The sequence below is a fragment of the Gorilla gorilla genome, chromosome X, assembly GCF_029281585.2.
Source record: "Gorilla gorilla gorilla isolate KB3781 chromosome X, NHGRI_mGorGor1-v2.1_pri, whole genome shotgun sequence".
Taxonomy (NCBI): domain Eukaryota; kingdom Metazoa; phylum Chordata; class Mammalia; order Primates; family Hominidae; genus Gorilla; species Gorilla gorilla.
In genome coordinates, this window is record NC_073247.2 from 94,313,761 (window position 1) to 94,457,939 (window position 144,179).

The window sequence follows — 144,179 nt, forward strand, 5'->3', positions numbered from 1 at the left end:
CCTTGAGAATGTTCCATGTGCTGAGGGAAAGAATATGTACTCTTCAGCTGTTGGATGAAATATTCTTTAAATATTACATCTATTTGATCTATAATGCAGAATAAGTCTGATATTTCTTTGTTGACTTTCTGTCTGGTAGATCTATCCAATGCTGAAAGCGTGGTATTGAAATCTTCAGCTATTATTGTGTTTGAGACTGTCTCTCTACTTAACTCTAATAATATTTGCTTTATCGATCTGGATGATCTACTGTTGTTGCATATATTATATTTAAAATTGTTTTATTCTCTTGCTGAATTGACCCATTTATTATTATATAGTGACCTCCTCTGTCTCTTCTTACAGTTTTTTGTCTTGAAATTTACTTTGTTTCACATTAAGTATAGCTACTCCTGCTATTTTTTGGTTTTCATTGTCATAGAATATCTTTTTTCTATATCTTTATTTTCTGTCTATGTGTGTCTGAATAGGTGAACTTAATAACTTTGGGTAAATATTAAAATTATGGCAGAAATAAAAAATTTTTTGAAACAAATTAAAATTGGAGCACAGCATTCCAAAACCTCTGGGGTGTGGCAAAAGCACTGTTAGGAGGAAAGTCTATATTGTTAACCACAAATATCAAGAAGATAAAATGATCTGAAATTGAAAACCTAACCTCACACATAAAGAAACAATAAGAACAAGAAAAAACTAAGCCAAAAGCTAGAAGAAAAAAGTAATCAATAAAATAATAGCAGAGCTAAAATAAACTGTGACCATGAAATTTATTTAAAATCAATGAAATGAAAAGTTGTTTATTTGAAAGGATAAAAAAAAATAGACCACTAGCTAGATCAACAAAAATAAATAAAAAATCCAAGTATGAACAATTAGAAATGACAAAAATAACAGTACAACTAATCCCAAAGAAATACAAAAGTTTCTCAGAGGCTTCTGTGAACATCTCTATGCACACAAACTAGACAATCTAGAGGAAATGAATAAATTCCTGAACATGTACAATCTCCCAAGAATGAACCAGAAAGAAATTAAAACCCTGAACATATCAATAAGTAGTTACAGAATTGAATCAGTAATATAAAAACTACCAACCAAAAAAAACCATTTGACAGAAGAATTCATAGCCAAATTATACTTGATATGCCAAGAAAAGTTGGTATCAATCCTGTGAAACTATTCAAAAACTTAAGGAGAAGGGATATTTCCCTAATTTAATCTTTGAAACCAGCTTCATCCTGATACCAAATTCTGGCAAGGACACAACAACAACAAAAAGTAAACTACAGGCCAATATCTTTGATGAACCGATGCAAAAATTATCAATAATATTCTAGCAAACCAAATCTAGCAGCACATCAAAAGGTAAATCACCATGATCAAGTAGAATTTATTCCTAGGATCCTAGGATGTTAAAATGTTTTAACATATGCAAATCAGTAAACATGATTCACTATATAAACAGACTTAAAAACAAAAATCTCACTATTATCTCAATAGATGTATTCAATATCAATAGATGCATTGAATATTAAAAGCATTCAATAAAAGCCAATAGAGCTTCATGATAAAAGCCCTCTTTACTCTACAAATATAAGGAACAAACCTCAAAATAATAAGAGTCATTTATGACAAATCCACAGCCAAAATCAAACTGCATGGGCAAAAGATGGAACCATTCCCCCTATGAACTGGACCACGAGAAAGATATTCAATATCACCACTCTAGTTCAACGTGGTATTGGAATTCTTGGCCAGAACATCAGGGAAAATGAAGAAATAAATGACATACAAATAGAAAAAGAGGAAGTACAATTATCTTTTTGTTGATTATATGATTCTATATCTAGAAAACTCCAACGATTCTGCCAAAAGAGTACTAAGCCTGATTAATGACTTCAGTAGTCTTAGCATACAAAATCAACATACAAAAGTCAGTAGAATTTCTATATATTGATAATATTTAATTTGAGAACCAAATCAAGAGTGCATTCCCATTTACTGTAGCCAAAAATAAAAATAAAATACTTACGAATACATCTTATCAAGCAGGTGAAGTTATCTACAAAGATAATAACAAAACATTGCTAAACAAAATCATTGATGACGCAAAAGCATGAAAAAATAATCCATGCTCATGGATTGAATGTATCAACATTATTGAAATATTTATACTGTCCAAAGCAATCTACAGACTCAATGCAATTGCTATCAAATTCCCAGTGTTATTATACAAATAATTAGGAAAAAACTATCCCAAAATTAACATGGACCCCCCCCGCAAAAAGTAATTTGGATAGCAAAAGCCATCCAAAGCAAAAGAAAAAATCCAGAGGCATCACATTCCAAACACATACAACCAACTGATTTTTGACAAAATTGGCAGAAATAAACAGTGTGGAATGAAACCCTATTCAGTAAGCAGTGCTGGGAAAACTGGCTACCTATAAGGAGAAGAATAAAACTGGGTCCCTACCTCTCATTATATACAAAAATCAACTCAAGATGGCATAAATCTTAAATTAAGACCTCAAACAATAAAAATACTAGAAGAAAACCAAGGACACCCTATTCTGGAAACTGCCTTAGGCAAAGAATTTATGAGTGAGCTCTCAAAAGCAAACACAACAAAAACAAACATAAACACTTGGGATCCAATTAACCTAAAGAGCTTCTGAACAGCAAAAGAAACTATCTAAGGAGTAGATAGACAACCTACAAAATGGGAGAAAATATTTGAAAACTATGCTTCTGACAAAGGACTAATAACCAAAATCTATAGGATACTAAAATCAAAGACAAAAAAAAACTAAAAAGTAAGCAAAGCACATGAACAGACATTTCTTGAAAGAAGATATACTAGCAGCCAATAAAGATATGAAAAATACTCATCATCACTAATCATCAGAGAAATGCAAATCAAAACCACAATGAGATATCGTCTCCCACCAATCAGAATGGCTATTGTTAATAAGAAAAAGAAAAAAAAAGCAGATGTTGGCAAAGATGTGAAGAAAAGGGACTGCTTATACACTGTTGGTGGGAATGTAAATTACTTCAGCCACTGTGGAAAGCAGTTGAGACATTTCTCAAAGACCTAAAAATAGAACTACTATTCAACCCAGCAATCCCATTATTGGGTATATACCCAAAGGAAAATATATTGTTCTACTGAAAAGACACCTGTGCTTGTATTTTTATCACAGCACTAAGCACCATTGATAATAGCAAAGACATGGATTCAACCCAGGTCTCATCAATGGCAAATGTACACCATGCAATACTATGTAGCCGTAAAAAGAACAGAATTAAGTTTTTTGCAGCAGCATGGACAGAGCTAGGTGCAATATTCTTGAGTGAATTAATGCAGGAACAAAAAACCAAATACCATATATTCTCACTTATAAGTGTGAGCTAAATATTGAGTTCATATGGATGAAATGATTGGAAAAACCCATTCTAGAAACTCAAAAAGGCAGGAAGGAGGAAGGGTGGTAAGGGTTGAAAAATTACCTGTTGCCTACTATGTTCACTATTTTGGTAATGGGTTATAGCAGCCCAAACCTCAGCATCACAAAATGTATCCAAGTAGCAAACCTGCACATGTACCCCTTGAATCTAAAACTAAAATGAATAAAATAGAAAATAATAAAAATATAAAATTACGTAACTTCCTAAGTTTCTTAGGGCAGCATAATAAGTGGTTAATAGTATGGGCTTTGAAGTCACAGACGCTCTGGTTTGAGCCTACCTCAAGCCCTTAAAGATTATGTAACCTTAGGAAAATAATTTCACCTCATCTTCCTCATTCAGAAAATTAGAGTTAAGAAATATAATTCAATGTAAATGAGCACAATGCCTGGCACAAAAGAAAACTCAATAAATATTAATAGTGGTAACTTTATGATGTTTTTGTTACCAATTAACTAAACATATTTTTAACATTCCAAACCTCCTTTCATCAAAACTGGGTGGTTCAGGGACATTTAATTGTCACATTGAGAAAACATGACTCCCTTAGGAGCACTTTACCTCACTGTGCCAATACTTTATTAAAAGATGGGTACCAAGCCAAATTTAGTAATAGTGATTAAAACTTCCCTAGCCTACTGGACTCCAACATTCTAAGGGAGTAAATTCAAAATCCTTTTTCCCCCACTACTAACCCTTAGTATTTTGTTATTGTTATTTTTGTCCATATGTTTGGCCCTAAAAAAATAGGCACTTGTATGAAAATGGAGGATACATTTTTCTTCAGAACACTTGTGAATATCTTAGGAACTGATTTTAACTGCCATATCTATGCTTTATAATAGAATTTAATAATTTGGGGCTTGTTTTCAATCTTATTTTTAAACTTACTAATATAATACTTTTAAGAACAGAGACTAGTGACTTTCATTTCTCATTCTGACTGAAAAACTTATTTTAGAATAACCCTACTAACTGGAATAAGTGCAGAACTTTGAAAAAAAAATAAAATAAGGCCAACTGCTTAAAATTATCAGAGAATAAATAAGGTAGCCAGACCTTGAAAGGCCAACATTTCAGGAACAAGGAAAAAGCACTGAAGTGAGCCTGCTGTTCTTTGCCAAGTCTGCTTTAAGGAATTTGCTAATTCTAGATAAGCATGGATGAGATGCTGAGTAGACAGTGGCAGCCCAAAGCTTTTGACAATTTAACAGCATTTAGGAGACAAATACAGTTTAGGATGACTAAGGCTTCCAGATCTTGAAGTGCAAGATATTAAACACACTAAGAACTAATTAGATGAGTTCAACAGCAGATTAGACAGAGTATAAGACAAGATCAGTAGCCTAAAAGATAACTTACTACGAAATATTTATACTAAAATATCAAGAAAAAATGATGGAAAAAGTTTAGAAACACATGGCACATGGCAGCAAAAAAGTAACATATAACCAGGTAGAGTGCAAGAAGGACAACAGCAACAATGGGGTTAAAATAATACCTGAAGTACACTTCTAGATACATATGTGGGTGAGAATTTTTTTTAACTAAAAATATGTCAAGCCACAAAGTCAAGAAATGCTATAATCACCACTCAAGAAAAATACAAAGTTAAGCACACCTAGGCATATCTCAGTGAAACCAAGATGAAAACCCCAAAAAACAAATTGCTCAGAACAGCAAGAAAAAGTAAACACATGATTTTCAAAGGAGCCAAAACCAATAAAAATTATGGCCAACTCCTGCTAAAACAGTGGAAGTCAGAAATGGAATATAATTGTTAAAGAGAAAAATTAACATCCCCAAAATTCTGTATCCAACAAAATATCTTTAAAAAATAGAAGTGAAGCAAAGATCTTTTAAGACAAACAAAATCTGAAATAATCTATTGCCCACAGACTCACCATACACAGTACTAAAAAAAGTTCCACAGACTCTAAAATAATGATCCCTGATTTTTAATCTTGGAAAAACAGGAAGGAGTGATGAGGAATACTGAAAGAGATAAATAAATGATTACATACAAATAAATACTTTATAGAAATTAAAATAATGATGACTTGCAGGGTTCAAATATATATGTGTTATATGTACACATGTATATGCATACATACATATGATTAAAATTCAGGAAAAAAATAGCACAAAAATAAGATGAGTAAATGAAGTTAAAGTTCTCTAAGTTCCTTCCCTTACTGAAAAATGCTAAATGTACTAATTTTTAGTTTTAATTCAAGGATACATGTCGTAATCTCTAGAGTGACTTCTAGAAGAATAAACCCAAGAATATACAACTAATATCTAATAGAGGACAAATGTGGAATAATAATAAGAGTAAACTTCATTAATTCACATGAAGGCAAGAAAGAAGACAGTAGGAAAAAAGAATAAACAGAAAACAAATAGTGAATGGCCAATATAAACAAAATTATATCACAAACTATACTAAATATCAATAGATTACTCCATTTAAAAACAGAGGTATTGGACTATATAAAAATCAAAACAAAAGTTCAAAATATATGCTGCTTACAGAAGCATAGCTTAAAAAGTGGTTCACAAAGATTGAAAATTTAAAAAAGAGAAAATATATACCATGCAAATATTAGCCAGAAGAAAGCTGGACCAATTACACTTCAGAGGAAAACAGAAATAGACTTTAATTCAAGAAGTATTACTAAAGACAAAGAGAAACATCTTATAAAGGTAAAAAGTTCAATCTATCAGGAATGTAAAACAATTCTAAATTTGAATAACTCTAACGGCATAGCTTCAAAATCTTTCAAATAAATTTTGTGTGAATTAAAAAGTAAAAGACAAATAGATTTTAACACATCTTTTTCAGTAGCTGATAAAAAGAATAATAAAAATTAATAAGGATAAAGAAGGTTTGAACTACATGATAAAAAAATAGGATTGTACATAAGGAAATTCTGTACTCAACAACCACAAAAAATTAACCATATTCTGGGTGTTATAGTAAGTATTAGCCAACTTTAAAGTATAAAAGCCACACTTTAAATAACACATACAAAATGTGTTACTTAAACATGGAAGTATTAAGCTAGATATTGATAAGAAGAAGAAAATTAGGAAACCTCCATATCACTGTAAATGAAACAACATACTTCTGACTTCTGTATAACCCACAGGTCAAAGAATAAATTACATTGGTAATTAGAAAATATTTTGAGATGAATGACAGCATGATTATGATAAAAATGTGTGCAATTTATCTAAAGCCTTGTTTTGAAGGAGATTTCTTCCCTTAAATGCACATATTAGAAAAAAAGGATGACTGAAAATCAATAACCAGAACAAATTAAATGTAACAAAACAGAAGAAAGAAAATAATAAAGATAAGAGCAAAAGTTAATTAAGTAGAAACAAATGTACATCAGAGAAAATCAAGATAGCTAAATAAGTTCATGCTTTGGAAAAAGTAATAGAATTAATAATCCCTTAGTGAAACTGATAAAGTAAAATATAAATTTTAAAAAATGAATAACAACAAAAATAATAATAGTAATAATGTCACCTAACACATTAAGCATTTAAAATGTCCGAGGTTTTGTACTAAACCTTTTACTTGCATTATATCAGGGATTCTTGATACTGGCTGCTTATCATAATCAAATAAAGAACTTTCATAAAATGTTCAGAGTCCATCTAGGTGATTGATCTGATTATGGAATGTGGATGAAAAAGTATTGTATTGTATTATGTAATAATTACACCCACCCTCTGAGATATTATTCATATCAATATCTTTATTTTTCAAAAGTAAAAACTGAGATAAAAGGAGGATAAGTAACATACTCTGGGTCAAGCAGCTAGATAAGGTAATTAATTTTCAATGCTGCAGTATCTTTGTACTCTGATAGTCACATAGTATTTGAATAATGCTATGAGCTGTTCTACCATTTAGTAACACTTCAGTTCCCAGAGAAACTCTAAAATTTCTCTAGAGTTCAGGTCAAAGGCCAGAAAGTTAGTCAAATCAAGCAATACCATACTCCTAATCAATGCCTCACCAATGCTTCCTCATGCATTTTTGCTAGAATGGAAATGCTCAACTCTTCCATGAAAGCATTCCTGACCATGTTCTCAGGTAAAATTATTTGCTTCCTTCCTTACTGCCCTATACAGTGTAAATACTTCTATAATACTATCTCCTTGAAGGTAGAGATGACATGGTGCTTGTTTCAGCACTCCCAGAATTTAGTGCGGTCCTTGCCAGATAGTAGGTGTTCAGTAAAGGTAAATGAATGAGTGAATCAATGAATGAATGAGGAGACATATTCTACAATTATCAATGGCATCAGTGTAGGGGTTTCCAACATACTTCCCTCCTCTCCCTTGATAAAAGGCATTTGTGTAAGCCCCATGATTTATTTCAAGCTTCGAGTTCCAAGAGATAAGGTGTTGAAGGTCAGAGTTGTTCTCTTTGGTAATAATTTCAAATTTTAAAGTGTTTCCCAGACATCTTCAGTTGGTTGCTAGTTTCCTATAATGGCTAACATTTATTTGGCATTTACTGTGTGCCAGGTTATTTTATATCAATTCATTCTCAAAACTAGCTCATGAGATAGATACTATTACTATCCTTATGTTACAGATAAGAAACTGAGTCTATAAGAGGCTAAATAATTTACTCAAGTTTACCTGAGAGTAGAGTCAATTAATTTCCAGTTATACATGACTACAAGATGGAATTATTAGGCTACATTGCTTGTCAAATATTTATAATGATAGCTAAACTTAACATTTCTCGAGCAATCATTTGCAAGGCACTCGGAGAAGTGCTTGATCTAATCTACTTCACACAAACAACTGTGAGAATTCAGTACTATTATCGCCAGTTTTTATTAATGAAAAATGATTCTTACTTATAAAATAATTAAATAACCTATACAAATTCACCCAGACCATTCTTGCATCTTTCTGTTATGTCACTCACTTCCTTTTTCATGTTACAATGGCCTTCTCTCAGGTCCACCACAACCAACCACTTCTTATTCATATTAGGACTTTACAAACATGTTCCTATGCCTGGAATGCTTCCCTTGACTTCTCTGTCTAGATTTAGTTCTACTCATTTTTCAAGTCACAGCTTAAGTATTCCTTGACTCAACTCTAACTCTCAGTTCTAACTCATCACCACTATTTTACTCTCATAATAACAGAAACTTGTATTTTCCTCCTCCAAATTTAAAATGACTTGAAAACTATTAATTTACATTAATTGGGTGATTATTTATTAAATTTTTGTCTCTTCTATTGGATTATCAGCTTTATGATAGGTTTACTTATTGTTCAGATGTTTTACTTATTATTCTATATCTAGTGCCTGGCATATAGAAAGCATGCTGAAAATACATGTTAAAAGAACAAATAAGACAAATCTTGATGTAGTTTGGATCTGTGTCCCAACCAAATCTCAGGTTGAATTGCAATCCCCAGTGTTGGAGGTGGGGCCTGGAGGGAGCTGATTGAATTCGGGGGCAAATGTCTTATGAATGGTTTAGTACCATCCTCCTTGGTACTGTATAGCGAGTGAGTTCTCATGAGATCTGGTTGTTTAAAAATGTGTAGTACCTCCCCTCTCATACTGTGTTCTTCATGCTCTGGCCATGTGAAGTGACCCACCTCCCCTTTGCCTTCCACCATGATTGTACATTTCCTGAGGCCTCCCCTGAAACTGAGCAGATGGCCAGAATTATGCTTTCTATACAGCCTGCAGAACCATGAGCCAATTAAAACTGTTTTCTTTAGAAATTATCTAGTCTTGGCTATTTTTTTATAGCAGTGAGAGAATTAACCAGTACAGAAAATTGGTACTAGGAGTGGGGCATTGCTATAAGGATACCTGGAAATGTGGAAGCAGCTTTGGAACTGCATAACAAGCAGAGGTTGGAACACGTTGGAGGGTTCAGAAGAAGACAGGAAGATGAGGGAAAGTTTGGAATATCCTAGAGGCTTTTTGAATGGTTTTTACCAAAATGCTGATACTGATATGGACAGAGATAGCCAGGCTGAGGTGGTCTCAGATGGAAATGAGGAACTTATTGGAAACTAAAGTAAAGGTCACTTTTGCTATCCTTTATCAAAGAGACTGGTGACTTTGTGTGCCTATTCTAAGAGACCTGTGGAATTTTGAACTGGCAAGTGATGATTTAGGGTACCTGACAGAAGAAATTTCTAAGCAGCAAAGTGTTCAAGATTGACCTGGATGCTTCCAACAGCCTATTTTCATATGCATGAGCAAAGAAATAACTTGAAGCTGGAACTTATATTTAAAAGCAAAACAAAGCATAAAAGTTTGAAAACTTTGCAGCCTGCCCATGTGGCAGAAAAGAAAAAACAATTCTCTGGGGAGGAATTGAAGGTGGCTACAGAAATTCGCATAAAGAAAAAGAAGCCAAGTGCTTCAAAGGTAATACAGTGACCTTTGTAGCAGCCCTCCCATCACAGGCCTGGAGGTTTAGGATAGAAGAATGGTTCTGTGGGCTGGGTCCAGGGCCCCTCTGCCCTTTGCAGCCTCAGGACACTGTTTCTCATATCCCGACTGTTCCAGGTCCAGTTGTGGCTCAAAGGGGCCCAGGTATATCTAGGGCTCCTGCTTCAGAGGGTGCAAACTGTAAGCCTGGCAGTTCCTTCATGGTGTTGAGCCTGTGGGTGCACAGAATGCAAGAGCTGATCTTGGGAGCCTTTACCTAGATTTCAGAAGATGTAAGGAAAAGCCTGAATGCCTGGGCAGAAGCCTGCTACAGAGGTGGATCCCTCATGAAGAACCTCTACTAGGGCATTGCAGAGGGGAAATGTGGGGTTGGAGCACCCACAGAGTTCCCACTGGGGCACTTCATAGTGGAGTTATGAGAAGAGGGCCACCATCCTCTAGACCCCAGAATGGTAGATCCACTGGCAGCTTGCACACTGTACCTGGAAAAGCCACAGGCACACAATACCAGGCCATGAGAGCAGCCACCGGGGCTTACCCCTATAAATCCACAGCTGTCCAATGACTTGGAAGCCTACCCCTTGCACCAGTGTGTCTTGAGTGTGACACATGGAGTCAAAGGAGATTATTTTCGAGCTTTTAGATTTAATGACTGCCTTTCAGGGCTTCAGACTTGCAGGGGATTATTTACCCAATTCCTATACCCTCATTGTATCTTGGAAGTAACTAACATATTTTTGATTTTACAGGCCCATAGGCAGAGGAGACTAGCTTTATCTCAGATGAGACTTTGGACTTTAGACTTTTGAGTTAAGACTTTGGAGGACTGTTGGGAAGCCATTGTTGTATTTTCAAACGTAAAACGTTCATGAGATTTGGAAGGGGCCAGGGGCAGAAATGTAAGGTTTGGATCTATGTTCTCAGCCAAATCTCAGGTTGAATTGCAATCCCATGTTGGAGGTGAGGCCTGGAGGGAAGTGATTGAATTAGGTTGTCAGAGTTCTCATGAATATTTTAGTACCATCTCCCTTGGTACTGTATAGTGAGTGAGTTCTCAGTAGATCTTGTTGTTTAAAAGTGTGCAGCACCTCCCCTGTCATTCTCACTTTCTCTTGCTCTGGACATGTGAAGTGACTCACTCCCCCTTTTCCTTCTACCATGATTGTGCCTTTCCTGAGGCTTGCCCAGAAGCCAAACGGATGGCCAGCATCAGGCTTTCTGTACAGCCTGTGCAACTGTGAGCCAATTAAACCTCTTGTCTTTATAAATTGCCCAGTCTCAGATATTTCTTTATAGCAGTGTGAGAAGGAACTAATCCAGGCCTTAAACATGATTCTTAATTCCTGGGCATGCACTCCCAATTGCTACTTAACAGTGAACCTTTAGAAATTATTTTCTCAGCCTATAATTACATCTCAATACAAGAAGTCCCATACTTTTTTTTTCTATTAGGTAAAGTAAGAATTATTTCCATTTTTCCTAGATATCCCATTTCAAGTAGTAAAATAAGATTTTTCAGTATACTTTAACAGGATTTGGTTGGGGAAATATTCTGTTTTTTTTTTCTCAATGTTTCTTTTATTGGTTTGTGGGCTTTGATCACTTCCCTTATCAGCACTCATCTTTTCAGACTAATGAATCCCAATCCTTTTACCTTGTCCTGTCTGCTTAATGTCACTCCAACTCCTTGGCTTTTTTGAGCCTTTTATAGTACTGTTTTATTTTGGATGGTCTTAATAAGTGAACTAAACATTGACATTCTAGTAGATAGTATTAACAGTAGAATTCTTAAATAATAATGAAAACCAAAACTGAAATAAAACAACTGAAAAAAACCACTTTGACTATGAGATAAATGTTGAATGGGGGAATATGTGTAGTTTTAGAGTTCTTTTCAGAGTGATGCTAAATCAAGTTATCAAAATTACTGTAAAAAATATTTTTTCTAACTGTTAGGCCATATCACTGTAATCCATTATTTTGAGCATTTAATATAGTTTGTATTTCATCAATAAATTCTACTGTTTCCACAGTTTTCTTATTCCACTATTTAAAAATATGCTTAATAAGAATAATTTATAAAAAACATACAAGCATTATCTACTAAGAACAAGAAGATTCAGGTCATCAGATTCTAAAAAAGAAAAGGTCATTTTAGTCAAAATTAGTGTTTCCTAGTGTTTCAAAGAAAATGTTAAAGCTAAGATGACATTGACAAATTGCCACCATTTATTTAAATGGTGTAATGCAATCTACCAGTACTTCTACAATCTGTGTTTTTGAAGCAGTTGACCTGACCAACTAATGCAAACAAATTAGCCTCCTGGGAGCTAGCTGTATTCTATAGACAATTAAATATCATAAGCTAATATTATTTGATACACACGATCTACTATCTAAAGCATTTTATTAAATGTGAATCATATAATTGCAACAAATATGTCTTTACCAAGTTTGGTGACAATAATTTCTACAGATTGCATGCTCAAAATATATTTAAAGTTCAAACAAGAAAAAAACTTGTAAGCAGCATAATGTCTTCTCCAGATACTAATTAAATCCCTATCCACTACCTCAAAAAAGTTTTCTTTGGGGTTCAAATTTTAGTCTTTGATCTTCATTGTGATTTTTTAATCTTCCTGGTTACTGCACTTTAAATGAATTAAATTTAGTTTTAAGAGGAAAATCAATAAGCTAATGAAAAGAACTGTGGGTTATAACCATTCTTTACTTCGAAGGTTTGTCTGAAGCTGGGACAAATGCCAATTCTGTACAGTGCACTAAAGTGACCAATGTTAAGCTACATGTATATATATTTTTTCTAAATATCCAAAGCATAATTACCCATCAGTCACTTGCCCACTGAAGGTTCAGTTCTATTCAGTTATAAGGTTGTTCTCAACAATCAGTCCTAACTATATCTGGCTGCTCAATGATTAACCTACAGATGATTCATCAAAATGATAATGTTAACAGAGCATGAAAATTAATTTTTCAAAGACCTAGGTTTCAAAATACCTTACATGACCATAGCTCATCTGTGTAATATATGTTTAACAATACTTTTAATGCCTCTAGAGGTGCAACTCATGAGGAAAAATAGTACTTTATGAGGAAATAGGAAAAAGAAAGTTTATTGATTGTGCAAAAGAAGCAATATGAAAAAAATGTTATTTGAATATATTTTTATTCTTGACTGCATAGATTTTTTGCCAGAAGTAATGTGATTATCAATAAATAGAAATATTCGTTATTTATTTGAATAGAAATTATTTTATCTTGGTATAGTTTTTTCTGTTGAAATGATACTGAGTTGTATTTTTCAGCAGGCTTAAATACTATAAGATTTTATTACTACTGTCTTCCATAATAATTCAAATTTGCTGTAACATGTAATTCAGTTCCACATACTTATTGAGGAGCTGTTATATACAAATAATTTTATTAGAAAAGATAAGGGAAAAAAACTTTACTATCCCCAACAAAAACTTACAAGCAAGTGAGAGATGGAAATGTGTATGCACATATGTATATATACAATTTTAATGCATGGCTATCTTAAAATAATAAATATCCATGATGATTTCTTATTAATTGCTAATAGCTTAAGATATGTCAAGTAAATTGTTGAGCTTTTTACATGCATTTTTTTTTATTTTATCCTCACAGCTACCCTATGAGTCAGGTTCTAATTTTAATCCTTATTTTACATAAGAAGAAACTATGGCATAAAACAGGTATACAAGTTAAATTATGCACTATGATCATAAAAGCAAGGGAAGAATTAGATATCATTCAAGTATATGAAAAATGTTTATTTTTCAGTTTTGAAAAGAGCCTTGAAGAAGCAATTGAACTTCTCTACAGGAGGAGATTGTGAAAATGGGCATTCAAATAAAATAAAACATTTTTTGCAAAGTTTCTAAGTCAAGAAAGTTCATAGTCTCTTTGTAAAATGTCGAATGTAAATAGAATGTTATGGCTATAAATGTGAGCTCTGCATTCAAAGTACCTGGTTTTGAAATCTTGCCAATAGCTATGTGACCTTGGGTAAATTACTTTTCTGTTTGTCATTTAGCTTATCCATAAAATGAATGTGATAATTGTACCTTTCGTGTATGGTCTTTGTGAGGACTAAATAAGACAATACCTATAAAATGATTAGAACATCGCCTGTCACACACAATAGTGGTGAGTAGCCTGAGGGGGCTGGCCTGGTAAAATAGCACAATGCTATTAATCCTCAAGAACATACCTTCTTTTTTCCTCCATTCAGTTCCTCGCACAGAACTTGTATAACCAACATTAACCTCTTCTCCTTTTGATCTGCTATTACTGTTTTTTTTATATAAGACACTCAGTACTTAGCTTTTCCATGGTCACTCCAATCCAAAGTGGCTTGCCATCTCTTATTTATTTGTTTATTTACTTATTTTGACGCAGAGTCTCGCTCTGTCACCCAGGCTGGATTGCAGTGGCGTGATCTCGGCTCACTGCAAGCTCAGCCTCCTGGGTTCATGTCATTCTCCTGCCTCAGCCTCCCCAGTAGCTGGGACGACAGGCGCCTGCCACCACGCCCAGCTAATTTTTTGTATTTTTAGTAGAGACGGGGTTTCACCATGTTAGCCAGGATGGTCTCGATCTCCTGACCTCCTGATCCAACCGTCTAGGCCTCCCAAAGTACTGGGATAACAGGTGTGAGCTACCATGCCCGGCCTTGGCTTGTCATCTCTTAACTCATATTTTGATCATTATATGGGCTATTTTTTAGGGTTATCATATTATAGCTACTTTTTATTTGTTTATTTTTTATTATTATACTGTGAGCTCTGGGATACATGTGCAGAACGTGCAGGTTTGTTACATAGGTGTACATGTGCCATGGTGGTTTGCTGCACCCATCAACCAGTCATCAACATTAGGTATTTCTCCTAATGCTATCCCTCCCCTAGCCCTCCACCCCCTCACAGGCCCCAGTGTGTGATGTTCCCCTCCCTGTATTCATGTGTTCTCACTGTTCAACTCCCACTTATAAGTGAGAACATGCGGTGTTTGGTTTTCTGTTCCTGTGTTAGTTTGTTGAGAATGATGGTTTCCAGCTTCATCCATGTCCCCACAAAGGAAATGAACTCATTCTTTTTTATGGCTGCAGAGTATTTCATGGTGTATATGTGCCACATTTTCTTTATCCAGTCTATCATTGATGGGCATTTGGGTTGGTTCCAAGTCTTTGCTATTGTGAGTAGTGCTGCAATAAACATACGTGTGCATGTGTCTTCATAGTAGAACGATTTATAATCCTTTGGGTATATACCCAGTAATGGGATTGCTGAGTCAAATGGTATTTCTGGTTCTAGATCCTTGAGGAATTGCCACACTATATTCCAAATGGTTGAACTAATTTACACTGCCACCAACAGTGGAAAAACGTTCCTATTTCTCCACATACTCTCCAGCATCTGTTGCTTCCTGACTTTTTAATGATCGCCATTCTAACTGGCATGAAATGTTATCTCATTGTGGTTTTGATTTGCATTTCATTAATAACCAGTGATGATGAGTTTTTTTTCATATGTTTGTTGGCTGCATAAAAGTCTTTTGAGAAGTGTCTGTTTATATCATTTGCCCACATTTTGATGGAGTTGTTTGCTTTTTTCTCATAAATTTGCTTAAGTTCCTTGTAGATTCTGGATATTAGACCTTTGTGAGGTGGATAGATTGCAAAACTTTTCTCCCATTCTCTAGGTTGCCTGTTCACTCTGATAATAGTTTCTTTTGGCTTTTGTTGCCATTGCTTTTGGTGTTTTAGTCATGAAGTCTTTGCCCATGCCTATGTCCTGAATGGTATTGCCTAGGTTTTCTTCTATGTTTTCTATGATTTTAGGTCTTATGTTTAAATCTTTGATCCATCTTGAGTTGATTTTTGTATAAGGTGTAAGGAAGGGGTCTAATTTTATTTTTCTGCATATGGCTATCCAGTTTTCCCAACACCATTTATTAAATAGAGAATCCTTTCCCCATTGCTTGTTTTTGTCAGCTTTGCTAAAGATCAGATGGTTTTAGGTGTGTGGTGTTATTTCTGAGGCCTCTGCTTTTTTCCTTTGGTCTATATGTTTGTTTTGGTACCAGTACCATGCTGTTTTGGTTACTGCAGCCTTGTAGTATAGTTTGAAGTCAGGTAGCATGATGCTTCCAGCCTTGTTCTTTTTGCTTAGGATTGTGCTGGCTATATGGGCACCTTTTTGGTTCCATATGAAATTTAAAGTTGTTTTTTCTAATTCTGTGAAGAAAGTCAGTGGTAGCTTAATGGGGATAGCATTGAATCTATAAATTACTTTGGGCAGTATGATCATTTTCACGATATTGATTCTTCCTATGAGAATGGAATGTTTTTCCATTTGTTTGTGTCCTCTCATTTCCTTGAGCAATGGTGTGTAGTTCTCCTTGAAGAGAGCAAAAACAGAGCAAACTCAAGTAAGATCAGTGATGAAAAAAGGAGACATTACAACTAATATTGCAGAAATTCAAAGGATCATTAAAAACTGTGATTAGAAATTATATGCCAATAAATTGGAAATCTCAGACAAAATGGGCAAGTTATTAGACACATATAAACTACCAACCTCTATGAAGTAATTCAACACCAGAATAGATCAATAGCAAGTAATGAGATTGAAGCCATAACAAGATGTCTCAGCACAGCTGCCTTGCCAGATTTTGACCAGACTGCTTCTTTAAGCAGGACCCCAATCCATTCCTCCTCACTGGGCAGGACCTCTTTACAGGGGTTTCAGCCACTCCAACAAGGTTTCTACGGACCAAACTCTGATCTCTGCCTGGGATGGATCTACCAGGGAGAGAGGCTGCTACCATCTTTGTTGTTTGATCAACCCAGATGGTCCAGCCTGCTGGCTATGAAGAATTCAGGCAGTCCAGACAAAAAAAGGGTTCCGCAGAATGCAGTACATCTGCTTTAACAAAAAAGATCCAGACTGATTCTTTGGGCAGGTCCCTGATCCCATTTCTTCTGACCGGGTAAGGCCTCCCAGTGTGGGTCTCCTGCCACCTACTATAGCTCAGTCCCCCCCTAAATAAAGATTCCAGAGGAAAAAGCTGGTTGTGCCATCTTTGTTGTTTTGCAGGTTTTACTGGTGATACAGGTATGGAAAAAACTGAGGCAACTGGAATCTGGAGTTGAATTCCAGAAACCTGCAGCAGCCCTATGGTAGATTGGCCTGATGGTTAAAAGAAAAACAAACAAACAGAAAGCAATGACAACAGCAACATAAACAAAAAAGACCTTGCAAAAACCTTATTCAAAGGTCAGCAACCTCAAAGATCGAAGGTAAATAAGCCTACAAATATAAGAAAGGATCAATGTAAAAAGACTGAAAACTCAAAAAGCCAGAGTGTCTCTTCTCCAAATGACCTCAACACCTCCACAGCAAGGGCACAGAACTAGGCTGAAGCTGAGATGGCTGAATTGAGAGAAGTAGGCTTCAGAAGGTGGGTGATAACAAACTTTGCTGAGATAAAGGAGCATGTTGTTACCCAGTGCAAAGAAGCAAGAATCATGACAAAACAATACAGGATCTGGTAGCCAGAATAGCCAATTTTGAAAGGAAACTAACTGACCTAATGGAGTGGAAAAACACAACATGAGAACTTCACAAGTATCAATAATAGACTAGACAAAGCAGAGAAAATAATCTCAGAGCTTGAAATCTATGTTTGTGAAATAAGACAGGCAGAGAAGAATAGAGAAAAAATGAGAAGAAGAATAAAACCTCTGAGAAATATGCGACTATGTAAAGAGGCCAAATCTACGACTGATTGGGGTAACTGAAAGAGATAAGAAGAATGGAATCAAGTTGAAAAATATCACGGGAAGGGGAACATCACACTCTGGGAACTGTTGTGGGGTGGGGGGAGGGGGGAGGGATAGCATTAGGAGATATACCTAATGCTAAATAATGAGTTAATGGGTGCAGCACACCAGCATGGCACATGTATACATATGCAACTAACCTGCACATTGTGCACATGTACCCTAAAACTTGAAGTATAATAATAATTAAAAAAAAAAGAAAGAAAAATATCCTTCAGGGTATCATCCAGGAGAAATTCCCCAACCTATAATAGCAAGACAGGTCAACATGCAAATTCCAGAAATCCAAAGAATATAAATAAGATACCCCACAAGAAGATAAGCCACAAGACACCTCATCATCAGATTCTCTAAGGTCAAAACAAAAGAAAAAATATTAAGGCAGCCAGAGAGAAAGGGCAGGTCATTTACAAAGGGAAACCCATCAGTATAACTGTGTAACTCTCAGCAGAAACTCTGCAAGCCAGAAGACATTTGAGGCCAATATCTGATATTCTTAAAAAATGAATTTTTTACCCAGAATTTCATATCCAGCAAAACTAAGCTTCATGAGTGAAGAAGAAATAAAATATTTCTCAAATATTCAAATGCTTAGGGAAATCATCACCCTCAGGCCTGCTTTGCAAAAGCTCCTGAATGAAGCACTAAATATGGAAAGGAAAATCCATTACCAGCTACTACAAAAACAAACTGAAGGACACAAACAAGTGACACTATGAAATATCCACATAAACAAATCTGCAAAATAACCAGCTAGCATCATGATGACAGGATTAAATTTCCACATAACAACACTAACCTCAGATGTAAATGGGCTAAATGTCCCAATTAAAAGACAGAATGGCAAGCTGGATAAAAAGCCAATACCCATCAGTATGCTGTCTTCAAGAGACCCAACTCATGTGCAAAGACACACATAGGCTCAACATAAAAAAGAATTGAGGAAAATTTACCAAGAAAATGGAAAACAGAAAAAGGAGGGGTTGCCATGCTAGTTTCTGACAAAACAGGCTTTAATCCAACAAACATCAAGAAGCAGGAAGAAGGACATTACATAATGGTAAAGGGTTCAATTCAACAGGAAGGGCTAACTATCCTAAACATATGTGCACCCAATACAAGAAAACACAGATTCATAAAGCACGTTCTTAGAGACCTACAAAGAGACTTAAACTTTCAAACAATAATAATAGTAAACTTTAAATCCCCACTGACAATATTAGACAAATCATTGAGGCAGAAAATTAACAAAGATATTCAAGACCTTAACTGAGCTCTGGATCATGTGGACCTGAGTGATATCTACAGAACTCTCCACCCAAATTTAACAGAATATACATTCTTCTCATTGCCACATAGCTTACACTAAAATTGATCACATAATCATAGGTAAGGCACTCTTTAGCAAATGCAAAAAAAAAAAAAAGAATTATAACAGTCTCTCAGACCACAGTGCAATCAAATTAGAACTTAAGATTGAGAAATTCACTCAGAGCCATACAACTACATAGAAATTGAACAACCTGCTCCTGAATGACTTCTGGGTAAAAATGAAATTAAGGTAGAAATCAAAAAGTTACTTGAAACTAATGAGAACAAAGAGATAACATACCAGAATTTCTGGGACACAGCTAATGCAGTGTTAAGTGGGAAATTTATAGCACTAAATGACCAAATCAAAAAGCTAGAAAGATCTCAAGTTAACAACCTAACATCACAACTAAAAGAATTACAGAAGCAAAAGCAAACAAACCCCAAAGCTAGCAGAAGACAAGAAGTAACCAATATCAGAGCTGAACTGAAGAAGATATAAAGATGCAAAAAAACTTTCAAAAAATCAGTGAATTCAGAAGCTGACTTTTTGAAAAAAATTAATAAGGTTGCTAGGTTGCTAGCTAAACTAACAAAAATGAAAAGAGAGAAGAATCAAATAAATACAATCAGAAATGATAAAGTGGATATTACCACTGATTCCACAAAAATACAAACAACCATAAGCAAATACTATAAACATGACTATGCACACAATCTAGAAAATCTAGATGAAACAGATAAATTCCTGGATGCATATACCTTCTCTAGAGTGAACCAGGAAGAAATTGAATCCCTGACTAGACCAATAATGAGTTCTGAAATTGAGGCAGTAAAAAATAGCCTATCAACAAATAAAAGCCCAGAAACAGATAAATTCACAACTGAATTCTCCCAAAAGTAAAAAAAAAAAAAAAGAGCTGGTACCATTTCTACTGAAACTATTCTAAAAAAATTGAAAAGAAGAGACACCTCCGTGGCTCATTCTATGTAGCCAACATCATCCTGATATCAAAATCTGGCAGAGATACAAAAGAAAAGAAAAGGAAAGAAAAGAAAAGAAAAGGAAAGAAAAGAAAAGAAAACTTTAGGCCAATATCCTTAATGAATATTCATGCAAAACTTTTCAATAAAATATTGGCAAACCAAATTCAGTAGCACATCAAAAAGCTTATTCACCATGATCAAGTTGGCCTCATCCCTGGTATGCAAATTTGGTTCACCATATTCAAATCAATAAATGTGATTCATCACATAAACTGAACTAAAGACAAAAACCGCATAATTATCTCAATAGATGCAGAAAATGCCTTTGATAAAATAAAACATCATTTTGTGTTAAAAACTCTCAGTAAACTAAGTATTGAAGGAACATACCTCAAAATAATGAGACATATATGACAAATCCACAGCCAATATTATACTGAATGAGCAAAAGCTGGAGGCATTCCCCTTGAAAACTGGCACAAGACAAGGATGTCCTCTCTCACCACTCCTATTCAAAATCATATTGAAAATTCTGGCCAGGGCAATCAGGCAAGAAAAAGAAATAAAGGGTATTTAATTAGAAAGGGAGAAAATCTAGATGACAGGTTGAAAGGTGCAGCAAACCACCATGGCACATGTATACCTATGTAACAAACCTGCACGTTCTGCACATGTATCCCAGAACTTAAAGTAAAATAAAATAAAAATAAAATAAAATAAAATAAAATAAATAAATAGATATTAGGTCAATGCCATTTTATAAAAGGAAATGGAGAAAGTCAAAATTATCTTTTTCTGCAGATGACATAATCCTATATCTAGAAAACCCCATTGTCTCAGTCTAGAAGCTTCTTAAGCTGATAAACAACTTCAGCAAAATCTCAGCATATAAAATTACTCTGCAAAAATCACCAGCATTTCTATAAACCAAAAAAGGCAAGCAGAGAGCCACATAACAATTAAAATTCCATTCAAAATTGCTACAAAAATAATAAAATACCTAGGAATACAGCTAACCATGGAGGTGAAGGACCTCTTCAAGGAGAATTATAAACCACTGATCAAAGAAACCAGAGAAGACAGAAACAAATGAAGAAACATCCCATGCTCATGGATAAGAAGAATCAATATCATGAAAATGGCCATACTGACCAAAGTAATTTATAGATTGAATGCTTCTCATTAGACTATCATTGACATTCTTCACGGAATTAGAAGAAACTGTTTTGAAATTCATATGGAACCAAAAAAAGAGACCAAATAGCCAAGACAATTCTAAGCAAAAAGGACAAAGCTGGAGGTATCATACTACCCAACTTCAGACTATACTACAAGGGTATAGTAACTAAAACAGCATGGTACTTGTCCAAAAACAGATACATGGACAAATGTAACAGGATAGATATTTCAGAAATAAGGCGATACACCTACAAACATCTGATATTCAACAAACCTAACAAAAACAAAAAATAGGGAAATGACTTTGTATTTATGGTGCTGGGAGTGCTGGCTAGGTATAAGTAGAAAATTGAAACTGGACGCCTTCCTTAAACCACACACAAAAATGAACCGAAATGAATTAAAAACTTAAATGCAAAATCCAAGGCTATAAAAGCCCGAGAAGAAAATCTAGGCAATACCATTCAGGACATAGGCACAGGCAAAGATTTTATGATGAAATCAACAAACGCAATTGCAATAAATACAAAAATTGACAAATGGGATCTAATTATACTAAAAAGCTTCTGCACAACAAAAGAAACTCTCATCAGAGTGAATAGACAATCTAAAAAATGGGTGAAAATTTTTGCAACCTATCCATCTGACTAAGGTCTAATATCTAGAATCTAAACCTAGACAAATTTACAATTAAAATAGAAAGAACCCCATTAAAAAGTGGGCAAAAGACATGAGCAGACACTTCTCAAAAGAAGACATTTATGTGGCCAACAAACATGAAAAAAAGCTCAACATCATTGATCATTAAAGAAATGAAATTCAAAACCAAAATGAGATACCATCTCATGCCAGTCAGAACAATGATCATTAAAAAGTCAAAAAAACAACAGATGCAGGCAAGGCTGTGAAGAAGAAGAAGAAACACTTTTACATTGTTGATAAGTATGTAAATTAGTTCAATCATTGTGGAAGACAGTGTGGTGATTTTTCAAGGATCTAGAACCAGAAAAAAACATTTGACCCAGCAAACCCATTACTTGGAATATACCCAAAGGCATAAAAATTATTCTATTATAAATATACATGCACATGTATGTTCATTGCAGCACTAGTTACAGTAGCAAAGACATGGAATCAAACTAAATGCCCATCAATAATAGACTGGATAAAGAAAATGTGGTACATACACACCATGGAATACTGTGAAGACATAAAAAGAAATGAGATCATGTCCTTGCAGGGACATGGATTGAGTTGGAAGCCATTATCCTCAGCAAACTAACATAGGAACAGAAAACAAAACACCATATGTTCTCACTTATAAGTGGGAGCTGAATGATGAGAGCACATGGATGGACACATGGTGGGGGGAACAACATACGATGGGGATTTTGGGGGTGTTGGGGGGAGGGAGAACATCAGAAAGAATAGCTAATGGATGCTGGGCTTAATAACTGGTTGATGAGATGATCTGTGCAGCAAACCACCATGGCACACGTTTACGTGTATAACGAACCTGCATATCCTGAACATGTACCCCTGAACTTAAAATTAGAAGAAAAAAAGGATTAAGAAAAACTTCTTCCAGCAACATAAAGTTGAGAACCTAATGATTTAATGGATAATTATTATCAAACATTTAAAGAACTAATACAAATTTTTCTCAAACTATTCTTAAAAAAATAGAGGAGGATAAAACACTTTCAAACTTTCTTAGGGGTCATTAGGTCATTATTATCCTGCTACCGAAATTAGACAAAGACTCATTGAAAAAAAAAAAAACAAAAATATCTCTGATGAATATTGATGCAAACATTCTCAGAAAAACACTAATAATTAGAATTCAACAACACATTAAAAATATAATTCATGATGACCAAGTGAGATTTACCACACAATGCAAATCAATCAACGTGATACAGTATATAAAAAAAAGAAGGGATAAAAATCATATGATTTTCGTTTTCAATCATTTTCAACAGGTGCTGAAAACATTGTTTGATAAAATTCAACACTTCTTCATAATAAAAACCATCCAAAAACTGGATATAGAAGGAACGCACCTCACCACCAATAAAGCCACATATGAAAGACCCAGTGCTGGTATCACACTAAATGAGGGGAAAAAAAACTGAAAGCCTTTTTTCTAAGATCTGAAACAAGACAAGGGTGACCCATTTCATCACTGTTATTCAACACAGTACTGGAAGCCCTAGCTTGGACAATCAGTTAAGAGAAAGAAGTGCAGGACATCGAAATTGGAAAGGAGGAAGTAAAATGTTTCTTGTTTACAAATTATATAATCTTATGTTTGTAGAAATTTAGATAATTCACCAAAAAACTATTAGAATAAATTCAGTAAAGTTGTAAGATACAAAATTAGCATAAAAAATCAGTAGCATTTTAATATGCCAACAGAAAGCAATCTGAAAAATAAATTTTAAAAAATTCCATTTACAATAGATACAAACAAAATAAGATAACCAGAAATAAACTTAACTAAACAGGTGACTGATCTCTACAATTAAAACTATAAAACATTGATACAGGAAATTGAAGATGAAACAAAAAAATTGGAAAGATATTTTATGTTCATGAACTGGAAGAATTAATATTGTTAGAATGTCCATACTACCCTAAACAATCTACAGATTTAAGCAAACCCTTATCAAAATACTAATGACATTCTTCATAAAAATTTTTAAACTCCTAATATTTATATAAAACCACAAATGTCCTACAACAGCCAAAGCCATTTTGGGTAAAAATAAAATAAAATAAAATAAAATAAAATAAAATAAAATAAAATAAAATAAAATAAAATAAAATAAAATAAAATAAAATAAAATAAAATAAAATAAAATAACAAAAACTGGAGAAACCACATTACTGGACTTCAAATTATACTACAGAACTCTAGTAACCAACATAGCATTGTACTGGAATAAAAATAGACACATAGACCAATGGAACATAATACAGAATAGAGAACTCATAAATAAGTCCACACATCTACCATAAAGTAATTTTCAAAAAAGGTGCCAAAGTCATGCAATGGGAAAATGACAGTTTCTTCAATTAATGGTGCTGGGAAAACTGGATATCGTACGCAAAAGAGTGAAACTTACCAGTGACTCCCAACATACACAAAAAACAATCAAAATTAATTAATACCTAAATCTAAGACCTCAGACTATGAAATTACTAAAAGAAGACATTGGGTAAACTCTCCAGAATACTGGTCTGGGCAAAGACTTATTCAATAATACCCCCAAAGCATAGGCAACCAAATAAATTGACAAATTAAATCACATCAAGTTAAAAAGCTTCTGCACAGCAATATAAACAAACAAAGAAGTAAAGAGACAACCAAAGAATGAGAGGAAAGACATAAGGAGCTCAAACGACTCTATAGAAAATTCTAACTATCCACTTAAAAATGGACAAAAGATATGAATTGATACTTCTCAAAAGAAGAAATACAAAAGACAAACAGAAATATAAAAAGGTGCTCAACATCATTGATCATCACAGAAATGCAAATCAAAACTGCAATGAGATATCTTCCCACCTCAGTAAAAAATGGCTTTTTTCCCAAACACAGGTAATAAATGCTGTTGAGGATGTGGAGAAAAGGGAACTTGTACATTGTTCATGGGAATGTAAGTTAAAGCAGAAATCCATGGAGGTTCCTTAAAAAAAAAAACAAAAGATTGAACTACTATTTTACCTTTTAATTATATTACTGGATACTTATTCAGAGGAAATAAAATCAGTATGTCAAAAAGATATCAGTATCCTTATGTTTATTGCAGCACTGTTCACAATGGCCAATATCTATTTATTTATTTATTTATTTATTTATTTTTAACATTTATTATATGTTTGGAGGTACATGTGAAGGTTTGTTACACAGGTAAACACGTGTCATGGGGGCTTACTGTACCTATTTTATCTCCCAAGTATTAAGTCCAGTATGCAATAGTTATTTTTTCTGCTTTTCTCACTCCTCCCACCCTCCCCACTCAATTGGACCCCAGTGTCTGGGCAAGATTTAAAGGTGGGTGAAGCAAGATAAGGTCGTAGTCTGGCAGAGTTCCTTGTGGCAAATGGTAGCAGTGGCTATGGGGTAAAGACCCTCTGCCTTTGTAAAGGTGGGGGAAGAGTGGGAAGGATCACATCATGTTATTTGAGTTCTAGCTTGGCTGCAGTACAATAGAAAATTAGATATACTTCTAAGGATTTTGTCTCTATGCCCTGACCCAAGGTAGGCATCTCTGTACCCACCCAGGGCCTTGGGGTACTCGCTATCCTAAAGGGAAAGACACAGGCCAGGCTGGCTTTGCCAGCTGGCAATTGTAGAGCCCCAAGACCTTGAGCAAAATACGCAGTAACCAGGAAGTGGTTACAGAAGGCCTTGAGTTAGACTCAGTACTGTGTTGGCTTCAGCTCTGACCCAGTGCAGTCACAGAGGTGGTGACCACGGGAGTGCTTGTGTTACCCCACCCTCAGCCTTAAGTGGCTCACCATAGAGATAGAGGCTTTGTTTGTTTGGGAGAAATAAAGGGAATAGAACATGACTATCCACCTGATAAACCATAGAATTTTTCAGGTCTTGTTTAAGACCATCAAGGCAGTACCTCTATGAATCTGCAAAAAACACAGCATTACTGGGAATGTGGTGCTATCTAAAGCAGATAAAGCTTAGATAACAACACTCAAGTGTTTTCAAATATCTGGTAAGTATCACCAAGAAAAACAAGTACAAACAAGCCCAGATAGTGAAGACTACAGTAAATACCAAACTCTTAAACGCCCAGACACAGAAGAAAATCTACTAGCCTCAATACCATCCAGGAAAACATAACTTCACCAAATGAACTAAATAAGGCACCAGAGATCAATCCTGGAAAAAAAAAAAAAACAGAGATAAGTGAACTCTCAGACAGATAATTCAAAAGATGTGTGTTGAGGAAACTAAAATAAATTCAAGGTAACACAGAAAAGAAATTCAGAATTCTTCAGATAAATTTAACAAAGACCTTAAGTAATTTAAAGCATGAAGCAGAAATTCTGTAGCTGAAAAATACAGTTGGTAGAATACCATCAGAAGAAGCATCAGAGGTTTTTAATAGCAGAATTATCAAGAAGAAAAAGTTAGTGAGCTTGAAGACAGGCTATTTGAAAATAAACAGTAAGAGGAGACCAAAGAAAAAAAGAAGAAAAACAATGAAGCAAGCAAGTCTAAAGGATCTAGAAAATAACTTCAAAAGGAAAAACTTGAGACTTACTGGCCTTAGAGAGGAGGTAGAAAAAGAGATAGGGGTAAAAAAAATATTCAAAGGAATAATAACAGAGAACTTTTCAAACACAAGCACTTGGCTTATATATATACACACATTCAACATTGGAGGACCCAGATATATATAGGAAATATTAGAGCTAAAAGAAACAGGTAGTCCACAATAGAATAATAGCTGGAGACTTCAACAACCCACTTTAAGCATTGGACAGATAGTCCATACAGATAATTAACAAAGAAACGTTTGACTGAATCTGCATTATAAACCAAATTAATCTAATAGATATTTACACATTTCATCCAGCGGCTGCAGAATACACATTCTTCTTCTCAGCCCTTTGATCATTCTCAAGCATAGACTATATGTTAGGTCTCAAAACAAGTCTTAAAACTTTGAAAAAAACATTGAAGCAATGTCAAGCATCTTTTCTGATGACAATAAAATAACACTAGGAATCAGTAACAAGAAGACTTTTGAAACTACACAAATACATGGAAATTAAACAATATGCTCCTTAATTACCAGTGGGTCAGTGAAAAAACTAAGAAAAAAATTAAAATATTTTGAAACAAGTGATAATGGAAGCACAACACACCAAAACCTATTGAATATACCAAAATCAGTACTCAGAGAGAAGATTACAGCTATGAGTGCCTGCATCAAAAAAAAGAAAACAATTGCAAATAAACAATGTAACAATGCCTCTTAAAGAAGTAAAAATGCAAAAGCAAACCAAACCAAATATTAGTAGTAGAAAATAAATATTAAAAATCATAGCAGAAATAAATTTGAAAAAAATACAAAAAATTAATTAAATATAAAGTTGTTTTGTTGAAAAGTTAAGCAAAATTGACAAACTATTGGCCAGACTAACACAAAAAGAAAGAAGATCTATATAAATAAAATTAGAAATAAAAAAGAAAACATTACAACAGATACTGCAGAAATGAAAAGTATAATTAGTGGTTACTATTAACAACTATATGCCAATAAGTTGAAAAATATAGAAGAAATAGGCAAATTCTTAGAAACATGTAACCTATGAAGAATGAACCAGGGAGAAATCCAAAACCTTAACAGACTAATAACAAGTGATGAGATCAAAGCCATAATAAAATGAATTCCAGAAAAAAAAATGCTACAGGCCTTGTGGCTTCACTATTGAATTTTACCAAACATTTAAGGAATAATTAATACCAAATCTATTCAACTATTCTGAAAAATAGAGGAAGAGGAAATACACCCAAACTCATTCTATGAGGTCAGTGTTAACCTGATATTAAAAAAAAAAGAAAAGAAAAAAACACATTTAAAAAGGAAAATGACAGGACAATATATCTGATAAATATGAATGTGAGAATTCTAAACAAAATACTAAAAAACTGAATTCAACAAAACAGTAAAAGAATAATTTATCACGACCAAGTGGGATTTATCCACTTAGAATAAATACACATATCCAACAATGTGATATATCTATAGAATAAAGGATAAAACTATATGATAATTAAAATTGATGACAAAAAAGCATTTGATAAAATTCAACATCGCTTTATGATAAAATATCAAAAAATGGGTATACAGGAAACATATCTTAACACAATAAATGATATCTATATCAGACACACCGCTAGTACCATACTAAATGAGGAAAAGTAGAAAGACTTTCCCATGATATCTGGAACACATCAAGAATGACTGCTTTTTCCACTGTTATTTAACAAAATACTGGAAGCCCTAGCTAGAGCAATCAGACAAGAGAAAAACGTAAAGGGCATCCAAATTTGAATGAAAGAAGACAAATCATGTTTGTTTGCAGATAATGTAATTGTATATCTGAAAAAATCCCAAGGCTCCACGAGAAAACTATTAGAACTAATAAACAAGTTCAAAAAAGCATCAGGGTACAAAATCAACATAGAAAAATCAGTAACATTTCTATATGCCAACAGTGAGCAATCTGAAAAAACAATGAAAAAAGTAATTCCATCTATAATAGCCTCAAATAAAATTAAATACCTAGACATTGAACAAAGTAAAATATCTCTATAATGAAACCTAGAACACTGATAAAAGTCCTTGAAGAGGATACCAAAAGAAGAAAAATATTTCATGTTTATGGATTTAAAAAATCAATATTGTTAAACTGTCCAAAATACTGAAAACAATCTCCAGATTCAATGCAATGCCTATCAAAACACCATGACATTCTTCACAGAATTAGAAAAAACAATCCTAAAGTTTATATGGAACCAATAAACACCCAAAATAGCCATAGCTACCTTAAGCAAAAAGAACAAAACTAGAGGAATCATATTACCTAACTTCAAATTATACTACAGAGCTATAGTCATGAAAACAGCATGATTCTTTCTTCTTTTCTTTTTTTTTTAAAGACATGTAGACAAAGAGAACAGGATAGAGAACTCAAAAACAAATTTACTAACTTACAGTTAACTCATTTTTTGACAAAGGTGCCAAAAACATACACTGGGGAAAAAACAGCCTGTTTAATCAATGGTGCTGGGGAAACTGAATATCCATATGCAGCAGATTTAAGCATTAAGATTTAAGACCTTTATTTCATGCCATATATAAAAATCGAATCAAAATCAATGAAAAACCTAAGTCTAAGACATCAAATTGTGAAACTACTACAAGAAAACATTGGAGAAACTCTCCAGGACATTGGACTGGGCAAAAGTTTCTTGAGCAATACCCCACAAGCACAGACAAACAAAGCAAAAATGGACAAATTGGATTACATCAACTTAAAAAGCTCCTGAACAGTAAAGAAAAAAATCAACAAAGTGAAGCAACAACCTACAGAATGGCAGAAAATATTTGCAAACTCTCCATTTGACAAGGGATTAATAAACAGAATATATAAGAAGCTCAAAGAAGTCTATAGGAAATGAAATCTAATAATCAGATTTAAAAATGGGCAAAAGAAGTGAACACATATTTCTCAAAATAAGACAAGCGACAAACAGTCATGGGAAAAGGGGCTCTATACTATTTTTTCATAACAGAATTGATAATCAAAACTACATGAGATGTAATTTCACCACAGTTGAAATGGCTTATATCAAAAAGACAGGCTACAAAGCTGGTAAGAATGTGTATAAAAGGGAACCTACTTACACTGTTGGTGGGAATGTGCATTACTACAACCACTATGAGAACTGTTTAGAGTTTCCTCAAAAAACTAAAATTACAGCTACTATGTTATTTAGCAATCCCATTCCTATGTATATAACAAAAGAAAAGGAAATCAGTATACTGAATACGTATCTGCACTTCTAATTTTGTTGCAGCACTGTGTAGAATAGCCAAGATTTGGAAGCAACCTAAGTGTTCATTAACAGATGAATGAATAAAGAAAATGTGGTATATGTACACAATGGAGTACTATTCAGCCATAAAAAATGAGATCTTGTCATTTGTCACAACATGGATGGAATTGAAGATCATTATGTTGAATAAAATGCACCATGTACAGAAAAACAAACATTACATATTTTCACTTATTTGTAGGATCTAAAAGTCAAAACAACTAATCTCATGGACGTAGAGTAGAAGTATGGTTACCAGAGTCTGGAAAGGGTAGTAAGGAGCTGGGAAAGAGGTGGGGATGGTTAATGGGCACAAAAAAGTAGAAAGAATGAATAAGAAGTAATATTTCATCATACACCAGGGTGACTACAGTCAATAGTTACTTAATTGTACAGTTTAAAATAACTTCTAAAATGTGATTGCATTGATTGTAACAAAGGGAATAAATGCTTAAGGGGATGTATATCACGTTCTCCATGATATAATTATTTTATATTGCATTCTTGTGTTAAAAATGTCTCATACACCCCACAAATATATACACCTAAAAAATAAAAAATGAAATAAAAAGTAAAAACAAAAAAAAACAATAACCAAGTTTTGAAAGCAGCCTAAGTGTCCATCAAAAGATGAATGAAGAAAACACGGTACTATACATAATGAAGTACTATTCAGCCATAAAAAAATAAAATTCTGTCATTTGCAATTACATGGATTGAACTGGAGGTCACTATATTCAGTGAACTAAGATAGGCAAAAAAATGACAAGTTTCTCATGTTCTCACTTGGTTTGTTGGAACTAAAAATTAAAACAATTTATTTCATGGCTATAGAGGGTATAATGATGGTAACCAGAGACTGGGAAGGATAGTTAGTGGATGGGGAGATTGTGGATGTTTAATGTGTACAAAACTATAATTAGATAGAATAAGATCTAGTATTATGTAACTAACCTGCACGTTTTGCACATGTACCCTAAAACTTAAAGTATAATAATTTAAAAAAATCTAGTATTTGAGAGCACAAGAAGGTGACTACTGGTCAACAATAATTTATTGTACCTATTAAAATAACTAAAAGAGTATAATTAAATAATTAATAATACAAAGGAATGACAAATGCTTGAGGTGATGGATATCTCATTTACAACGATGTGATTATTATTCATTGTATTCGTTCATAAGTATATCTCATTTATCCTGCTGTGATTATTATTAATTGTATTCCTTTATAAACATATCTCATTATATACCTGCTATGTACACATAAAAATTAGAAATATAAAATAATTTAAAAATAGTTGACTTTATATAAAATAATAATAGATAGAATGAGGCAGAAAATTAACAACAGAAGACCTGAATTAGTAAATTAGCTTAATGTGCTACATCCCAAGTAAAATTTCAGGTTTTACAAGGGTTTAAACAATGGAATATACTCCAATTATTGGCCTTTTAGATAATGCAAGACAAAATACCAGGATTTATTTTACTCTGAAATAGATTTGCCACATTTTAGACAATTTTCCAGTTTTCTCTTCTACTAGTTTCTACAATAGCCAACGACAGTCAGACTTGACAACTTTATTGTCCCCAAACCAAGCCTTAACTTTACCACTACTGTATCTGTGTTCATACTGAGCTCAGTACTTAAACTTCTTTCCTCTCAATGAACAGCCATTGAAATCATATCCATTCTTACAGGTCCATCTCAACAGCTCTCTCATACAAGAGCCTCCCTTAAGCGTCTCCACAATAAAGTCATAGATTCAAAGGTTTGGTGTGAGATTTGGAGGTAAAACTCATCTTTCTAATTGTTAAAAAAAAAAAAAGAAAAGAAAAAATGTAATTTTTACTCCCTTGAGTCACTTTTAGTTCTTATTCTTATTACACCGTATCTACTAAATCATATGCATATGCTCTCAACTTATGATGAGGTTACTTCTCCATAAGCCCAACATACGTTGAAAATATTGTAAGTAAACTTGCATTTTTGACTTATGATATATTTTTGGCTTACAATGGGTTTATATGCATGTAAACCCACTGTAAGGTTAGGAGCATATCAAATACAAATCACTTTCATAGCATTATATAGTTGAAAAATTGTAAGTCAAACCACCATAAGTCGAGGACTTTCTGTACTTCGAAGTGTATGAAAATGTGCCCTTCTTATGTCTGTATCTTGAACAACACTTAGCACTGTCCCTTGTGCTTAAAACTGGTAAAAATAAACACTGGTGAAAATAAGCAATTGAATTAATATATAAATTAATGTGAATATTGTACACTGGAAAAGCAAGAGATTATAAGGAGAACAGTGTGGCAGCTTCTGAAGTTGCAACATGTGACAAAATCTGAAATACTATATGAGATATGCCTTTTACTGTATCCCCTATGTATCTATGAAACTTTATTTTGTAGCAGAATTGAATATATAAGTTTGAAAAATGATACTATTGTTATTACTGTGATCCATGATTGTGGAATGCCTTACAGACATTTACAAAATACACTGCTATGCTAGGCCTTGATGAGTTTGAATTTCATTGTAGAAAAGAGAGAATTTATAAAGAATGAAATCTACCTTAACTTGAATGACAATATTTGAGGTATTTTAAATGAGCATTTAATCAAAATTTAGTCAAATGATAATATGGTAATTAAATATCCGTTGTTTGCATAAGGCCTCTGATTGAGTTTAATAAGCACATGAAAGATAGAAGTCTGGTTACCATGAGCTCCCTGCATAAAGAAACAGACTGTGTTAAGAAAGGCATAATTGATTTAAAAAGCAACACTAGAGTTGTGACTCAAGCTAATCCAATCTACTGCATTCTATTCACAAGGCAAATATCATCCTCTATTTCTGAGTTGTAAAATGAAACTACTTTATTGAAGCTATTTGTAGCTTCTTTACATTTCTTGTTTTATTAGGGAGCTTCAGAATATATAAAAACCTAAAACATACTATGAAATTACGTGTCACAATTGCTCCAAAGACAGAGCACTTATTAGGATAAATAGAATGTCTATAAAATTTGATGACTGAGGCTTTGCTTCCCACTTTTCCTTTTTAAAAAGAGCTTCATTACCTCTATTTTCACTTTTGTTTTTAATTTTTGTGGGTACATAGTATATATATATATTATATATATATATGCAGTACATGAGATATTTTGATACAAGAATACAATGCATAATAATAACATCAGTGTGAATGGGGTATCATCACCACAAGCATTTACCATTTTTTTGTTACTAACATTCCAATTATACTCCTTTAGTTGTTTTAAAATGCACGACAACAAAAATATTGTTGACAGTAGTCATCCTCCTGTGTTATATAGATTTTATTTATTCTACCTAACAATATTTTTGTATCCATTAACCATCCCTATTTTCTCTACCTCACATTACCCTTTCTAGCCTCTGGTAACCATCCTTCTACTGTATATCTCCATGAGTTCATTTTTTTTCTTGTAATTTAGATCCCACAAGTGTGTGAGAACATGCAAAGTTTATCTTTCTGTATTTGACTTATTTTACTCAGTGTAATAACTACTAGTTCCTTCCATGTTGTTACAAATAACAGAATCTTGTGCTTTTTTATAGCTAAGTAGAATTTCATTTTGTATATGCAACACATTTTCTTTATCCATTTATCTGTTAATGAACATTTAGGATGCTTCCAAATCTGGACTATTGTGAATAGTGCTGCAATAAACTTAAGAGTGCAACTATCCCTTCACTATAGTGATTTCCTATATAGAGGGTATATACCTAACTGTGGGATTACAAGATCATATGGTAGCTCTATTCTTAGTTTTTTGAAGAATCTCCAAACTGTTCTCCATAGTGGTTGTACTAATTTACATCTCCAACAACAGTGTACAAAGGTTCCCTTTTCTTCGCATCTTTGCCAGCATTTGTTATCGTCTGTCTTTTGGACATAAGCCATTTCAACTGGGGTGAGATGATATCTCATTATAGCTTTGATTTGCATGTATCTGATGATCAGTGATGTTTAGCACCTTATCATATGTCTTTTGTCATTTGTATGTCTTTTATTTTGAGAAATGTCTATTCAGATCTTTTTCTTTTTTATGTCAAATTATTAGATTTTTTTCCTACAGAATTGTTTGAGCTCCTTATATATTCTGGTTATTAATTCTTTGTCAAATGAATAATTTGCAAATATTTTCTCTCATTCTGTGAGTTTTCTCTTCACTTTGTTGATTGTTTGTTTTCCTGTGCAGAAGCTTTTTATCTTGATGTGATTCCATTTGTATATTTTTGCTTTGGTTGCCTGTGCTTAAAGAGTATTACTCAAAAAAATCTTTGCCCAGACCAATGTCCTGGAGATACCCAAATTTTTCTTTTTGTAGCTTCATAGTTTGTGAGCTTAAATATAACTCATTAATACATTTTGTTTTGTCTTTCATATATTGTGAGAAATGTGGGTCTAACTTTATTCTTCTGCATATGGATATCCTGTTTTCCCAGCACCAATTATTGAAGAAACTGTACTTTCTTCAATTAATGTTCTTTGCGTCTCTGTGGAATGTAAGTTCACTGTAGATGTGTGGATTTATTTAGGGGTACTATTCTGTTTCATTGTTGTATGTGTCTCTTTTTTGCCAATACAATCCTGTTTTGGATACTAGAGATATGTAGTATAATTTGAAGTTAGGAAATGTGGTTCCTCCAGTTTGTTATTTTTGCTCAAAATTACTGACTATTCTAAGTCTTTTGTAATGTCATATAAATTTTAGGACTTTTTTTATTTCCATGAAGAACATCATTGGTATTTTGATAGAGATTGCACTGAATCTGTAGATTGCTTTTAGTGGTATGGACAGTTTAACAATATTGATTTTTTCAATTCGTGAACATGAAATATCTTTCTATGTTTGTGTCTTATTCAATTTTTTGAAGAACTATTGTATAATTTTTTATCTTAGAGATCTTTCATGTCTTTGGTTAATCCCTACATATTTTATTTTACTGGTAGCTATTATCAATAAGATTCCTTTATTGATTTCTTTTCAGATTGTTCACTGTTGGCATATAGAAATGATACTAATTTTTATGTTGATTTTGTCACCTACAACTTTACTGAATTTGTTTATCAGTTCTAATATTTTGTGAAACATGTAGCTTTTTCTAAATATGATATCATGTCATCAGCAAACAAGAATAATTTCACTTCTTTCTTTTTAATTTGGTGCCCTTCATTGCTTTATCCTCTCTAATTGCTCTACCTAGAACTCCCAGTATTATGTTTAATAATGGTTGCAAAAGGGGGCATCCTTATTCTGCTCCCAATCTCAGAGGAAAGGTTTTCAGTTTTTTCCCATGCAGTATGGTACTGTTGGTCTGTCATATATGGTTTTTATTACGTTGAGATATATGCTTTCTGTGCCCGTTTTTTTTTTTTTTAACTTTTATATTAAGTGTAGGGGTGCACGTGCAGGTTTCTCACGTAAACTGGTGTCGTGAGGGTTTGCTGTACAGATCATTTCACCACCCAGGTATTATACCTAGTACCCATTAGTTATTTTTCCTGATCTTCTCCTTCCTTCCATCCTACACTCTCCAATAGGCCCCGGTGTGTGTTGTTCCCCTCTACGTGTGCATATGTTGTCATTATTTAGCTCCCTCTTATAAGTGAGAACACACAGTGTTTGATTTTCTGTTCTCACATTAATTTGCTAAGGGTGGTGGCCTCCAACTCCATCTGTGCCCCTGCAAAGGACATGATCTTGTTCTTTCTAGAGAAAAAAAACACATGATTATCTCCATAGATGCAGAATAGGATTTCAATATACCCAGTTTTTTTTAAGTTTTTATCATAAAAATTGTTGAATTTTATTTAATGCCTTTTTAGTATCAATTGAAATAATCACATGGTTTTTGTTTATTCTCTTCATATAATGTATTAATATCACATTAATTGATTTGTGTGTGTTGAATCATCCTTGCATTCTAGGATAAATCTCACTTTGCCACGAATGGCCTTATTTTAATGTGTTTAATTAAGTTTACTATAACAGTATTTTGTTTAAGATTTTTGCTTCAGTATTTATTGTTGATATTGCTCTATAGTTTTTTTTTCATGTATCTTTATCTGGTTTCGGTATTAGAATAATACTGGCCTCAAATAATGAGTTTGGATATATCTCCTCCTCCTTTTTTTTTTTTTGGAATAGTTTGAGCAGGATTGGTATTAGTTCTTCCTTAAATATTTAGGGGAGTTCAGCTGTGAATCCATCAGGTCTTGGGCTTATTTCTTTTTTGGCCAGAGTAGTTTTTATTATGGCTTCAGTCACATTACTTTTTATTAGTCTGTTCAGGTTTTGGATGTCTTTATGGTTTAATCTTGGTAGATTGTAAGTGTCTTGGAATTTACTCATTTCTTCTTGATTTTTCTATTTATTGGCAGAGAGTTGCTCATAATAGCCACTAATGATACTTTGAATTCTTGTGGTATCAGTTTTAATGTCTTTTTTTTTCCCTAATTATTTTTTAATTTTGGTCTTTTGGTTGTTTTTGTTTTTGTTTTAGTCTGTCCAAAGGTTTGTCAATTTTTTTCATTCAATAAAACATTTGTTTCATTAATCTTTTGTATGGTTTTCTTTATTTATTTCTTTTCTAAGCTTTATTATTTTTTTCTACTAATCTTGGAGATGGAGTTTCACTTTTGTCGCCCAGGCTGGAGTGCAATGATGCGATCTCTGCTCACTGCAACCTCCGCCTCCCGGGTTCAAGTGATTCTCCTGCCTCAGCCTCCTGAGTAGCTGGGATTACAGGTGCCTGCCACCACACCTGGCTAATTTTTTGGGGTATTTTTGGTAGAGAGGGGGTTTCACCATGTTGGCCAGGCTGGTCTTTAACTGCTGATCTCAGATGATCCACCCTCCTCGGCCTCCCAAAGTCCTGGGATTACAGGTGTGAGCCACCCTGCCTGGTCAGCTTTACTAATTCTTTAAGATGCAATGTTAGCTTGTTTATTTGAAGTTTTTCTTCTTTTTCGATGTAGACACATATAACTACAAACCTCCCTGTTAATATTACTTTTGGTGTATGCCATAAATTCTGCTTTGTTGTGTTTCATCATCATTTGTTTCAGAAATTTTTCAATATTCTTAATTTATTCATTGACCCACTGGTCAGGCAGGAGCACATTGTTTAATTTCCATGTGTTTGAATATTTTCCAAAGTTTCTCCTGTCTTTGATTTCTAGTTTTATTCTATTGTGGTCACAGGAGATGCTTGATATTATTTCAATTTTTCTGAATGTTTTAAGACTTGTTTTTATGGCCTAACATATAGCCTATCTTTGAGAATTATCCATGTGCTGAGAAAAAAAATGTGTATTCTGCAGGCATTGGATGAAATGTTCTGAAAATATATATTAGGTCCATATGGTCTATAGTGCAAATTAAATCTAATGCTTTTTTGTTGATTTTCTGTATGGATGATCTGTCCAATGCTGAAGGTGGGGCATTGAAATCTCAAGCTGTTATTGTATTGGGGTCTATCTCTCTCTTTAGATTTAATAGTATTTGCTTTACATAGCTGAGTGCTCCATTGTTGGGTGCATATATATTTACAATTATTATAGTTTGTTGCTGAATTGACCCCTTTATCATTACATAATAACCTTTCTTGTCCATTTTTATAGTTTTTGCCTTAAAATCCGTTTTGTCTTATATAACTACTTCAGCTCTTTTTTTATTTCTATGGCATGAAATATATTTTTCCATCACTTTATTTTTATTATGTGTGTCTTTATAGGTGAAGGGTGTTTCTTGTAGGCAATAGATCAATCAGTCTTGTTTTTTCATCCATTCAGGCAGTCTATGTCTTTTGATTGGAGAGTTTAGTCCATTTACATTTTATGTTATTATGCATAAATAAGAACCTAATCCTGCCATAAGATTATTTGTTTTCTAGTTGTTTTGTGGTCTTCTCTTACTTCTATCTTTTTCTTCACTTTCATGAAGTGATTTTCTCTGGTGATATGTTCTAATTTTTTTTGTGTGTGTATCTATTGTTTGTTTTTAAATTTGATGTTACCATGAGGCTTGCAAGTGATATCTTATAACCCACTATTTTGAACTGATGAAAACTCAACACTGATTGCAAAAGCACAGTAAAAAACAAGCTAATAGAAAACTAATAAAAACTGTATACTTTAACTATGTCTCCACACTTCTTAACTTTTTGTTGCTTCTATTTATATCTGATTTCATAGTCTATGTCTTGAGAAATGTTTGTAGTCATTATTTTTATTGGTTTGTGTTTCTGTATTTCTATTTAAAATATTAGTAGTTTACACACAATCATTATGGTGTTATAATATTCTGTATTTTTTGTTGTACCTATTGAGCGAGTTTTGTAACTTTAGATGATTTCTTATTGCTCATTAATGTCTTTACTTTTAAAATTGAAGAACTTCCTTTAGCAGTTCTTGTAGGACAGGTCTTGTGTCCTACAATTCTACAGCTTTTTTTGATCTTACAAGTATTTATTTGTTTTTTCACATTTGATGAATATTTTCACTGGTTGTACTATTCTATGATGATTTTTTTTTCTTCAACAATTTAAATATTTTATACTACTTTCTCCTGGCCTTTAAGGTTTTCAGTGAGAAGTCTGCTGCCAGAAGTAGGAGCTCTATTGTATGTAATTATTTTTTCTATTGCTGCTTTTAGGATCCTTTATTTATTCTTGACCTTTGAAAGTTTGATTATTAAATGCCTTGGAATGATCTTCTTTGGGGGGTAAATCTGTTTGGTGTTCTATAACCCTCTTGTAATTAAGTCTTTATATATTTCTCTAGGTTTGGAAAGTTCTCTGTTATGTTACTTTGAATGAACGTTCTACTCCACTTTCTCTCTCTACCTTGCCTTTAAGACAAATAATTCGGATTTGCCCTTTTGATGCTATTTTCTAAACCTTTCTTCATATATTTGTGACTTATTCTTTTATCTCCTCTGATTGTGTGTCTTCAAATATACTGTCTTAAAGCTCACTAATTTTTTCTGCTTGTTTAATTCTGCTGTTGAGAGATTCTGATGGATTCTCCAGTGTCTCAGTTGCATTTTTCAACTCCAGAATTTTTTTACTTGATTTTTAAAAATTATTTAAATTTATTTGTTAAATTTACTTGATAGGATTCTAGATTCCTTTCCTGTGTTACCTGGAATTTCTCTGAGTTTCATTAAAACTGCTAATTTGAATTCTCTCTGTGAAAAGTTACATATCTGTCTCTCTGGGATTTGTCCCTGGTGCCTTATGTAGTTCACTTGATGCAGTCATGTTTTCCCGGATGGTCTTGATGTTTGTGGATGCTCATTGATGTCTGGGCATTGAGGAATTAAGCATTTATGGTAGTCATTGCAATCTGAGCCTGTTTATGCCCAACCTTGTTAAAAAGGTTTTCCAGGTATTCAAAATAACTTTAAGGTTGTGATCTAAATCTTTGGTCTTGATAGTTATATCTGCATTGGGGTGCACTCCAAGCCCTGTGAGTCTTGCACAATTGTATATGTTCTACCTCGAGGATCTTTGATAAGATCCAGAAGATTTCTCTGAATTAACAGAGATTCTTAACCTTTTTCCTTACTTTCTCTCAAGCAAAAGGATTGTCTCTTTCTGTGATGAGCTGCCTGGAGGTAGAAGAGGTGTGACACAGGCACCCGTTTGGTCACCACCACTGGGACTCTGCTGGGTCAGACTTGAAGCCAACATAGCACTGGGTCTTTCCCAAGGGGTGCTGCTACCACTACTGGGCTAATACCTAAAGTGTGCTCAAGGCCCTAGGGCTCTACAACCAGCAGGTAGTAAAACCAGCCTATCTTGCATTCTTTCCTTCAGGGCAGTGAGTTCCCATAGGCCCTGGGCAGATCCAGTGATGCTGCCTGTGACCCAGGGCACGAAGTCAGAAAACTTGGAAATCTATCTGGTGTGCTATTCTATTGTGTCTCAGCTAGAACTGAAACCACAAGACAAAGTTCTTCCTATTCTTCCCTCCCTCTTTCCCTGGAAGAGGAGTTTTTCCCCATGTCCACAATCACCACAGTCCCACTGGGTATACTCCCAGAGTACCAGCAATGTTCACTTAAGTGTCAAGGGCTCTTTAGTCAGCTTGTGGTGAATGTGGCTTGGCCTGTGTATTAGTCCATTTTTACACTGCTGATAAAGACATACCCGAGACAGAGTAATTTACCAAAAAAAAAAAAAAAAAAGAAAGAAAAAAGAGAGGTGTATTTGACTTACAGTTCCATGTGGCTGGGCAGGTCTCACAATTATGGTGGAAGATGAAAGACATGTCTCACGTGGCGGGAGACAAGAGAAGAGAACTAGTGCAGGGAAACTCCCATTTTTATATAACCATCAGATCTCCAGAGCCTTATTGACTATTATGAGAACAACACAAAAAAGACCTGCTTCAATGATTCAATTGCCTTCCACTGGGTCCCTCCCACAATATGTGAGAATTTAAGATGAGATTTGGGAGGGGACAGAGCCAAACCATATCATTCCACCCCTGGCCCGTCCCAAATCTCATGTGTTCACATTTCAAAACCAATCATGCCTTTCCAACAGTCCTCCAAAGTTTTAACTCATTTCAGCATTAACTCAAAAGTCCGCAGTCCAAAGTCTCATGCAAGACAAGGCAAGTGCCTTCTGCCTATGAGCCTATATAATGAAAAGTAAGTTAGTTATTTCCTTGATACAGTGGGGGTAAAAGCATTGGGTAAATACAGCACTTTCATATGGGAGAAATTGGCCAAAAGAAAGTGGCTACAGGCCCCATCCAAGTCTGAAATCAAGCACGGCAGTCCAATCTTAAAACTCCAAAATGATCTCCTTTGACTCCATGTTTCACATCAAGGTCACGCTGATGCAAGTGGTGAGCTCCCACGGTATAGTCCTCCCCAACCTCCACCGGCTGCTTTCACAGGCTAGCACTGAGTGTCTGCAGCTTTTCTAGGTGCACAGTCCAAGCTGTCAGTGGATCTACCTTTCTGGGGTCTGGATGGTGGTGGCCCTCTTTTCACAGCTCCATAAGGCAGTGCCCCAGTAGGGACTCTGTATCAGGGTTCAGACCCCACATTTCCTTTCTGCACTTCCCTAGCAGAAGTTCTCCATGAGGGCCCTGCCCCTGCAGCAAACTTCTGCCTGGGCATTCAGGCATTTCCATACATCCTCTGAAATCTAGGTAGAGGTTCCCAAAACTCAATTCTTGACTTCCATGTACCCACAGGCTCAACACCACATGGAAACTGCCAGGGCCTGGGGTTTTCACTCTCTGAAACAACAGCTCGAGCTGTACCTTGTCCCCTTTTAGCCATGGCTGGAGCAGCTGAAACATAGGGTACCAAGTCTCTAGGCCACACAGAGCAAGGGATCCATGGGTCTGGCCCAGGAAACCACCTTTTCTTCCTAGGCCTCCAGGCCTGTGATGGGAGGGGCTGCTGTAAAGACCTCTACAATGCCCTGGAGACATTTTCCCCCTTGCCTTAGAGAGTAAGATTTGGTTATTTGTTACTTATGCAAATTTCTGCATTTGGCTTGAATTTCTCCTCAGAAAATGGCATTTTCTTTTCTATCCCTTTGTCAGGCTGCAAATTTTCTCAATTTTTATGCTCTGTTTCTCTTTTAAAACTGAATGCCTTTAAGAGCACCCAAGTCACATCTTGAATGTTTTACTGCTTAGAAATTTCTTCCACCAGATACCCTAAATCATCTCTCTCAAGTTCAAAGTTCCACAAATCTCTGTGGCAGTGGCAAAATGCCAGCAGTCTCTTTGCCTAAACATAACAAGAGTCACCTTTGCTCTAGTTCCCAACAAGTTCCTCATCTCCATCTGAGGCCACCTCAGCCTGGACCTTATTGTCAATATCATTATCAGCATTTTGGGCAAAGCCATTCAACAAGTCTCTAGGAAGTTCCAAACTTTTGCACATTTTTCTGTTTTCTTCTGAGCCCTCCAAACTGTTCCAACCTCTGCCTGTTACCCAGTTTCAAAGTCGCTTCCATATTTTCCGGAATCTTTTCAGCAGTGCGCCACTCTACTGGTACCCATTTACTGTATTAGTCCATTTTTGTGCTGCTGATAAAGATATATCCAAGTCTAAGCAATTTACAAAAAAGAAAAAAAGAAGAGATTTATTGGACTTAGAGTTCCACGTGACATCACTGGGGAAGCTTCACAATCAATCATGGTGAAAGGCACGTCTTATATGACTGTAGACAAGAGAAGAGAACTTGTGCAGAGAAACTTCCATTTTTATGTAGACATCAGATCTTGTGAAACTTATTCACTATTACGAGAACAGCACAGGAAAGTCCTGCCCCAATGATTCAATTACCTCCCACTGGGTCCCTCCCACAACATGTGAGAATTCCTTGCTATACCTACCTATATTACCTTCAAACACATGTCAATTCAGTGCTCAGAGCCATTAGTTATATTTTTCTCTTCTCTCCTAGCCATATTTGTGCCCAGCACCTTTATTCATATTAAGATTAGGAAGTATTGAGAAATGGATAATTACCATTTAAATAGGAAACCTCTTAAACTAAGAGATACAATGTTTCTCATATCATTTCAGACATCAGTTAATGGAAGTAGTTAAAAGATGGGCATTGGTTAAACCATTGTTGCCCTTAAAATCATGCTCATTATGTCACTCTTTACTTCTGCAATGAGAGAAATTTCTAATATAGAAATTTTCCTTTGAAATCTTCAGGTCCCAAGTAACTTGAAAAGTAGGCATCCTATTCCAGGGTAACTCAAACAATTTAATTCTCTCAATTTAACAAAACCAAGATAAAATTATCATATTCTTTAGATTTGTGAGCTGAAGTTACCACTTGAAATTCTTTGAAATGAAGATGAAAAAGAGAAAAAATGATTGCTGGGGGGGATGTTTCAATTTGAAGGTATTAAAGTAAAATAATAATAGGGTGAACTCAAATTTATAAGTTAGGTTATTATTAACTCAACGATAGCCTTCCTTGCTAAAGAAAATTTAAGATAATGTGTTGCTTTTAGTTGTCATTTTTCTTTAACCTACTTTATCTAGAAACTTTTTTTGTCTTTTATTACACTAAATTTTTAAAGTAATTCAGGCCAGTTTTGTAGAAAGTCCTTCAATTTGAGTTCGAGCATTCTTTATAATGAGATTCAGATTATGTTTTTTGCAGAAATACTACAGAAATTATCATGTGCCCCTTAAACCACCATTGCAAAAAACTGAGATGATGAAAGAGATCTGACCTAACCAACTCAATCTTGTTTTTAAACTCCAAGCTGTCCTTGTTCATTTTGGGGCATAGGCTGAACTAAATTTGGGAGAAACTTAGTTTATAGTTGAGGTTTGAAACAAAGATGATAACAGCCCTTTTCCAAAACAAAACCCCCTTCCTGCCTGGGGACTAGACTGCCTTTGCAGGACTAACAAATTAGCCAGATGATTAGAAATTACGATTTAGGAGTCATGAAAATGGAGGCTGCAAGATTCTAAACCTTCCCAAATTGCTCCTGGGAATAACATCACTATTGTAAAACCTAAGACCAGTGCTTGAGATATTTTGCAGACCCTGCACTTGATGGATCACCTGGCACCATCCGGATCAATAAACTGGCCCATCTGGTTTTGTGGTCCCCACCCAATAACTGATTTAGCACAAGAGGACAGCTTTGACTTCCTATTACTTCATTTGTGACCCAATCAATTAGCCCACCTGACTCACTGGCCCTCTACCCACCAAATTATCCTTAAAAACTCCAATCCCAGAGTTTGAGGGGAGACCGATTTGAGTAATAATAAAACTTCTGCCTCCCGCACAGCTGGCTCTGCATGAATTACTCTTTCTCTCTTGCAATTCCTATGTCTTCATAAATTGGCTTTCTTAGCAGTGGGCAAGGTGAATGAATTGGGCCACTCTAAGCCCTTCTCAGTGGATCGTAGAGGGGACATATGATATTTGCATGTTCTACTACTGATGAGAAAATATTATATCACTTAGTCAAAGTGATTTCTGCCAGGGTTCTCCGCTGTAGTTATTGTTTTTACCTTCATTATTATCTTATGGAGAGATACTTTGATACCATGTGAATATCCTATTTCTAATTGTGATATAAGAAAAAAAATATTTTTAATTTCTTTCTTTGTATTTTGGTTTTAAAAGCTCCATATTCTGACATGAAGCTCCTAAAACCGCTGGGAATCTCTAAAGTGAAAGTGTCTTTTTGTATGCTAATGAGATGACTGAGGGCTGGGGGCTCAGAGACAGCCTCAGAATAAGAACTTGCTGCCAAAGAAACCAACCATAGAATTACAGTGTTAGAACTTTAGCCTCACCTCCAACCTGCAGGGAGGGAAGAGAAGCTGATTACCAGTGGTCAATGATTTGATTAATTATGCCTATGTAATAAATGCTTCATAAAAAGCTAAAAGGACAAGGTTTGAAGATTTTCTGGATTGCAGAACATATGGAAGGTGGTGTGACTTGAGATAGCATGGAAACCCCATGCCCCTTCCTGTATAGGTTTTCCCATGCATCTTTTACTTTTTTCTGTTCCTGATTTGTATCTTTTTATAATAGATGGGAAACTGTAAGCAAAGCTCTTTCTTGAGTTCTGTGAGCTACTCAGCCAAATGACCTAACCTGATGAGAGCATTGTGAGAACCTCCAATATATAGGTGGTGGGTCAGAAGCACATTTATCAACCTGGAATTGCTATTAGCATCTGAATTTGGGGCAGTCTTGTGAAATCTGTGTGGTCTGTTCTAACTTGGGTTAATGTCATAATTGAATTTAATTGTAGGACACCCATCTGGTATCAGAAAATTTTTGGTAGGTTAAAAAATACACATGTGATTTCAAAAGTATAGTGTTATATGCAGAGGATATAGTAGGTGGTGAACCCAAATTACTTAAGACAGGTCTCAGTCAATTTATAAAGTTTATTTTGCCATGGTTAAAGACACGCCCATTGAAACAGCCTCAAGAGGTCCTGATGACATGTGCCCAAGGTGGCCGGGGCACAACTTGGTTTTATACGTTTTAGGGAGACATGAGACATCAATCAATTTGTGTACATTGGTTCAGTGTGGAAAGGCGAGACAGGCAGGACAACTTGAAGCAAGGAGGGGGGCTTCCAGGTCAAAAGTAGATAAGAGAAAAATGCTTGCATATTCTTAAGTTTCTGATTAGCTTTTCACTAAATACACAATTTTCATGTAAGAGGAAAATAAAGGAATGGTCACTTATGCTTTGCTCTATTATTAAAACAATAGGGCAGAGGAAGCAATCATATATGTATTTTTCTCACGTGAGCAGAAGAATGACTAAGTTATTTGTTCACAAAGAATTTTCTTGTGGGGAAATTGTGAGGGAGGTATGTAGCTTTCAAATTTTTGTGGCTGTCTTAATTAGGAATAAAATGGGAGGCAGATTTGCCTAATGCGGTTTCTAGCTTGTCTTCCTTTCGGCTTAGTGATTTTTGGGTCTTGAGATATATTTTCCTTTCACAAGGTGAAAACTGTTTTGATTTGTTTTTTGCCTATACATAACTTACCATACCTTCATGCAATAGTTTTAGCATCCATTCCCGATTCTTGCCTGAGACAATTTTTGTCTAAATATTACAAGACCCTAGCCTGAGGATGGGAAAACTCGAAGAGGTCCTTTGACATTGCCTGTCCAAACGAGTGAGAACTGTCTCAAAAATACTGAGGCAGCACTGTCCATGTTAACTGGGCAATTTGGCCAGAGGCGGGGGGGGGGTCTTTGAAGGCAACCAGGTGTTGAAAGTCAGGATGTAATGGTATATAGAAAAAGGCATTCTTTACATCCAGGACTGTGAACCATTTAATTCCCTCTGGCATTTGAGTCAGCAAGGTATAGGGATTAGAGACCACCAGATGAATTGTGACTATGGCCTCATTAATGAGGAGGAGGTCCTGAACTAGTCTCCATTCCTCATTGAGTTCTTGTACCCCTAATATTGGGGCATTGCAGGGGCTGTTACAGGATTTGAGAAGGCCCTGCATTTTTAGGTCACTAATAATTGCTTCTAACCCTTTCCTAACCTCTGGCTTGAGGGGATATTTTCTCTGGTTAGGAAAAGAAGTGGGATCCTTAAGGTGAATTCAGACTGGCTTAGTAGCTATGGCTCAACCTATTCTTCCTTGCGTTGTCCACACTTCTGGATTAATATTAATTTCCACCAGGTGGAGACAGAGTTTGTCCTGGGCTTATAAGGATACTGGCTCCCATGCGAGCTAAAATGTTTCTATCCAATAAAGGAGTGGGACTTTCAGGCATAATTAAGAAGGCATGTGTAAATAATAGGTCCTCACAACTATGACTAAAGGGTTGAGAAAAATATTGGGTTATATATATATATATATATATATATATATATATACATATAACCCTATATATACATATGAATATATATATAAATATATATGTATATATTTTTTTTTCTGAGATGCCCATCACAGTCGTGCTCAGGAAGAGGGGAGGCCTGGATTAGAAAGGAGAAAAGAGAGACTGGCTCCAGTGTCCAGAAAGAGAGATCCGCCCTCTCATCAATTTTCCAGAATCACCCAGGGATTCTGAGCAGTAATGGCAGTTTTAGCCACTAGGGCCGGGAGTCTGAGCCCCGGGACCTGTCAATCCTGTTGGACCATCTGTGAGATTAGTTCTGGACCTGGTGACCTCTGTCTCCCAAGGCAGTCCAATCTCCAGTGGTCCCCGCAACAGGCTGGACAAGGTTAAGGTGGCTTCCTTTTGCTGCCTGGGCAATCTTTCTTAAAGTGCCCTGACTTGCCACATTGGTAGCAACTAGCAGATGCACCTCAGGGATCCTGGAACTTGCAAGCCTGTAATGCAGCCACTAGAGCCTCTGTCTTTCTAATGTGTTTTCACTCTTTCTCCTGGGCCTCCTCTTTGTCCCTCAAGAGGTTTTCCAACGTGCTGTCTGGTCCTATAGCCTGCTTCTGCAGTTTCATTTTAATATTGGGAGCTGCCTGTGTAATAATTTGTCCTTTAGGATTAGCAGTCCCTCAACTGAGTCAGGGGATAGGGAGGTGTGTTTCATTAGTGCCTCTCTCAGCCTTTCCCTAAATGCAGTGGGATTCTCATCTGCCTTTTGGTCTATCATAGACAACTAGAGTAATTAAGAGGTTTGGCCCTAGTTCTTTTCAGGCCCTCCAATATGCACATTAAAAAGTGTTTCCTTTTCTATTAATCTGTGGAATCACTGGGGTTCCAATCTGGGTTGTCAAGAGGTACAGCCTCTCTTCCTATTGGGAACGGTAATTCGCCTATTTTTTCACCTTCCCTATTTTTTCTTTTCCTTTTTTGCCTATTATAGGAGACATATTGCTCATATTCAAATTTGTCTGCTGCCTGCAGAGCTGCCTGTTTTTTAGCAACTGTTAGGGTTTGGCTTAGGAGCAGCATAACATCCTTCTATGGGAGGTCAAACATCTGAGATAAATTTTGGAAAGATTCTATATACCTATCAGGGTTGTCAGAAAATTGGCCAAAGTCTCCTTTTATTTGCCTGAGGTCCTGCAATGAGAAGGGAACTTGAACCCTAGTGGCATCACCTCGATTGTGCATTTCTTGTAGGGGTAAGAGTAAAGCTGTGGGAGTGGGGAGTTTTGGTGATGGTGGAACTGGAGGAGCTGATGGCATGTTTGGAGGGGATAATCAATAGCTGCCTCAGATGTCTCACTCATAAGTTGCTTCCTTAGTTCTGGGCAATTATTCCCTACGGGCCTGCCTGACATGACCGCTAGAAGAGCTGGGTTGATTGTGCAATACTTGCAAAGGTCTAGTAAAAAGGCCATGCCCTTGTGCAAAAGCAGAGTTTCAGGGTCGAATGAGTCTCAGTGTTTCACAATACACTTGAGAGGGGTGCAGGCTGAGATGGCTAGAAATATAGGGGAGACAAGGCAGCCCTCATTCCCCTTCTTTATTTGGAATGGCCCGAGATAAAGAGGAAGAGAGTGGGAGCATCTGCCAAACTGTTTCTCTTCCTTGGTTCCCTGGGACCCAACATTCATTAAAGGTTCTGCCCATGGATGCAGGCATGACCCTCAGCCATGGATCCAGAGGTGCTAAGTGGTGGAATTAGTCACACTTGGCCATGCAACTCTAGTCCTCCACTGGTGGTTTCCTTTTGAATCCCTAGACTTGTGTGATCTGTGTGGCTCCCCATTAGATATATCTCAGGAAAGACTATGTAACAGTTGTATTTGGCAAGGGCCCTTAATCAAGGGAGTGTACTGGGTTGAGATCTATAATCTACTGTTATAGCCTGGACTAGATTATTTATTTTTAGGCAGTGGTTCTGGTAAGCTTCCACACACAAAATCCCCTTACTATTTAGGTATCATTGTAATTGGAGGCAGAATATGTGCCTTGAAAGAACATAGAGACCGAGTGGCTTTTTTTCTGCTGATAGGACAGTATTGAGATTAAATTTGGTTTGGGAGGACATTTTCCTTCCCCTTTTTGAAGGCAGGGTTTTCCAATTCATGTAAGGGACATAAAGCCTGGTCTCTAGTAGAGAGACACAAAAAAGGGGGAGAATTGGGAAACTAGAAGTTTTTCGGTAAAGGACTGACAAGATGCCTCGTGGAGAGGATTTCTATTCTACTAGGTGGCACTGAAGGCCTTGAAATACCATGTGCTTTCCTGACAAAGGGTAAAGTGAGAGATGTTCACTGTTGGGGGGAGACCCTTTGTTTCCAGAAAATCACACACAAAAAATGGCATTTCCTTGAGCTACATTCCTGGTTACTATGACATTTGCTGATTTTGCCTAGCAGGATTATTTCCCTGAGCTGTAAAAATTTCTGCAGCATTGCATACAGAGAAGGGACAGTAAATGTAATGACCATGGAAGAAAAGGAGGAAAGTGTTATAGAAAAAGCTTGGAGATCCTGTTGCTGACATCCAATGGTAAGTCGGAGGCTGGGCTTAGCCCAGAAACCTTCAGGTACCACAGAAGGGTGTAGCCCCGGCCAGAAATTTTCAGTTGCCACTGGACCTCTTCCAACCCCCACAAAGGCTAGGCTCTCTGTGAAAGAAAACCAGTTAGAAACAGAACCAACATTCCTGGCACCCTGAGGGCATTGGGGAATTTGCTAAGTCCTCCCCAGCAAGCCTGTCATCTGAGTCTTGAGAATAGTGGCCACCCTAAAGATCTCTTAAATGGCCATGAAACACCTGGTTGGGGTTTTATTTTAAAATTTAGGGCAGAGGGCCTCAAAATAAAAGTAAAGAGTTGGGGTCCACTCCCATATTCACCCTTCTGTTGAACCTGCCTTGGATCCTGAGGGATCTTACAATGAAACAGCCTCGATGTCTGGAGTAACACCTGAGATTCATTGTCTCACAGCCACAGAAAACAAGGATGCAGACACACAAAGAGTGAGGTTGAAAGTGAAAGTTTAATAGGTAAAAGAAAGAGAATAGCTCTCTGCTACAGAAAGGATACCAGAAAAATGGGTTGCCAAATTTACAGTGAAATGCAGGGTTTTTTATTGATGAGCTGGTGGGGAGATGGTATCTGATCTCCGTAGGGCATGAAAAACTGGTTGGAACAGGTGTGTCATTTGCATAGGGTGTGAATCTCTGGTAGCCCCCACCCTAAACTTTTCTTATACAGGTGGGTTCTCTGCCTGAGCTGTGCCATTTTGCCTCCCCTTTTTTTATTATTATTACTGTACATGTGGTAACAAAAAAAGGGAAGATGGAGCCTCGATGTTGGACATGTCTGGCCCCAAGTAACACTTGTCTATTGGTGTAGCTGCCAACATTCTTTCATGCAAGCTTCTAGCTTCCTTACTTATGTTTGCAGCGTGATTTTTCAGGCTGCACTTTGTTAGAAAAGAAATGATTTTGAAGACTGCTTTTTGTTAGAAGAGAAATTTTGCCAAGGACTCTTTTGCCTTCACTATCTGCTTAAATAAATTCTTTCTACCTCCTATATCATCTGCAGATGCCTGAGTGGCTATTCTGCTGAAAGTCCACATATCTTTGTGTGTCAGACTGAATGACCTGGTGGAGTGGGTTCATGAGGAGATCCCCTGACCCGACAGTAGCAAAGATCTGTGGGAGAAGCATGGGATCCTGGCGTCACACATTTACTCACTGCTTCCCTGGGCATGGGAAGTTTCCTTGACTCTGTGTCTTTCCTAGGTGGGCCATTGTCTTGCCTTGCTTTACTTTGTTCTCCATTGGTCAAGTTGTTTCCTTGATTAGTTTTAATGTGAGTACCTGGATGTTTCAGTTGAAGGTGCTGTATTTATTTACCTATTCCATTTGTTTTTGTAAAAGCCATGCATTAGCTGCTTCTAGTTGGCCATCTTGGCCAACTCCTTCCTGCAAAATTTAATTGCAAGTGATTCAGAATAAATGGGTGTTTGCAGGTGTGAAGACGTATATACATAGAGAATGAGAAAGATAAAGCAAACCAAGAAAAATTTTAACATTTGAATAATCTAGATAAAGTACATGTTGTACATTTTGGGAGTATTTTGCAACATCCTATAATTCTAAAATTATTTTAATTAAAAAAATTAAATGTAATAATGAACAGTGATTTATTGTTAATATGTATCTTAAATTTTGTAATTACACATGAATTCACATAACATTTTGAGTGAAATTCATTAACATATGGTACAACAAAAATAAGTCATAGTAATTCTATTCTAACTTCAACTTTTTGGTCTTCCTTTAAAAATATTAATGCAGTATAGTAAAACTTTCCCTAAGTTGTATATAATAGTAAGGATAGTAGTGATTTTCCATAATTATATCATTTTTAATACAGAATAACTCCCTATGTGGTTATTATAAACTGCTAATAATGATTTTATAAATTTATATTGGAAATGGAATTTTTGTATCTCTTTCCCTCTGCTTTTTTTCTTTCTTCTTTTCCTTGGTTAGTAAACATTTACCGAACATGACCAATCACCCAAAAGTGTGTTAAATACAATTTGGGAAGTGGGCAGAGGGTGCAAAAATGGCACATAATGAACTGAAGGAAAAGAATGAAAAACTACAAAGTAAAGGTGATCATATATGTATGTGTGTATACCTTTGAAATGATTACTCACTTTCTAAATTAAAACCTCAAGTTGTCACTACAGGAAAATGGTGCTATCTTCAAATCTGCGAAGTCATTTGAAAAGATAATTGGAGCAAAATAAATATCATGTTTAGTTTACTATTTTTGAAAGTAATTTTGCATTTACTTTTCTATAAAGTACTATACTTATTACATACTGACTACATGAAAAGGCACTGTTTGGGCAATTTGGCAGACTTGATACTCTGAAGCCGTTTACAGAAGTATTTTATTTTAATTATCTGTGGGTTGTGATGGTGTTCCCTCTGAGGCAGACATCTCACTTTAGTGCATTTCAGGTATGTGAAGTGCAAAGGGGGCTTGTGAAGTCCAATCCATAGACAGGGAATAGTAACCATGTATTTTATTATTATGAAGTCATAACCATAAAGACATTTGCAAAGGAAGGTGCAAAAGTTCTGTAGCTCAGGGCAGTGATAAAATAAGCACAAAATTTACATATATTTTTATGAGACTATTTTCTTCATTAAGAACAAAAGTGTTTAGTATAACAACTAGCGCAATCACCATGGCCTAAGACAGAGATTAACTCTGACATCTTTGGCCTTTTTGAAAAGAAATATATTTAAGCACTAAGTGAATCAGTCTCCCTTTAAAGTTCCAAGGCTCTTGTGTTACAAGATCAAAAAATATATTTAAAATTTTACTATATATGTGGATGTTCTAATTTTTTGTTTGTTTACTTTTCAAAGAGTATCTGAAAGTAAAGGTGGAGCTGCTTCCAAACAAGGATAAAGTGGCAGACTAAATTTAACACCTAAATTTAGAGAAGAATCTTGGCAAGATGGCAAAGAATGTAAACCTTGTCTTTCTAGCTTTCTTTGCTCTTTTTTTATGTCCATCTCTTATTTCTACTTTTTTCAGTATATCTTTATATAGGACAGCTCTTTCATGCTTTTTATTGTGAATCTAAGGTCATTATTTTAAGTTTATTCTTACTCTGATGTGCAAAATATGTTATTCTCAGGGTAATTTGTCTTTTACTAAGCAATTGGTATTGCAAAAATAATTATGGAAGTCATCTGCATTGGGTTTTTTTCTTTGCCACTAAATTAGTTTATGATTTTGGATGTGGTCCCAGCCCCATGTGTAAATCGAACCACATTGGTTATTATCAGTGAAGATTATCATACCTCAATAATGGAAGCCATATATAACAATGTCGGGGGTATGGTTTGCAAAAATCATACAGGTAATTTGAAAGACACAACCTGTGGGATGCACTTTTCTCTATACATATACATTTTCAGTTGAGAATCATTAGACTAGAGAATCCTGAAGGCAGTTTTTACACCAAATTTATGGTCGCTGATGTTTACTAGTATTCATACAGTTGTGTGTCACTCAAATGCTGATTTGTGACACAAGAAAAATGCAGAAATAAGAATAGGAGGACATTTCCACAGGGGAGTCTTGAGTCTGTTCTGATGTATGAAAGTGATTATTTTATTGGGTGTGCTATTTATTCAGTTTGTTAATGGTAGCAATAAACAATAAATATTGATTATCAGTAACAAAATGCTTGTCATACTCCTCACAACTCATTGTGATTCACCAGTGAATACTAACAAAACTACTACCTTTTAATTTATATGGTTCCAAAATTCAATTAATCTCTATCAGTGAGGTTTTCAATTTCCAGAATAGATCAAAAATAAAAATATTTGGAAGCAGAGAGATGTACCAGTGTATACTAAAGCACTCTACATTGGTACTCCCTGAATTGATGTTTGCATAAAATTTTCTATGGCTGTGTTGGAATAAATTAATGAAGGTGTACATTTTATGGCCCATGAGTTTTATGATTCTTCCTCTCCTTTCCTTGGTTTAAATCACAATTCTGTCATTTGTTAGTCTTGTGACTCTGAGCAAATATCTTTATTCTCTTAATCTCAATTTCTTCACAGTAATAATATGGAAAAAATAAGGACCATCTCTTACAAGAGAAGGCATTCATACATGCATCATAGGCTCTAAATTTGAGGATTTAAATTAAAGAAAATGTGAGGTGGCAAGAAAAAAAAGTAAACTTTGGATGTCAATTCCAAGTAAGTAAGTGTTGGGCACATCTAGCCAGGACCAGAATTCATCATCACTCTAAGTTGGGCCAATTCAGGCATGAAGATTGACAGAAAGCAATAGGCATCTACACAAATAATGAGTATGTATGTATGTGTGTGTGTGTGTATATGTATATACACACATATCCACACATACACATACACTTAGTCATGTATCACTGAATGAAGGGGATTCATTTTTAGAAATTGTCCTTTGGCAATGTTACCATTGTGCAAACATCATAGACAGCATGTAAACAAACCTAGATGGTATAGCCTACTACATGCCTAGGCTATATTATATGGCCTATTACTTCTAGGCTACAAACCTCTACAGCATATTACTGTACTGAATACTGTAGGCAGTGGTAACACAGTGGTAGGTATTGGTGTATCTAAAAATATTTAAACATAGAAAAGGTACAGTAAATTGTGGTATCATAATCTTATGGGACCACCATCATTTATGTGGTCCATAATTAACTAAAATGCAGCTATTCAGAGGATGACCATGTATATATGAGGGTATTTATTTAAAAAATTGGCTCGTGTCATTATAAAGTCTGGAAGGTCCCAAGACAGGCCACCTGAAATCTGGAGATTCCAGGATGATGATGATAACATAGCTCAGTCTAAGTTCAAGACCCTCGGTAACAGGAAATCCAATAGCGCAATTCTCAATTTGAGGCTGAAGGCCTGAGAATTACAAGAGGGGAGTGGGAATGGGGGCACTTAGGTAAGTCCTGGCATCCAAAGACCAGAGATCTAGGGAGTTATCATATTCAAGAGCAGAATCAGAAAATGTCCTAGCTCAGGAGAGTGAGAAAAAGCCACATTTTCTCTGTCTTTATATTCTATCCAGACACCCCACCAATTGGATGGTGCCTGCCCACATTCAGGGCTAATCTTTCTGACTCAGTCCACCAATTCACAAGCCAATCTCCCCTGGAACATCCCCACAGACAAACCTAGAAATAATGCTTTACTACTTCTGTAGGTTTTCTTTAGTCCAGTCAGGTTGACACATAGAACTAACAATCACAAATCCATCTGCTGTCAACTTGGCATTCATAAGCATCCTATTAAACCATACTTAATCTCCAAATAAAGACAATTACAGGGTAAGACTTCTGCTGAACATAATACAACTATCCTTTATACAATTGAAAGTGCATTAATTTCTCCCACAGAAAAGGAGAAAAAGTCCTTGGTGATGTTTACTTTCTCCTGCTATTCCATAACTTAAATACTGACATAAAGTCAATATATTTTACTTTAAATGATAAAAAATAAAAAGAAACAAAAACAAATATAATTGTTTAATGTGTGTGTGTGTATATATCCACAAACATGTTCTTAACAAAATAGAGAAGAAATATTAATGACAGTTACAGTCTTTATTTCTATAACTTATCATCTGGTTGTGCCTGGTATTTATTACTACCTTCTTCTACTACCCATTCTGTATTCCTTTTGCCTTTAGCAAGCAACTCAGCTTGTCATGCTTCTTTACCTGCTAGGATAACCCAAACCTTCATCCCTGAAGGGCCTATGTCATTTTTACTATAGTCCTGCCAGTATTGGTTTGTTGTAATTTTCCATTGACCTTACTCACAGGGAATGGTAATATTGAGAGACATCCTAAGGTATCTTCTGTATTCCAGACATACTCTCCTTTACCTCTATTATAAAGTATTTATTCAACTTCCCCTCATTAGTCTGGAACAGTAATATCAGCCAACAATGTAACCTTGTTAGCCTGTTGGCTCAGAAGCATGAAAAGCCCAAAGTGGCAGGGTGGCAGTCTCAATTTCCAGTTCAATAAAATTATTGTTGTGTCTCCTGATGAAACCATTTCTCCCTCTAGAAAAAAGACCTATAAAACAGCAGAGCATAAATTGGTAAGAACAGGAAGAAAAAAATCGTTAGTGGGTCACTCGAATTAATGGTGACTCATGCCATTCCCATTTCACCCCTTGATTTCTGAACTGCTAAATGCTGTCTGTGAGAGAAACAATGCCCATCTATTGGATGCTGATTTTGGCATACATAGGCTTCTTCATCTCATCCCACAAAGTATTGTAAACTAGCTGGTGCTGTAACCGCAATATCAAAAGGTCATTTCACATTTCTATCAAGCCAGTGGCTTAAGGATAATATGGAACATAGTAAGATCAGTCAGTTCTATAAACCTGAGCCCACTGCCACACTTCTTTGGCTGTGAAGTGAGTTCCTTTGTCAGAAGCAATGTTGTGTGGACTACCATGTCAGTGGATAAGGCATTCTGTACATCCATTGATCACAGTTTTGGCAGAAGAATTGCCTGCAGAACATGCAAATCTATATCCAGAGTAAGTTTCTATTCCAATAGGGCCAAAATACTGCCCCTTCCAGAATGGAGATGGTCTAAAGTCATCAACCTTCCATCAGGCAGCTGGTAGATCACTCCAGGGAATGGTGCCATATAGGGGTTCTATGTTGGTCTCTGCTGCTGAGTGATTGGACACCCAGTGATGACTGTATTCAGGTTGACCTTGGTGAGTAAAAGTTCATGTTTCTGAACCCATAAATAACCTCAATTCCTGCCACCATGGCCATGGCCACTTTTTTCAGGAGCCCATTGGGCAAGGACAAGGGTGACTGAGGAAAGAGACTTACTAGTATTGACAGAATGGTTCATCTTATCCATCTGATTATTTAAGTCCTCCTCTGCTGATGTCATCTATTTGTAGGCATGCACATAGTAAACAAATATCTTTACATATTTTGCCCACTCAGAAGAGTATATTCTCATTTCTCTTCCCCAAAATTCTTTGTCACCAATTTTCCAATTATGTTCCTTCCCAAGCTCGTAACCATATAGCCAAACAATTGGCTACAGCTGTATATAATCACACTTCTTGTCATTTCTGTTTTCAAGCAACATGCACCACCTGATGCACTGCCTGAAATTCTGCCCATTGAGAAGGTTTCTCTTCAAAATTGTCCGTAATAGATGTCCCAGAAATGAGCCATAGTGCTGCAGTTGTCCACTTTTGAATGATGCTTTTATATCATGCAGAACCATCTGCAAACCAGGCCCTAGTATTCTCTTTCTTTGTCAACTGCTAATAAGACACTCTCTATGAGGCCATAAGTGAAGGCTGAGACAAGGAAGGCAGTGTAACAGGAGTGTGAACCATAAATATTTGGGCCACTTCTTTATGTTATGTAGCTTAGTTGTGCTTTTAGGACCTGCTCCGGCATGATCATGTATATTCAATTTCCATATTATGATAGAGTGTTGTTGTGCACACCCAGTTTATGGCTTAGTGGGTCAGATAACACTCAATTCATGAAAGGCAGCTCAGGTTGCCTGGTAACGTGGTGGCCCATTGTCAAGCAATCAATTTCTATGAAGGCCCATTAGCGGGCCTAAAACCATCTCTCAAACAAAAGAATACTTATCTGTGAATAATAGCAGAGTGTTGTACTAAAATCCTTAGGCCTCCCGCTGCTATTCACCTATAGAAGCCTAACAAAGGCTTCAATCAGCATCCCTATCTGCCATTGGCATCTTAAGTACCACTGAATCTGCTGAAGCATATAGCTCCAGTGTCAGAGTAGCTTTCACAGCAGTCTGGACCTGTTGCAGAGCCTTCTATCCTGGGCTCCACTCAAAACTAGCAGCTTTTTGGATTACTTGGTAGATGGACCAGAGTAACAGACTCAAATGAGGAATGTATTGCCTCCAAAATACAAATAGACTTTCTAAACAATGTGCCTGTTCCTTGGCTGTGGGAAGGTCCAGATGCAACAATTTATTATTTACCTTAGAAGAGATATAGTGGCATGCCTAACACCACTGGACACTAAAAGATTTCACTGAGATAAAAGGCACCTGAATTTTAGTTGGATTTACTACCTTTGACACACAAGTATCTTATCAATAGATACAGAGCACTTGCTACTTTAAGCTCACTAGATCCAATCAGCTTAATGTTATTGATGTAATGGACAAGTGTGATGTCTTGTAAAAGTGATAGTTTTTCAAGATCCCTGATAACTAAATTGTGATAAGGGGCTGAAGTGTTTTTATAACCCTAATGTAGGATAGTGAAGGTGTATCTTAGGCCTTGCCAGCTGAAAACAAACTTTATTTAGTAGATCTTGTAGACAGGTATGGAGAAAAAGGCATTTGCCAGATCAATAGCTGCATGCCAGGTACCAGAAAGTGTGTTAATTCACTCAAGCAATGAAGCCTCATTTGGTACAGCAGCTGCAATTGTAGTTACCAATTGTTGAAGCTTACATGATTCACTGTTATTCTCCAGAATTCATCTGTCTTCTGCATGGGCCAAATAGGAAAGTTAAACAGGGATGTGTTGGGAATCACGAGCTCTGCATCCCCAAATTGCTTTCATTTGGCCTTTTATATCATAGTAGCCCTTATAACACAGGTCAGGGAACAAATGTGGGTATTCTTCCAGTTGCTAAGTATTCCTATTCCAATTATGCATCTGGAACTGGGGAAATAACCTCAGTATGGGTTCAGAGATCCACTGGACCCCCTGTAAGTCAGACCTGAGATAAAACTCCATTGATTACCTGACTTCCATAAACCCTTACTCTAAGTGGAGCACCACAGTGACATTTTGGTCTCAAGGAATCAATGTCAGTTCTAAGCCACTGTTCGGTGGTTTCTGAAATGTGTAATCATTTCCTTTTTCCCAATATACAGTTACTCTGGGAAAAGGCTGTAGGTCTCTTTGTAAAAAGATATGAGAAATATTAACAGTACTGAATAAATTTTCACTTTACTTGAATGTTTTCTATGTATACAGATCAAATAAAAATTTAATAGGCCTTGTAGCTATTTTACTTCTAAGAAAATCATGATTAACTAGCCAGCACCATAGATCTACACAAATCAGACTATTCTGATTCTTGCTTTACTTCTATCTATTATGATAACTATGCCTGACTTATTTTTGATGGTTGAGTGGGGCCACATAGTTCCTGCCACCCCAGGATCAAACTATTCCCACAGCCTTTAAGTTTTTCAATTGAATGACCACAATAAAGTCTGACTTACAAAGAAAAGCCATTATGGAGATCTTCAGAAATCCTAGGGCTCCTCTCACAAACCTATTTTTCAAAGTTTTGGTGAAGAATATGTCTTCTGGATGCTCCCATTGTGGGTGACTACACTTTAAGTGGCAAATCCACTCTAGCATTCCAGCCTTCCTAAGCTTTTGAATCCCTTCCTAATTTACATTAAATCAAGGGATATCAGGCATCTGCAACTTAACCACAGGGGGTCAGCTTTTGATTCATGTTTTAGCTAACCAAACAAATTTTTATGACATTTTTTAGCTCTATGAGGTGTAACACCAAATGAAGAATCACTATGTGGTCTGCCCATATCAATATATTCACCCTTGTCCAACTTTATGTTTCTTTCACCATTATCCCACACCCATGATATTTGTTTCCACATGTGTTCCCCTCACACTTATTCTTAGAAAACTCAAGTATTTCCTTCATAGAGTAGCACATCCCCTCATGGGTTATACTCTTTACCTCATCTTTAAAGGCCTGCTGGGACTTGAGTCTAGCTATAGGTCTATAAGCAAAGAGGGATGGTGGGGGTGGGTTCTGAGGAAAGTCAGTATTGTTTTGCTTGGCAGCTGCCTCAGGATATACTATCACCATTTTCTCAAGCAATATAGAGTTAACCCCTGAGACAGAAATGCAAAGGCCTGTACTACTGTCGGTGATGATGATGCTGCCACAGTGAATGAGGGTGAGGGCGGGTAGGTCACTTCAGACAAATAAGAGTAATAAGAATTTAGGAACCAAATGTTCCCAGCCTCATCAGGATTTTCTGCATACTCCCAACCCGACTTACAGGATCTCATTTTTTCCAACAATATATAACTTCACTTTAAATTAGACACACTGGGAGACTGATAATTCAACTTGTATTGTAATTGAGCTAATTGCATGATAAAAGCTTGAGTGTGATTTTTCAGCAAATTCATTTTGGTGGTTACAGGAGAGAAGATTCTCTCTCAGGACACAATTTGACACCTTAGGGTATTTATACAAAGCTGGAGTCTGAGATTTGAATCCCCGAGTTTATCCTTTTCTTTCATCACCTTATTCAGTGAAATTAGAAGCAACCTACCAGCATCATTATATTTTGTGGTTTTTCACTAATGTTCAAAAATGTCATATACTGAGTTATCAAGTTATTTGCCTTTTGTAAGTGGTTTCTTAGGATTATCAACTGCAGATAGCTTATATATCTTATAAACAATTTATAACGTAGACTATCAGTGTCCCCTGAGTCTATTCTTAAAATAAGAATTGCTAACATTTAGGCTAACATTTAGGTTCCAATTAGAAAGCCAATTCCAGAAACACAAAAAAAAACTTCTTAAAAAATTTTCCAGAAAATTATCCTCTCTAGAACCACTCTTTGGACCAAAATCTGTACTAACCAAGGTATTCTAGAGAGACAGAACCAATAGTAAATACACACACACACACACAAACACACACACACACACGAGGATCTTTATTAGGAGAGTTAGCTCATGCAATTATGGAGGTTGAGAAGCCCCATGTCAGGCTATTTGCAAGCTGAAAACAATTGGGTGCCAATAGCATGGCTCAGTCTAAATCTGATGATAAAAGAAAAGCAGCTCAGAGTAGTCCGAGCTATATGAAATATGCAAGATTTATCAGGCAAAGAAACATGAATGTGGGACTTCAGTCATGAACCATAAACCCATGACTGGAGAAAATTTTTTAAAGGCATTTTTGTTCTTGCCTTTTTTTCCTTTAAAAATCCACTTGTAATTGCTGCGAATTGAAGTATATATTCAGGGCAACTTGAGTTAATAATCCCAGGTGGCCATCCTTAAGATTTGAGCTTAAATAAACTCTATACTCAATAATATTTTCTGAATCTAATTATTTAAGGTTAATCTTTCGGCTACCATAAAGGGACCCAAAGTGGTCCTCCAGTGAATTCCATCACTTTACAGACAATCAGAGCTTTGGTATCAGCACAAAAGACTTTGAATCATCGAACTCATCAAAGTCAGCAGGGATCTCTAACTGACTTTAAAGACCCTTTTTTGATTTGCCTCCTTCCAGCTTAGTTGAAACTTCAGACTTCGAGCCATATACATTCCTAACTTGACACGTTTATAATTGAAGCCCTATTGTTAAGTACAAGTTTCATTTGTTATTCCTGAGGTTATGCTGATCACAGATTTATGATTTTCACTTTTCTCTGAGGTTAAGGTTTTGTATTGAATCATCCGTTAGAGTTTTTTTAAACTTTCTTCACTTGAAATTTGGTCAAAAAGGGAAAAAAACAATCAAATCCTGAGGTTTGGTTCAATTCACAGGTCTAAAACTTTCTTCTTGAGTGACCAAAATAATAAAAGACTCTATGAGGCTCATGAGATTTTTGGTCATTCAGGAAGAAAAAACTCCAGTTAACTGGCTTAAAAAAAATAAGCTTTTAAATATGTTAACAGGAAAATACAAACTAATTTAAATGCACTTTAGTTCACATGACTTGCATAAATCTTTAGTAGATAAGACTACTTAAATGCTTTTGGTTTAATAAAAACAACTGTGTCTTCTGATCAACACAATACCTGTGTATTTTACTTCAGAGTTCTTGCTTAAGGGTGACTCTACCATTCACAGGCTATAAAAATGATTGGCAAACAGGTAACTTAAGATGATGCTGCCAATGAAAAAAGTCACACTCAGTAAAAAAGATGAAGTGAATTATTTTGAGCCAAATATGAGTAAACAATGGCCCATGACACAGCCCTCAAAAATCCTGAAAATATGTGCCCAAGATGATAAGCCTACAACTTGGCTTTGTGAACCCCGATAATCTGAGACAGGCATCAGTTAATTTAGAAAGTTTATTTGCCAAGGTTGAGGATACACACCTGTGACACAGCTTCAGGAAGTCCAGACAACATGTGCCCAAGGTGGTCAGAGCACAGTTTGGTTTTATACATTCTAGGTAGATATGAGACATCAACCAACATATGCAAGATGAACATTGGTTCGGTCTGGAAAGGTGGAACAACCTGAAGCAAAGGCAAGAAGACACAAAGTGGGGAGGTGGCAAATAGGTAGATAAGAGACAAATTGTTGCATTATTTTGAGTTTCTTATTATCCTCTACAAAGGAGGCAATCATATATCTCAGTGAGCAGAGGGATAACGGAATAGAATGGGAGCCAGGTTGGTCTTAAGCAGTTCCCATCTTGACTTCTCCCTTTAGCTTAGTGGTTTAAAGGCCCCAAGATTTATTTTCCTTTCACATTCCCCCCCTTTTCTTCTTTAGAACTTTTTGGAGAAAGCATTTTAGAAGAAAATGTGTCTGTGGTCCCAGGTTTTATCTGATCTGTTATGGCTAGGATGGTTTATTCCTAGACGAGTAGGTCCTGAGTTATTAGGAAAGCTCATTTTTAGCAGGTTGGGAAGTCTCGTATCCTATATAGATAAGATAGGGGGAATAAGGGAGAAAAAAACAAAAAATAAAAGAAGAATCCTGGAAAATTGATAAAGGCCACATTACTCTGAAGTCCATACATCAGTAGGCAGGGATGAAAATAGCTTATGTATGTAAATAAGTTGCTGCTATTTTCTTCTGAAGTGTAAGTTGTCTAGCTTCAGTTTGCAGGGATTTACAAAAGCACAGCTTAATCTTTGGTGATTTCAAATTAGGAAAAATGGAGGGGAAAAGGAATAGAAGGAAGAAAAAAATGAAAATATCATTTTAAAGACTTGAGCCAAGAAAAATTAGAATTCAGCCTAAACTATAGAGAAGAATAGAATTTGAAAAACAGGCAAAACTAGAAGCTAAAAACAGGTATACTATAGTTTTGGAAACATAATTTTTTTCTCTCAAGTTTCCCACTTTTACTAAAGGCAAATCATGGTAGGACCAGTTTACTTTATTATCATTGTCCAGATTATTTGTATAAAGTGCACCAAGAGTAATTATTTTTCACATAGGCTTTAAAAAAAATTGGCTTTGATGGAACTTGGTTCCATAGAAGGAATCTCAGATAAGCCTTCCTTAAAGTCAAGCCCAGCCATGGATCTGTACCATCAGATAGCTATGATCTGGATGGATTTCTTCTTCTCTTGAGATTCCAAGATAAACCTGGGGCTTCTGGACCTGTTAGAAAGTGACATTCTTTACTTACCACAGGTCAGAAACCCTGTACACGGGGCTGTATAGACAAATTATGAGGCTAGTTTTTCCAAGGGCTTTATTGACTCCATAAGTAAAGTTTGATTCCTTAAAGGAAAGCAAACCATTGCAATCAAAGCCTGGGTAAAATAACCAGTTTCTCCAATTGTGTCCTCTGACAAACGAAACAGATTCTTATTGCACTTATGCAAATAACTGTATTGCCATAATTTAAGAATACTCTTATATAGTTTCCAAATTCTTGAGAAATTAAGTAGAGAGAAATAAATATGCTCCAAATTTTGTTCATAGGAGTATAATAAATTTTTAAAAGCTGTCAATAACTTAAAAGAAAAGTTTCAAGAAACAGAAAAACAAAACAAAGAATCAGCAATGTTTTAAGCAAAATAATCAAAAAGATTAGTTCAATCTATGCAGTTAGTTCCTCTTTTGCTTGATATTCATGAACATTTTAGCTCTTCAGGAGTCCTAAAAGTTTTCCCTCTATTCTGAGGTCACAATCTCCAAAGTCATCAGAAACTTGATTCAAGGGAACCTTTTAGAGTTTTATAGCTGATTATAAAACCACCTTCTAAAGAGAAACAAAAGAAGACAAGAATTGTCCATGAATGACAAAATATTTTAGGGCAGCCACAGTCAAAGACACAATTTACTAGGAATTTTTTTTTACCTCTGTGGCACACAATAATTTAAACATAACAATTATGATTATTACTGATAATGTACACTAAGTCATATTACAACCATAGGAGTTTCCCATAATTTTGGAACACATCCCAGTATCATATTTATACAAATAAAGCCCAAAGAAAACCAAACACCATTTCATATTTGATTATGTTTCCTGTATAATTTTTATACCAAATAAGCCAAATTACGTTATTTTTGGATATCAGGGAACCTAATATCTTAAAGGATTAAGTAGGTCAGAAAAAGACATAATTTATAATTTGATTTTGGAAAGTTTGTAGAATATCAAAGTTTAAAACACTTGATATTACAAAATAAAATTATAGGTCATTATACAGTTATTTATTTAACCAAAGTGATAACTCGAGGATTTAAAAAAAAAAGCAAAAATCTTCATTCTTTGAGAGAGAAGACGTAATTTTCCAAGCAAGAAGCCCTAATAAAAACAGCATGAAGCCAATTAAATGTGTTTTTCAAAATTTTGTAAGCAATCTATAAAATTTTAATCTTAGTCATAGCATATAACTTTCATAAGCCTTTTATAACCTTCATAACCTTTATTAAGTAGTTGGTTAATGCTTCAAGAAAACCTTGTTAATCTGATGCTGGGGTTCATATGCTGGTCTTGCATCAGTGTGCCTTTGACATTAATTATTAATTTATAAAGAAACTGAACTTATCTCTTAAAATTGGTTCTTATAATCTCACATGACCACCTCTTCCACAATAGTCCCTGGGCCTTAAGGAGTGGAATGTCTTTAATTTCTGGCCCTGTGTCTCAGAAATTCATTTTATTTTAATTGGCTTCTTCTATGGGGCCTGAAGATAAGGTTTTAATTGTGCTCAGTGTTTAAGATTTAGCAGGACTTTGTGTCCTTTATAGACCCAGGATTCAAAGCCCTGTAACTTAAAGTCACAAGTACTTTAAAAGCATATACAGAAAGATACATGGATATAATAACCTTAAATTAAAAAAAAATCTTAATTTTTCTTAAGCAAATCAAACTTAATAATATGGCACAGAAATTATTTTGATAAAACTTATAAAAGCAAAAGAAAAAACCTTTTGTAGTACACAGGATATTATGATGAAAGAAAACATTTTCTTTAGACCTTCAAGGAAAAGTGCCTTTTAAAAGGGGAGACAAAGCCAAAAATTGCAAGGGGCAACAAAAGTTCACTGATTATAAGATCTCTTACAATTTATTAAGAGTGAATCAAGCAATTAAAATTTCATTGTTCTAACCAATAATTTAGTGTATAAGTGTTTTTTACATGAAGTTCAATCTCTAGAAAGAACATTATAATTTCATTTTAATTATAAACATTTCATCATATAAAAGTTTTTTTTTAAATTAATCCTCCTGTTGTGACTTACACAGACCATTCCTGACGTCCTTGGACTTTCTGCTTTGTCCTGAACAGCCCTCTTTCTTAAATATCTAGTCATTTTATTTTAGGACTAAATTTACGATACAAAATTCTTTCTCATATAAAATTGTTTCTCTTTAAGCTTTCTTACCCCAAAATACCTCTTTATTTTTATAATTTTCTCTACATCTTTCTTATTTCCTGGTTCCTTTACCTTATTTTATATATAATCTTTAAATATGCTTTGAAGTAGACAAAACTTGTTCACCTGTCCTAAAAAGAACACACCTTTTTAAACAAGGGTATTTTCCTGAAATATATTTTTATTGGAAAATACCCAAATAGTAAAATATTTATTATTCTATTTAATATAAATTTATAGTCTAAATTATGACAAGCTTGTCTACAAGTATTTATTACATTTACCTAATTTTTTATTTTAATTGTTTACCTAGATTGTTTATGAAAACTGCAATAGTCATTATTTAATGTTATGAAACTGCCATTGCAAAATTATAACTGAGACAGTGAAAAAGATAATGACCTAACTGACTCAATTTTGCTTCCAACCTCCAACCTGTCCTTGTTCATTCCTGGACTTTGGGAGGAACTTAGTTTATAGTTTAGCTTTAAACAAAGATGATAACAGTCCTTTCCTAAAACAAACCTCCTTCGTCCCTGTGGACTAGACTGCCTAAAGCCTCAAGATTAGAAGTTATGATAATTTTACTAAATAATTCAAGATGTAGCTATCTTCATTAAAGCAATATCATTGTCTTATTAATTAAAAATTACACAAGCAAAGATCATAGTGTCTTGACACCCAGAGTATTTGGCAGGGTTAAGTATGAAATTGCTTTATTAATAAATGCAAACAAAAATTGTATGCTGGCAATTCTTAAGACATTTGTAACATTACTTTATCAATAATTTTAAAGGTATCTTATTTATTAGAGATTTTACTTAATGTAAACTTGAAAAAGCATTTGACTAGTCTTTTCTTTTTCTGATAAAGTATTTGATTTAAGCACTTTTATTTTTCTTTAAGCCAATTACGTAGAGCTCTTTTACATATTTTCAGTAGTGAAACATTGTGTACACAACACATAAATACATAGATGTATTAGGCATGCCAATAGAAGTACATACTATAGATTCATAATGAACTGCCCCCCTTTTTTTCCTATTTTAGACTTTCAAATTCTTGATAACCTGTTTCACCACCCTAGGCAGTTTTCAGCTAAGTAGCCTTAAATTTGCATATTAAAAGAAACAATTCAGGTGAAAATCATATAGCAAAATTTCATCATAAAATACAGAGAGAAAAAGTCTGGTGGTGCTAGAACAAGATGCTTTTATTTTTCTTTGAGCCAAATCAAACATAAAATTATAGAAATCTGTCATAGGATTGTATAAGGAGACCAATTTTATTTAGAGATGGACTACCTATCTATCTTTTAACTGGATCGCTGAGCTCTGGGCAGAGCCCACACTGAATCCTGGGTCTCCAAAAGTGGAGAATTATTTCGAGGTTAGATCACATGATGCTTTTACACTGCACATATATTTTTTTAACAAAGACTTTTCTAAGTATCTAAACTTCACTCTTCCTTAAAAACCCCAGAGTAGCCTCTTGCAATAGCTATTAATGAAGAAAACAGAATTCAGTCAAATGAGAAGAAAAAATTAACTTTTGCTCAAAAAAATACAAGATCCTAGGAGAGAAAAACAAAAACAAACACATGAAGGCCTTTTACATACAAACACACATGCATGCACACATACACACAAACACACATCTTGGATATTAGCTTTTAATGAAGCTGACTTCTAACCATTGAGCTCCTTTAAAAAAAATTAAATTTCATTACTATATTTCAGCTAGGACAGATTGCTGTTATTTCAGAAGTACCAAGTATCAAACCAGAAAGGCCTTGAATTAGGAACCAAATCTATGCTGTCATAGTGCAAAAAAAAGAAGGCAGAACTTTAGCTATCGAACTGTAGCATGGGGGGGACAGCCATTGCTTTCGGTTTGGCCTGCATAGCAAAAAGGTGTCCTTGTTATGTAAATAAAGCCCCTTATGTAGTCAAAATAAAAAATCTTTCCTTTTTGTTTCTTCTGTGGCCTTTTTCCCCCTCACTCTACCACATTTTTGTGTGTGTGTGAGGGCGGAATTCAGCCATTTTAGAGGTCTTGTTCCCTATAATTTGGAACTTTCTTTTAGATTTGAGCAAGGTGGATAGAGTTGGTCAAACCCATGGGAAAAGGATTGAAACAACAACAACAACAGAAACAAGCAACTAAAAAAAAAAGTTAAGTAAAACAAATGATTGCACGACTTATATGATTACTGAGTACTCTAATGGTAAGGAGAAATTAAGACCAGCTAGTTGTTAATCTTAACTTTAGACAAGACAAAACCCAGTTCAGTAACTGACCTAGGGATGGGTCTTAGGCTTTAGACTGCTCTCTACCATTCTAGAAGCAGGAATAAAATAAATAAAATAAAATAAAATAAAATAAAATAAAAATCTCATTTTCCCTGTTGGAAGTGAGCTCAAACTCCATAAAGGAGTTACCTGCCTTCCACCATTATGGAAGCAGAAAAAATTTGCCTTCCTTGTGTTGGAAGCAAGTAAAATTTCAAAAAAGATAAAAGGAGTTGTACAGCAAAATAAACTGTAGATCTTGATCAAATTTGGGGAGATAGTAATTCTCCGGGGGGGGGGGGGGGGGGGTGCGGGTGCTGTCAGACCTCAACAAATCGTCCTATTGATTTGAGCCATAAAGTTAGCTCATGCTGGTACCAAGCACCAATAGTTTTGTCAAAGGTTAGGGCACAGTTTGGTTTTATACATTTGAGAGAGATATGAAACATCAATCAATATATGTAAGAAGACCATTGGTTCGGTCTGGAAAGGTGGGACAACTCAAAGCAAAGGCAGAAAGACTCAAAGTGGGGAGGGGGCTTCCGGGTCACAGATAGGTGAGAAACAAATGGTTGCATTATTTTGCACTTTTGATTAGCCTTTCCAAAGGAGGCAATCAGATATGCATTTATCTCAGTGAGCAGAGGGATAACTTCAAATAGAATGGGAGGCAGGTTCTCCCTAAGAAGTTTCCAGCTTGAATTTTCCCTTTATCTTAGTTATTTTGGGGACCCAAGATATTTTTTAACACAGTATTCTTCAGGAATAAGTATGAAACCGCTTGACCAATAAATGGAAACAAAAATGCTGACAATTCTTAAGACATCTCTAATATTATTTTCCAATAATTTTAAAGCCAGTTTATGAAGATTTGGCTTAATCACACAAACTTGAAAAGCATTTGGGCTATTGTTTACTTAATTTATGAGTACTCCTTAACTTTAAGCCAATTTGGTAGCTTGTAGCCAAAACACATAACAAAATATGTGTATGTACACATAAACACACACATGCACACATATACAGAGATCCTGTAGCTTTTACTTCAAAACTCTAGCCATGAGATATTAATACAAGCTTACCAATTTACAAAAACAGAAGAAGGTTAGATCCAAAAAATGATTTTTAACTCAGTAGAAATGTAACAGCAGATTTAAGCAGGCAGAAAGAAAAATATAAAAATAGAGAACTTAGGAACTCTGTAGTTGCAGGACAAATTTTGGGCTCTGAATTTTTCCTTGATGTAAGTTGCACATCAGTTTAAAATGTGCACAACAGACCAAAATATGTAATAGAGGAAGTACTAGAAAACCTGGCATGCCCTGAAATTTTTCATTTTACACAAACACTTGCAAGTACAGGCATTATAAAACCAATGGGGTGCCCCAAAATAAGTCATTCTCTTTGTTTTTTCTTATTCTCAGACTATTTGTTTCCCATATTTTTTCTGGTTTTTATTTATTTGTTTATTAAAAGGAGGAACTGAGTTTTTGCCTAGTGTTTAATGTGGTGGATCAATGTGTGCTTACTGTGTGTGGGACTCCACATTGTATCACCACTGATTTGTTACTGCCCTCTTACATGTCTTAGTTTCTCTCTCAGGAGGTCTAGCACCTCTAAGAGGGATCACAATACGGAGTGATCAGCTCTTACATGTTTCCTGAAAGAGCCTTTTTAAACTAATTTTGTTTGCAGTTCCCTGTAGAGCCACTGCATATCATGGGAATTAAGCCCCCCGACATTCCCCACTTGGCCCGCAGTCACCCAGGAATGCCTTTTGTCTGGAAGGAGAAAAATATCCTTTCACTTCAGAGCTAAGGAAGCTTACTCTCTTATTTATCTATAAAAATGACAGTACAGTTCCTCATGCAAATATGCAAACAAGCCAACTGACCTTAATTTGGGAAGAAAAATCAATGGAGAAGACTCATTAAAATGCAAAATTGAAACCAAACAGGATGCCTGAAGAGGGGTTGTTTGCCTGGTTTTTAGAAAAAGGCAATGGAGAAGATGCTTTAGAATATATCTCCAAGCCAGAATTAAGATCCTAAACAACAACTTCCTAGGAGGATAAGAAACAGCTCAAAATATGCCAAGAACCATCAACCAAAGAAAGATCCAAGTCTCAGAAGGATTTACCAGTTCCACTTGAGGAGAAGGTCAAAGTCAGGTAGGCTTTCAATGGGCCCCTGCTGGACTTTAGTTCAAAGTCTCAGCAACTCCTCTGGCATCCTGAGTCTTTTCTGAGGCCCCACGTAATTCGGTCATTAAATTATAATTGACAAAAATAGTGAAATTGTAAAATATTTGAAGACATTTATTCTGAGCCAAATATGAGTGACCAATGGTACAGCCCTCAGGAAATCCTGAGAATATGTGCCCAAGGTGGTCAGCATACTACTTGGCTTTACACATTTTAGAGAGACCTAAGACATCCATCAATACTTGTAGGATGTACTTTGCTGTGGTCCAGAAACTCAGGAAAACTGGAGGTGGGGTCTTCCAGGTCATAGGTAGATTCACAGATTTTCTGAATGGCAATTGGTTGAAAGAATTAAGTTATTGTCTAAAGACATAGGATCAATAGAAAGAAATATCTGGGTTAACATAAGGGGTTGTGGGGACCATGGTTTTATCATGCACATGAAACCTCCAGGTAGCAGGCTTCAGAGAGAATAGATTGTAAATGTCTGATATCAAAATTAAACACTCTTTTCTATCAGTCTTAAGGTCTGTGCTGATGTTAATGCTGGTCAGGTTTTTCTTAATTCCAAAAGGGAGGGGGGCATAATGAAGCATATATGACTCTTTCATTCCCATCATGGACTGAATAAGTTTTTCAGGTTAACTTTACAATGCCCTTTGCAGAGAGGACAAGCCCATTCAGATGGTCAAGGGGGCTTAAAATTTTATTTTTGGTTTACAGTGACTTGCTTTGTTTAACAATTAAAACACAATGGTCAGAAATCAATAAATCATTTGAATGAAAATTGAATAAAAGCTATAAATGATCTTTCCATAGTTTGTTTTTTTAAGACTTTAAGTCATGCTATGTTAAATTAAGTAACAGATCATAATAACATTTATGAGTCATTTATATTGTATAGAAAAGCTAACTATATTTACATTTGTTCATAAATTGAAAACAACATCTTTCTAAAAATTATGAAATGGTTTACATCTACCAATACTGGTATGAAACAGTTCAAAATTACTTGCTTCTTAGGTTCTTAACTGTAAATTAGGATTATTAGGGGTTTATATTGCAGTTTATATATAATTAAAACTATTAGATATAATAGAAACAATTCTATATACAGAGTAAATAAAAAAGTAAGATGCATTTTTGATTAAAAAAGCTAAAAAGGGTATCATTTTTCTCTTACATTAGAGAAAAATTTGTGTGGCAAAAATAACAAAGAGAAAAAATATTTTTTGCCTAAATTGTCAATATATATTAAAATATATACATGACAAAATAAAAGTTTAAGCAAGTTGTAAAAGGTTTACAGAAAATTAATCTCATGAAGGAAATTATGTGTGATGAAGTTCACTAAAATTAGAAGGGAATTTATAAGTTTCTATGAAAATTGAGCAATAATATCAAAATACACAAATGCAAAGCCATAGTCTTTGCCCCTGTGTCAGAACAACAGGGTTTTTTAGATCATCGATCTGCTTTTTAATTTAATCATTTTAAGAGGTTGTTAAAGGCTTATGAAAATTTTAACTCCTGTGATCAAAGCTGACTTAAATTTGATGGATTTCTTTATCAGGTATTATTAAAATTAGTTTCCATATAGATATACACTAATATAAATGTAAAATTTGGTTTTCTTCTTTGCATAAGAATTTAATGTAGTATTAATAAGATATAGTAAAAGATTTGTTTAACTTTTGAGTAAATGACAGAAAAGGCAGGGAAAAGTTTGCATCATACTGTCTTTTTTAGGATTCTCAATTGCAAACAGTCTCTTCTCTATCAAAGAATAAAAGTTTTCACTTTATGAAATCTTTACATAATAATGTTCGATAAATAAATAGTTATATTCAGTGATCTGTGGTTCTATTTTAATCTTGTACTTTAGAACTTTTTTATTTTAACATTATTTTAAATATTTAATATTTGACATACTACCAAAAATTAAATTTCAAATTCTAAAATTTAGTCTTATTGACCCAAGCTAACTTGGGCATAACAAGAACCTCTGGGTGACCAAGAGATACATACTAGACTTATTCTGTATGTTAAAATCATATGGAAAGACTTGTCAATTAAGAAATGGTGTTTTGCCGGGCACAGTGGCTCACACCTGTAATCCCTGCACTTTGGGAGGCCGAGGTGGGTGGATCACGAGGTCAGGAGATGGAGACAATCCTAGCCAACATGATGAAACCCCGTTTCCAGCAAAAATGCAAAAATTAGCCAGGTGTGGTGGCATGCACCTGTAGTCCCAGCTACTCAAGAGGCTAAGGCAGGAGAATCGCTTGAACCCGACAGGCGGAGGTTGCAGTGAACTGAGATCATGCCACTGTACTCCAGCCTTGGCGGCAGAGCGAGACTCCACCTCAAAAAAAAAAAAGGAAATGGCATTCAACTTTCTTTGAGTTAATTTACATAAATGTGTAATCAACATGTGTTCCAAAATTGTAGGAAATTCCTAAATTTCTGATATGTCTTGATAGATGTCATCCGTCATAATTATCATTATTATAGTAAATTGATGTATGCCACAGAAATAACCAAATTCAGTCTTAAATTGTGTCTTTAACAATGGCTATTTTAAGCCACTTGTCATCCACAGATAATTATGGCTTTTCTTTAATTCTTATCAAAATTCAGTTTATAATCACCTTCAGTCCAAAATTTTCTTTTTCTTTGAAAAAATTTGTGAAAAGGACTCTGGCAATTATTCATGAATATGGGTTTCTGATGACTTACATGAAACTAAACTGATAGAAAACTGTAATCCTTTTTATAACATTTTGTGTAAAATACTGCTGATTCATTTTATATTTTGTTTTCCAGTGTCAAACATTTTTCTTTTGAGCTACATATAGCTTACAGCAATTGAGTAAAGTATATTTTGTGAGAAAAGTTGAAACATTTACCTTCCTCTCTACCTGAATTTTGCAAAATTTGGAAACTATTCATGAGTATTCTTATATTGTGCCAATCTAGTTATTTAAATATGTTCAATTAAATCTGTTTTTTTTTTTTGTAATAAAACACAATTGAAAACACTGGTTATTTTACCAACGCTTTAACTGGAATGGCTTATTTTCAGATGCTAATGAACAGATTGCTTTGAGAAAATGAGGTTGACTTTGAAATAGGAAATTTTCCCTGACCTCTTCCCAGGGTGTACAGGAGCTGGAGTGAAGTCACTAGGGCTAGCTGGCTGCTTAGGCTGGCTTCACTCACTAGGATCCACCCCTCAGGCAAGGGGAAGTGCAGCTGAGTTGTTGCAGGAGCCAAGCCGAGGTGAGTACTTCTGGGCACTGACAGGAGCAAACTCCATGCAGGTCCCACGGTAGTGTCTTAGGGGAGCACCTTCAACCCCTAAAGCCCCAGAAGGAGTGTTAAAGTCAGCACTCTTTTAGCTTTGGCATCTGTGGATGGTTTAAGTGTTTAACAGCTTGGTGGACCCTCTGTCTTTTCACATGGACAGAGGATCAGTGTGACAGCCTTCTGTATCCTGAGCTCTTGTCTGGTGTCCAGAGAAAATCAGGTCACACGAATAAATTGAAGGATAGTAAATGCAGGGGATTTCACTGCCAATGGAAGTGGCTCTCAGTGGGAAGGGAAACTGGAAAGGAGATTGAGTGGGAAGGTATTCTTCCCCTGAAGTCTGGTCATCTCTGGCCAGACATTTTCTCAAAGTCCCACCATCAAGCCATCCCTCTGATGTCAAGCTGTTTCTCTCTGATGTCCAGCTGCTTCTCCTCTCGATGTTTGGCCACTTCTTCTCTCTGCTGGTGTGATCTTGGGAGTTTTTATGGGTACAGTATGGGGCACAGGGCAGGTAATGGGTGGTTTTGGAAAATGCAGCACTCAAGTGGGAACACAGGAATGCATTTTCTCACTTTGGGCTGTAGTTCCAGGCTTGAGAGTGGGGTTTTTTCTGCCTAGAAATTATCTGCCTCCTGTCTCTAGCAACTTGACTTTATAGAACCAATAAAAAGTCCTTTGAAAAGACTGGCCTGTTACCATGTCTATGTGCTTTCTTTATAAGCTTCCTGATCTTGCAGTAAGCGAAAAGTATTACTTCCTTACAATCCCAGGACACTCAAGGTATTTTGGGATCTTGAGCAGAGATAAACTCATTCAAATTATACAGGCATTCCAGGCACAGTCTCATGGTAAATTCTTGGCTTGGCTTCCTAACCTTGAGAGGCTTTTAAAAGTCTAATCTGAGATTCTTTATCAAAAATTTCCAGCAAAGCCAACTTAAAACTTATATGATCATTCAGCATTCTTTTTGCACTTTATGCAAATAATCAGGCCATGTATAATACTAAAACTTACCTTGCAAGTAAATTGGCCCTACTAAGATTCAACTTTGGTAAAAATGGGGAACTGGAAAGAGAAGCACTATGTTTCATAAAAAAACTATAGCACACTTGTTATTATTAGGTTGGTGCAAAAGTGATTGCAATTTTTGCTATTAAAATTAACGGCAAAACCTGCAATTACTTTTGCACCAACCTAATAAATTCCAGCTCTGACCATTGTTTTTGAGCTTTTATTACTTTCCTACAATTTTGACTAAATTCAGAATTATTTACTGGCTATATCATTGCTCTGAAGAAGAACCAGGTTTTAATTTTCTTCATGATGTTCTTAATTGACTCTCCAATGAAATACTTTTAGTTCTAGTGTACACATTCTCCTTTTGATTATAATCCTTATATGTAGTATAGTTCTACTATGTATCTCTCATTGTTTTACTTGTGAGAAACCTGAACTCATGGTATTCCAAAGACTAGAAATATTTCAACAAGAGACAACAGCTATATAAATCAGTGACTTGAATATGGTCTAATTTATGCCATCCTGTGATGCCTTCCCAATTTGACTTTTGGTTTCCATACAATTGTTCACTGAGATGTATCTGTTCTCCTTGCCCCATGTAGTAAAGGATCTTCTGGGAAAAAGCCTTCTTAGCAATGTGAGACTAAATTCCTGGACATAAAAGGCCAAAATCATTTTTCTATGATTTTTTCTTCTAGAGACCTTGATTAAAATGGGAAAAATGAGAAAAGAAAAATAGCTCGGAGAAGTCTGACCTATGTGAGGTATAAAAAATTTATTAGGCTCAGAAAGACGTGTATGGAACTTCAGCCATTCTTCCCCACACCCCCATGCCCAGAAGCAATTGTTTAAAGGTAATTTTTGCCTAATTGCCTCATATATTATCTTCATGTTCCTGGAATTTGCAATTAAAAAGACAAGGTATGGCCAATCAATAGATTATGCTATTTTAATGTAAATTTTTGACAAACAACTTGAAAATCACCTCTTCTTTTTCTTTAATACCCCACTTGTAACTGCTGCTAATGCTATGCCCCCTTGTGGTTATTCTCAATCTTTTAGCTCAAATAATCTGTATAATTTATAATATTTTCTGTATTTCATTGTGTAACCTTGACACTAAATGCCTAAGAACTAGGGTAGCGGATGTTGTGATTCCCAGTCCAAGGCCAAAGGCCTGAGAACTCATGGGTCTGCTGGTGTAATAAGTTCCTGTGTCCAAAGGCCACAGAGCCTGGAATTCTAATGTTTATAGCTAGGTGAAGAAGAGTGTCATAGCTCAAGGAGAGAGAAAAAAGTTGTTTCTCCTCTGACTATTTTGTTCTATATGGGTTCCCAGCTGATTGGATGATGCACTCTGACACTGAGAAAAGATCTTCTCCATTCATTATACTGAGTCACATGCCAATCTTTTCTGGAAAGAATGTAGCATACACACTCAAAAATAATGCCTTAGGTATTCGTTAATCCAGCCAAATTGACACCTGAAATTAACTATCACAGGTGCTTTTAAAAGATTTACTCAGACTCCGTCTAGATCAATTAAATTGGAATCTCTGAAGCCTAGTGCCTGGGCATTAATATTTTTATTAAATCTCTTGGAGTAAGTCTAATGTACACACAAAATTGAAAACCACCACATCTAAGTAAGTCGGCAAATTTGTCAAAATTGCTTATTTTCCTAGGTCCCCAGTGTTCTCCTTCTCTAGGTCCTTCTGGTCACCTGGTAAACAACCAGATTAATTAATTTTGGAATAAACCTTCTAAAAATGAAACTCAAACGGTAAAAATTATAGCACTGTGAGATCAGGGTATGAAACTATACTGATATACCCTAAAGTACTACACATTAGACTTTCGAAGCTCAGTTACTTTTCTGGTGCTTCTTAATCTTGTCATCCAAATGAGTCACTGTCTTATCTGTCTATGTTTAAGAACCCAGGCCATAAGGAAAATAACTGGTAAGCCACACTGTTCTACTCTGATGCAAGGGAGGTATCCTCTGCTGCGGAGTTGTTCTGTCTAAGTCAGTTGCAAGCATTTTTTTTTAGATAAACTTTATTTTTAGAGCAGCTTTGTGTTCAGAGTAAAATTGAGTAAAAAATACAGAGATTTTCTGTAAACTTCTTGCCCTCTCAAATGCACAGCTTCCCTACATTATCAACATCCTCCATCACAGTGGTGCATTTGTTACAACTGGTATAACTCCACTGAGACATCATTATCACTCAAAGTTTATATTTTACATTAAGATGTTGTACATTCTACAAGACTTGACAAGTATGTAACACATGTATCCATCTTTATAGTCTCATACAAAGTGTCTTCACTTTCCTAAACATCTTCTGTGCTTTGCCTGTTTCTCCCTCTCTCCCTGAAATCCTGGCAAATCTGATCTTTTTACTGACCCATTAGTTTTGTTTCTCCAGAGTGTCATATAGTTGGAATCATACTTTTTGGAATTTTCAGGTTTTTTTTCTTTTTTCTTTTCGTTTGAGACAGAGCCTTGCTGTGTCACCCAGGCTGGAGTGCAATGGCGCAGTCTTGGCTCACTGCAACCTCCACCTCCAGGGCTCAAACTATTCTCCTGTCTCAGCCTCCCGAGTAGCTGGGATTACAGGTGCCTGCCACCACGCCCAGCTACTTTTTGTATTTTTAGTAGAGATGGGGTTTCACCATGTTGGTCAGGCTGGTCTTGAACTCCTGACCTCAGGGATCACTGTCCACCTCGGCCTCCCAAAGTGCTGATATTATAGGTGTGAACCACTGTGCCTGGCCTTCAGATTATTTTCTTTTGTTTAGTAGTATGTTTTTAAAGTTTTCTCCATTTTTTTTTCATGGCTTGTTAGATCATTTCTTTTTGGTGCTGAATAATATTTCATTGTCTTAATGTACCACAGCTTATTTATTTGTTTATTTAGTTAATTAATTTATTTATTTTGAGATGGAGTCCCATTCTGTTGCCCAGGCTGGAGTGCAGTGGTGCAGTCTCGGCTCACTGCAACATCTGCCTACCAGGTTCAAGGGATTCTCCTGCCTCAGCCTCCTGAGTAGCTGAGATTACAGGCACCTGCCACCACCCCCAGCTAATTTTTGTATTTTTAATAGCAATGGGGTTTCGCCATGTTCACCAGGCTGGTCTCAAACTCCTGGCCTGAAGTGATCCACCCTCCTTGGGCTCCCAAAATGCTGGGATTACAGGCATGAGCCACTGTGCTCAGCCTACACAGCTTATTTATTTATCCAGCTACTGAGGGACATCTTGGTTGCTCCCAAGTTTTGGCAATTATTAATCAAATTGCTACAAATCATTATATGAAGTTTTTGTTGTGTATGTTAGTTTTCAACTTATTTCGGTAAATACCAAAATGTGCAATTGCCAAATGGTATGTGCTATAGACTGAATGTTTGTGTCCCCTGACAATTAATATGTTAAATTCTAATCCCAATGTGATGATATTTAGAAGTGGGGCCTTTGGGAAGTGATTAGGTCATGAGGGTGGAACCCTCATAAATTGGATTAATACCACTATAAAAGAGCCCCCAGAGAAGAGTGTGTGTTGGGGAAATGTGAGGAGAGGCAGGCTAATGAGTACAAGCAACTAGATGGAAGGAATAAGTTCTAGTGTTTGATAGCACACTAGAGTGACTATACTTAACAGCAGTATATTGTATGTTTCTAAGTAGCTAGAAGCAAAGACTTGAAATATTCCCAACACAAAGAGATGATAGTTGTTCAAAATGATGGATATCCTAAAAGCCCAGATTTAATCATTGCATATCCTATGAGCACATCAAAATATCACAGGTATCTCAAAAATATGTACAAATATTATGCATCGATTTAAAAATTTTAAAAGAGCCTTGAGAGGTTACTTGCCCTTTCTGCCATCTGAGGACACAGCAAAAAGATGGTCCTCTATAAACCAGGAAGCAGACTCCTAGAAGACACAAAAATATGCTAGCACCTTAGTTTTCAGAACTATGAGAAATAAATACTTGTCTATAAGCCACACAGTATGAAAGTCTATTATATCAGCCCAGAAAGACTAAGAGTACAGTAAGAGTATGTTTAGTTTTGTGAGAAACTGCCTGTCTTATAAAGTGCTTGTACCATTTTGTATTCCACCATCAATGAACAATAATTTCTTTTGCTCAACATCCTCACCAAAATTTAGTCAATGTCCTGGATTTTCCATATTTTAATAGGTTTGTAATGGTATCTCATTGTTATTTCAATTTGCAGTTTAATAGTAATAAGTGATGTTGAGCATCTCTGCATGTACTTATGTGCTGTCTGTATATCTTCCCTTGTGATGTATCTGTAGAGGGATTTCACCCGTTTTATAATCAGGTTGTTAGTTTTCTTATTGTTGAGTTTCAAAGGGCATTTATATATTTTAAATAACAGTGTTTTATCATATATTTTTTTCAAATATTTTATCTTATTTAGTGGCTGACCTCTCCTTTTCTTGTCGTTGTCTTTTATGGAGCAGTTTTTAAGTGAAGTCTAGCTTATCATTTCTGTCATAGATTATGCTTTTGATACTTTATCTGGAAAATTATTGCCAAACACAAGGCCTTCTAGATTTCTTTTTCTTTCTTTCTTTCTTTCTTTCTTTCTTTCTTTCTTTCTTTCTTTCTTTCTCTTTCTTTCCTTTCTTTATCTCTCTCTCTCCTTCCTTCCTTCCTCCCTCCCTCCTTTCTTTCTCCCTCCCTCCTTCCCTCCTTCTCTCCTTCCCTCCTTCCCTCCTTCCCTCCCTCCCTCCTTCCTTCCTTTCTTTCCCATTCTGTTGCCCAGGCTGGAGTGCAGTGGCACGATCTCAGCTCACTGCAATCTCCGCCTCCCGGGTTCACGCGATTCTCCTGCCTCGGCCTCCTGAGTAGCTGGTACTACAGTTATTATTAACCTTTAATAATCCTAATTTCCAGTGAAGAACCTAAGAAGCAAGTAATTTTGAACTGTTTCATACCAGTATTTGTAGATATAAACCATTTCATAATTTTTAGTAGAGATGGGGTTTTGCCACGTTGGCCAGGTTGGTCTCAGACTCCTGATCTCAAGTGATCTGCCCACCTATGCCTTCAAAAGTGCTGAGATTACAGTTGTGAACCACTTTGCCCTGCCTAGATTTTCTCCTATATTATCTACTAGGGACTTTACAGTTTTGTGTTTTACATTTAGTTCTATAATTTTTTTGAGTGAATCTTGTGACGGATGTAAAGTCTGAGTCTAGATTCTTTTTTTTTTTTACATGTGGATGTCCAGTTGTTCTAGCATCATTAGTTAAAACATTTATCTTTGCCCTATTGTATTGCCTTTGCTTCTTTTTACTGAGACAACAATTAATCAAAATAATTGTTTTTCCCAAGCTTTATTGAAGAATAATTGCCAAATAGAAGTGTTATATAATTAGATATACTTTAAGCTTTGATATATGTATATGTCGTGAAATGATTACCAGAATCAAGAAAATTAGCATATGCATCACCGCACATGGTGGTAAGAACAGTTAAGATCTACTCTCTTAGCAAATTTCAAGTATGCAATACATTATTTTTAACAAAAGTCAGCATACCACACATTACATTACTAGAAGCTATTTATCAACACTAAACCGCCAGTTTGTACCCTTTAACCAATGTATTCCTAATTCCCCAATCATTATCCCAGCAAACAACATTGTAAATTCTGCTTCTATGAGTTCATCTTTTTTTAGATTCTACATATAGGTAAAATCATGCATTATTTGTCTTTCTATGCCTGGCTTGCTTTACTTAGCATAATGTTCTTCAGTTTCATCCATCTTGTCATAAATGGGAGAATTTCCTCCTGTTGCTATTTTTTTCATGCATTTTACTTCCTTTGGCTATATAATTAGAGGTGAAATAGCTGGATCAGAGGGTAGTCATTTTACTAATTTTTGGAGAAACTTTTATAGTGTTTTCCATAATGGCTGTACCAATTTACATTCCCACAAACAATGTACAAGGGTTCCCATTTGTCCTAAAATTTATAAGTGAGATTTAGTTAATCTAAAGAGCTTTTGCACAGCAAGAGAAATTTTTAGCAGACTAAACAGACAGCTTACAGAATGAGATAGCATATTCACAAACTATACGTCTGACAAAGGTCTAATATGCAGAATCTATAAGGAACTTAAATAAATTAACAAGAAAAAAAAACAGCTCCATTAAAAAGTGGGCAGAGGACATAAACAGACCCTTCTCAAAAAAAAAAAAAAAATACAAGCAGCAAACATATGAAAATGTGCTCATCACCACTAATCATCAGAGAGATGCAAAGCAAACCACAGTGAGATACCATCTCACACTAGTCAGAATGGCTTTTGTTATAAAGTTAAAAAATAACAGATTTTGGAGAAGGTGTGGAGAAAAAGGGACATATATATACTGTTTGTGGTAATGTAAATTAGTCCTGCCACTGTAGAGAGCAGTTTGGAGATTTCTCAAAGGACAAAAATTTGAACTTCCATTTAACCGAGCAATCTCATTACTGGATATATTCCCAAAGGAAAATAAATTATTCTTCCAAAAAGACACATGCACCTGCATGTTCATATAACTTTTTGCAATAGCAAAAACATGGAATCAACCCAGGTACTCATCAACAGTGGACTGGATAAACAAAAGGTGATAAATACACATCATAGAATACTATGTCACCATAAAAAAGAAAAAAAAATATTTTCTTTGCAGCAACATGGATGTAGCTGAAGGCCATTATCCCAAGCAAACTAATGCAGAAATAGAAAAGAAAATACCACATGTTCTTATAAGTGGGAGCTAAACATTGGATAGATAGACATAGTGATAGGAATGGTAGACACTGGGGGAGCTAAAAGGAGGGAGAGGGAGGGGTGCAAGAGCTGAAAAACCACTTATTGGATACTATGCTCACTACTGGGTGACGGGTGCAGTTGTACCTCAAACTTCATCATTGTGCAATATACCTTGGCACTGCACATGTACCCCCGATTCTAAAATAAAAGTTGAATAAAAAGAACCTCCCTTTGTCCATGTCCTCACCAACACATTATTTTTTATCTTTTTGATAATAGTAATTCTAGGAAGTATGAGATATCATACTATTTATTGTTTTAATTTACAGTTTCCTAGTAATTAGGGATGTTGAACATTTTTTTTTATATACCTGTTGGCCATTTGTACTTCTTCTTTTGAGAAATGTCTATTCAGGTCCTTGTCCTATTTTGTAATCATGTTATTTGTTTTCTTGTTTTTGAGATGTCTGAGATCTGTACTTTTTTTATATTAACCCCTTATCATATGTATGGTTTGACAACATATTATCCCATTCTGTAGGTTTCTTTTCACTCTGCTGATTGACTTTTTTTCCGTGCATAAGCTTTTTAGTTTGATGCAGTCTCATTTGTCTATTTTAGCTTTTGATGCCTGTGTTTTTGGTGTCATATTCAAGCAATAATTGCCCAGTTCAATGTCAATAAGCTTTCTCCCTATACTTTGGTTTTTGTAGTTTTAAGTTGTATGCTTAAGCCTTTGATACAGTTAATTTTTGTGAATGGTATAAAATAAGATTCTAATTTCATTTTTCTGTATGTGGATACTCAGTTTGCCAAACACCATTTATTGAAGAGATACTTTTTTCCCCATTGTGTGTTCTTGGTAACTTTGTCAAATATCAGTTGTTGATAATTGTGTGGATTTATTTCTTCACTCTTTATTCAGTTCCATTGGTTTATATGCTTGTTTTTATGCCAGTACCGTTGTGTTCTGATTATTATAATTTTATATTATATTTAGAAATCAAGTAGTGTGATCCTTCCAACATTGTTATTCCTCTTCAAGATTGCTCTAGCTGTTTTGGTCTTTCGTGATTCCATACAAAATTTAGTGCAGTTTTACTGTATGTAAAAATTGTCATTAAAATTTTGATAAGGATTGTATTAAACCTATAGATTCTGTTGGATATCATAACAATTTTAACATTATTAATTATTCCAATCCATTAACACAAGACATCCTTCCATTTATTTATGTCTTCTTCAATTTTCCTTATTAATATCTTAGTTTTCAGAGTACAGATCTTGTATGTCCTTGGTTAAATTTTTTTCTAAACATTTTATTCTCCCAATGCTATTAAAGGGGAATTGTTCTTTTAATTTTGTGTATGGTTTATTGTTAATGTATAGAAATGCAACTGTATCTTGTATGTTAGTTATGTGTCATATAACTTTACTGCATTTATTAGTTCTAACAGTTTTTTAGTTGAGTCTGATTATATATATATATATATATATAACATCTGTTTACAGAGATGATTTGACTTCTTAAAAATTAACTGCTTAAGCTGCATCTTGAAGATTCTGGTACATTGCCTTTTTGTTCTCATTGGTTTCAAAGAACATCTTGATTTCTACCTTAATTTCATTATTTACCCAGGAGTTATTAAGGAGCAAGTTTTTCAGTTTCCATGTAGTTGTGTGGTTTTGAGTGAGTTTCTTAACCTTGAATTCTAATTAGATTGTGTTGTTGTCTGAGAGCCTGTTATGATTTCAATTATTTTGCGATTCCTGAGGAGTGTTTTACTTCCAATTATGTGATTGATCTTAAAGTGCCATGTGGCACCAAAAGTAATGTATATTCTGTTGTTTCTGGGTGAAGAGTTCTGTAGATAATTATCAGGTCCACTTGATCCAGTGCTGAGTTCAAGTCCTGAATATCCTTGTTAATTTTCTGTCTTTATGATCTGTCTAATATTGATGATGAGGTGTTAAAGTCTTCCACTATTATTGTGTGGGAGTCTAAGTCTCTTTGTAGGTCTCTAAGGAACTTGTTTTATGAATCTGGGTGCTCCTGTGTTGGGTCCATAATTATTTAGGGTAATTAGCTTTTCTTGTTGAATTGATCCCTTTACCATTATGTAATGTCCCTTTTTTTTTCTTTTTTGATCTTTGTTGGCTTAAAGTCTGTTTTGTCAGAAAATAAGATTGCAACCCCTGCTTTGTTCTGCTTTCCATTTGCTTGGTAAATTTTCCTCCATCTTTTTATTTTGAGCCTATGTGTGTCTTTGCACATGAGATGGGTTTCTTGAATACAGCACACCAGTGGGTCTTGACTCTTTATCCAGCTTCCATTCTGTGTCTTTGAATTGGTACATTTAGCCCATTTACATTTAAAGTTAATATTGTTATGTGTGAATTCAATCCTGTCAGCATGATGCTACCTGGTTACTTTTCAAACTTTTTGATGTAGTTGTTTCATAATGTTATTAGTATTTGTACTTCAGTGTGTTTTTGTAGTGGTTGGTAATGGTTTTTCCTTTCCATATGTAGTGCTTCCTTCAAGATCTCTTGTAAGGCAGGCCTCGTGGTGGTGAATTCCCTAAGTATTTGCTTGTCAGAAAAGTATTTTATTTCTCCTTCTCTTATGAAGCTTAGTTAGGCCAGATATGAAATTCTGGGTTGGAAATTCTTTTCTTTAAGAATGTTGAATATTGGCCCCCAATCTCTTCTGGCTTGTAGGGTTTCTGCTGAGAGGGTCACTGTTAGTCTGATGGGTTTCTCTTTGTAGATGACCTGGCCTTTCTCTCTGGCTGCCCTTAACATTTTTTACTTCATTTCAACCTTGGAGAACCCGATGATGTTTCTTATGGTTGATCTTCTCATGGAATATCTTACTGGGATTCTCTGGATTTCTTGAATTTGAATGTTGGCCTGTCTTGTTAGGTTGAGAAACTTCTCCTGGATGACATCCTGAAGTATGTTTTCCAGCTTGGTTCCATTCTCCCAGTCTCTTTTAGGTATCTCCATTAGACATAGGTTCAGTCTTTTTACATAATTTCATAGCTCTTGGAGGCTTTGTTTGTTCCCTTTCATTCTTTCTTTTCTAATCATATCTGCCTGTGTTATTTCAGCAAGATAGTTATCAAGCTCAGAAATTCTTTCCTCTGCTTGGTCTATTTAGTTATTAATATTTGTGGTTGCACCGTGAAGTTCTCATGTTGTATTTTGCAGCTCCATCAGATTGTTTATGTTCCTCTCTAAACTGGTTACTCTGGTTAACAGCTCTTGCAATGTTCTTCCATGGTTCTTAACTTCTTTGCATTGGATTAGAACATGCTCCTTTAGCTAAGCAAAGTCCATTACTACCCACTTTTTGAAGCCTACTTCTGTCAATTCATACATCACTGCCTTGAACCAGTTCTGTGCCTTTGCTGGAGAGGTGTCGCAAACATTTGGAAGAGAAGAAGCACTCCGACTTTTTGAGTTTCCTGCATTTTTTTGATGAATCTTTCTCATGTTTGCAAGTTTATCTAGCTTCAATCTTTGATGCTGCTGATGTTTGGATGGAGTTTTTGTGGGGACTTTTTTGTTGATGCTGTTGTTGCTTTCTGTTTGTTTGTTTTTCTTTTAACAGGCCCCTCTTCTTTAGGGCTGCTACAGTTTGCTGGGGGTCCACTCCAGATCCAGTTTGCCTGGATCCCTCCTGCCCCTGGAGGTATCAGCAGTGGAGGCTGCAGAACAGCAAAGATGGCCACCTGCTCCTTCCTCTGGGGTCTCTATTTCAGAGGGGCACTGACCCGATGCCATTGGAAATGCTCCTGTATAAGGTGTCCAGCAACCCCTCCTGAGAGGCACCCTGTCAGGAGGCACAGGATCTGGGATCCGCTTAACAAAGCACTCTGGCTGCCCCTTGGAGGAGGGGTTGCACTGTGCTGGGGGGAGTCCCACTCATCTGGACTGCCCAGATTAATCAGAGTCAGCAGGGGGAAAGACTAAGTATGGTGATCTGTGGAGACTGCAGCCACCCCTCCCCCAGGGACTCAGTCTCATTGAGGTTAGAGTTCTGTACTGAAATCCCTGGCTGTAGTAGCTGAAATTCCTGCAGGGAGGCCCCTCCAGTGAGGAGGGATGAGCCAGGGTCTGTCCTAAAGAGGCAGTCTGGCCACAATCTGCCACAACCACTGTGCTACATTATGGAGAATTCCTCCTGGATCCAAACTGTCTATCTTCCTGGCACCAGCAGGAAAAAACAGCAGACTGGAGCTGCAGTGATGGCCACTGCCCCTTCCCCCAGAAGTAAAGTCATCTTAGGCAGCAGGCAGCTACAGTAATGATGGCTTCCCCTCCCCCAGGAGCTCAGTAGTCTTAGGCAGTCTCCAACTGAGTGGCCACTGAGAACCTGCCCAGCTCTGTGCTTGGGATCCAAGGCTCTTTGCATGGGTTCACAAGGGGGATCTCCTGATCTGTGGGTTGCATGGATCCATGGAAATAGTGTGATCTTCCAGGCAGCATAGCACAATCACTCACTGCCACCCTTGGCTAGGGGTGGGAGATCCCCTTGCTCCATGTGTCTCCCAAGTGGGCCATTATACCACCCTGCATTTCCTTGCTCTCCATGGGTTGCACCAACTATCTAGTCAATCCCAGTGAGAGAACCTGGATACCTCAGTTGCTGGTGCAGGATTCACCAGCTGTTTTTGTTCTTTGTGGGAGCCTCCAAGCACAGCTGTTTTAGTTGGCCATCTTGACACCTCCCCCTGTTAATCTTTTCTATTGTTTTTCTAGTTTCTATTTTATTTGTTTGTTGGTCTTTTTATTTCCTTCGTTTTCTGTTAAATTTGCTCTTACTTTTTTGGTAGTGACTTGAGGTACAATGTGAGGTTCTTTATTTGATATGTTTGTTTTTACTTAAAGTAGGTCCTTATCACGAATCACCTCCCTCTTAGAACTGGCTTTGCTACTTTCTACAAGTTTTGGTTTTGGTGTTCTGTGTTTTCATTTTGTTTTACACAAAATATTTTTTTTATTTCTGTTTTAATTTATTTTTGGCCCATTGGTGGTTTAGTTTCTACCATTGTGCTGTTTAATTTCCACATATTTGTGAATATTTCAATTTTCCTCTTCTGACATGTTTTTAAAATTTTCATACCATTGTGGTTGGAAAAGTTACTTTATATGATTTCAATCTTCTTTAATTTTTTAAGACATGTTGTGACCTAACATATGGTCTATAATGGAGAATGTTCCATGTGAACTTGAAAAGAATGTGCATTCTGTTGCTGTTGGATAGAATGTTCTCTACATTTCTGCTAGGTTTATTTGATCTAAAATATTCCTCAAGTCCACTGTTTCCTTATTTATTTTTTGTGTGGAGGATTTATCCATTGTTGAAAGTGGGATACTAACATCCTCCATCATTGTTTTATTGACATCTATTTCTCCCTATAGTTTTCTCAATATTGTTTATATATTTAGATACTCCAATGATGATGACTATACACTTACAATTGTTATATCTTCTTGATTAACAGACTCCCTTATTATTATAAAATGACCGTATTGTGACAGTTTTTGATTTAAAGTCCGATATGGTTAGAATATTTGTCCACTCCAAATCTCATGTTGAAAGCTAATGCCCAGTGTTGGAGGTGAGACCTAGTGGGAAGCATTTGGGTCATGGGGCAGATTGTTCACAAACGGATTGTTGCCTGCCTCACAGTAATGAGTGAGTTCTCACTCTATGAGTTTATGGAAGAACTGATTGTTTGAAAAGAGCATGGTACCTTTCTTCTCTCTCTTGCTCTCTCTCCTGACATTTGACAGGCCTGCTCCTGCTTCACCTTCCACCCTGAGTAAAGGCTTCCCGAGGGCCTCGCCAAGAAGGCTTGTACAGCCTGCAGAACTGTGAGCCAAATAAACCTTTCTTTCTTATAAATTATCCAATCTTAGGTATTCCTTTGCAGCAATGCAAAATGGACTAATATAAAGTCTAATTTTCTGAAGTAAGTGTAGCTATCCCTTCTCTTCCTTGGTTTTCCTTTGCATGATATATTATTTTTGTTTCCTTACTTCTAGCCTATATCTGTCCTTCAAGCTAAAATGAGTTTCTTGTAGGCTGATGATTGGTTTGGGTATTTGTCCCCTCAATACCTCATGTTAGACTGTAATCTCCAGTGTTGAAGTTTCGGCCTAGTGGGAGGTGTTTGGGTCATGGAGGCAGATCCCTCATGAATGGCGTGGTTCCCTCTCTGTGGTAATGAGTTCTTGTGAGATCTGATTGTTATAATATCTGGGACTTCTGCCCACTCGCCTTTCTCTCTCTCTCGCCATCTCACATGACTTCTCCCCCTCCACCTACTGCCAGAAGTAAAAGCTTTCTGAGACCTCACCAGAAGCCATGTAGATGTTGATGGCATGATTATACAGCTTGCAGAATTGTGAGCCAAATGAAAGTCTTTTCTTTATGAATTACTAAGCCTCAGATATTCCTTTCTAGCAATGCAAAATGGACTAATACAGCTGCATATAGTTAGGTCTTGTTTTCTTTATCTATTCATCCACTCTGTATTTTTTGATTGATTAGATAACTTAATTCATTTACATTAAAGTCATTATTGATAGACAAAGACTTACTACTGCCTTTTTATTGATTGTTTTCTGACTGTTTTATAGTTGGTGTCTTTCTCTCTTGCTGTCTTTGTGATTAGATAATTTTTTGTAGTTGTATTATTTGATTCCTTTGTCTTTATCTTTTGTGTGTCTACTATGGGTTTTCTTTTCTTTGTGATAACCATATGGTTACATAAAACATCTTATAGTTATAATCGTCTATTTTACAATGATAACAACTTAACTTTGCATACAAAATGTCTGTATTTTAACTTCTTTCCCCGCAGGTTATGTTGTTGATGTCACAATTTACTTATTATTATTATTTTTTTCTTTTTGAGATGGAGTCTTTCTCTGTTGCCTAGGCTGGAGTGCCATGGCATGATCTCGGCTCACCGCAACCTCCACCTCCAGGGTGAAGTGATTCTAACACCTTAGCCTCCCCAGTAGCTGGGATTACAGGCACCCGCCACCACACCTGGCTAATTTTTTGTGTGTATTTTTAGTAGAGACGGGATTTCACCATGTTGACCAGGCTGATGTCGAATTCCTGACCTCAAGAGATCTGCCCTCCTTGGCCTCCCAAAGTTCTGGGATTATAGGCATGAGCCACCGTGCCTGGCTTAATTTACTTATTTTTATATTGTATTTACATTAATATATCATTATAGCTATAGTTATTTTTAATACTTTTGTCTTTTCTACTAGAGTTACAAGTGATTTACACACCATTACAGTATTAGAGTGTTCTGAATTTGACTATATTCTTACTTTTACAGAGGATTTTATACTTTCTATATTTTCTTATTGTTAACATAGCAGTCTTTTGTTTCAACTTGAAGAACTCAAATTTAGCACTTCTTCCAAGCAGTCTACAGTTAATAAATTGTCTGAGTTTTGGTTTGCCTAGAACAATCCTTATCTTTCTCTTCATTCCTGACAGACTTGTCAGATATAGTACTCTTAATTTTGATGGTTATTTTTTTCCTTTCATTCTTTTGAATTGAATATATCCCTTCACTCTATCCTCTAGCACAGTTACCTTCTGAAATTTTCTGTTTATTGTCTTATGAGGATTTTCTTGTATGGGATAAGTTATTGTTTCCTTACTGCTTTCAAATTTTCTCTTTGTCTTTTACTTTTGAGAATTTTATTATAATGATTTTTGGTGAAGATATATTTATGATTAATCTACTTAGAGTTCTTTGCACTTCATGGATCTGTATTTTTTTTACCCTCTCCAGATTTGGGAAATTTTCTGTAATTTAATTAAAAGTAAGCTAATGTTCCATCTTTTTTCCTCCCCCTTCTGAGACTTCTATAATGTATATGTTGGTTTGGATTATGGTGTTCCATATATTCCAAAAAGTTTTTCACTTTATTTCTTCTTCTTTTTTTCTTTTTGTTCATCTGACTTAGTTTTTTCAAGTAATATCTGTTTGAGCTCATTGATTCTTTTCTCTGCCTGACCAAGCTTCCTATTGAGGTTCTCTATAAAATATTTTAGTTCATTGTGCTCCTCAGTTCTGGAATTTCTGTGTCTTTTTATGGTTTCTAGCTATTTGCAAAACTTCACATTTCTTTTAACTGGTTAGTTGTCTATCCATGTTCTCTTGTATCTCATTGAACATTGTTAAGATGCTTATATTGAATTGTTTGTCAGAAAATCTTTTGATCTTCATTACTTTAGGGTAACTTACCAGTGCTTTATTTTATCCCTTTGGTTGTGTCATGTTTCTCCGACTTTTTTGGTAATTTTTATAACCTTGTCTTGATGTCTGCACATTTGAAGGAGTAGGTACCTTTTCTCATCTTAACAAACTAATTTTGGCAGAAAAAATCCCTTCACCAGTAAGCCCATCCAGAGATTCTGGATGGGTCAGTTAGTAGAGTTCACATGCACACCTGCTACTGGAGTGCTCAGGTAGGCTGGCCTGGTGCATGGGTCAACTCTTGGGCAGATTCATCACCTGGGTCCAAAGGGCCCAGTCTGGTGCTTGAGTCCCCTGTGGTAGGCCTGGAGCTTTGGTTTGTGTGAGCAGGCCTGAAGTCTTGGTGCACAAATGTGGGCCTAGAGCTTGGATCTGCAAATGTTGGCCTGGATCATGGATCCATGGGGGACATCTTAAAGCCTGGGTCCATGGAGGCTGAACTAGCATTGTCATCATTCATGGGCTTGTCTTGCACTTAGATCCATTGGCCTGAAATTGGGGTGGGCCTAGAGCTTGAGTCCATGAGGGTGAGCCTGGGTCCATAAAGGCTGGCCTGAAGCTGGGGACAATGGAGGCTGGCTTATGCTGGGGTCTTTGATGAAGTTGTGTGCTCATTTCACTCTCCTTCCCCAATGGAGAAGGTATCTCTTTCTGCATTGTGCTATGTGGATTTCAGGGAGACGTGGCACAGATAATGTGAAACTATCTTTTCTACTCTCTTCAACACATATTTTCATACTTCTTTACTCTAAACAAGTGCTGTAATCTCTCATCTGATTTCCTTAGCTTTATGAAGGTATTTTAGTGCATGGCTGGTTGTTCATTTGATGGCTTTGTGAAGAAACAAGTCCTGGAAGCTTTTATTCTGCCATCTGCTCATGTCACTACTCTCCAAATAAATCTGCAACGTGCTAATCAAAATCACCTTTGTATTTGGGAAGCATTGGTCTGGAGCTCTATCATAGAACAGCTCTGCCTCTAAATCCTGAATGATGAGGAATATAATAAGATTGCAATTGGATTAACTGCTTTCAAGAACATTCTAAATGAGTTGTTCTTTTTCCTCCTGATTGACATCAGGGAAAAAGTAATCTGAGGTTTTGCTTTTAAGAATGTCTTAATCTGGCCAGGCGCGGTGGCTCACGCCTGTAATCCCAGCACTTTGGGAGGCCAAGGCGGGCAGATCACGAGGTCAGGAGATTGAGACCATCCTGGCCAACACAGTGAAACCCCGTCTCTACTAAAAATATGAAAAATTAGCCGGGAGTGGTGGCAGGTGCCTGTAGTCCCAGCTACTCGGGAGGCTGAGGCAGGAGAATGGCGTGAACCTGGGAGGCGGAGCTTGCAGTGAGCAGAGATCTCGCCACTGCACTCCAGCCTGGGCGACAAAGCAAGACTGTGTCTCAGAAAAAAAAAAAAAAAAAAAAAAAAAAAAAGAATGTCTTAATCTAATATTGAGACAGATTGATTGCCAAATAAAAGAGCCTACTTCTCCAGCCCTCTCTTTGTCTATGCCCTTGGCAGGTAATTTTGTCTCATTTTCTTCAAGTGATGTAATTCCACCACACTCAGTAAAACTGGACTGGTTTTGTGACTTTCTTTGGTCAACAAAATGAAACAGAAATAAAAATGCACCAGTCCAGAACCTAGGCTTCAATAGGCTTTGCATAGACCTGACTCTGTATGGAAACACCCCCAGGCTAGTCTGATAGAGATTGAGAAACTCTAAGAAACAGTGCTATTAATCCTAGGCAAGGTTCAAAGAGACCTGCAAGGTGACTACAGACACATGACAAAATCCAGTTGAAATCATTCAGTCTTGGCCCTTATCAGCAGAGCTACCTAGCCAATCTGTAGAGTTGTAAAAAATCACTCATTTTTGTTGTTTTAAAACACTAAGTTTTGAAGTGTTTTGTTGTGCCGTAGTAGTTAGCTGATAAAAATGTCTTTAGAGTAATAACTTATATACAGAGTACACAGTACAATTTGAATGTCACTGAGATAAGGGTGTTACTCCTAATTATATCTTCCACTGGTGTCTGCAATGATTATCTGGATTACACTTATCACTCACCTGTCTGCCCCTTGTGACTAATCTGAAGGAAAAAAAAAACAGAATGCTAATTTGGAATTTCTATATTTGTCATTATGACCCATTAAAATTAGTGGAGAAAAATGAGTCCATCTTTACTATCATATCTCTGTAGTACTTGGCATATAATTGGTACTCAATTATCTTGGAAATCATTCTAGTTAGATCATGTCCAAATACTTTTCTAAGAGACTTTCCAAAGACCCTCTTTTCCTTCTCACCTCCAAGTTCGTTGTTAAAGTACATTTTATTTGTTTAATAAAATGTACTTCCTGTGGAACAACGTGGATTGCAGAGCTCTTCCAGAAGGTGCTGACTTCAGCTCTGTATTTGTTCTCTTTCTTCAGAACCATGCCCTTTGGAGCTCTGATTTGGGCAAGCTGACAAAGACCTGTTTGCCATGTACCTCTGATGCTACGAAGCACTACCCCTTGGCCTCTTTGAGCTCTGATTAGCCTTCCTCCATGAGTGTGTTGGATTAGACAGAAGAGGTTTAAGAATTAAATATCCACTTCAATTTTGGTTTTGGTAGGATAGCAGTCAGAAACATTGCCTTGTATTGTTCAGAAATATATACTTCTGATAATGTTTGGGCCTTTCAAAACAGGACCAGTGATAGGAGAAAAATTATAATTCAAAGGGAAGGCATGAAATTGTATTGGGATTCAGTATGTTATTTAATGCTGGTAAACAGGACTGAATCCAAGAAATTACAGAAATAGTTTGAATGTTTCTCGTTAGCTTGGAAATACAGCTAGTTATAAATTGGTATTTTGTTTAACTTGGAGATACAGACCTCTCTAAACTCATTTGTTATGGTCTTGCTTGCATTTCACTGAGCAAAGTCAGTCAAACAACATGGATTAACTGTGCTACACCATATACCTTGTCTTGGGTTTAGTGATGGAGATAATACCAGAAATAAAAGATAGAGTTGTTACTCTTGTGAAGGTTACATCTAAGCAAGGAGACAAGAACAATGCATGTAGAAAGTTAATTTTCACTTCTGCTTCCATGGAATTATGCATTTGACAATGCTTTTTCTTATGAATAGCTTGATTTGCTTTCAAAGAGATCCTAGCTTGGGAACACATACCAATTCAGTGATGCAGGCCATGAATGAGTGATATAGAGGAATCTAACAGTAAAAATAGGGTTTCTAGATGTCTCCAAATAATTTCTGCTGTTACAGAGAAGTCAGCAGAAAGCAAATGTGATGAAGTCAGTGATGGCAATGCCTAAAAGAAAACCTGGTCACCTGTGTGCTTCCCCACTTGGCTTGAGTACAGCTGGCTTTGCTGGCAATCTAAAGGGAAAAGACACCGGGCGCGGTGGCTCACGCCTGTAATCCCAACACACTGGGAGGCCGAAGCGGGCAGATCACAAGGTCAGGAGTTTGAGACCAGCCTGGCCAACATGGGGAAATCCTGTCTCTACTAAAAATACAAAAATTAGCTGGGCGTGGTGGCAGGCTCATGTAATCACAGCTACTCAGGAGGCTGAGGCAGGAGAATCGTTTGAACCCAGGAGGCAGAGGTTGCAGTGAGCCAAGATCGCGCCATTGCACTCCAGCCTGGGTGGCAGGGTGAGACTCTATCTCAAAAAAAAAAAAAAAGGAAAAGAATGGGCTCAAGAAGAGCCATATAATAACTGCGCCCCTACCTTCCCCATCAGTTCCATTCCAGAAACATGTCAATGGTTTATTATTGTTTTTTGTCTAGTTTTGTTTTGTTTTGTTTTGTTATAAAAAGGGTCTCACTCTGTTACCCAGGGTAGAGTGCAGTGGCATAATCATAGATCATTGCAGCCTCAAACTCCTAGGCTCAAGAGATCCTCCTGCCTCAGCCTCCTGAGCAGCTAGGATAGCAGGCACATACCACCACAACAGGCTAATTATTCTATTTTCATAGAGATGGGGTATTGCTATTTTGCCAAGACCGGTCTCAAACTCCTGGCCTCAAGTGATTCTCCTGTGTCAGCCTCCCAAAGTACTGGGAGTATAAGCATGAGCTACCGTGCTTGGCCTATTGTCTCTAGTTTTATGGTTACATTTTCTTCTATATAAATATTGGCTAAAACAAAGCTATTAACAGATACAGGTTTATACACTGCAGAGAAAAGCTGAATTTTTGCTTTGTAGATTTAGAAGGATCGTTTTATTCTTGATAAGGATCAACCTTATTTATAAGCTTACTTGATGGTTACCTAGATGTCCTAGTTGTAGAGAGAACAGGAAGGCACTCTTTATCCCTAAATACTTTAAGTTTTATCACAGGCAAGGATTCCTGTCTGTTCCTTTTGTAGCATTGTAACATTCCTGTTTTCACGCTTTTTCCATCAGTTAACCCAGAAGAGGCTATGTAGAAGAAGGGCAAGATCCATGTTGTTTTCTGACTTAGCTCAGTGGAATGCAAGCAAGAACATTACAAATCAATTTAGAAAGGTCTGTGGCTACAACTCAGGCAAAATGTTAGTTTTTAACTAGCTGTGTCTCTGGGATGATGATGAACATCAGTCCTGTTTCTATCATTCCTGGGATTCAGTCTTGATCAGAGACATTATACAACACACAGAGATGGGTTTTGCTGTGGTCCCTGTTTTTAAAGATTTCACAGGCTAGTAAAGTAGAAATTTATTTAAATAAAGAATTATATATTTTATCTGTCTTATAGCTCTATCAAAAGTCATAAGCAAACCCCTTCAGTGCCAAGGAAGTAAAAGTAAGCTAACTAGTAGTAAAATGATAGAGTGTTGTGATAAAATTGTGCTTTATAATTTTATAGTAGTATAATTCCACAATCCTCTATCACAACACTCTACTATTAAATAGTAGTAAAATGACAGTGTTGTGATAGATGATTGTGATAAAATGTAAGTGAGCAAGCCCTGTCTGAAGACTTCAAATTTACAATTATTTTAATATATACTTTAGCTACCAATATACTGTTTGCCACCTGCCTAGGTTATATCAGGACCCTTTACTTCACTAGAAGAAAATAGGCTATTCCAATTAACAAGAGAGTTGCTATTTCAGAAAAGTAAAATCGTGTTGATACCTGCACTAAGTGTAATTAAACTGACTTTGTAGTAATTAAATGTAGTTAAAATATATTGTGAAATATCCATATCATAGAACTAGTAGGTAGCCATCAAAATTATATTTTCAAAGAATATATTATGGTGTAAAAATTATCACAATATGAAAATTGAAAAGATCCTGGTAAAACTCACTCTACATATTACAGTTCTAATACATAAACATGCTCATGGGAAATGAATTACTAAGAAAATAAATGAAAATATTAGGCTTGTTTTTCTCTGGGTGCTAAGTTAGTGAATCTTCTTTATTTTCTTCTTCATGTTATTTCACAGTTCTGCAATAAACTATAAAGTAGAAAAAGTTGTAATTATATTTTAATTACAATTAAACTTGAAGGTATGCTAAATATCAAGAATAAACAATGGAATTTCAGATAAGTAGGGTAAAAAAATATATGGTAGAAAAAAGATGCATCCTCCTACCTCAACATGTACAGACAATATTTATCGATGCATATAGACAAATCTTGTTTCAATACTGTTTCTGTTTTTGTTTTGATCCTCTGCTCAGTGGCATATTCTAAAATATATGGAAACTAGCAGAATATAATTCCAGTTTTATTACCAACTTTTTTTCCTTTTTTCTTCTTTTTTTTTTTTTTTTTTTTTTGAGACGGAGTCTCGCTCTGTTGCCCAGGCTAGAGTGCAGTGGTGTGATCTCAGCTCACTGCAAGCTCTGCCTCCCAGGTTCACGCCATTCTCCTGCTTCAGCCTCCCAAGTAGCTGGGACTACAGGCACCCACCACTACGCTTGGCTAATATTTTTGTATTTTTAGTAGAGACGGGGTTTCACTGTGTTAGCAAGGATGGTCTTGATCTCCTGACCCAGTGATCTGCCCACCTCGGCCTCCCAAAGTGCTGGGATTACAGGCATGAGCCACCATGCCCGGCCCTTATTAACAACTTTTAAAAAAGATTTGCCAAACACTTTCCTCTCTGTGTAATGTTACACCTTGCCTTAGGTAGTAAGTATATTCCTGAAGACATATTTGTGTATGCATTGCAGAATGCCCTGCAAGAATACAACTACCTTTAGTTGAGTATCTAACTATTAACCAAATATTGTGTAGGTGTTTTCTGAATATAATTTTACTTAATCTACACAATAACTAAACAAATTAGATACCGTGTTCTATATTTTTAAAAATATAAGACTGAGACTCATAGAACAAAATGATTTGCTCATGAAAGTTTACACAGTTTAAGAGTAGCAGAGCTGGACCTCAGATTTACTATTCTCTAATCACAATCTTTGCTTCATCTATTATATTCTTTTGGTCTAAGGTTTGCAACCCAACTTCTTAACATTTTTTTATCTGTAATGTAAAAAGATAAGATAAAAACACAGGACCCTTTCTGTTTTGAAATTTTATTAATTTAAAATCAAAACCAACTTCTTAAAGCTGTTATCAGGATTCTGTACAAGTGCTTTATAAAGGGAGAAAAGTGTGATACAAAGTCAAGATATTATTTTATTAAATCAATTCTCATTTACGTTACAAATTCAGAGATACTTTGTCATCCTAGCTAACAGATCTTCAACAGTCAGTTGCTCCTAAAGGTGTATCTCTAAGTTTCTTAGGCCAGAAGTCTCCATGTAGGTAAGCAAATGTACACACAAGTGTTTTGTGTTTGTGTAGAAGTATGTGTATTGAGATGCAAAAGACTAGAAAATTAAACAATCTTTTTTGTAAAAAGAATAGACAGCATCTAACTGAGTTTTCATATATGAATTATTTGGTTGTTTTTATAAATAGGGCCTGCTTGAAGTAGCATGGATTACGAAGGGAGAAATCAGCCTTAGGTAAATGAAATGTAACATTTTTACTTCAAGATTCTTCAGGTTGTTTTATTTCTTATCATTGGACAACTACTACGAGAAATCTACATTCATTTTGGGTTTCTCTCTGGAATTTAAAGCAGATTTTCAATGACTTAATTAAAAAGGAATATCCTTTTCATAGATTTTCCCTACCCTTCTCCAAATTCTGCCTCCCACAATGTTAACCCAATTATAGAATACGAAAAGCCTTTCACTACTGAATTTGTTGTGCTAATTGGGCACAGAATGCTCTCTTGCCTCTGTAAATGGCTTACATATGCAATCTCCAATTCAGTAGTTTTAAATTAAAGAATACATATGAAAATATAAGAAGAGAGTTTTCTTCATTGTGGACTACATATGTATGTGCATGTATGTATCACCACCACTTCCCAAATAAAGTAAACAAAAAGTACATACACAACTAAAAATAAACGAATTTGATATCTCTGGATATTTGCAGTTAATTTGATTTTGTTTGATTCATTTGTGTTAATTATATGTACAATTTTTCAGTCTAAAGTTATACTGAATTGGAAGAAAACCAGCATAGAAAGTAAGAGTTGTGTTTGGATTTTGTGACTTCTTTTGTGGTAACTACATTGCAATTTAGGTATATACATATATACGTATATATGTGTATATATACGTATATATACATATATCATTGGACAACTACATATATACAACATATATACACACACACATATGTATATACATATATATGTATGTATATATATAGAGATACATTCTAGGAAAATCACTTAATCTGTTCATATAGTTATATTATGTAGCAATGTTTACTGTGACAGTTTTCAAAAACTGAAGAAAGATCCAGACAAAAACATTCAGAATCGGCAGTTGAAAGTAAGTAACCTCTTAATAAATACCAGGTCAATAATAGAATGCTGTAGCATAAGTTCTGTGTTAAGTTAATATGGATTTTATTATTATACATTTCAGACATGTGTAAATCATTGATATGGTTAGGCTTTGTGTCTCTCTTCCCAAATCTCATCTTGAATTATAATCTCCATAATCCCAACATGTCAAGGAACAGACCAGGTGGAGATAATTGAATTATGGGGGCAGTTTCCCCCATGCTGTTCTCATGATAGTGAGTTCTCATGAGATCTGATGGTTTTATAAGTTTTTGGTTTCTCTTATGAGATCTGATGGTTTTATAAGAGTTTGGTTTCTCTTCCTGTGTTCATTCTCCTTCCTGCCACCTTGTGAAGAAGGTGCCTTGCTTCTCCTTCATCTTCTGCCATGATTGTAAGATTCCTGAGGTCTCCCCAGCCATGCCGAACTGTGAGTCAATTAAACATTTTTCCTACCAGTCGGGTGTGGTGGCTCATGCCTGTAATCCCAGCACTTTGGTAGGCTGAGTTGGACGGATCACAAGCTCAGAAGTTCGAGACCAGCCTGGCCAACATGGTGAAACCGCATCTCTACTAAAAATACAACAACAACAACAACAACAAAATTAGCCAGGCGTGGTGGCAGGCGCCTGTAATCACAGCTACTTGGGAGGCTGATGCAGGAGAATCACCTGAACCCGGAGGCGGAGGTTACAGTAAGCTGAGATCACGCTACTGCACTCCAGCCTGGGCGACAGAGCGAGACTCCGTCTCAAAAATCAAACAGACAAACAAACAACAACACAGAAAAAACCTTTTTTCCCAGTCTCGGGCAGTTCTTTATATTAGTAGCAGTGTGAAAATGGACTATTACAGTAAACTGGTACTGAGGTAATGGAGAACTGCTATAAAGATACCCCCAAACATGCATCTTTGGAAACGGGTAATGGGCAGAGGTTGGAACAGTTTGGAGGGGTCAGAAAAATATAGGAAGATGTGGGAAAGTTTGGAACTTTCTGGAGAGTTATTGAATGGTTTTGACCAAAATATTGATACTGATACAGACAGACATAGCCAGGCAGATGTAGCCTCAGATGGAAATGAGTAACTTCTTGGGAACTGCAGCAAAGGTTACTCTTGCTATGCTTTAGCATAGAGATTGGCGGCATTTCGCCCCTGCCCTAGAGATCTGTGGAACTTTGAACTTCAGAGAGATGATTTAGTGTATCTGGCAGAAGAAATTTCTAAGCAGCAAAGCATTCAAGAGGTGACCTTAGTGTTCTTAAAAGCATTAAGTTTTATACATTCACAAGCTATAATGATGTTTATTTAACTTTTCAATCTGCTGCTTGAAGCAATAAATAGTTTAAACAAAATGAACTCAGGAGTAAATTATTATATTCCTAGATACAAACACTGTTGAATAAAACATATTGAGGATTTAGGATAACGTATTTTTCTAACCTATTGATCCACATTGACCATATTTACAAGAAAATAATTATTTGCTCTCATAGAAGGCTCTGTTACTCTTACATGAATTGATTTCCCTGCAAACATCTGAAAATTTTGTTATTCATATAAGGAATGGTGAGCTTTACTGACATTTGGATTGAGGCCTATTTAAAGTCCCTCATCTCTTGGCCATTGTATAAACTTGTTTGCATCTTTTTAATCTAAAAAAATTCAAGTATTGTCAAATGAGAGGACTTTGAGGAAACCCATATTAAAAACATTCAACATATTCAAAATTATAAGGTCTATAGTCAGTAATACCAAGTGAGGCTAAAAATAGTCAAGCTAGTTTCCCTATGGAAACAAGTGAAAGGAGTTATTTTTGTATTGGCAAGGTATTATTGTTAGTTTCATAACAACTCAGAGGGGCTTTAATGGCTCCATTCAATCTTAAGTCACCATCACTTCCCAAATAAAGTAAACAAAAACTACAAGCACAACTAAAAATAAAAGGATTTGATATCTCTGGATATTTGCAGTTAATTTGATTTTTTTATTCATTTGTGTTACCTATATGTATAATTTTTTCAGTCTAAAGTTGTACTGTATTGGAAGAAAACCACCACAGAAAATAAGTGCTGTGTTTGGACTTTGTGGCTTCCTTTGGGGTAACTACATTGCAACTAGTTTATATTTTAGCTCCTCTCATAATCAAACAATTTAGCCCTCCTTTGGAAATGACTTTAGTATATTTCAGAAGAAGCCTTGAGACCGTAGTCAAATGTTTCCCTAGCATGCAGTGTTAATCATGATACCATAATTCTGTTACAATTACACTCTTAACTGTAGTAATTGCAAGGATTAAAATGGCATTATAGATAAATAAACATCTAGGAACTATTAAACCGAAAACCAAATAATCTTTTAAGCTTTTATTTGTTTTTTAATAACCACTACCTTTTAAAACATAAATCTATTTTTTTAAGATAGGGAGTCTGACTTAATCCAATCCCCCTATTGGATTACAAAATACAGTTCAACCGCTATTTTAGGAGATAAAGAGCAGATGCTCTATGAAGGAAGCTGAGAATTCTTAGAATGCTCTTCTATGGAAGCTGGGAATTCACCTGGATAATCAACTTTGTGACCTCAAAGCTGCTTCACCACTTATGGGGTATTCATCTAGGTGAGTCTCACACCTGTTGGTAATGATGAAAATGTGCTGGAGTGTCTAAGATCCCATCATGCTGACATTCTCAGTGGCACGTGCACAACATACCATGGAATTGAGGACAAAAGAAGAAGTATTGCTATAGTTGAGTTCCAGGTGTGAATGAGGAGATTTATGACACCCTATTAATTACAATTTCTCTAAGGCCTGGAATCTCTACAGTAATTTACCTGAAGGACCTAACAGCACTACAGTGGTTTGCAAGAGTGACTGATATAGGAAAGCTTTGTTTCTGAGGGCATTGACCATACAGATAACTGTAGTTATTAACTCACACGCTATGCTTGTGTTTGGGGACATGGCTAAATAGCTGCTTCTCTGCTACGTGTTCTCTGATTCTTCCTGATTTTTCAGTAGCTTCCATAAAGTAATCTTTGTTATAAATAAAAGTGGCCCATCTTTTCCAATCATCTGCTCTTTTCCCCACTGCTCTTCCACACTCTTTCCCTCTTAAGCTCAGTATATGTACCATACACTCAATAAGCATACATACTCATAGCCCAGTAGATTATGTTTTTAAAGATGTATCATCATAATTTTTCTCTGTGCATTTTGAATTTGAAGGTAAAAAGCATCCACCTATTGGCAATTAGAAGTCAAACATTTTGGATTTTAAATAGAATATTATGCTGTTTATGTAAAAGACCTAGGAAAAGATCTTCTGACCCTGACACGGATGTTTGTTGTACCACAGCACCTGATCTCTTAAATAAGCTAAAGAGTGTGTTGAGTCAAAGGTTACTATAATCTGCTATAAATGGGTCATCAGTTTTCTCAAATAATACAAAATGCTAAAATGTAAAAATCATAATTTAGTATTCTTAACAACTCAGCCACCCTCCCTTTGTTCATGCAATTCTGTCCATCAAGAATCTCTCCCTCCTATTCCTTATGCAGATTCTACCCCACATTCAAGATAATTTCAAATTTCACTTATCCCCTAAATGCTTTTGAATTGTTCTACATTAAAACACTGTTTTGTAGAGACATTGTTGTCTGTATAATGTGCTACGTGTACTGCTTTATCACATCTTTATTGTTATCTTGAACTATTAATTTAAATTTTGTATTATGAAATATTTTATTCATTTATGGTTTTTGCCCTCATTAGACTATACACATTTTTTAAAAGAGGACTAATTATTAACGGTCATTCATATGTATTGTTAGGTACAGTTTCTATTTCATTTCATTTTTTCTTTTAAAATAAAATCAGTTTTTAAATGCTTATGAGATTTAGTAGTGAGATATTAACATTTAAAAAAGAATGCTTACTATGTGTCGGGTACCATGCTCAAGGTTTTCTAAGTGTTATCTCAGCTTCATATTAAAATGTCTAGTCTGATGTATATACTTCATATATCATAGAATGCATTAGATATCTATATCACTATTAGTAGTATTTAAGAGTCAAGATTTAAAGCCAGACATTCCTAAGTAAAATGCTTGTTGTGTTTCTTACTTGATCAGGTAATTTATACTTACTTATAGGTATACTAAATTGCATAATGCACATAAGAAGATGGGCAGATTGACAAAAATATATTCTATAGCATTAATAAGTAGTAGCTGATTTTTAAAATAACTATTTTTGAGCCAATTCAACAACACAGGATCATCACTTAGAGCATTGACTCTTACTTTAGTGGGTCATGGGTTTTAAGATGGAGATTAAATTCTTAACTTGAAAAAAATTTAGTGGCTACTTGGTGAGTATATGGGAACATAAATCCTGAATATCAGCTTCTACATACTTATATGTCTCTTTCTCAGAAAACAACGTATTTGCCTGCTAAAAAAGCAATTTTGATTATCTCTCAAGTGGGGCCTCCCTGCCATTAAAAATGTTTTTTGAACTGTGATTTTTAAATGTTCATCAGTTTCCCAAACACTGCAGCAGTATTATTTCCAAAAACCACACTTCACAACATCAATGAGCACACTTAACTAGAGAAGATAAGTGGAAGGCTCTGAAAGTAGCATATAGATGATTTAACTACCTGACGAAAATAATAAAATAAAAATAATTAGCAGTCTTTTAGACTTTGGGTTTCTTAAAATTATTTTGTTTAATTCACCTCCCCCTCTCCTTGCCAAATATTACTGCAAGGAATATAGACTATTAGACTGGCCCACATTTCAGGGGTGTGTGTGTGTTTGTGTGTGTGTGTGTGTGTGTGTGTGTGTGTGTGAGAGAGAGAGAGAGAAAGAAATAATCCTACCATGTAGTTCATTTTACTATGTAATGCCTTTGCTTTCATCTATGGGGACAAGTGACACCCGAATATTTCTGGTCACTTGGCAGATCAAAGAAAAGAAAAACAACACAGAGACTGAAATGTCAAATGTCCGCTTTTTCCCCTCACATATGTATTTCAAAACAAAAACAGGCTTTCAAAGTAGGGGAATTTGGTAAGTTTCATGTGTACTGTAGCTACCCTGTTTCAGGCTTTTGTTTAGATTGGTTCCAAATGCTTCACTGACAGACGTGGGGCACATCCAAATACTTGCTTCAGGATAACGTTATTTACACTAAAGTTTGACCCACAAGGGCAACAGAGCAGCTAAGTACCCTGAGTAATACAAACAGACAGCTCTACTTTACTCCAGATCATATAGATTAAAAAAGTTTCTGATAACTTCAAAGCTTCCTTCCCACAGCATGTACGCTACTTTTCATGAGAATGGGAATTTGAAACCTACACCCTTCATATTAAAATATAAGGAAAAGGAACCTTAGCATTTGGTCTCTATCTCAAAGACCTTCCAAAATTGGCCACATACCATTATTTATTATGGTTATAGACCAACAAGGTCATCCAATCTGAAGCAGACTCATTATTGCACTGAAAACTCAGTTTTTAAAAGGGTTTTAGAGTTAGACTACAGGAAGGAAGAATTTATTCCGTCAGCCATATACGTGTTCATGAAGTATGAATATGTTTGTGTAACATGCATTTTAATGTATGCGTTTGCTCCCACTCCCCTACACATTTTGGTTCAGGAAGTGTGCAGATTGTAAGAACATTGTCTCAGTTCCTCTTGATTTTGTTTAAATACAAATCTGAGTTAATCGAAGTTTTCATTTGTAGTGTTTTAACAAAAATTTCAGGGAGGGCTGGTAGTTGCCAGGACATAAATTCAATTTTTAATTGTTGATGTAATGCGGGATTTTAGAGAAAAGCTTCACTGAGCATGGAACATTTAAACATTACACTTGAATCCCATATCTCAATATAATATCATTTAAGCCTAATTTCATGTTAAAAGGGAGATTTCTTTAAAATAATATTCAATACAACAATTTTCTAGTGTATGAAAAGAATTAGTCTCCTTTTGCAATTGAACTCTTAACACAAAACCTTTCTTTCCATTCATCCTCTGTCTCCTTTTATAGTAATATTATTTTCCTTATTATTCAAGTGAAAAAAAAAAAAGCCTTGAATTTCGAAGGGAAGAACTCCCCAACACAAACTCACTATTTGCAAACGAGCCTTCATACCACTGCACTGAGAAAATGCTTGCCTTTTATGTCATACATGTGATTCAAAGTCTTTGACAAAACTAAGTATATTTTAGCAGTTGTCAATAACTACAATGTGTACCTCCTCACTGAAGACAAACCTATAATTTGGTAGTAGGAGATATGGAAATATTGCAAACCATGGTGTTCTTTCTTTCCTTTCTTTCTTTTTTTTTTTACCCGTGGCAGCAATAACCTTGGAATTATAGCTGTGTCACTGATCTGCATTACTGCTTATTTCATCATGAAAATTATTTTTTATAGGCTCAAAGGAAAGTAACACTAATGTGAAGTTCAATCTGAGACAAATAAGAGGATGCTTAATAAACAGGGTAAATTAATACTAACTTTTTATTTTGGAACTTTGGGTGAGAATAAAGTTGTTATATATCTATATCTGAAACAGGAGAAAAGTAAAAATGAAGGAATATTTCCATATGGCTAAAGGCAGAAGAACTGCTTATGTCCAAGCCCAGTGCCCTTTCCTTTGTATGACAGTTGCCTGACAAGTATGCTGTAGCATTGCTGAGGAGTGAAAACATTCCTACTTGCCTGAGATAACAAAGTACTGTGCTGATTTCTGACTCAGAGAGACAAAGCTGAAGAAGAATGTTGAACCAAAGCAATACTAAAGAAATATTTGAAACGTAAAATTACGCTCATTTTAGTTCAGTAAGAGTTGCAAATCTACCCACATGGAAAAATTTAACTTCTTTCTTTTTAGAAAGGGAATAACAACAAAATACAAATGCTACTGTCCATTGGAAGCAACCCTGAGAAACCTGCCAAAGCCAATCTTTAAATGAAATTTGAGATTATTTTTCTCTTCCTTAGAGGAGCTAAAGTGGAGGAAATTTTTTATATTTATGTACCTTTTGCATGAGAAATAGGGAAAATACAACTTGCTGCCTCTTCTCCTCTGAAGATCTAATTTATTTTAATGACACAGAGTAGTGGATGGATTTATATGTAAAGATAACAAAATATATTCACTTTATTTCTAGTTGCAAACACAGAGACCCTTCACTCTACTAAAAGGTATAACCAAATAGTAAATTCATAAAGGGAGATCGTTTCTTCCACTTAAAAGAGATTTCTGAGCCTTTTCCTCTCAAAGTTACTGCTTGCTATTAGAAGGAAAATAAAATGTAGAATGTTCGATACCAAAATATTAACACTGAGTACATTTATGTGCTTCTTTGTATTGGTACTTATCTGAGTTTCATGAATGTTCTACAATATTTTAGTGTGAAGAGCAAAAGTTATTTTATAATTGCAGATCTGGTATTATCATATGTTAATTTTCTTTCATTATCATGCACTAATTGAACCTTTAAAAATTGACCATTTTAATTCACAATTCTGAGAATAGAGAGGCAGATAGATATTAAGTGGAGAGGCAAATTTTTAGTTATTCTTCCATTTATTCTTTCTAAAATACTTGAACATCTCCAATGTACATGTCACTACGTGAGGTGCTGTATGAAAGGCAAAGTTGAAGACAGCATAGTCTCTGATACTGAAGAAGCAAAAACACTACTAAATGTTTTTACAAAACTACAATAGTTATATGTGATGAGTGGTTGTGGTGTAGTTTCAGTGTTGTAAAAGTAAGCTATGAATAGTTGATGAGAAGTTTGAATTTTATCTTGTAGGTGAAAAAGGACGTAAAGTTTTTAAACAAGGGATATGATCAAAATGGTGCTTCAGAAAGATGCAATTTCTTGACCTGTTTGTAGTACTGCATTAGAACAGGAGGGAGTCTAGAAGCAAAGAGCAATTTAGGAGGCAATTGCAATGAGAGGCACCAGAATTACAATGGTGGTGTCAGTGTGCAAACACTGGGAAAGAAAAATCAACCAATTTCAGTGCTTAGTACTGCTGTGGAGTGGGACTAGAGCGGGAAAGGAGGAGGTGCTGGCTGGCCACAGAGAGGACTGAACAAAACGGTTTCTGAAGTTGTTAACCTTGAAAGAATGGGGAAACATATACTAACATCAGCAATATAAAAATTCAGTGCCTTCATAAACGCTTAGGGCTGGTGATGAGTTTTAGTTTTAGCAGGAAACTTTACATTTAGAGGAAGGAAAAATAAATTCCAGAAATGTTGTGACTTGGCAATGTAATTTAACAAAAGGGCCCAGGCTAAGGGATTAGGAGCCTAGGGTCATATTCTGAGCCCTATCACTAACTACTTCTCTGTGCCTCCCTTTCTCTGTCAGCGGACTGAATGTAACCATACTTCTCTCACAGGGATATTCACTGTGAGGTGGGGCAAGTGATTAGGCCCCCTCAGAAGGAAGTAGACATAGAAATTCTAGCTTCATTATGTTCTGTTCAATAATAACCAAGTCACAGGGAAACAATGGCAGCGGTTGAAACATCTGAGAAGCGGTGCCTAGAGGAAAGAGAATAGAACTCTTTTGTGAGAAAAAAAAAAAAAACAACTCTGGTCTTTTGAAGAGGAGAGAGGGAAGAGTAAAATCAAAAGGGCTCCTTAGTGCCCTTTTGGTGATCTTGAGGTCTGAAATAGTTAATGTATGTCTATAAGCACGTTTGTTTTACATTTTATTCCCTAGGCTGGTTAGACTCAGAATATTACAGGAGGCTAACTCATATTCAGGAATACCTGAAGCAGGGGTGGGAATAAAAAGTGGAAAATCTAATTATATGATTTTTGAAAATAGACTTCTGTGAGGTTTGCTTGAATGTGTTCCCCTAATACAATTGGGCTTATTTTGTTTTCTATTTATAATCCCACTTTAATTTTTGTTATTGGTACCAAAAATATTTTCGTTTCTGCAATATTATTTAAATTTACAATGCATTTCAAATAAGCAAAATCCTCTGGAAAAGAAAAAAAAATGTACAAAGACCAAAAACAGCTACTAAGACTGGAATTCTTTCTCACATTTCTTTTACCATAAATTTATACTCCAGTGTGATTTTTGCAAAGCAAAAGCAGGCTGGTAAATTATAGACCTGATCAAGAGGAAAACATGCTCACAGATTTGATCCAAAAGATGCCAATTTAACTGGTGTTTATTTTTAAAATAGTTTCTGATTAAACTCACATCCTGCCTTTTAACAATCAGATCACTCAATCATTACAGTTTACTGAAATACAGAGAAATTCTAAAGGAAAATGTGATTTCTGAATAAGAGCCGTCAAGTCAGAGTGATTGAGAAATCCAGATGAGCACTGTATTCTCATCGGCTTGTTTCTCATGGTGCAGAGGAGAAAGCTGGAAGATGGCAACTTACATGTTCATGACCGAATTATCAGATAACAACCCAATATAAAACTCAAAAATAAATCCACAGCATAAACTGAGGAAACTGAAGCTTGTTCACTTTAAAAACCAAAATGATTGAGAATAATGTATTAAAATTCAAATGAGAGACTACCTGAAGAGCCAAGATGGGGATACAGATCAGAAAGTCTCTCACCGAAAGCATTAGAATGAGTATTAAAAAGATAATTTGCACAAAGGATTAAAAAGGGAGAAATACACTAATTGAGTTTTTGAAAGTGTGAAATGCATGTAAAGAATGAACACAGAAGTCACTCAACAACAACAAAAAAGTCTTTTTAGATGAAGCTGGTTTTGTTTTGCTTCATTTTTTTTCCGACTGCCATTTTGTTTTATTTTTTAGGCTCAAACACAAGCAAGTTTGTCACAATCTTTCTTAGGATAATACATACAATAAATGCAACATATTTATTACCTTTCTTAGAATAATACATACGATACAGGCAAAATATGAAGACTGAAAGCAGCTTTGGTAGAACATTTCACTTTAACCCTTTTGAGTGGATTTTAAGAAAGAAAAGTCATTCAGTCCATTGTTGCCATTGTTGAGACTCATTTTATAACCTAAATGAAAACATTTACAGATTCAAAGTAAAGTCTCAGTTATAACCTCTGAGATGAAGGTGATTGTGATCAAAACAGACTCTCTCGCTATTCCCTCACCCGACCATCAAAAAGTGACTTTACTGCATTTCTCTAATAAAATGGCACACCAGCATTTCAAAATAAACAGCTTTTTATTTCATAGGAAATGGTCACAATAAGCTTAAATTGAAGACCTGCCCTGACTGAGCAGCCACGGTGCCAGCCACGGTGCCAGTCTCAGCCTACTCAGGAAGTTAGGCTCACCTCTTAGAATCTCACTATGATTTATACCTCTCTAAATAACTCCAGGACTCTGGCTCTTCTACTTAGGAACGTTTTAAAATTATTTCCCTTCCTCTGTCCTCTCATTTAGCAAACCTGCAAAATGGTGCAACCAGTTTAAATAGTGACCAAGGCTTCTGATGTTTTAGAAGTCTTTTAAACAGAAAAATGTTTTAAGTACTAGTGGTAATTAAATAAGTGAAATCTGGTGCTAAAGAGTGTGTTTATTTTATCTGGTGATACGACTCTTGTGTATAGAGAGCGGTGGCTCCCCATTCCTGCACCCTTAGGTAGAGGGTAGAGTGGATTTGTTTTAGGAACACAACTTGGGCCAAGGGAATGTGGTCCAGTTTCTCCCAGATAGTTTCCCAAGACTCCTTGGCATTCAAAATCCTGAGCAAATGCACATGTACATGCACACAAGTGTGCAGTGGAGTGGGTTAAGGGAAGTAGTTTCATTTCAGCTGGGAGCCAGGCAATTTTTGTGCAATGGCAAGAAACAAGGAGGGAGCAAAGGACATTCACTTCCTTTACACAGTCCAGGAGACTCTGATGGTTTATTAACAATGTTCCAGCCAGGCTGATCCAGGCTCAGAAGGGGAGCTACTCTCTCTAGGACCTTACTTATCTGAGTTTGGCAGAGGATGGGGGTACAGATTAGAGACACAGTGCTCCTTTAGGGCAAGGCTGAATAATAAAGTAAAAAATCAGTGTTTTTTAAAGCTGTTAGCCTCCCATTTATTTATTTATTTATTTATTTTTATTTTTTTCAAGACAGGGTCTCACTCTGTCACCCAGGTTGGAGTCCAGTGGCATGATCTCGGCTCACTGCAACCTCCGACTCCTGGGTTCACTCCTGGGTTCGAGCAATTCTCGTGCCTCAGCCTCTTGAGTAGCTGGAATTACAGGCACACGCTGCCAAGTCCAGCTAATTTGTGTGTGTGTGTGTGTGTGTGTGTGTGTGTGTGTGTGTGTGTGTTTTGGTAGAGAAGGAGTTTCACCGTGTTGGCCAGGCTAGTCTTGAACTCCTGACCTCAAGTGATCTGCCCTTCTCCGCCTCCCAAAATGCTAGGATAACAGGTGCGAGTCACCGAGCCCTGCCTAGCCTCCCATTTAAATGTCTATTTCTTACAGAAAGGGTCTTCCTCCCTCTTCTCTCATCCATGTCTCTCTTCTTTCTACTTGCTTCTCAATTAATTCCTATTATTTTAGTACTTGATCATAAGGGGTTATTGGTTACTAGGCAGGAATCTTTCCAGAGGATATAGGAAAGTGGAGGAAATTAAGTTCTAAAATGATGAGATATGGGTTGCACAGTTGTTATTTGTGCCCCACCCAAAACAAATCATATTTCAGAGGCATAACTGGCTGCTGACTTATTTATATGCAAGTCTGGTGGTCCTGTTTAAAACAATCCCTCTGAACCAGCACAGATTACCAACAGCTTGTAGATAAAAGAGGGGCTCAAATTCCTGCTAACTTAAGATGACTTGAACACTGACCTAAAAAATAAGGTATAGGCCTCCTTAACTTGGCTGTCACTCACAGAATAGCATTCATATGCCCATCTACTTGTAGACATGAGCCTAGGGATATCATTTTTGTGGAAATAAATCAAGAAATATACACAATAACTTACATAGCTCTCCTAATAGTCAAGACCTCTGGCTTGCTGTTTGGTATATTTTGGGCATTGTATCCAGGCAGTGCCCTCAATCACTGACTTTGTGTCCATGCTTCTGGGACCAACGGTTCCATCAAAGCAAAATAGTTTCTAGCAACTCTTATTCTTTGGCATTTTGGCCTATACTATCACTCTTGGTTGGAATTTTTCTAATTTCTTCTATCTTTTCTACCTCCTTAGTTGCAGAGCAAAATTAAGAATGAGTAAAAAATACATTAGTTACAAAAAAAATCCAGTATGCTCAGCACCACCATTCCAACCATTCCCCAGAAATTTTAAGAAAGCTGAAGAAACAGAGGTTCAGATCAACTTACACAGATTCTGCTTTCTCTATATATTTATATCTAGCTAGCTAGCTAGCTAACTACTTTCCATCATCTATCTAGCCTGAAGATATAAACAGAAGTATCAAGGCCACTTTGTGTCATCCTTTTAAAGCCTGTGAAATAAGTTAGTTCTGGGATTTTAAAAGGAAAGCATCAGTTCACGTATCATCATCCAAAAAGGTGACTGATTAGGTTATTCATTGCTTCCCCTACAGCTCGCCTTTCAAGAATTCAGAAGAAATGGAAATTAAAAGCATGAAGACATATAGGCTGAAGCCTCAAGTCACCAGATAATTTTTGTGTATAAAAGAAATTTATTTGATACAAACTGATTCCTCACAGAACCCATCAAAGCACAATGTAAAATATACTGATATTTGATTTGGAGGGAATGCTGAAAGAATTAGGAAAACAATGACAAAAAGTATAAAACTCAATAAATAAATAATTCAACTGTCATCAAAATGGATTATGTGTTTAGGGAATATGATTTCATCCAAACAAAGTAGGGTTGGCTTGGACTCTGATTGTCTGTATTTAGTCATTCTCCTCCGACACATAAGGATTAGTCAATCCAAATTACCAGTCCTATACAGCTCTCTCCTTGTCCCCTGCTTTTTGTTTGCCTATTCTTTCCTTGTACAAAGCCCAGCCTATAGAAAGAGTGGCTTGGGGGCGGCCGGAGGCATCTTACAACAATGGTTTTGAGTCTTCCGTTTAACTCTTCAACTAATTAATATTCAGTGTAGCCAGAAGCCAGCCTGACTCAGTGCCTTGGCTTAAAGAGCAGATGGATTATGGCCACTGCTCCTCAATTGATTCATTATTTAGGCCATTAATTTTCTTCTCACCATAAACATCTGGCATCTGATGCTTGAGGATAAATTGATATTAGCTGCAAGCGAGTTTAATAACAGGTTTATTGTCTATGATTGCAGGTTAAAACCACAGACAAGAGTTCAGAAAGCATGCAAGTATTTCGGAGGAAAGGACACTGTACAAACTGCTTGATTAAGAGATAGTCTCAGAGAAAATATTCATTTTATTTGATTATTTTTCAAGAAAATTCCATTTATTTTTTGGCAATGTGACATTATCAATCATTTTAAATGAGAGAATCAATTGTAAAAAACTTTGTAAACTGCAAGGGGTAATACAAATGTGAAGTGGATTTAGAATTGTTATTCCTGACAAATTATTTCTGGGACCAGGTGGTAAGGACATAGACAAATAACATCATTTTAGATTACAGGATTGCTAATAATAAGTTGAAGACAGCTCATTTTTATATGTCATGATATTCTATGTTTATTGGCCAGATTCTTTTTACCATCAGATAATACTAAATCACATTTTGATCACTAGGCTGGCCCTTGTCAAATAGCTAGAGGTTGCCTACTACAACTTTTTTAGCCCCTCCTTTACTTTTTCCCTTCCTCTGAGACTAAACCCTTTCTCTTCTTAGTGTCTCGGTAGCTTTAGCCTACTAGAAAGCTATTTTGAGGAAGGAGTCTGCTATTAGACATTTACATCTTAGTATAAATGTGATTTCTTTCCTATAAGAGATTTGCAGTCAAAGGCTAATATTTCACTCTGAAGTTAAAGGGCTCTGGCAACAACAACAACAACAACAACAATAATTAAGGTGATATTAAAGGAATAAAAATATATGTGTGTGCGTGCATGTGTACACATATGTATGTGTATATATTTTTCTGTCATTGGTTATTTTCTGCCACCTCTGAAAACATACTTCTATAATAGGCTAGCTATTCTGCCTCTGTACCTACCTGCCCCTATTTACTGCAGGCAGGTGCTTAGCACCAATCCATAAGAAGGTAAATACACAGATAGGTTGCCAAAAACAAAGTGTTGTGTGGGTAGGCTTAGCATGAAATTCACGCAGACATCTGGCATGAACCATCCCTGTGGGCTATAGCTTCAACATGTTTTCTCCCACTCTGTCCCATGCAGTGCCTGCTGGAAAGCTACCCAAAGGTGAATTTTCTAAGAGGGGCAAGTGAGCCTGCAGTAATCCGCCTCAGGTTTGTAAACCAGCACTCTCTCCAACTTCTAATTCAGCAGAAGCTGTGAGTCACTAACAATAGCTATTTACTAGGCTAGTAAATTTCCTATTAAAATGAGTGGTTATTTTAAGAGTCTGAATCCCAAGAACATAGAGAAGATTTTTTTCAATTTTGTCAAAGCCAAATGAACACTTTCCTCAATTATCTTTGAACAGAGATAAAGAACATCCCTGCCTCTCTCCTCTCCTCAGTTTTTTTCCCCTACTGTCTTCCACCCTACGTTTTCACAGATTATTTTTTCTTTTATTTTATATATATATGTTATTATACTTCAAGTTCTAGGGTACATGTGCACAACGTGCAGGTTTATTACATATGTATACATGTGCCATGTTGGTGTGCTGCACCCATTAAGTCGTCATTTACATTAGGTATATCTCCTAATGCTATCCCTCCCCCCTCCCCCCACCCCACAACAAGCCCCGGTGTGTGATGTTCCCCTTCCTGTGTCCAAGTGTTCTCATTGTTCAATTCCCACCTATGAATGAAAACATGCAGTGTTTGGTTTTTTGTCCTTGCAGTAGTTTGCTGAGAATGATGGTTTCAAGCTTCATCCATGTCCCTATAAAGGACATGAACTCATCCTTTTTTTGGCTGCATAGTATTCCATGGTGTATATGTGCCACATTTTCTTAATCCAGTCTATCATTGTTGGACATTTGGGTTGGTTCCAAGTCTTTGCTATTGTGAGTAGTGCTGCAATAAACATACGTGTGCATGTGTCTTTATAGCAGCATGATTTATATTCCTTTGGGTATATACCCAGTAATGGAATGGCTGGGTCAAATGGTATTTCTAGTCCTAGATCCTTGAGGAATTGCCACACTGTCTTCCACAATGGTTGAACTAGTTTACAGTCTCACCAACAGTGTAAAAGTGGTCCTATTTCTCCACATCCTCTCCAGAACCTGTTGTTTCCTGACTTTTTAATGATTGCCATTCTAACTGGTGTGAGATGGTATCTCATTGTGGTTTTGATTTGCATTTCTCTGATGGCCAGTGATGATGAGCATTTTTTCATGTGTCTGTTGGCTGCATAAATGTCTTCTTTTGAGAAGTGTCTGTTCATATCCTTCACCCACTTTTTGATGGGGTTGTTTTTTTTTCTTGTAAATTTGTTTGAGTTCATTGTAGATTCTGGATATTAGCCCTTTGTCAGATGAGTAGATTGCAAAAATTTTCTCCCATTCTGTAGGTTGCCTGTTCACTCTGATGGTAGTTTCTTTTGTTGTGCAGAAGCTCTTTAGTTCAACCAAAAAAAGTTCAGGACCAGACGTATTCACAGCAGAATTCTACCAGAGGTACAAGGAGGAGCTGGTACCATTCCTTCTGAAACTATTCCAATCAATGGAAAAGGAGGGAATCCTCCCCAACTCATTTTATGAGGCCAGCATCATCCTGATACCAAAGCCTGGCAGAGACACAACAATAAAAGAGAATTTTAGAGCAATATCCCTGATGAACATCAGTGCAAAAATCCTCAGTAAAATACTGGCAAACCGAATCCAGCAGCACATCACAAAGCTTATCCACCGTGATCAAGTGGGCTTCATCCCTGGGTTGCAAGGCTGGTTCAACATACACAAATCAATAAATGTAATCCAGCATATAAACAGAACCGAAGACAAAAACCACATGATTATCTCAATAGATGCAGAAAAGTCCTTCGACAAAATTCAACAGCCCTTCATGCTAAAAACTCTCAATAAATTAGGTATTGATGGGACGTATCTAAAAATAAGAGCTATTTATGACAAACCCACAGTCAATATTTTTCTTTTCAAGGAGAAAATGTCCAAGCATGTTCAAGCCTTTAGAATGCATGGTACAAGAAAGGGATGAAAACTGCACTTGTCTTTCATGGCTAAAGTCCAAAGACAGACACTGTAGGGCCTTTTTAGTGGCTGGGAAGCCAACGTCATTTCTGAGGCAAAAGTTCAGCCAGCTGGCTGTTTTGGAAGTTTGACTAATCTCTCTTTCTCCAGTTCTTCAGCCCACTCTCTACCACTCAGCGTCCCATCCCCACCCACTAACCCACTTGTGGAATTCCAAAAGTTGACAAATTGCTTTAGAGTTGTGAAGAAAAGCAATTCCCAGATGTAGAAATTTCAGAAATGAGTCCAACTTCAAGACAATATTATTAGACCAAAGCAAAGCTGCTACTTTTTCATTCTATCAAATAATTACATTTTTAATGCTACCTGCTGATACTGGGACATGATACAACAAAGGTTATTTAACACCAAAAAAATGCAATATAGACATAATCTCAATGGCAACATTTATTTACTGTTATACTGTTACTCACTTCATTGTTCACATTTTTCTCATTTTTCTGTGACATAGGTCTTTTGGCACTTAGATGAGAATTGACACTTGGGAATGATTGGTATAGACATTATCTGGATTTACAGTGGACAGATAAACAAGGGTCATGGAATTTATGCCCATGGTATTTATTTCCACTGTTTGCTTAAAAGTACTGTATTGGCCACTGGATTCAAAAGGTCTTATACATGCAATGATGATTCATAAGAATGGCCTTGCTCATGAATGAAGTATACCACAAAACAATCTGATCCCTAAATATAGTGTGTCATTATTTAATTTTTTCCCATTAAGGATTCACTTCTTGGTGCTAAAATCAAATATACTCTAAAAATTCAAATACCTCCAGAAAGTCCATGCTACATAATAAGGTGTTATTAATTGCTTGTTCTTTTATGTCAAATTCTTTCCTTCTAAAAATTAGCTCTGACAAAGACATTAAAAAAATAAAAGTTTTAAAGAACTGAGTACAAAATTGAAGGACTGGAGGGAAACTCTGGAAGATGGAAGAGACAAGCAGAGCGTCAACCTGGATGTCTTTAAAATGTGAGTGTCCTAGGCACCTAGAAAGCAAAATACAGAAAGTACTGGAAGTGAGCAAACTCTCATAAAAATTGTAGTTTTGCCTAGGTTATTAAGACTGTAGACCAACTCTTGAACTCCTCTGTTTTGAAAGTACTCTACTCCTTTTATTCACTCTATCCCCCATGACTGGTACTCCAAATGTTTACTGAATATGTGATGTTAATAAGTAGTACTCTTTATGATAAAATAGTGGTTCTCCACCTAGCATATAAGATGATATGAACAGCTAATTGCTGGCTTTTTAAATATACCTAGCTGCGTGCCATTAGGTATGACAACTCTCTAATGTTCCTAAGTTATTCTGTGTCTCATGTTAGTTTCCTTTTTTATTATTTATTTACTTATTTATTTATTTAAGACAGAGTCTCACTCTGTCACCCAGGCTGTAGTGCAATGGATTGGTCTAGGCTCACTGCAACCTCCACCTCCCGGGTTCAAGCAATTCTCCCACTTCAGCCTCTCGAGTAGCTGGGACGGCAGGCGCATGCCACCACACCGGGCTAATTTTTGTATTTTTAGTAGAGACTGGGTTTCACTATGTTGGTCAGGCTGGTCTCGAACTCCTGGCCTCGTGATCCTCCCGCCTTGGCCTCCCAAAGTACTGGGATTACAGGCGTCAGCCACCGTGGCCAGCCTAGTTCCCATTTTTATAGAGACACACATCAAGCACTTTATAACCCTGGAAGGAAGGGATCATTATTCTTGTTTGATATAGTCTCCTTTATCTGCTAGTCCCTAAAGTAGGAGCACATGAAACTCTAGCCAAGTTCGGTGAAAGCAATCTTCCTGTTCCCTGTTGTAGTTTCTTGACATTTGGCCTCATATACTACTCAGAAAACTGACTGTTCACTGAGATGATAAACTCATCTTTAAGTCCCCCAATTCTCCTTTTTATTCTCCCCAGAAGTTTATGGACCTTTAATGTCCCATGATGTCTTGGTTCTACTGAGATGAGTAAATACATTGTTACACTATGATCCTTGGCTATATTCCTTAAGCCTGGCAGGGCCTTGGGGTTTTCTTAATACCTTATTGAGTCTAATTTTACCTAGGATATTGTTGATGTCCCCTATATGTCTTTTGCATATGATGAAAATGAAGAGTACACCTATAATAATCTGATATAATTCCCTACACAGTTGAGAGGAGAAACAGTAACCTAGCTACTATGTGGTACAGTAGTCACATTCACTTAGTACAAAAAGAGAAATTGTTTATTATGTAATTCTCTCATACTCTCCATATTTTACTTGTCAATCCGTGAAAAAAGAAAGAGAAGTGCCACTTCTGGATGAAGATAACCTTGACTCTCTTGGGAATGTGGAAAAGAGCATGATGGAACAAAACCTTCAAGCATTGTCTATTTTTCAACTACCTCCTACGAGCTTAATCAGTCCTTCTCTGTACTCCAAGGATAATGGATGTTCTGTTAATTCCCAATTCCAAAACTCAAATGCAACTTGATTTTTAAGTCCTTTTTTGATTCAAACTAAACATATTATAACATTAAACTTATTAGTCAAAGGTAAGGTTGTCAGGTAAAATACAAGACATTCTGTATTTTTATTTGCCAAACCTGGCAACCATAGAAAGAGAAAATGTGTAGCACTGTGGCATAATGTTTAAGAACACAGGCTTCAGTGTCTGACAGACTTTGTTTCAAACCCTGGTTGTGACACATAATAGTTACATAACCTTAGTAAAATCACTTAGCCTCTCTAAGCCTCAGTGTTTCCAATTGCAAGTAGAGAAGATGATAATATTGAGTTCATTGTGTTTTCTGAGAATAAATTAAGTCATCTATATAAATTGGTGAGTCCAATGCTCAATAACTTATTGTTATTTTATTTTCATGGAGTGTACCTGCCTTATAGCAACTCATTTAAAAGATCTTTCCAAAGAACCTAAGAATTATATAACATTAAAGTCAATAAGGGACAAAAAATATGAAACTTTAAAAAAAAAACTGTTACTGCTCTCAGGAAAGCTCTGCTAACTGCCTGAGTTTCTGAGAACTAAGTCATATAGTATTCCTTCAGTGTTGATTGGGGCTTTCTTCAAACATTGAAGGTAGCCAAGTAAACACCACTTGGAATTATACTCTGGTAGCAATGGTGCCATGTTTGTGTAAGCTTTTCTTTTTCTAAACTGCAGTGAAACCCTCCAGAACTCAGAACTGTCTCTTTTCTGGATAATTAGATAATGCACTCTTCTTCATGCACCCATATGTATCTTATGCCTCTTACACCACTGTATTAGCTTACTAGGACCCCCATGACATAATATCACAGACAGGGTGGCTTACACAGCAGGAATTTATTTTCCCACAGTTCTGAAGCCTAGATTTCCAAGATCAAGGTGTTCCCAAGATTTGTTTCTCCTGAGGCCTTTCTCTTTGGCTTGCAGATGAACACCTTTTTATTGTGTTTTTACATGGTCTTTATGTAAGTGCATGCCCCTGGTGTCTCCATCTGTTTTCAGATTTCCTCTTCTTACAAGGACACCAGTCATACTAGATTAGGGGTCACCTTAAGAGCCTCCGTTTAACTTAGTCACCTATTTAAAGGTCTTATCTCCAAATTCAGTCACAATCTGAGGTACTGGGAGTTATGGCTTCAAAATATAAATTTGGCAGGGGTAATGGTCCAACCCATAACAACCACCAAAAGTACAATTAACTGGTATATCCTCCCCATTGCTTTACATTGCTTAGAAAAGAGAGATGTATTTTAGATGTAAGAGGTTTTTAGCTTCTTGGCAAAAACATGTGCTATCGTCTCCAAACAATGCTGCTTACTACTGCATGGAAGTAACCGATGGACTGAAAAAATAATGCCAGAATAAAAAGCCCACGTTTGATTTGTTCTAAGATGCTGCTGACAGAGTCATATTTTTTTTCAATCATCTATTTTGTTTTGTTTTGCTTTAAATAGACTTTATTTTAGGGGAGTTTTATGTTAACAGCAAAACTGAACAGAAAGCACAGGAAGTTCCCACACGTTTTCTATACCCACACATGCCCAATAGCACCCACTGGCAACATCCCAAGTCAGAGTGATACATTTGTTAGAACTGGTAAACCTATTTTGACACATTATTATCACCCTAAGTCCATAGTTTACCTTAGGATTCACTCTTGCTATTGTACGTTCTATGAATTTAGACAAATGTATCCACTATTATAGTGTCATACAGAGTTGTTTCACTGCTCTAAAAGTCCACTGTGGTGCTCTTATCCATCACTCCTTCCTGCCAACCCCTGGCAACCACTGATCTTTTCACTGTCTTTTTGTCTTTTCCAGAATGCCTTATAATTGGAATAGTATAGTAATTAAAATGTCTTATAATTATATAATTATAATGTCTTATCATTGGTATAGTATAGTATATAGGCTGTTCAGGTTGGCTTCTTTCACTTATTAATATACATTTCCGTTTCCCCCATGTCTTTTCATGGCTTGACAAGTTCTCTTTAGTGCTGAATAACATTCCATTGTCTGGATGTACCACGGTTTCTTTATCCATTCACCTACTGAAGACATCCTGGTTGTGTCTAAGTTTTGACAGACAATTATAAATATAGTATCTATAAACTTCCACGTGCAGATAAAATTTCTACAAACATCCATGTGCAGGTTTTTGTGTGGGTGTAAGTTTTCAACTCATTTGGGTAAATATTAAGGAGCGTGATTGATTGCTGGATCATGTGGTAATTGTACCTTTAGTTGTGTAAGAAATTGCCGATCTGTCATATTATTTATAGTTTATCATTTTTTTCTAGAAAATATTGGAATGAAAAGACTACCTATGAAGTTACAAACAGCGTCGTCAGAATGTATGCATAATGTTTATGAGTCTAGAGCCTAAAATCATTGGCTCAAATTATGAAAGAATAATATTTTATATCTATGTATTTTGTGCATAAATAACCAAATATAAGCTTGTTTATAAAAAGGCACTATAATAATTTTTGATATGGTAAGGCAATACAATTATATGCATTAAAATAGTTTTAAAGTTAAAATTGCATTTAAGTAACTTAGATAATTTTAATTACTCATATAAATACCTTTTATTCATATAAGCTTTAAGATTTTCAAATCATTTCCTTTTGATCCTCACATTTTTTAGTAGCTAAAGAAACTGATAGACAAGTTAAACCATGTTTTCTAAAGTAACATTCTTGTTTTGAGGCCAAACTGGGGCTAGAACCTGGGTCCCTATATATTCAGGCCTATTGTCTTTCAATGCTCACTGATGATTTCACTATTATGATAAAACTTGATTCTCAAGAACTAAAAGTCTTATCAGACATTCTCATTCTAAATTCATGTAACACAAAGACAGGAGAGGTATATAATTTTCCCACAGACACACAGCACCTAAACGAACTCATGTATTTTTGGAGCTTGCCTTCCATTTGGAAGAAGAATGAATTATTTTACTTAAAATATAAAGAAGCAGTGATGCCTTACTTTGATTTAAAGTGAAATCTTAATTCATTACTTTGCTTGGTTTCCCTGTCAGAGACATAGAAGTTTTTGGCATATAATTGAAGCTTCATTAAAAGTATTAGCTTTTAAACTCAGTGAATGAAAGATTTGCAGTACCAATATTATGTGGGCTGATCTATTTCTTTAAAACTTCAAGCTCTTCATTAAAATATCCCTATTAGACTCACTAATTGGCAGATTGATTTTCCCAAAAGAAAATATCTAAAACAAATTGGAATTAGACCACAATGGGGAAAATGATGATGCTCTTACCATTTTCACTATAGCTGTAAAATTGTCCGCAGTGCTGGCCTCATCAGGTTATAAAGCAATTATCATTAGTCGACTATTGCCCGTGAGAAGGATGTGCTAATAAATGTTTAAAATTAATTAAAAATGAAACAGATAAATGCATCCTTTTAGTGAATGTAGGCAAAGGGAATACATATTGTTATTAACCTCAGTGTGCTATTCTTTATTTCTTGATTTTGAACATGCACACCTGTGCACATGATGCATGCAGAAACACATGCACATATACACAGGTTTATACTGTCTGTCACTAAGACACATTTATTAAAGAACCAGTATATTCATATCTAGAATGCAGGAGACAGAGTGACAATACCTAGGACTCAGTAGTTTATGCCTTTTTAAAACTTGAATCTGAAAACATGTAGATAAGTAAATTTTTCTGTTAGAAATTAAAAACGGGGATATTTTCCTTTGAGTAGAATGTTTCTCCCAATTTCTTAGTGTCAGGAGTAGGTTCACTAGAGTAATAAAAGATACTATCAGGGTTGGGTGAGGTGGCTCATGCCTTTAATCCCAGCACTTTGGGAGGCTGAGGAGGGAGGATCATGAGGTCAAGAGATCGAGACCATCCTGGCCAAATTGGTGAAACCCCATCTCTACTAAAAATACAAAAATTAGCTGGGCTTGGTAGTGGGCGCCTGTAATCCCAGCTACTCAAGAGGCTGAGGCAGGAGAATCGCTGGAACCTGGGAGGCGGAGGTTGCAGTGAGCCGAGATCGCGCCACTACACTCCAGCCTGGTGAAAGAGCAAGACTCCCTCAAAAAAAAAAAAAAAAAGGAAAGAAAGAAAGAAAGAGAGAAAGAGAGAGAGAAAGAAAGAAAAAAGAAAGAAAGAAAGAAAAGAAAGAAAGAAAAAGAAAGAAAGAAAGAAAGAAAGAAAAAGAAAGAAAGGAAGGAAGAAAGAAAGAAACTATCATAGGTTTGATATAAATTTCTACTTCTTGGCTAAAACCTAGTCAAATGTTTCAACTTGTTCTTAGAGACAGCTTTAGAATTATAACTGATTATTTTATTTTTCTCAGAGCAACCAATCAAGTAAGTTTTAGAAGATGTAGAGCTCTGTGTGTATGCCTTTTTATTAAGTAATGAAATTAGAGGTCTTTTATAGAGGTAGTAATTTTTTACTTTAAAAAAAATCTTTAACCAGATCTTCAATCTAGGTAATATTTTTCTGTGGTGCCAGTCTCAGGCAGCAGTAATAGAGAGGAAAAAAATGGGATTAAAAGACAGTTGTGAGTTTTTACCCCAGCTCTAAGATTTACATGATAAGTGATCTTTGGCAAGTCACTTTGAGTCTCTTTTCTCTCATCTATACACTGGTGATGATAATAATATCTACCCTGCAGGGCTATTGTGAATATGTAAAGCAAGATGTAAAGACTTAAGTGTATACACACGAAAGGTCTCAATTTTTATAACAATCGGTCCAGTTTTTAAAAAAGCAAGTATAAATTATGTAAAACAATCATTCAGATTATTCTGGCTAGATGATAAAGTTAGTACCTTATGACAGAGTTTCTGAGTTTCCTCAGAACTAACTTCTCACTTAGGTAAGAATTTCACTAGAACAATTTAATTCAGACTTAACGTGGTCTTGCATTGTTTTGCATGTCTACAGAAAGTCTCTCACTATTGACTCATGTACCCCAGTATAACGGCTTCTCCTCTTAGCCATGCTGCCTTTTTCCTCTTTCACTAAGTTTTGAGAATATAGATCTTTCTCAGCAGCACACAGATACTTGCAAGTTTCTAGAGAAAAACACACACCAGTGGAAAACAAGTTAGAAAATCGAAGGCAAAATGTATAAATTTCTCTTTTCTGTCATTTTGCTTAATTTATATTGGCTTCAGTATTGACTAAGTAGGGACTGGATGTGAAGTTCAGATATCATTAATCCTGCTACCTGACATGCTGGCCAATCAAGAGCAGAAGTACTTCTCTTCTTCCAACAAATAGGTAATTCTGCCAGTTATTTTAATGCCACATGTGTGCACACATGTGGGCACTTATATTTCCTCATTTTTTGTAATTTCAAGTTTTAAAAGCAGCCTGAAAGATTTAGATTAAGTTCAGAAACCATAAGAAGTCTTCAAGTAAGTAGAAAGGAAAGTTGCCTTTGGTTATCACTCATCATCTATAAAATGAACACATGCCTCAGTTTTCCAGCTGTGGGCAAGCTTACATGAGATAAGGAGAAAGAAGTTAAACTTTACAATTAGTAATCAGCAGTCTCTTTTAGTAGGCTATTGCAAACCCTCTTAAAGACCAAAGATCAAATCTTCAGTTGTTTCATTAGGCACAATATGCACTGTTGGACTTTTTGTTTTAATAATAACTAGCCTCATTTCCCCCAGACATCATTACTGTGAATGATTCTGTAGAAAATATAAAGCTTTAATGAAGTTTCCATTAAATTAAAGAGCAATAAACAAACAGAAACAATTGACAAGTCAGAGCCATGAAATGTGTCTTATCTCATACATTTCTCTTGCATTCTTGCTTCACTAGTGCAGTACTTGGGAATAAACCAATTGATCAACAGGGAGTTGTTACCTTAATTATAAAATGAAACAACCTTGCTAATGTAGTCTGAAAGCCTTGTTCATTCTCCAGATCTGTAGTTCGAAATGGGCTTCAAATACAAATGCTTAGACAAGTAGTTGCTGCCTGATTTTGATGTGAAGGCTTGAAAGAGCCCCTGACCAGACTATAGCCTACTGATTCAAGCACCCTGGTTTTATTCCTGAATTTTATTTTTTTGGAATCTCTGCCTTTGCCCTTGGGGTGGAGATAAAATGCTAACAATTACTGGGTCCCAAGCAGCCTGCACTTTTGAATAGTTCATTCATGGGGAACCATTTGTTCGAGGAGGCTTTTTGTCTGATTATTGGCCTTTGCTGTTAGGGCTCAGGCAGAGATGTGATGACCCTTGCAGGAAAAATTAAAGAAGATGTAAACAGTAAATGCAGACATTTTGCAACATAGCTAAAAATAAATTGCACTACAGGCAATTATGCAAGTTTTACTGGATACATTAAAAAGACATTAAATTCACAGCTGTTTTAAGTGTCTTTTAAGTTGATAAATTAACTGTCTAATAAATTGTAAGATTTGTCAGCTAATAATGCTATTTTATCTGGTTTAACATATGCCTTCCTAGTTCATGAAGCATTATTGTAAGTGCCAAAAGGAGATAATGTGCATTTTACAGTGTTATGTCTTAAGTGGAATGGATCATTGGCCATGAAGAAGTGTGTTAATAAATCTCCTAGGCTTTGTTAATTGCACTCAATGAAGTGTCACTGTTAAAACACAAAAGATGTGATAGAGAAATCTGAACATAATGTCTTTCAGTTTTACAATTAACAGTTCACTAGGCAAATCGACCAAAAAGACCATAATTTGTTGAAGCCTTATTAACTTACATTTTCCTAGTCAAGGTCATAATTGTGGATGGCTTAAAGCTATCTTTTAATGCTCATTGCAAACAGTAACCTTGCTGGGGAGAAGGAACATTTTTCCTCCGAGTGGCACAAGATGCCTACCAGGTTCAAGAAAAATAAAGCCGTACTCTATCAAACAACAGATTTTTCAGAATCATTCCCCATAGGTGTTTGTCCTTGACTTGAGAAAAATACCATTTTGAATTGCTTGTGGAGGAGGGTAGTTCACATACTATGAAATTAAAATGCATGACTTCAGAGGCCATTAAGTGTAAGCCCCTGGCCACTAAAAAAAGTAATAATAATAAAATAAAGAAGTTTAATTTCTGTAGAATTGGTGTATTTTTTTTTCATTTAAACTATGACAATAGATACCAGCATACTCAACATGAGAACTCAACATTAAACTGTCTTTCCCAAAAGTTTTGGAAAACTTACAATGGGAGTCTTTCTTTGTTTACGTGTTAGAACAAGAAGTGTTTTCTTTTTCTTCTACTGTTGAGAATGTGCCCTTGATCCAGTGCCTGTCAGTTTGCAATTCAGCTTTTGTAAAAGCATGAGTTGCATCTTTAGTAACGCTGCAGCTTTAACAATGACTTTTACAAATCAAGTGTGAAAGCAGAGAGGAAAAAGAAACCACATACTACCTTTAAAAGTAAATGGCACTTCATCTTGTAGGCCAAGTATTACATATTTTGTGTGTTTGGTTTAGTATAAGATTGACCAAATTAGAATAGAAAAGCAAATTCAGAGCCATTCCAAAAATCTACAGCAGTATTTCTCTTTCATTCCTGACTAGCTGAGTAATTTCCTATGACACAATTTATTCATCTATAAACTGAAACAATAAAATCATCCATTTCATGGAATGAAGAGAAAAAAATGTATGTAAAAGTGCTTTAAAAAGCCAAAGTAATATTAGTTACTCTTAATTATAGGTCAAAATATCAATTATGTAATTCTTCATCTTCAAATAACTTTCACATTTAGTATCTCAATTATTCCTCACAACAATTTTTTGAGGAAAACAGGACAAGTATTTCCAAATACAAAATATTTTCTGATGGCCTGCTGAGTATAAGGTACTATGCTAGATGTTACAATGTTATAACCAAGTATGATATAGAGTTAGTTCTTCTTTCCTAGAGGTTATCATCTGGTTGTGTAATCACGTTGGTATTACAGTAAAGGAAACAGAAGCTCAGGAAAGTGAGATTACCTGCCCAAAGCTATAAAGCAAATCCAAGAGAAAAAAAAGTAAGCCTTTAGAAATATTTTATCACTGAAAAATCCTTCAAGCTATGAAACAAAGTCTCCTCTCAGTCCAATGCTTTTTCACGTGTTCATACTGCTTCAGTTAGACCACACAGAAAATCAAAATGAAATAGGTCAAATGTTAGAAACCATTGTGGGAATTCTAAATACCATGTTGATATTTGGGCTAGGTGGAATGGAAGGAATAGAGTGAAAGTACTTCAAGTCTTTTGTGCTATATTCAGTAAACTGTTTCAGTAGGACTGCCTCAGATAGCGTCATTTCTGGCTAGACCACCCTAAGGGAATGAGAAGTCCTAATTATCTTTACCACCAATCCTTTCTTTGATTGAACATGAATGAGATGATTTGATCTTAAGTGGAGATTATACACTGGGCAATGCCGGGTAGTCTTCAAATGAGCTTAAAAGAAGCTTTTAAAGAGTATACATCATCACTGGGAGAGACATAATTGTTTGGGATTTTTTTTTTTCTTAAACTCAAAACCATTTAGATCACTATTCCCTTTGAACTGCAGTTTCTACTTGAGATTGGAAACTGCAAGGGAAGAAATACCATCGGCTGCTTCATTGATGTCTTGACAGGCATATGTAGCAAAGAAAAAAATATAACAAAAGATATCCAATTTGCATGAATTTCTAGGTTCATGACTGGTGTATATACAGTTGGAAAAGTTAGAAGTACTTAAATTTCTAGATACAGTCAAGTCAATAAATTATGTACCATAGTGATCTCAAAATAAGTGCTTTTTTATACAATGAATTAGAAAAAAAACATAAATTAAGAAAGAAAGAAAGAAAACTAAAAAAAAAAGAGGAAGGAAGAATGAACAAAGGAAAGAAAAAGGAGGAAAATATAGCATCCTATTTTCAGAAATGAGAAATGCAAGTATATGTAGTTCTTCTATGTGACCAAGGTCTACATTCTTATAAAACATGTAAATTATGGCAGATCCCAACAAATTCACATATTGGATCCTACACTATATACTGGCTCAAGTCTTCGTGGTTTATTATTATTATTAATAAAAATAATAGCAATAATTTATTGAGCAATTGCTATATACTGGACTCTACTATAAGCGCTTTGCTTGTCTTAACTCACTTAATCATAGAAATAACCTTAGGAGGCATGTTACATAAATATTCCCATTTAACAAATGAAAAATGAGAACACACTGAGAAGTTAAATAACTTGCCCTGAGTCACTTACAGAGACAGGCAGTTTGGTTCTAGAGCCCACTGTCAGGCCTCTGAGCCCAAGCTAAGCCATCATATCCCCTGTGACCTGCATGTATACATCCAGATGGCCTGAAACAACTAAAGATCCACAAAAGAAGTGAAAATAGCCTTAACTGATGACATTCCACCATTGTGATTTGTTTCTGCCCTACCCTAACTGATCAATGTACTTTGTAATCTCCCCCACCCTTAAGAAGGTTCTTTGTAATTCTCCCCACTCTTGAGAATGTACTTTGTGAGATCCACCCCTTGCCTGCAAAACATTGTTCCTAACTCCACCACCTATCCCAAAACCTATAAGAACTAATGATAATCCACCACCCTTTGCTGACTCCTTTTTCAGACTCAGCCCACCTGCACCCAGGTGAAATAAACAGCCTTATTGCTCACACAAAGCCTGTTTGGTGGTCTCTTCACATGGACACGTGAGACATTTGGTGCTGAAGACTGGGGTCAGCGAGACTCCTTCGGGAGACCAGTCCCCTGTCCTCACCCTCACTCCGTGAAGAGATCCACCTACGACCTCAGGTCCTCAGACCAACCAGCCCAAGGAACATCGCATCGATTTTAAATTGGGTAAGCGGCCTCTTTTTACTCTCTTCTCCAATCTCTCTCACTATCCCTCAACTTCTTTCTCCTTTCAATCTTGGTGCCACCCTTCAATCTCTCCCTTCTCTGAATTTCAATTCCTTTCATTTTCTGGTAGAGACAAAGGAGCCACATTTTATCCATGGACCCAAAACTCCAGCGCTGGTCACGGACTCGGGAAGGCAGCCTTCCCTTGGTGTTTAATCATTGCGGGGATGCCTGCCTGATTATTCACCCACATTCCATTGGTGTTTGATCTCTGCGGGGACGCCTGCCTTGGTCATTCACCCACATTCCTTCGGTGGCAAGTCAATTGCGGAGATGCCTACTTTGGCTGCTCACCCACATTGCAGCCCAGGGCTGCTCCCCACCCCCTTCTCGGTGTCTCTACCCTTCTCTTTAAACTTGCCTCCTTCACTATGGGCAACCTTCCACCCTCCATTCCTCCTTCTTCTCCCTTAGCCTGTGCTCTCAAGAACTTAAAACCTCTTCAACTCTTGCCTGACCTAAAATCTAAACATCTTATTTTCTTCTGCAACTCCGCTTGGCCCCAATACAAAGTCGATAATGGTTATAAATGGCCAGAAAACAGCACTTTTGATTTTTCCATCCTACGAGACCTAGATAATTTTTGTCAAAAAATGGGCAAATGGTCTGAGGTGCCTGACATCCAGGCATTCTTTTACACATTGGTCCCTCCCTAGTCTCTGCTCCCAATGCGACTCATCCCAAATCTTTCTTCTTTTTCTCTTGTCTGTTCCTTCAGTCTCCACCCCAAGCTCTGAGTCCTTTGAATCCTTCTTTTCTACGGACTCATCTGACCTCTCCCCTTCTCCCCAGGCTGCTCCTCACCAGGCAGGAGCCAGGTCCTAATTCTTCTTCAGCTTCTGCTCCCCCACCCTATAAGTCTTCTACCACCTCCCCTCCCCACATCTGGTCTGGCTTACAGTTTTGTTCTGCGACTAGTTCTCCCCAACCTGCCCAACAATTTCCTCTTAGAGAGGTGGCTGGAGCTGAAGGCATAGTAAGGGTACATGTGCCTTTTTCTCTATCAGACCTTTCCCAAATCAGCCAGCGTTTAGGCTCTTTCTCATCAGACCCTACTAAATATATACAGGAATTCCGATATCTAACTCTGTCCTACAATTTAACCTGGAGTGACTTAAATGTCATCCTAACTTCTACCCTCTCCCCAGATGAATGGGAAAGAGTTTTTTTCTCTAGCCCAATCTCACGCTGATAACCACTGGCTTCATGGGCCGGACCTCCAGGAAGGCATTAGACCAAGAAGATCCCCAATGGAACTATCAGGCAGATTCCCCAGGTATAGCTAGGTGAGATTACATGGTTTCCTGCCCAGTTGAAGGGTTTAAAAAGGCAGCTTACAAAGCTGTTAATTATGACAAACTTAAAGAAACTACCCAAGGTGAAGATGAAAACCCAGCCCAGTTCATGGCCTGTTTGGCAGCAACACTTAGAGGCTTTATCACCCTAGACCCAGAGGGGCCAGAAGGCCGCCTTATTCTTAATATGCATTTTATCACCCAGTCAGCTCCTGACATTAGAAAAAAGCTCCAAAAATTAAATTCCGGCCCTCAAACCCCAAAACAGCACTTAATTAACCTCACCTTCAAGGTGTACGATAATAGAGAAGAGTTGCAATTACTTGCCTCTGCTGTGAGAGAAACCCCAGCCATATATCCAGTAGACAAAAACTTCAAAACTCCTAAGCCACAGCGGTCAGGCATTCCTTCAGGACTTCCTGCCCCAGGATTTTGCTTCAGGTGCTGGAAATCTGGCCACTGGGCCAAGGAATGCCCACAGCCCAGGATTCCTCCTAAGCCATGTCCCTTCTGTGTGGGACTCCACTGGAAATTGGACTGTGCAACTGGCCAAGTCTCTGACTCCTTCCCAGCAGATCTTCTCAGCTTAGCGGCTGAAGACTGACACTGCCGGATCACCTCGGAAGCCTCCTGGACCATCACAGATGCTTTGGGTAACTCTTACAGTGGAGGGTAAGTCCATCCCCTTCTCAATTAATACAGAGGCTACCCACTCCACATTACCTTCTTTTCAAAGGCCTTTTTCCTTTGCCTCCATAAATGTTATGGGTATTGACAGCCAGGCTTCTAAATCTCTTAAAACTCCCCAACTCTAGTGCCAACTTGGACAACATTCTTTTATGCACTCCTTTTTAATTATCCCCACCTGCCCAGCTCCCTTATTAGGTTGAGACATTTTAACTAAATTATCTGCTTCCCTGACTATTCCTGGGCTACAGTCACACCTCATTGCCACCTTTTCCTCAGTTCAAAGCTTCCTTCGCATCCTCCTCTTGTATCCCCCCACTTTAACCCACAAGTATGGGACACCTCTATTCTGTCCCTGGCAACCGATCACATGCTCATTACTATCCTGTTAAAACCTAATCACCCTTACCCACTCAATGCCAATATCCCATCCCACAGCACTCTTTAAAAGGATTAAAGCCTGTTATTGCTCACTTGTTACAGCATGGCCTTTTAAAGCCTATAAACTCTCCTTACAATTCCCCCATTTTACCTGTCCAAAAGCCAGACAAGCCTTACAGTTTAGTTCAGAATCTGAGCCTTATCAACCAAGTTGTCTTGCCTATCCACTCTGTGGTGCCAAACCCATATACTTTCCTATCCTCAATGCCTCCCTCCACAACCTCTCCATAACCCATTATTCTGTTCTGGATCTCAAACATGCTTTCTTTACTATTCCTTTGCACTCTTCATCCCAGCCTCTCTTTACTTTCACTTGGACTGACCCTGACACCCATCAGGCCCAGCAAATTACCTGGGCTGTACCACCACAAGGCTTCACGGACAGCCCCCATTACTTCAGTCAAGCCCAAATTTCTTCCTCATCTGTTACCTATCTCGGCATAATTCTTCATGAAAACACACGTGCTCTCCCTGCTGATTGTGTCCAGTTAATCTCCCAAACCCAAACCCCTTCTACAAAACGATAACTCCTTTCCTTCCTAGGCATGGTTAGGTACTTCTGCCTTTGGATACCTAGTTTTACCATCCTGACTAAACCATTACGTAAACTCACAAAAGTAAACCTAGCTGACCCCATAGATCCTAAATCCTTTTGCCACTCCTCTTTCCATTCCTTAAAAACAGCCCTAGAAGCTGCCCCCATGCTGGCTCTCCCTAACTCTTCCCAACCCTTTTCATTACACACAGCCAAAGTACAGGGCTGTGCAGTCAGAATTCTTACCCAAGAGCCGGGACCACGCCTGTAGCCTTTCTGTCCAAACAACTTGACCTTACTGTTTTAGCCTAGCCCTCATGTCTGTATGTGGCAGCTGCCGCTGCTTTAATACTTTTAGAGGCCCTCAAAATCACAAGCTATGCTCCACTTACTCTCTACAGTTCCCATAACTTTCAAAATCTATTTTCTTCCTCACACCTGACGCATATATTTTCTGCCCTCTGGCTCCTTCAGCTATACTCACTCTTTGTTGAGTCTCCCACAATTACCATTGTTCCTGGCCCGGACTTCAATCTGGCCTCCCACATTATTCCTGATACCACACCTGACCCCCATGACTGTATCTCTCTGATCCCCTGACATTCACTCTATTCCCCATATTTCCTTCTTTCCTGTTCCTCACCCTGATCACACTTGGTTTATTGATGGCACTTCCACCAGGCCTAATCACCACTTGCCAGCAAAGGCAGGCTATGCTATAGTATCTTCTACATCTATCATTGAGGCCACTGCTCTGCCTCCCTCCACTACCTCTCAGCAAGCTGAACTCATTGCCTTAACTCGAGCCCTCACTCTTGCAAAAGGACTATGTGTCAATATTTATACTGACTCTAAATATGCCTTCCATATGCTGCACCACCATGCTGTTATATGGGCAGTAAGAGGTTTCCTCACTATGCAAGGGTCCTCCATCATTAATGCCTCTTTAATAAAAACTCTTCTCAAGGCCACTTTACTTCCAAAGGAAGCTGGAGTCATACGCTGCAAGGGCCATCAAAAGGTATCAGATCCCATCGCTCAGGGCAATGCTTATGCTGATAAGGTAGCTTAAAAATCAGTTAGCGTTCCGACTTCTATCCCTCACGGCATTTTTTCTTCTCATCTGGTCACTCCCACCTACTCCCCCACTGAAACTTCCACCTATCAATCTCTTCCCACACAAGACAAATGATTCTTGGACCAAGGAAAATATCTCCTTCCAGCCTCACAGGCCCATTCTATTCTATTGTCATTTCATAACCTCTTCCATGTAGGTTACAAGCCGCTAGCCCACCTCTTAGAACCTCTCATTTCCTTTCCATCATGGAAATCTATCCTTAAGGAAATCACTTCTCAGTATTCCATCTGCTATTCTACTACTCTTCAGAAATTTCTCAGGCCCCCTCCCTTCCCTACACATCAAGCTTGGGGATTTGCGCCTGCCCAGGACTGGCAAATTGGCTTTACTCACATGCCCCAAGTCAGGAAACTAAAATACCTCTTGGTCTGGGTAGACACTTTCACTGGATAGGTAGAGGCCTTTCCCACAGGGTCTGAGAAGGCCACTGCGGTCATGTCTTCCCTTCTGTCAGACCTAATTCCTCTGTTTGGCCTCCCCACCTCTATACAGTCCAATGACGGATAAGCCTTTATTAGTCAAATCACCCAAGCAGTTTCTCAGGCTCTTGGTATTCAGTGGCTCCTGATTTTACCACTAATCACCACCCTTAAGTCTCTCTTGAAGTGGATAGAAGATCTTCAGTGGCAAGGTACCCTCCAATACTTTCACCCTGATGAAGCCCTATTCTTTAATTTTATACTCACTCTTATTCTGGTGCCCGTTCTTATGCCACCCTCTACCTCTCCCCAGCTATCTCCACCACAATATCAAACTCACTCTCTCCTAGCCGTTTCTAATCCTTCTTTAACAAACAATTGCTGGCTTTGCATTTCTCTTTCCTCCAAAATCCCAGAGGCCCTGACTTACTCACTGCGAAAAACAAAAGCGGGTGGACTCTGTATATTTTTAAATGAAGAGTGTTGTTTTTACCTAAATCAATCTGGCCTGGTATATGACAACATAAAAAAAACTCAAGGATAGAGCCCCAAAACCTGCCAACCAAGCAAATAATTACACTGAACCCCCTTGGACACTCTGTAGTTTGATGTCCTGGGTATTCCCAATTCTTAGTCCTTTAATACCTGTTTTTCTCCTTCTCTTATTTGGACTTTGTGTCTTTCATTTAGTTTCTCAATTCATACAAAACTGCATTCAGGCCATCACCAATAATTCTATACAACAAATGCTCCTTCTAACAACCCCACAATATCATCCCTTACCCTAAAATATTCCTTCAGCTTAATCTCTCCCACTCTAGGTTCCCACGCTGCCCCTAATCCCACTCGAAGCAGCCCTGAGAAACATCGCCCATTATCTCTCCATACCACCCCCAAAAATTTTCACTGCCCCAACACTTTACCACTAGTTCGTTTTATTTTTCTTATTAATACATGAAGACAGGAATGTCAGGCCTCTGAGCCCAAGCTAAGCCATCATATCCCCTGTGACCTGCATGTATACATCCAGATAGTCTGAAACAACTAAAGATCCACAAAAGAAGTGAAAATAGCCTTAACTGATGACATTCCACCATTGTGATTTGTTTCTGCCCTACCCTAACTGATCAATGTACTTTGTAATCTCCCCCACCCTTAAGAAGGTTCTTTGTAATTCTCCCCACCCTTGAGAATGTACTTTGTGAGATCCACCCCCTGCCCACAAAACATTGCTCCTAACTCCACCACCTATCCTAAAACCTATAAGAACTAATGATAATCCACCACCCTTTGCTGACTCCTTTTTCAGACTCAGCCCACCTGCACCCAGGTGAAATAAACAGCCTTATTGCTCACACAAAGCCTGTTTGGTGGTCTCTTCACACAGACGTGTGAGACACCCACAATCTTAAGCACAATTCTATACTCACTAGATAGTATCCTATCTTTCTGTCATCTTCCAAGCAGAGATCAATATTCTGCCCCCTGCTGAGGTGTTGCAATGGCTGACTCAGTTTTTTGTTACAAGAAAAAGTGAGCTAATGTCTGGAGGAGCTATCAAGGTGTGTAGTTTAAGTACTCAGGCCTCCCCAAAAGGATAGTATATCTGTTTGGTTTTTATAACTTTCAGTATTTATAATGTTATAATCCAGGAGCATGTTCTCTGTAGACAATTTAGAAAATAGGTTTGGAAAACTGTACAAAGAATTATAAGATATACATTCCAAATTCAGCCCCAAATAACCACTATATATGCATGTATATACATATACACAAACACATACACACATACACACAATTGGCCACCTGAGTAAAAGACGTGAGGCATAGCTTAGTCATAACCAATCTGGAAAACAAACAAGTAAAAAAAAAAAAAAAAAACTCAAGGGTGTTTTTCAACAGTAGGCACAATGTGAGAAAGTAGAACGGCATAGTTTGGCTTCCAAGATGCTACATTAATCATTAATAGAAGGAAAGGTAACAGAAAAAAGGAGCTGATAGGCCTTCTGTACCTTATACTACTCAGACTACACCTGGAAGGTAAAGGAATGTTAAATCAGAGTAAAAAGAGTTGGTGAAACTTGGAGTTTAGAGTAAAGAGAAGTCCACATGTCTTCAGAGAGCTGAGGAACTCTTACATGAAATAGCAATAATATCTGTATTACTACATAGCCCAACTTAAGAGAAAAACCTTCCAATGTTCATGAACAGAACAAAGACGTAATTCATTGCCTGGGAATGTATTGAGTTCTTTGTTAATGATGGTAATCAAGTAAAAATATAGCCCCATCACTTGTTAAAAATGTTTCTAGAGAGGATTCAAACTTTGGAGGAAGGTCATGTAGGGTCTCAAAACTTTATTATTCTTCTGAGCCTATTTACAAGTTTTTGGGCTTCAGGCACTCAAAGGCCTGAGACCTTGGGTGTGGTTCTGGGAAACATTGTGAAGATAATCCACTTTATTTTCCAACATTTCATTCCTTTTCTGGGATATTCCACCATTACCTTTTGCTACCCAATGAACCCTACCCTTACCGCATCAGAAGAGAGCCTCTTCTGACAGGTTCCATGCTCTGTTTCTTTCCTACATTTTTCCTCAGTCTTCTATTCTCTTTAGATGCTAGTAATTCACACAGTAATCTAAGCTAAGTGGATTATAATGAGTTAATGGTTTTACCTAACCAGATAAAATATTTGCATTCTGTCAGTTAGTTCCTTCTAGGCAGTCAAACAACGGAGTGATGCAAGGAAGTTCAGAATGAAGTCAAGCACTTCTGCAGATTTCAGTTCCTGAAAAGAGCAGTGAGGAATGAGAGAAGGTATGTAGTAGACTGAGTTTTGTGGAAAGAGATTTTTTTCTGTATACTTCCTTTAACATATCTCTCTACCAGTGAATCATAAACAGAATGGAAGTCCACAGACAGCTTCAAAACATCTAGGGGAAGTTTGTGAAATCTTCTTCATCAACAGAGATGTATAAAAAGAGTATAATTTAATCTTTCTTGGATGATAATAATACTTCTGGTATTTTAATACTCAAAGCTCTTCAATACAGAACCTCATATTAATCTTCCAAAACTCTGTGGGGTAGGTGAGGTGGAATAATTATTCTAGTTTTACAAACGAGAAACATAAGGTTCAGAGTGTTTAAATAAGTGGCTTGCCTTACCTGTGCCTAGTTAGGGATAATACCAAGAAAAAATAAACTCACATCTCCCTGTCATTCTTTAGAGATATTTTGATAATAACTTTTAAAATTACAAATGAACATATATTGAGTGCCTACTATGCTACTAGCTTTGTACTAGGCAATTTACACGTATTGTCTCATTGAATCCTTTAGAAAACACTATGGGACAGGTGTTCTTATTCCAGTTGCAGATGTGGAAAGTAAGGCTCATAGAGATTAGTGACTTGAGTCAGACTAACATACTCAGTAAATAATAGAGCTAGAAGTTTAGGCTATAATTTTTTGAATGTTAAATCTATACTCTTTTCTCATCAAAGCCACCCTCTGTACATCATACTGGTCCTAGACTAGGAAATTGTTTTTCTTTAAATCTTTGCATTTCCAATTTGACCATTGCTTTTAAGTCATTTGTTAAATTCACACACAACATTCATTTGTTAGTTTAGATGCTCAGATATCTAGGCACCAAAACCAGACACTTTTAGTTTTTAAAATATCTATAATAGATAATATGTATGCATACTGTATAATTAAATATACTACTGAATATATAATGCATATGCTAAAAGTCAAAGAATATAAAAGGGAATCCAGTGAAAATCAAATTTCTTTCTTCAATGAATGACCTTCAGGCTCTGAGTTCCCCAGCAACCCCACCCCTCAGGCTTACATTTCTACTTCAAAACAACCATTGGTACTAGTATCTGTACAAAGATATTTTATAATTTTCTTCATATAGTTGCAGGTATATGTGTATATATATAAATGTATATACATATATACACATATGTAAGTATAATTTTAAGTATAAACATGTAGTTGTGCATGATTTATATGAACACAGTAAACTATCTATGGCAAAAAGTTAAAATTCCTAGAAATGAAATATCTGGGGCTCACAGTAAGTACATTTTTTTACTTTGGTAAATATTGTCATGTTGCTCTCAAAAAGGTTGTATTATTTTAAGTCCTACCATCAACTTATCAGAGTGTCTATTTCTCCACAGGCTTTACAACACAGTATGTAATAGAGCATTCTAAAATAATGTCAAAATTATATGCTAAAAATGGCATCTTACAGTTTTCATTTGCATAGTAGTCTCCCCTTTTATGCATGGTTTTGCTTTCTTAGGTTTCAGTTACTCATGGTAAACCTTGGTCGGAAAATGCTACATCACTACTCTTGTGCTTTGGGCCATTATTAAGTAAAATAAAGGTTAGTTGAACACAAACACTGTGATATATAACAGTTATGTGATAATTAAAATGGCTACTAAGTGCCTAAAGGCAATCTGGGTGGGATGGAGCAGGGTGGTGTGAGAATTTTAAGTTACCCAGAGAGGCAAGCAATTTAAAACTTGTGAATTATTTCTGGAATTTTCCATTTATGTCACAATGCCTACATCATTCACTTCATCTTATCACATAAGCATTTTATAATCTCACATCATCACAAGAAGAAGGGTGAGTACAGTACAGTAAGATATTTTGAGAGAGAAATTTTATTATGGTATAAAGTTAACATTTCATATTATTATCAATTATTATTGTTAATCTCTTATTGTGACTAACTTACAAACTTTATTATAGGTACGCATGTTTGGAAAAAAAATTAGTGCATATAGGTGTTGATGAAAAGAGTCAAACTCTGTAAAATATTTGAAGAGATTTATTCTGTGCCAAATATGAGTGACCATGGCCCATGACGCAGCCTTAAGGAGGTCCTACCCAAGGTGGCTGGGGTACAGCTTGGTTTTGTATATTTTAGGAAGGCATGAGACATCAATCAAATACATTTAAGAAATACATTCGTTTGGTTTAGAAAGGCGGGACAACTTAAAGCGGGGGGCTTCCAGGCTATAGGTAAATTTAAACATTTTCTTGTTGACAGTTGGTTGAGTTTGTCTAAAGACCTGGGATCCATAGCAAGGAATGTTCAGGTTAAAGATAAAGGATTGTGGAGACCAAGGTCAGGATATACAGGATTAAATAAAACTCATCTGATGAGAATTTATGGTTTGTAGGGCATGACTCCCAAGACCTCTTGGAAAGGAATTTGGGCAAGATAAAAAATCAGAGCTTAGTCCTCAGTCCCCACTCTTGGCCAAAAAGCATTCCACAGAATGCACATGCAGGACAGCAAAACAGAAACAGGTTCCATGGCTCTAGGAGGCTCTTTCCTAGAGGTGTTTGATCTGGTCATTTGGCGACGTCCCACGACACGATGAAGGCTTGTTCCTAGAGTCCTCTGATTTGATGGTAATAGTTTTGTGTCCGGAATTGGTGGGTTCTTGGTCTCACTGACCTCAAGAATGAAGCCGCAGACCCTCGCGGTGAGTGTTACAGCTCTTAAGATGGTGCATCTGGAGTCTGTCCCTTCTGATGTTCAGATGTGTTCGGAGTTTCTTCTTTCTGGTGGGTTTCTGGTCTGGCTGGCTCAGGAGTGAAGCTGCAGACCTTCGCGGTGAGTGTTACAGCTCTTAAGGCAGCGCGTCTGGAGTTGTTCGTTCCTCCCGGTGGGCTCGTGGTCTCACTGGGCTCAGGAGTGAAGCTGCAGATCTTCCCGGTGAGCGTTACAGCTCATAAAAGCAGCGTGGACCCAAAGAGTGAGCAGTAGCAAGATTTATTGCAAAGAGCGAAAGAACAAAGCTTCCACAGTGTGGAAGGGGACCCGAGCGGGTTGCCACTGCTGGCTGGGGCAGCCTGCTTTTATTCTCTTATCTGGCCCCACCCACATCCTGCTGATTGGTGGAACCGAGTGGCCTGTTTTGACAGGGCGCAGATTGGTGCATTTACAATCCCTGAGCTAGATACAAAGGTTCTCCACCTCCCCATCAGATTAATTAGATACAGAGTTTCCACACACAGGTTCTCCAAGGCCCCACCAGAGCAGCTAGATACAGAGTGTCGATTGGTGCATTCACAAACCTTGAGCTAAACACAGAGTGCTGATTGGTGTGTTTACAAACCTTGAGCTAGATAGAGTGCTGATTGGTGTATTTACAATCCCTGAACTAGAAATAAAGGTTCTCCAAGGCCCCACCAGAGCAGCTAGATACAGAGTGTCGATTGGTGCACTCACAAACCTTGAGCTAAACACAGGGTGCTGATTGGTGTATTTACAATCCCTGAGCTAGACATAGAGGTTCTCCACGTCCCCACCAGAGCAGCTAGATACAGAGTGTCGATCGGTGCACTCACAAACCTTGAGCTAAACACAGGGTGCTGATTGGTGTATTTACAATCCCTGAGCTAGACATAAAGACTCTCCACATCCCCACCAGACTCAGGAGCCCAGCTGGCTTCACCTAGTGGATCCCGCACCAGGGCTGCAGGTGGAGCTGCCTGCCAGTCCTGCGCCATGTGCTCACATTCCTCAGCCCTTGGGTGGTCGATGGGACTGGGCGCTGTGGAGCAGGGGGTGGTGCTCATTGGGGAGGCTCGGGCCACACAGGAGCCCATGGAGTGGGTGGGAGGCTCAGGCATGGCGGGCTGCAGGTCCCGAGCCCTGCCCCGCGGGAAGGCAGCTAAGGCCCGGCAAGAAATCGAGCACAGCGCCGGTGGGCCGGCACTGCTGGGGGACCCAGTACACCCTCCGCAGCTGCTGGCCCGGGTGCTAAGTCCCTCATTGCCCAGGGCTGGCAGGGCTGGCCGGCTGCTCCGAGTGTGGGGCCCACCAAGCCCACGCCCACCCGGAACTCCAGCTGGCCCGCAAGCGCCACTCGCAGCCCCAGTTCCCGCTCGCGCCTCTCCCCCAACACCTCCCTGCAAGCTGAGGGAGTGGGCTCCAGCCTTGGCCAGCAAGAGCCCAGAAAGGGGCTCCCACAGTGCAGTGGTGGGCTGAAGGGCTCCTCAAATGCCACAAAGTGGGAGCCCAGGCAGGGGAGGTGCCCAGAGCAAGCGAGGGCTCTGAGGACTGCCAGCAGGCTGTCACCTCTCAGTTTCAAATATTAACTATTTGGATAATTGTGGAAAGACATAGTCTGACCGGATATAATAGCCAATTGCTTAAGAGGTGAGATGGAGTCAGGCCTAGGACTTAGTCTAAAAAATCCTGGATCAGATCTATTTTCTGAGCTATCATGATCTGGGTCTTGAATTGTGCCTTTCTTTCTGCTATATCTGGCATAACATTTACAAGAAATGTTTTATGTAAATATAGCAATAAACATTAAAAGACAGCGAAGATTTGGGTGTCCAAGGTTATAGGTAGAATTTGAGGGCAGTAAACAACCCAATCAGCAGAAACAAACAAACAAACAAAAAACCCTGCATGCATCACTATATTCTTTGATCAGACTTACAATGTGTTTACCCTCCCTATTAAGGATTATTTGAATGCTGTGATAAATATTATTTGAAAATTGTGGGACCAACATTATATTAGAATTTAATAAATTTAATCTCTGTTGTGGCCAATTTATCTCCATAGGTGCAGCATCCTGAGGAGGGTATAAATTAAATGCAAGAAATGCCTGGTCCTTGGTGTTTAAATTGTTATAGACTTGTTAATAGTAGACAAACCTATTTTTTCCTCCAACTTTTTTTTTTTTTTTTTTTTCTGAGACAGAGTCTCACTCTGTAGCCCAGGCTGGAGTGCAGTGGCACAATCTTGGGTCGCTGCAACCTCCACTTCCTGAATTCAAGCGATTCTCCTGCCTCAGCCTCCCGAGTAGCTGGGACTATAGGCACGCGCCACTGTGCCTGGCTAGTTTTTTGTATTTTTTGTAGAGACAGGGTTTTACCATGTTGGCCAGGCTGGTCTTGAACTCCTGACCTCAGGTGATCCACTCGCCTCGGCCTCCCAAAGTACTGGATTACAAGCATGAGCCACCACACCCAGCCTCCCCCAACTTTTGTATTGCACCATATACTGGTATTTGGGAGAGAAAAGGTTTTGTCAGAGGAGAAGCCACATAATTCTACAGTGTTATTTTTCCTAGGCAGGACTCTCTGTGGCTGAGGGCCTTAAGAGTTAAAAGATTGATAGCCAATTAATTGTTCTAGGCCATCTAGGAACAGATGTAGACAGGTATTAATTACCTCTTAAAATTAACATTTTAAGTAAAAAAAAAAAAAAACACCAAAAGGCAAAGTTACAAGACTGACTTATTTTTAACTTTTATGTGTTGAGCTGTAAGCTTGGTTTCTGTTACATACTTATAGCAATTAGCTATATAAAACATAAACATTGTTCGGAAAAATAATTAAAAATATGTATTTATCAGGCCAGGCATAGTGGCTCGTGCCAGTAATCCCAGCACTTTGGGAGGCTGAGGTGGGCGGATCACCTGAGGTTGGGAGTTCGAGACCAGCCTGACCAACATGGAGAAACCCCACATCTTTATATATTTTTTATATATAAATATTTATATATATTTATAAATATATATAGTTATGTATATATTTAATATATATAAATTTATATATATTTATAGATATAAATTTATATACATAAAATATATATAAATATATATAAATTTATATATAAATATATATGAATATATTTATATATTTATGTATAAACATACTTATATATTTTTATATAAATGTTTATATATAAACATTTATATATTTTATATAAATATATTTATATATTTTTATATAAATATATTTATATATTTTTATATAAATATATTTATACATAAATATATTTATATATTTTATATATAAATATATTTTTATATAAATATATTTATATATTTTATATATAAATATATTTTTATATAAATATATTTATATATTTTATATATAAATATATTTTTATATAAATATATTTATATATTTTATATATAAATACATTTTTATATAAATATATTTATATATTTTATATATAAATACATTTTTATATAAATATATTTATATATTTTATATATAAATACATTTTTATATAAATATATTTATATATTTTATATATAAATATATTTTTATATTTTTATACAGAAAAATATTTTTATATTTTATATATAAATATATTTTTATATTTTTATATATAAATATATTTTTATATTTTCATATGTAAATATATTTTTATATTTTCATATATAAATATATTTTTATATTTTTATATCTAAATATATTTTTATATTTTTATATCTAAATATACTTTTATATTTAAATATATTTTTATATTTAAATATATTTTTATATTTTTATATATAAATATATTTTTATATTTAAATATATTTTTATATATAAATATATTTTTATATATAAATATATTTTTATATTTTTATACGTGAATATATTTTTATATTTTTATACGTGAATATATTTTTATATTTTTATACGTAAATATATTTTTATATTTTTATATATACATTTTATATTTATATATATTTTTATATTTATATGCATTTTTTATATTTTTATATATAAAAATATATTTATATATTTATATATTTTTACATAGAAATATATATATTTATATATTTTGATATATTTATGTATATAAATATATATTCATATATTTATATATGTTTATATATAAATATATATTCATATATTCATATATGTTTATATATAAATATATATTCATATATGTTTATATATAAATATATATTCATATATTCATATATGTTTATATATAAATATATATTCATATATTCATATATGTTTACATATAAATATATATTCATATATTTATATATGTTTACATATAAATATATATTCATATATTTATATATGTTTACATATAAATATATATTCATACATTTATATATGTTTATATATAAATATATATTCATACGTTTATATATGTTTATATATAAATATATATTCATACGTTTATATATTCATATATACATATATATTCATACATTTATATATATTCATATATACATATATATTCATACATTTATATATATTCATATATAAATATATATTCATACATTTATATATATTCATACATTTATATATATTCATATATAAATATATATTCATACATATATATATTTATATATAAATATATATTCATACATATATATATAAAAATATATATTCATACATGTATATATTTATATATAAATATATATTCATACATTTATATATTTATATAGAAACATATATTCATACATTTATATATATTTATATAGAAATATATATTCATACATTTATATATTTTTATATAGAAATATATATTCATACATTTATATATTTTTATATAGAAATATATATTCACACATTTATATATATTTTTATATAGAAATATATATTCATACATTTATATATATTTTTATATAGAAATACATATTCATACATTTATATATATTTTTATATATAAATACTTATTCATACATTTATATATATTTTTATATATAAATATATATTCATACATTTATATATATTTTATATATAATATATATTCATACATTTATATATAGTTATATATATATTTATTTATAAATATATATTGATATATAGTTATATATATATTTATATACAGTTATATATATATTTATATATAAATATATATTTATATATAGTTATATATATATTTATATATAAATATATATTTATATATAGTTATATATATATTTATATACAGTTATATATATATTTATATATAAATATATATTTATATACAGTTATATATATATTTATTTATAAATATATATTTATATACAATTATATATATATTCATATATTAATATATATTTATATACAGTTATTTATATTCATATATAAATATATATTTATATGTAGTTATATATATTTATATATAAATATATATTTACATAGTTATATATAAATATATATTTACATAGTTATATATAAATATATATTTACATAGTTATATATAAATATATATTTATATATATCTATATATTTATATATAGTTATGTATATATCTATATATAAATATATATTTATATATAGTTATGTATATATTTATATATAGTTATGTATATATTTATATATAAATATATATTTATATATAGTTATGTATATATTTATATTTAAATATATATTTATATATAGTTATGTATATATTTATATATAAATATATATTTATATATAGTTATGTATATATTTATATATTTTTATATATATTTATATATTTATCTATATAAATGTATATTTATATATTTATATATTTATCTATAGAAATGTATATTTATATATTTATCTATAGAAATGTATATTTATATATTTATCTATATAAATATATATTTATATATTTATCTATAGAAATGTATATTTATATATTTATCTATATAAATATACATTTATATATTTATCTATATAAATATATATTTATATATTTATATATTTATCTATATAAATATATGTTTATATATTTATATAGATAAATATATATTTATATGTAAATATAAAATAAATATGAAATATATATAAAAATATAAAAATAAATATATGTTTTATATATATTATATATAATATATAAATAATGATATACATATATATATCTCGAGATATATTTATCTGCACAACTTATAATTGGTTGTATTATACCCAGGAGGCTTTGTTAAAAGCCATTTTATCCTGTTAGCAAACATTTTCCTTTAATTTTATAGTAAGCACATAATTTTTATGTTTGGGTTGGATGCAAAAGTGACACATCATACTTTAGAAGGCAACTAAACCATTTTACCAGCTGTTTAGACATTTGTTTTTGGTATCCGGTTGTTGATTTAGAGGGTTTGATTTTGTCCTAATTTTATTCCTCAAACCCAGCCTTTACGATCTTAACGCACCCACCTCTTCCGCAGTAGTCCCTGGGCCTAGAGGGAGGCAGCTTGTATGGTTTTAGCAGCAGAGCATCAGTAGTGAACCAGATCCGATCCCAGTGGGATGCCAAATGACGGAGATTCATATCTCTGGCCTTCAGAATACCATGATTTTGGTTTCCTTGGAAGTAAAACAAAAAGAGATAAATAACATTTATAGTTTGACAGTTATAAGAGTAATTTGTATGTTAAAACAGAAAGAGAAACCTATTCCATTAGGGCACCAACTAAAAACATGAAGAAAAATTATAATCCGGTACTTTTTAGAGGATTATTATAGCCAAGAAATAATGTTTTAATCTGCACTTAAAAAGTCAGGGCTTTTGGGAGGCTTAGGCAGGTAGATTGAGGTCAGGAGTTCGAAACCAGCCTGGCCAACATGGTGAAAGCCCGTCTCTAAGAAAAATACAAAAAAATTAGCCGGGTGTGGTGGCGGGCACCTGTAATTCCAGCTACCCAGGAGGCTGAGGTAGGAGAATCACTTGAACCGGGGAGGCAGAAATTGCAGTGAACCAAGATTGTGCCACTGCACTCTGGCCTGGGTGACAGAGCAAGACTCCGTCCTAAAAAAAAAAAAAAAAAAAAAAAAAAATTAAGGCTGAAATTTAGTATGAAGTGTTACACTTTACCCTTTAAACATTTTTGTTAGTTGCCTTTTTTATTAAAGACAATATTACAGCAAGGACAATTTGTGTGCAAGGTTAGTTTTTGGCTTATTATGCTTGCCTGATTATTTGCATAAAATGCAGCAAGAAATTGGCTGTATAGACTCTATAAAGTTCGTTTTGCTGAAACTTTATCTAAAAATAGACTGTTTTAGTTTCAGTCTTGATAAAATAACCAGTGTCTCCAGTTGTTTAAAAAAAAAAAAAACTATCATTGAACTTATGCAGGTAACTATATTGTCATAAAATTGCAATTTGAATTTTGTAGGACTCAGAAAGTAAATTTGCTTACAAAAACATATTTTACCCAAATCACTTAAAAGAAAAAGATTTTCCTGACCCTCCTTTAACCAGAGCAGCAGCTTTTAAGACAAGATGTTGTTTACCTTGGAAATGTCATTTACAAACCAAACAGCTCAGGAGAGCTATTAGGCACTCTGGAATTTAGCAGTTCCTTAGGATTAGTCCTAGAAAAGAGGCTCTCTGCTTATTAGGTAGCAAGATTTTATGTAAACCATTTTTATTTCATCATGGAACTTTTTGGGAAAGATTATTTTCATTAATATAGGGGTAGCTTTAGTTAATATTCCACGGCAAGGCAGTAAATGACCATCAAGTAGAACTTCTCTACCTCAGTTGTTGTTATTGAAAAGTATTTACAGTTTTTGCTATCAGCCCTGATAAATGCTTCACACAAAAGGCTATCCAGTGGAGGATTTACATGAGCAGATTTACACGTCTTCAGTTTTATAGTACTAGAAAGGGAAAACCACCCTTCAGTTAGATATAGTACCCATTTTTATAAGACAAAAAGGGGTTACAACTAACCTACATAAAGCTTGTTTAAACATCTTATATTTTATAATTTTATTAATTTGTATGTTTTCATGTTCTGTTCCCAGGAAGCCTTTTTTTTTTTTACCCCCAGACCATTTGGCCTTTTCTGGTGAAAAGGGTTTGGGTTCCCAGCAGGGAGCTGCATCTATGAGGGACAGCAGATTAGATAAGGCTTTTAAAAAGACCTATGGTTCTGTGGGAGGGGCACCCGTGTAAAAGTGGCCCCCTTAACCCCCAAATTTACCATGACCAGGGTAACAGACACATTAGGTGGGATTAGGTGGGATGATATCCCAGTTATCATAAAACTATTCCAACATGACTTGCATAAGAAACAGAATAACTGGTTTTTCTGGGGTACTTTACTTGGTATTTTGTAGGGAGAGTTGGGCAGCCTCCTTTTCAGGGCAAACAGACCTTATAATGGCATTATCTGGCCCACTAGGCTGATTGCTTTTTCAGGAATAACCCCCTGCGCATTTGGATCACATATACTCAGTGACTGTTCAGTAATGAGCTGTGCGTCCTACATTAATCCAAACATGCTCTTAAATTCTGTAGCATTTAAAATTAAAAATTTTGTCTTTAAATGTCTTTAAAGTGGTTATTTTTACAATTCACTATAGTAAAGGTTTTGTTTTTTTAGAAGCTGAATTACACCGATCTACCAAATGGAACAATTTCTTTATATTACACGCTTTGGTTTTAACTAGTTACTCAGTTTTGCCCTTCCACCATATCAACTGTTTTCTTGGTAACCACAGCGCTCAGAGTTAACTTTTGCTGCCAGAGCTTGGTTTTCAAAATCAATTTAGTTTTATCTGTAGAATTTCCTTCATTATAAAGAAACCCTTAAATAGTTTCTTAACCAAAAACCTTACATTTCTTTGAAAACTGGTATCTTTTGGTTTTATAAAATTTTACCAAAAGCATTTTTATGCTCCTACTATTTTTAACTTTTAGTAA